The 143,175-nt window shown below is 48.9% G+C and overlaps 7 protein-coding genes and 2 long non-coding RNA genes across 11 annotated transcripts; 3 read left to right on the top strand and 6 right to left on the bottom strand.

The window, feature by feature from the left end:
• The first annotated feature begins 4,482 nt into the window (after positions 1-4,482).
• On the top strand, positions 4,483-6,132 carry LOC135821847 (uncharacterized). The gene is made up of 2 exons (XM_065334843.1): positions 4,483-5,132; positions 6,120-6,132. Exons 1-2 carry the CDS (start codon positions 4,483-4,485, stop codon positions 6,130-6,132), a joined length of 663 nt encoding a protein of 220 aa, XP_065190915.1.
• A 4,756-nt stretch (positions 6,133-10,888) lies between these two features.
• LOC135821337 (uncharacterized) lies at positions 10,889-13,255 on the bottom strand. The gene is made up of 2 exons (XM_065334399.1): positions 12,566-13,255; positions 10,889-12,535 (listed from the first exon to the last, which is right to left on the bottom strand). The coding sequence occupies exons 1-2, from the start codon at positions 12,797-12,799 to the stop codon at positions 11,327-11,329; spliced, it is 1,443 nt and encodes a 480-aa protein (XP_065190471.1). The 5' UTR covers positions 12,800-13,255; the 3' UTR covers positions 10,889-11,326.
• A 15,789-nt stretch (positions 13,256-29,044) lies between these two features.
• LOC135821844 (protein SREK1IP1-like) lies at positions 29,045-37,101 on the bottom strand. The gene is made up of 2 exons (XM_065334842.1): positions 36,819-37,101; positions 29,045-29,256 (listed from the first exon to the last, which is right to left on the bottom strand). Exons 1-2 carry the CDS (start codon positions 37,099-37,101, stop codon positions 29,045-29,047), a joined length of 495 nt encoding a protein of 164 aa, XP_065190914.1.
• A 5,535-nt stretch (positions 37,102-42,636) lies between these two features.
• On the top strand, positions 42,637-45,439 carry LOC135821336 (uncharacterized). Its single transcript, XR_010554333.1, has 2 exons — positions 42,637-42,870; positions 44,736-45,439. It is a non-coding gene; the product is annotated as an uncharacterized LOC135821336 (long non-coding RNA).
• A 26,883-nt stretch (positions 45,440-72,322) lies between these two features.
• LOC135821843 (methylmalonyl-CoA decarboxylase subunit gamma-like) lies at positions 72,323-72,733 on the bottom strand. Its single transcript, XM_065334841.1, has one exon. It carries the CDS (start codon positions 72,731-72,733, stop codon positions 72,323-72,325), a length of 411 nt encoding a protein of 136 aa, XP_065190913.1.
• A 2,969-nt stretch (positions 72,734-75,702) lies between these two features.
• Positions 75,703-77,629, bottom strand: LOC135820669 (uncharacterized). Its single transcript, XR_010554175.1, has 3 exons — positions 77,381-77,629; positions 77,117-77,288; positions 75,703-76,579 (listed from the first exon to the last, which is right to left on the bottom strand). It is a non-coding gene; the product is annotated as an uncharacterized LOC135820669 (long non-coding RNA).
• A 1,267-nt stretch (positions 77,630-78,896) lies between these two features.
• LOC135821335 (uncharacterized) lies at positions 78,897-109,302 on the top strand. Of its 3 annotated transcripts, none has more exons than XM_065334398.1 (28): positions 78,897-79,219; positions 83,439-84,209; positions 84,720-85,010; positions 85,806-86,079; positions 87,268-88,007; positions 88,941-89,258; positions 89,779-89,967; positions 91,492-91,599; positions 92,626-92,671; positions 93,418-93,590; positions 93,978-94,029; positions 95,046-95,139; positions 95,365-95,435; positions 96,061-96,155; positions 96,542-96,610; positions 97,049-97,111; positions 98,578-98,718; positions 99,454-99,529; positions 100,571-100,632; positions 101,683-101,728; positions 102,137-102,414; positions 103,009-103,184; positions 103,579-103,640; positions 103,944-104,021; positions 104,416-104,550; positions 106,033-106,138; positions 106,576-106,708; positions 107,209-109,302. In XM_065334398.1, exons 2-28 carry the CDS (start codon positions 83,658-83,660, stop codon positions 107,476-107,478), a joined length of 4,698 nt encoding a protein of 1,565 aa, XP_065190470.1. In that variant the 5' UTR covers positions 78,897-79,219; positions 83,439-83,657; the 3' UTR covers positions 107,479-109,302. The 3 variants fall into 3 exon arrangements, with proteins under 3 accessions (XP_065190470.1, XP_065190468.1, XP_065190467.1); XM_065334395.1 differs by lacking the exon at positions 78,897-79,219 and adding an exon at positions 80,250-81,273; XM_065334396.1 differs by lacking the exons at positions 78,897-79,219; positions 98,578-98,718 and adding an exon at positions 80,249-81,273.
• A 977-nt stretch (positions 109,303-110,279) lies between these two features.
• Positions 110,280-112,387, bottom strand: LOC135821334 (ulvan-active sulfatase-like). The gene has a single exon (XM_065334394.1). It carries the CDS (start codon positions 112,243-112,245, stop codon positions 110,566-110,568), a length of 1,680 nt encoding a protein of 559 aa, XP_065190466.1. The 5' UTR covers positions 112,246-112,387; the 3' UTR covers positions 110,280-110,565.
• Positions 112,388-115,986: 3,599 nt separating this feature from the next.
• LOC135821333 (probable serine racemase) lies at positions 115,987-124,257 on the bottom strand. The gene is made up of 3 exons (XM_065334393.1): positions 123,493-124,257; positions 119,252-119,761; positions 115,987-117,225 (listed from the first exon to the last, which is right to left on the bottom strand). The coding sequence occupies exons 1-3, from the start codon at positions 123,883-123,885 to the stop codon at positions 116,785-116,787; spliced, it is 1,344 nt and encodes a 447-aa protein (XP_065190465.1). The 5' UTR covers positions 123,886-124,257; the 3' UTR covers positions 115,987-116,784.
• Positions 124,258-143,175: the final 18,918 nt, after the last annotated feature.

Below are 143,175 nucleotides of genomic sequence, written 5' to 3'. Positions count from 1 at the left end.
CTACTACGTTACACACAAGCGGAAAAACCGTCAGAGATCAAATTCCATTACACAGTGTTTCACCGTTCAAGCAACGGATCATCAGATCCATCTGATGATCCGTTGCTTGAACGGTGAAACACTGTGTAATGGAATTTGATCTCTGACGGTGTTTCCGCTTGTGTGTGATGAAGCTCTGCCTCGCTTGCATTGAGCACTCTCCGCAGTTTGAGACCATTCCCTTGTGTAACTACTACGTTATGGAGTCTGCGTCGCAACTGTCATCACAATTATGGCCGAACATGTGCCCTTGCAAGGAAAGATCTTTTTGTTGCACGCTGTCATCTGTTGGCAGCACTGTATTTGAATGTGAGCAGACCGTGCGCAACTACTTCAAGTAGTCGTATCATGGAAACACGCGAAAGTGTGCAGAATTTTGCTCCAGGTCCAAAAAAGCACGTTTTTTAGCCCTGCAGAAGGACTTTTGCCAGCACCCTCGTGACGTTGCAAATATGTGGCTTGATTATTGTAGTTGACGTTGATTTAGTGACTTTGGCAAGTTTGAGTCGTGTCAAGAAGTCAGGTAGGATTCAGTACTAGGCAGTAGTGGAACGTGAGTGGTAGTCTTTGCCTATTTGGTTTGCAGCGCTGTGGAAATGGCTTGCTGCGGAGGTCCCAGCACTGGATGTTGTATCAAAGGTACGACTTCGTAGCACGCCCTAAAGCCAGGTAAAGGCCTATCCACACACTACAACAAAAACCGCGTACAAGTCACTTTTCCATCGCGTGTCGCATCGCAAAAAAGCTTCTGTGAATCCCGCTTAAGTTGTTATGGAGAACCGTGGGAAACGGCGCGAAAGTGAAAAAGTCGCTTGAACGGTAATCAGCAACTTCCGAACCCCGATACAAGGCCACTTTTTACTTTCATTTCAAGTAGCTTTTCCAGGTTTCGGAAGTAGCTAGTTGTTGAAGTATTTGTTGAAGTATCTTGAGAAAATGCCGAAGGTTGTGTTCTGTGAAGAGCTGGAAGGAAAGCTCATTGAGCAGTGGGCTGCAGAACAGAGAGCGAGCAATGGGACGATGAAAAAGAGGCCGGTGAAGGAGAAGGAGATTGCCGTGAAGTTGAATTTATTCGGCCGCGAGCTGTATGGCGATAAATTTCAGAATGAGATCACAGTGCCGGTTGTCCACAATTGACGGCCAAGCGAAGTAGTGCTTGCACTCAAGAGCAGCAACAGTCCTGCTGTGGGAAAGAAAGAATATTCTGACTGTTCATCCGTTTCCAAATCGTGCATGCGTGCAGTCAAAAAAAACTTGATCGACTCAATGATTGGCTGAGGTATGTCGCAAACAGTAACCTCTTTCGTCTTTGATTGTCCATAACTGGAGGCATTCTCCACTCGAATCAACAAACAGGGAGACATAGGTAGGAACAATAAGATAAAGCCTCCACGAACAAACTTCTGAGTCGATGATTTCTCTTTCAGATCAATGTGGAACCCGAGATATGCGTGTTAAAACAAAATGGCGTCACGATTTATTGAAAGTGGTATAGTTGGTGGAACGAGTGTTCAAAACCATTTGAACTTCATACTGTTCGTCTTCTTTTTGACATGCTCTCTTTCCATCGTCCTTAGCTTTAGATTGTTGTGAGCTGTTGTGGCTTTCTCCTATACCTCTGGGGGATGCCAAGTGATGGTTTTGAGAGGCTGGTGATGGCTGTAAGCGAGAGTTTGCCGATCGCCGTCGTCCTCGCTATAGCGATGAAAATACTAGTTACTGCGCACCTGGCAGATATCACAACACGTCGGAGCGTCCAGGAGCAAAGGAATCTTGGGTTTTCACTGGAATCTAGTTCCTCCGGCATCGTGTAGCCCACCGTCGGTGAATGGCCGTCCAGAAAGGTTGAACCTGGTCTTCTGCAGCATCTCGGAGTCCTGCGAGGCACACCGTGTACGCCTGCCATGTATTGTACAAATAAAAATCACGAAGTAGTGGACTCTACAGTGATGAGTCTATCCTGTATGCTGCAAAAGACGCAGGAAATGTGACTGGTGTCTGTACACTAGACGCTAACACCCCAGTCTTCTCCTGCAGGATCTGTTTGACATTGACATATGCAGTGGGTCGACATTGACCTGGTTTGGAAGCTATCATAATAGTATCTGCCTGGGTGGATGTAGCAGGTTGGCATTGGCTCGTCGTCCAGTCCGGAATTTTCTTGTAACCGTGGACTACCGGCAGGGTTTGTGATCATCCCTGCTCACTTCAATATTATACACACACAACCGTTCCCTTTGTTGCTCATCTTATCCCAAGTACTGAATTTGCTGACGATATTGCGCCACACTTGTCACAACCTACCGCCGCTGCTGTGGCGACTGGTTCGTCAATGGCGGTGACCAGGCCTACTGACTAGCTTCAAGACAGTGGCCTCGTTGTCAACCCAGCCAAAAGGCAGGTTTATCGATCCAGCCTCAGCGCCATGTTGACGATGCCCTAGTGACTGTGTGTCATGGAGTTGTATTGCCATCAGCGGTCATTGCCGTTCACCTTGGTGCAGCCCTCAACACCTGGCTCCCATGGGAGTCTCAAGGGGGCAAAGTTGTTGCCAAAGCAGCTCAGAAGATTGGTGCATCGTGGTGTAGGTGAGCACATAACTAGGACTTCCTGGCGCCTATTTGTCCAGGCTGTGATACTACGTGACATGCTGTACTGCACATTCTTTTAAGCACTGCAAGGCCGGCAGCTGGACCGACTGCATGGGGTCGTGCACATGCAGGCCATCTGTTGCCAGTGCAGTATTCTGGAACGTTTTCTTCTGCTGACATCCGTGGAATAATAAACTTTCATTGCTTCAAAGCAAGTTGCTCTACCTTGCTGTTGTGCTCCTAGTGTCCATACAACAGTAACCTGTTATAAGGTATTATTTTCCTTTCCATTTCCCAACCAGGGAATACTACAATGTAGATTCTCTTTCTGCATACTTTAGTGCGTGCCCGCGCGCACGGATGTGTGTGTGTGTGTATACCTCGCTCGCCACTCGAAGTTCTGTTCCCCATTACTGAAACACTGTCGGTCCTTTCAGGACCTGCCATCATCTGCGGATGGGCGTTATTGTAATGTGTGTGCGTGTTTCATTCAGAATCAGATACGCTATCGTTGCTATAAGAGAAAATCTGTGGGTACACATCCAGTGCATTTGTAGATTTGCGTGCTTTTCTTGCCACCATCGCGTACATGGGACATTGTGTGTGTGTGTGTGTGTGTGTCAATCACGCCACGCCATCTCTCGAAGACTGCACACATGTATAGGTTAAACAAAACCGGGGCCATAGTACAACCCTGCCGCAAGCCATTCTCAACCCGAATCGGTGCAAGCAGGTCTCCACCCACACGAATACTGGCAGTCATGTCGCTATGGAAGGAACTGATTATGGTGATCAGATTCCCTGGGACGCCAAGTCTAGCCAACACTCTCCACATAGCACTCCGCGGAACCGAGTCGTACGCTTTCTTCAGATCGATAAATACAGCGAAACCTTTCGTGGCATGTTCGTGCAACTTTTCCATGATCTGCCGCACAGCAAACACCATATCCGAACAACCACGGCCCCTGCGGAAACCACACTGCGAGTCAGGCAAGCACCTTTCTCCGAGAACCTGCAGACGATTGGCAATCATGCGAGCAACTAGCTTTCCAGCCACATCCAGTAACGATATCCCACGCCAGTTGTCGCAAGACCCCAGGTCACCCTTCTTGGGGATGGGGACGAGGATAGCATCAGACCAATCATGTGGAACGCTGCCAGTCTCCCACACCACCCGTATCAGTTCATGCAACCTCGCAATCAGGGTAGGGCCACCGTACTTCAGCATCTCCACAGATATCTCGGATCCGCCGCATGCCTTGCCACACTTCATCCCTCGCAATGCACGCCAAATCTCATCACACTCAGGCACGACACCAAGCTCCGTCATAACCGGCCGCTGCTCGATCGAATCCACTACCTCCAAGTCGTAAGCACTGGCAATGTTCAGGAGGCCATCGAAATGTTCACGCCACCTTCCACCGGTGGCCTCTGCCGTGTCACAGATCTCTCCTTGCTTGTTTCTGATAGCAGTTGCTGCACGGGGACGCATACCACCCAAGGAGGTCTTAATGTTACCGATACACTCCCAACCGCTCTTCGCCGTCAAGCCAAACCATTCACAATCCTTTGCCTGTCTCAGCAGCCAGTCTCGCTTCAGCCTCCGCATGGTGCACCGCGCCGCACTACGAGATGTGTGTGTGTGTGTGATGATGGTGAGCTGGGGATCCCACTCGTCCAGTTTCGGAGGGAACGGCTTTTCAACACCAGATTGGCAGAGTATCGCAGAGTTCGGCTGACGGAGTGTCAGTTTGCGGATGATTCAGCCTTGCTCGCAGTTACGCATGCTGGTGCTGAGAGGGCTCTATCCTCGTTCAGGGATGTAGCTGGTGCGTTTGGCCTTAGTGTCAATATGTCCAAGACCAAATTCATGGCGGCTGGGGCTGGTATTGTGGATGCCGACCAGACCCCTTTGGATGGTGTTGTTGACCACGTTGAGGCCTTTCGCTATCTCGGTTGTCATGTTACGCCGGACGCCCGGAGCTCATTTGATGTGTCTCGGCGAGTTGCTGCTGCATCGGGTGCGTTCTGTACACTGCGGGAGTCGGTTTTCGCCAGTGATGACTTCAGCATCGCCATCAAGCGCATCGTGTATGGAGTGACTGTCCTGGCGGTCCTTCTTTATGGATCTGAGAGTTGGACCGTCAGGCAGCGTGATGTCCGTCGCCTGGAGTCCTTTCACCTGCAGTGCGTGCGTTCCATCCTGAAGATAAATCGTGGCCGGCAGATCGAGGAGCACATCTCCTCTCTCCAGGTTCGCAGGATGTGGGGCGATATGGAGGAGATCGCGGATAAAGTCAGAGTCCGCCGACTTCGATGGCTTGGCCACGTGTCCCGCATGCCAGATCGGATCCCTCGTCAGCTGCTGTACGGCGCATTACCCTCCAAACGTCCACCGCATGGACCCGGTAAGCGCTGGAAGGACTCCGCGAAGTGCGACTTGATGGCTGTTGGCGTTCCTCTGGAGCAGCTTGGTGACATCGTCCAAGATCGACAGGGATGGCGAGTCACCTGCCGTGATGCTGTCGACGCTATTGTTCAGGCCCGCATGGAGCCTGTGGCGAAGCCCCTCATCTGTGGCACTTGTGCGCGCAGTTTTCGTCGGCCGCAGGACATTGCGAGGCACAAGTGTAACGCTGTTCGCGCGGCCCGCGCGCGCTGAGTATGGCGTTCCCCGCCCGGTGGACAAACACGTCTCCTGGTCTGCCCCGTATGGGGCCACATAGCCAGTCATGGCAGTGGAAGAAGGAAGGAAGGAAGGTGTGTGTGTGTGTGTGTGTGTGTGTGTGTGTGTGTGTGTGTGTGTGTGTGCACGTCTGTGTGTATGGGGATAGTACTGTCTGTATCGGCTTTTGGTACAAATGTTCAGGTATGTGCTTGCATGTGTGAACATGAAATTGTTCAGGTATGTGCATGCTATGTTGTTATTATGTGTATGTGTGCATTTGATTGCAGAAACATCAATAATTACACATCACACATTTTGCCAGTAATCATACTGAGACGCCTTACCTGTTGTTTATGGGATCTGTTCGTCCGCGAAAGTCACGATATGCCACCATTGCTACAACCAGAGTAGTGTTTCGTAGAACAGCAGCTAGCCATTGGCGGATTATGCCGGCATAATATTTGGCATAATCTTGGGATTTCGGCAAAAAACAATGCTCCGGCGTAATATACGGATTCCAACGTGTAAGGTCGGCATAATCTTTCGGTTTAGACAAAAATTACGCTTAGAGGCATAATAAAGCTTTGTCAGAAAGCCTGCAGATGGGTTTTTTTTAAATACCCCAGTTACGACTCCTTGTCATAGCCCTTGGCGGATTATGCCGGCATAATCTTGGGATTTCGCCAAAAAAATTATGCTCCGGCATAATAATTATACGGATTCCAACGTGTAAGGTCGTCATAATCTTTCGGTTTAAACAAAAATTATGCTTAGGGCATGGCCGTGTGTGTATGCGTGGTTTCTCAATCCTCTATGTACAGCGTGAATACATAGTGGAACCGAGCATAATTCAGCATATTTTGTTGGCATAACTGTGGCATAATCAAAAGCATAATTTGACGATTGGCCGAGCATAGTCCGCCATTGGCTAACAACAGCTTCAAAGTCTCTATGTTGAGTCACGCACATCTCCCCTTCAGAGAATGCCAGCGCCGCTGCGCTTTCGCGGCAACAAAAGCACTCTGCCTCCCTCAACATTGTTTTGCAGAAAAGGCAACCACACCAACGCCTGTGCCCAATTCGCTGGACTGCATCTGGTATGTGTGTATCGCCTTCAGCAGCATCAGCAGCTATAGCCTGAGCACTCTCTGGAGGGCCCTGCGGCTCAAAGCGAAACGGCCCTCTGACTGCGGGCGCAGAAAATTCATTTTCTTCCTCTTGGATAGCTTCATCCTGCCCCACAGCTTCATCCTGTTCTACAACTTCACCCTGATCCACATCTTCACCCTGCACATACACACCCCAATTTCATTTATTACTGCTTTCTATCTGCATTCGCCACCTTTTCATTGGGCAGATCTGCCCGTTTGGTTTGCGAATTAAAATAAACACAACAACAACAACACACACACACACACACACACACACACACACACACACACACACACACACACACACACACACACACACACACACACACACCTGTCCTGTCCTGTCCTGTAGAGCCACTACCACTAGGGTCACGTGGGCCCCGGAGGGGCAGCAGAGAGAGAGAAAGAGCACACCAGCCGATGGCGCTCCAGATGCGAGACTAGTCGGAACCGGCGAGAGCAGATACACATATGCGGGAACTTGTCCCGTTCTCTGGCCGTTGGTCGGTGGCAGTGCGTTGAACAGCGATGGCGGTTGCGTCCCTGGGTTGAGCGGAAACAACGATTGCAGGTGTCACAGTGAGCATTGCAACAACTCCGAGCGGTAGTGTCACCGGTGACGACAGCAGCTGGTTCGGTCGGTACTAGGCACGAGGTAGAAGCGGAGCAACGATGCACAGCCAAGCCTCCGCGGCTCCGGAACCAACGATGACACGGAGGGCACTGACAACCGGCTTCTGCCGTTCAGCCCTGCACTTGTGCCTAGCGAGGTCGCCCTGACGTGCGAAGTGCCGGGCGCATGTGAAACAAGTCACCAGTGCGAGTACGAGAGGATCCGGGGCGTCCGAGGCCCAGTCTGGGCGAGAGTCACAGGCCACTCTGTACCAGTCCGCTTCAAGGTCTCGTAACACACATCTCAGACCTCAGACATGCCCATCGCGGAAGCGATGATAGCGAACAGCTATGACTTGTTAGACATAGCAACTTGTGCTGGGATTACACCATTCAACAGCTTGCAAGGCTGATGAATTGACCGCCACTATTTTCAGCCTGGTATCCACCACACAGCTGTTTGAAGTGACTTTTTCTGGCCAGTGAATCCCTATTCACACACACACACACACACACACACACACACACACACACACACACACACACACACACACACACACACACACACACACACACACACACACACACACACACACACACACACACACACACACACACACACACACACACACACACACACACACACACACACACACACACACACACACACACACACACACACACACACACACACACACACACACACACACACACACACACACACACACACACACACACACACACACACACACACACACACACACACACACACACACACACACACACACACACACACACACACACACACACACACACACACACACACACACACACACACACACACACACACACACACACACACACACACACACACACACACACACACACACACACACACACACACACACACACACACACACACACACACACACACACACACACACACACACACACACACACACACACACACACACACACACACACACACACACACACACACACACACACACACACACACACACACACACACACACACACACACACACACACACACACACACACACACACACACACACACACACACACACACACACACACACACACACACACACACACACACACACACACACACACACACACACACACACACACACACACACACACACACACACACACACACACACACACACACACACACACACACACACACACACACACACACACACACACACACACACACACACACACACACACACACACACACACACACACACACACACACACACACACACACACACACACACACACACACACACACACACACACACACACACACACACACACACACACACACACACACACACACACACACACACACACACACACACACACACACACACACACACACACACACACACACACACACACACACACACACACACACACACACACACACACACACACACACACACACACACACACACACACACACACACACACACACACACACACACACACACACACACACACACACACACACACACACACACACACACACACACACACACACACACACACACACACACACACACACACACACACACACACACACACACACACACACACACACACACACACACACACACACACACACACACACACACACACACACACACACACACACACACACACACACACACACACACACACACACACACACACACACACACACACACACACACACACACACACACACACACACACACACACACACACACACACACACACACACACACACACACACACACACACACACACACACACACACACACACACACACACACACACACACACACACACACACACACACACACACACACACACACACACACACACACACACACACACACACACACACACACACACACACACACACACACACACACACACACACACACACACACACACACACACACACACACACACACACACACACACACACACACACACACACACACACACACACACACACACACACACACACACACACACACATACATACACACACACACACACTCACACACACACACACACCTTTGACCTTTGACGTCCAATCTCCAGTGGAGATGATGGGCTACTGTGTTGGGCAGTACTTGAGGTGACGCTTCAAATCGCCACTTCTTCTAAACGTTCTGCCGCATGCGCAGTGGAAGTCCTTCAGTGCTGGGAGAGGTAGACGACGTTGATGGACCCGCCTGCGCCATTCTGGGCGATACTGTGCGAGCTGATACCATTCGGGCTCCGGAATATCTAGTGAGCAGCACAGATCACCGACAACCGTGTCTCGCCAACACTTCTTTGGTCCATGTCGTGGTCTGGTTGCCTCGAGCTCCTCAAACAACACTTGTTGAGGAATCCGGGCCCCGTCCATACGGGCAACATGACACAGCCAACGCAGACGGTACTCACGCAGGAGGGTGCCAATGTCCTCGGGAAGACGCGCTCCCTGGGGCTAGATCTGCAGTAGTGAGATGACGGGAGTGCTGATCGCTCCTCAGTGATACTCCTAAGATGGAACGGATATATATACACACACACACGCTACTTCTACTACTACTACTACTATTGACAGCTGCCAGAAATGGCCACGCCGCTCCCCAAAGGGAGGTACTGTCAGAGAGGTTAGGGGAGAGGTAAGCAGTGCTTCAAATGGCGCTCCAGGTCCTGTCGCCTCCGAAACTGGCGTTGATTACAGACTCGGCAATGATTTTCAAAGTGCTGGCGATCAGTCACTGTAGAGCGCTTCGGGCGGGGTCCACAGCGATGGCGCTTGAGGCCAGCAGTAGACTTGAAAGTACGCTGGCAGGCAGTACACGCCGAGACCTCGGCAACAGGAGGAGCACACAATCGTCTTCGGGGCAGGCCCCTTCATCCCCGCTGCTGCCGACACTATGTCACGCCACTCTCCGCGATCGTTGGCCGATTGGAACCAATTGTGCACACCGGCCACAGTCAGATCAGCCTGGACAACGTCCTTCCAGGGATGTCGGGGGCCGCAAAACGGGCGGGTTCGTGGGAGATGAGCGAAGAGCAACTGCTTGGGTAACCGATTGTCATCAAGCCGAGCTAGGTGCCCAAGCCACTCCAAGCGTCTTCGCTGTACCATGCACGACAGTGGAATAGGGTCACCCCACTGTGGGCATAGTTGCTCCGATGTAATGTGCTGCTCCCACTGGCGGCCGCGCGAAATGCCAAGGATTGACCGGAGGTTGGCGTGTTGGAACCTGTCCAGCTTGTCCAAGTCCGACTTCAATGGGGTCCAACATTCCGAGCCATACTAAACCGTCTTGCTTTCTTGGCCTGTCAACAGCTGACTGTCTGTAACACACTGTTTCCCAAGAAGCACATCCACATGTACACCTGGCAACACCCTGGTTCACAGAGATGACACTGCATAGACTACACACACACACACACACACACACACACACACACACACACACACACACACACACACACACACACACACACACACACCTTGACCTTGCCCATTGCGTAGCAATGATAGCGCATTGTTATGTCTCCAGTCCACGACAGAATGACTGATGGCGTTTCAGGTCGCCGCTTCGACGGAACATGCGGCCGCAGGCGCAACCGTAGCCAGCAGCAGAGGGTGCCACACACACACACACACATACACACACACCATGTACACACAGACACACACACGCACCCCTCCCCCCCCCCCCCCCCCAGCCACACACACACACACACACACACACACACACACACAGCAAGACACCTGGAGACGGACACAGCTGCAACAAGCGATAACATAATGTAACGAAGCACAAGTTACTGCAGACATCACCAGGGTTATGAGGGGTCTCAGCAAAATTCCAGAATATTCCACAAATATTTAAAACTGTATTCACGATAGAGACGTTACCTCCCTTATACACGGCCATTCAGCAACACACTGCAGACTGAGTTCAGAATAGGAGTGACCTGACTGGCCTTGAGAGCAGACCTGAGACTCTCTCCAATCCCCGCGAATATGGCCCTGGGTGGAGGAGGACTGGCGTCCGGGATACTGACATGACACCTAACGCCCTTTGTAGTCCGCTGTGTTCTTTCTTGTTGTCGCTGCTCTCTTCCATAGACAGGCATGTGCCCTTTTATTAAAAAAATAAGACTAAAAAACAACGGTCACAGACTAAAAGCCATCGTTTGGTCCAATTTCCGAGTACGTTTGCTGCCAGTTCTTACAGCTGGTTGCTACTGGCTGCAGCTCCGCACACTGTCCCTGCAACCTTGCTGCAGTCGCAGCCTGTAGGTTTTGCCAGACCGCACGTGCTGGCAGATTTGCATCGTCTCGTGCAGAGCAAGTCCCTTGTCTGCGTCCAGTGCTTGCCAATCTCAGCATATGATGACTTCGCCGTTATCTCCCAGCCTTTTTCCATTGTATAATGCACGAGGCGGATTTCAGACCTCTTCCTCAGCCACAATGCCCTATCCCACAACCAGGCGGCGAGGTTTGCGTTGTCCTCGAATGCCAGTTTCCTCCACAGACCCTTGTAGACAACAGATAGGAATCCTTGCTCGGACATTGTACGCTGGTAGGTCACTGCATCGCTGGTGACCAGGTCGAACAGACGAACGAATTCCGAGCGGTTGGTAGGTATGACGGCAACTCCCATGTTGAATCCGCTCACCCACCTGCCCGCGGAGATGTCTTGGGCCACGGCGAGTGGAGCGCGGGACGCCACGCTGACGTTTGTGCTGAGCAGGCGGCTCAGGTTGCCAACTGCCAGGGTGTCCGCGTCCATATAGACTATGCGCCTGTATTGCACCATGTTCCACATGGCCAGCTTGACGAACTGGTCCTTGAAGCGCTGGAAATCGGACGGGTGCGGCGGATTGATGTGAGGAACGTGGCAGATGCGCCAGCCAGTGTCGTGCAGTCGCCGAATGCACAGCTCATCGCACGGTGTACCCTCCAGCAACATCAACACGCGGGGAATGTCTTTCGGAGCGTGCTTTTCCAGCGACGACCCGAGCACTTCCAAGCCGAGGACGTAGCGTTCCCGCAGACTGGCGACGGAAGCGGACAGCAGGCTGACAATGGCCACATCCGTTGGGTTGTAAGGTGTGCTGGGCGCCGAGTGATCCTCAACAAACCTGCACGTGTACTGGTTGAGCTTGGCGTAGGTGTCCGCACCCAGCGCGCGCAGGCTTTCGGAATACGATGCAAACGCCTTGCGCTCTGCTTCGCCGGGTGGCCCTGAGCCAGGAGATTGTCGACTGGCTGGTGCGCGAGTGGCTGGTTCTCCATGCCCAGGGGTCTCCCTGGATACTCTACTGACTGTCGACGGATTCGCGATGGGGTTGCTCATAGCTCTAATTCCACTGACTGGTCCAGCATTGTGACCGACCCCTGTTGCCTTTGCAGTGTCCATTACTTGTGGAAGGGCCTTTGCAGTGTCCATTACTTGTGGAAGGACCTTTGCAGTGTTCTTTACTTGTGGAAGGGCGTACATGGGCCCCAGCCTAGTAGCCCTGCCAATACCTGTGCTGTGCCAATATCTATCATGATCAGCACCTTCTGCAGTACTGACGCTGTCCCAACGAAGCAGTGCTCTAATCAAGCCACTTGAGGCTATGTACGGACACAGGACCAGCACCACCAGACAGGCCACTGCTACCAGCATCACTCGAACTTGGTGTACGGTTGCCATCCGCGCGGCGACACCACTCTCCAGCCCGGCGGTGCTGCGTCTGATACAAATAGTGCTTTTGCACTACAAGTGGTACTACTAGTACTAGTTGTAGGAGAGCAACAAGTCCGTCACCGGCACGTTGCACGGCGAAGACAATCACTGAGCAGGCAGACTCGCCGTCACGGATACGACGATGCTGTGAAATTGTGAGTCGATCCAAAGAGCCAAGGAATATCGCTGGCTGGTGCAGGATGTGATGCTGTGGACACTAGCCTATGTCGGTTCCAAGGTTAGTTCCACTCTCGGGTGTCAAGCGTCAGCCCAACACTAGAACTTACTTAGTAGTAGTAGAACGGCGGTACTGAGCTAACAGTAACAGCAGACTCACAGTCACAGAACCCAGCATCCGCTGCACGCACGCACTCACTATGAAGACAGCTCAGCAGCTCGTACTGGTCGTAGTGCTACTATGATTTTTGGAGAGCAGAGGCTAGTTGACAGTACACGTAGAGCGCTTGCATTGATTTGACATTGTTCATGATTCGGCTTTGCGAGGATCGATCAGAGTCCAGTCATCATCAGATCATGAGCGTGGGCCAGTCGATTGTTCTCAGCATGATTATGAGCGTCGTCATCTCGTCCTAGACTACTGTGTGTAAAAGTACTATTACTAGTACTACTAGTACTAGTAAAAACACAGTCGTGTTCCTTCCCGATCGCGTGGCCACTGCACTGGGCAGCTAGCTACATGTACCTGCATGCAAGACTAGTATTTTTGTCTCCCGCCTAGTACCGTAAAGTGCCACCAGAGCGCCCCGTCTCGCGAGAGCGCCCCACCTTGATTTTACACCCAGGCGAAAAAAATCGTATGGCAGAATGCTACTAAGTTTGTACGATGTGAGAACCTTCGTGTACTAAGGTCACACTTGGTATGCTTTTATGTGGAGCTCGAAGGTAAACTGGGTACGGATTGACTGCACAATGTGCAATGTTTGTACAAGGTCTGTGTCGTATGACCTACAGACAGGAATCCACCTCCACAAGGCGACCACGAAAGGACGAGATGGTGGGGCGCTCTGGCGGTACTTTACGGTAGTACCGTAAAATCCCACCAGAGCGCCCCTACCTCCTCGACGTTTCAGGTGGGCGAGTCTACTTGCCGCATTCAGTGCTACATGAAAAAGTACTCACCCTACGAAAACTGTTCGTGCATCTCGTACACCGACCAAAGGTCAAGAGCCAGGAGTCGTACAGACCCGACAAAACGCAGGGTTTGTGCGATCCCTGGTCAAGAGGGTGGGCACTGTTGCGTACATTTCCAACGGGGTTGAGCACGCGTCTGCAGTGCAGTACGGCATCACAGACTGCGACAGAGTCATACGAGGATACAATCAATCACGCCCCTGACAAGAAGTCAGGGAGGGCGCGGATGGGAGAGACGGGGCGCTCTGGCGGGATTTTACGGTAGTCCCCCCGGCCCTGGCCCCGTTTGATATTGGGCAGTGCCACCACGACAGGCAACAGTTACCAGGCAAATTTTCATGCATATCTCAGTACAAGTTGGCACCTATGAATTCAGGGGATGGCCCACGCCTGGTAAAAAGAAAAAGAAAGCAAAAAGAATGTCTGGCACCTATATATTCGAATATTCAGGGGATAGCCCACGCCTGGTAAAAAGAAAAAGAAAAAAAGAAATCATAACAAAGAAAACTAAAGAAAAAAGAATGTTTGGCACCTATGAACAGTTACCAGGCTACATGACATGACAGTACATTGTCATTGTACTGTCTACACTGTAGAGTATACTACAGTTAAGTACCGTTGATCGGCCCCGGCGCGGCGGCCCCCACTCTAATTCCCGCCCCCCCCCCCCCCTCGATTTTCTGTCTCTCAAAATGGGTGCCTTATTATTTTTCTGAGTGCAATAAAGAGTTGTGATTTTCCTGTGAAAAAAAAAATTCTGTCTCTGAAGCGACTTCAGAATTATACGGTAGAGAAATTATGCGTCTTTCTGTACTCATGTCCATATGCATACAGCCAACCTCGTACTACTTTCTAGTGCGCAAACAACATTCGGGTGAGAGTCTGTGTGAATGTGTGCGTCGAGTTTGACCTTTCTCACCTGTTTGCGTCTGAAAGATACAACACCGCATTGTCGTACAACGACACTGCACCAAACAGCCTTGATCGAATTCCCGCCCCCGCCCCCCCCCCCCCCCCCCATGAAAAACAAGCTGGGAAGCGACTTGGCGTGGGGGGCGGATCAACGAGGTATATTATGGCACCGCAGGCCGTGCACCTGAGGGCCTTTCTGGAAGCCTTACTCGATCGGATAGAGCGAAACTGAGCACCCTGGGATGCGAGCAGTTTTTAGTACTCCCGGGTCCGAAATCTCGCCACCAGGCCGGGCTGATCAAAACGTCTGCCAGGTCTGCAGCCTACAAACGTGGATCTGCCGACACTGTGCTGTCGACGACATGTCCGGCAAGGCACCTTGCGTGAAAGCAAGGAACGCTTTTTTTTAGAAAGGAAGCTTCTTCTCCAAAAATTTAAAAAAAATTTAAAATTATTCCTTCTGAAAATATCATCGCGCTCTTGACCTCGAAGCTGACTGCTGAATGCGATTAAGAAAGAAGATTCCTGAAGATGCGCCAGACTGATTTTTATTTTATTTATTTATTTCACTCAACTCGTGGTTCATGACCAATTGGCACGCAAAGTGCGAGAGAGGGGTGAAAGCCAACCACGGCAAGAAAAGAAAAGAAAGGAATATAGAAAAAGAGAAGAAAGAAGGATAGACAAGAATCCAGCAATGAGATCCTATCGTACTACATTATGCGATCGGAGTGCATTTTTAAAGCTGGAAAGACATTTTGATGTCTTAACATGCTGGGGAAGTTGCAGCCAAAGGCTGTAGGACAAAAACAGAGGAGAGTTGGTAAATGCGGCTGAATTAGCACAGGGAAGTGAGAGACTATTACGAGTGGACCGGGACAGAGAAAACCAATTGAATACGGAGAGATGAATGGGAATTTTACCTAGGCGAATTCTGTGGATCAAAACGCAAAGCTGCTGTTTGCGATTATCTTGCAGTGGCTGAGTATTGCTGATACAATAGTGCTCAAGACTAGGAAATAAACGCTGCTTGTTAAACAATATTTTAAGAAGAGATTTATGTTGGATTTCAAGTTTGTTCACAAGATGTTGACTTAGACTACACCAAGACTGACATGCATACTGGAAAATAGGTAATAGATACGAGCGATAAAACATAGAACGGCATGTATTTGGCAAATGAGAACGATGAGGATATAGTATGCCGAGAACACTACTAGTTTTCTTGCAAATATAGTCTACATGAGGAGCCCATGTTAGACAGTCGTCAATAATTATACCAAGGTGCTTATGTTCATGGACAATTTCTATGGTCGATGAGCTGCCAGGACATGATAAAGACACATTGCAGAACTGATCACTAGCACCGCTACAGAAGAACATCACTTTGGTCTTACTAGTGTTCGGTCTCAGCTTCCAAGTCGACATCCAAGAAATGGTGGAGTTTATCTTTTTCTGGAGGTCATTGACTAGCAATTGCTTTCAACTACTTGAAGCGGAAACTGTGGTGTCATCGGCGAACAGTGAAACATTAGGGACAGACATCGGTAGATCATTGACGTAGACTAAAAAGAATAGTGGCCCCAGGATTGACCCCTGTGGCACACCAGAATTAATTGCCTGGGGAGACGAGAGGGTGTTGCCGACGCGTACAGCCTGTAGCCTGTCAGTTAGGTAGCTTTCAAAGAAACAAAGCAGGTTGCCACCAATGCCATAGGCACCCAACTTAGCAATCAGGCCTCTATGCCAAACAGTGTCAAAGGCTTTCGCCAGGTCAAAGAAGCACATGCCAGTATGTTCTTTCAAATGTCGGGACTGCATGATGTTTTGGATTAGGTGGACTAGGTGCAGAGCTGTGGAGTCCCCTCGCCGGAAACCAGACTGCATGGTATGCAAGTACGGGGACAAGTGTCGATATAGCTGATCGTACACAATGCGCTCAAACAGCTTTGAAATACAGCACAGTAGGGAAATGGGTCTGTAGTTCGTTGCATCCGACCGGCAGCCTTTGCGCTTATAAATTGGGACCACTAATGCGTATTTCCATGCGGACGGAAAGATTCCAGACGACAGAGAGATGTTAAAGAGCAGCGATAACGGATATGCTAGGCTGTCTTGGAGGTGTTTCAGGATTTCGTTTGGTATACCATCGTAACCAGGAGACTTCTTATTGGGGAGACTGCGTATGTATCTGGTTACAGTACGGGATGAAATCGTCAGCGATGTAAACGTTGACTCTACAGGTATTTGGTGGATAGGAGGAACTAACCATTCAGGTCTATCCTTAACGCAGAAGCTGGTAAACTGCTCATTCAGAGCATCCGCGATATCAAGAGGCGCAGTGGCGGAACTTTGGTCAGACCGTGTGATTGCTGTTGGACTAGAGCCCAATGACGATGCTGATTTACGAAGAGTTCTTATAAATGAGTGAAGTGATGGACGCTGGCTGTCGGTGAGAGAAGTAGTAATGGACTGGATGTATTCTTTATGGGCTACACGTGATAACGTTTTTGCTATATTCCGCTGACGTTTGTACTGCGTTGCATTGGACGGGGTAGGGTATTTTTATAGATGCTGTAGAGGTCATGCTTTCTCTTAATGCCTGCCCTGAGCACTGGTGTCATCCATGGTGGATCCTGGCGTGAAGGGCGGCTTCGGTTTCTGGTGGTTGACTGGTGATCGCGGTGAGAAGAGCAGACTGAGAGAGACGATTCGAGGACAGACGAGAAGTTAGAAACGGCTGTATCAATATCAAGGCCGCATAAACGGTCACTCCAGTGAGTTGCGGCAATTTCAGCATTGACGCCTTCCCATTGCGATTGAGTGAGCAAGTGATGGCTGAAGCGAGGCAGTGCAGTGTCAGATGTGGACTCTCGAGACTGTGCTATGTCTTTAGCTATGGAGAGCCTGCCGAGGACGATTAAGTGATCGGAGGCACCCAGGGGGCTCAGGGATTCAATGGATGTGAACCTCTCGGGAATGTTTGTGGCGACTAGGTCCAGGCAGCCACGGGGCCCATTGGATGTAAGATGGGTGGGGAACGTAACAAGTTGAGACAGTGCTATGGAGCGAAAAAGGTTACACAAGGCAGAGCCTGCAGCAGATGTTGAGTCGGAGGCACACCAGCTCTGGCAATGGGCATTAAAATCACCAGTTACAATGGTAGATGATGGAGCAGGTAGCTTAATGAGAGCAGTCCGCAGAGTATCTACAAAATATTGTAGGTCAGCAGCGGGCTGGTTAGGGGGTCTATACAAGCAGGCAAACGACAGTGGTTGGGATGAACCTATGGGAGTAGCTTCAATAGCAATTGCTTCAAAGTTCTGTTGCCGAAATGAGTGAATCTCTCTCACTTTGCTGAAGGCGGTAGTGAGCACCAGGATGGCAACACCCCCATAGCCTCTGAAGGGGTCAGGGTTAGAGGGAGTTTGCGGTCGGTCACGGCGGAATACTGCATAGTTCGGCAAGTGTAAGGTATGGTTGGTGGTGAGCCAAGTTTCGGTGATGCAGATAATGTCAGGCTTCTTGGCATTACAAAGGATGGAGAGTTCACCGAGTTTGTTGTTTATTGAGCGTGCATTTATCACCGCAACAGACACGTGGGAAGAAGATTGAGTAGAATGGTTAGAGGAGCTGGAGTTAGGTTGGAAGGGCTGTGCAAAAACATTTAGTGTAGAGTCCAGGCTCGAGGAAACGGTTGAAGTAGTTGGAGGGTGTGGGTTGAAGGGGAGAGCGTTGGGATTTAGGATGCAAGTACTGCTCATTTACCTACACTGTCAGAGGAGAAGCGCCATTCGCGAACACGTACGGAGGCAGGCCAGAAATCATCACGTTGGACCGCGGTGAAGTGCTCTTCAGGAATCACAACATGGGCATAAGCCAGTCCAAAATAGCGTGTTTCAGCCACGGAGCATTTGATGATGTGAACATCTTTGTTTGCGCACCATTTAGCTATTGCCTCAGCATGGCAGCCGCTGTCTATGTTGCTGACGTGGAGCGCTTTGCACCTTACACGGGAACCACCGCGTAGGAGACCCTGTGTTGACTTCTTTGTCTTGTGGAAGTATGATGTGACTGAACTGTGCGTGTACGGTGTGGGTGTTTGGTCAGCTGGACGTTGGAATGATGGCGGTGGAGTACTACGGTGTGGTAGGCTCATCAGTTGGGCGCTGTAGAGCGGACGAGTGTGTGTGAGCCTCTGTTCAAACTGTACGGGTGCGTTGGGATTCAAATGCTGCTGCTGTGAACGTGGGGCTGGTGCTACGGTGGAATTCAAATGCTGTGGATCGGATGGGGAACTACTCGTACATGTAGGTTCATGGTGATCAAAAGGCATACCGGTAGGTTGGGTGGGCGGGATAGGTGCGTGGGTTTGTGATTTTAAACTAACGTCTGCTAGCTGGCAACGGAGAGACTCAACTTCCGCTTTCAGGTCTACAATGGTGGACATCTGGCGAACTAGTTCCTGCACTGTCTTGGCCAACTCATCAATGCCAGCACTTGCTTGACTATTACTACTAGTATGTACACGTGACTGACCTGCATTACCGATCCCGTGTTGGCGTAGCAGGCGGACCATGGCAGCACGGTTAATATTGCTGGTGACCGAGATTTCATTTTTCTTGGCCAGGTCACGAAGTTCGTCAAAGCCGAGGATGGCAAGGTCGGCATTAGATAGATCCTCTCTGGCAAGCCGTCTGTCGTCTGGATATGCACTGTTGTTCGTCATGGTCAGCAATATTCTTCGTTCGTCCTTTCGTTTTCCTGACCACGATGACAAGCAGCTCTCATGCTCAGGTTAGTGCTACTTGTATGTCTGGGCACACAACACATCTGAGATGCACTCACTGACGTTATCGTACTGAAGAATACAGCAAGGGTTCCTCGGATTCTCTTGATTTCGGAACAAATTTCCTTCACTTTCACCCTCTCCGTCTCTTCCCCATGCCCTCCATGCATGCACAATGGAGCTTGCATTTCAAATGTTGTTTTTATACTTTGGCAGTGCCTCTGCTACACTTTCATAGAGAGTGAGGTCCTGTAAATAGGATCCAACATTGTTGGTGGTGTGTGTGTGGGGGGGGGGGGGGGAGGTAGGTTTGCAGCCAGGATGTAGGAATGACACTTCTGCGCAGCAGGTGGCAATAGTCAAAACTGGTCACTCTACAAATCCCATACCTGCCAACCTTTGCAAACCTGAGATCGAATGACATACCTAGGCATGAAAATGTATACAAATGTAGCTCGCGGTGAGGCATGGAACTAATGCACTTTTGGGTGCCTATTACCGCCCTCGATGTCGGGACGATCCCGGCCAAATCGGGATGGTTGTCAAGTATGAAATCGCAACCGAGAAAACCATTAAATTAAAAGATAAACTCGGCTGGAACGCCGCTTTTCTGGGAATAGAAAATGTGTAATGCCACTTTCGGCTTGTCCTTTTGCAAAAGTGATTCAGTGCCTCCCCAATGCTGTATGAAGGCCAGGACATACATGTAGCAACTTTCTGTATGCCGGGGGGGGGGGTCATCGTCCGCAACATTGGTAGAGTTACGGTTACATTGTATATGTAGATACATGTGCATCAGGGATTCATAGCACCTGGGGAGACGACATGAGACCAAAGTACCCAACGCGTTGTGAGTTTTGACCCCATATTGGGTAGTTCTACGTGATCTGTGTTCTGTGCAGCTCTTAATCACAGGCTTGCTCTGTTAAACCCAAACGTCTAGATCAACAATTCTATAGACCTTATTCGATAACATGATTTTTGGACTCGCCTCCAGGGATTTGTCGTAAGCTGGGGCACGCGTACGTGAAACAAGTGGCAAGAAAGGCCCAGTTCGTACAAGGGAGTAGTAAAATACCGGTATTTTTCTACTCCTATTTTCCCACGCCAAGTCTTCTGTGCACTGAGTGCAGGTCTCTTGCCGCTCCCTGGTTCCCGAGACCCCGGTTCACGTGATTGTGACGTTTATCGAATAAGGTCTATATGCAGACATGCATAAATAAACCCTTCCACAAGGACGGCTCAAACAGGCAGCCAAGGAGTGAAAAATTCACTCCTGTGGCTAGGGGTGAAACGAAGGCCTCAATTTGCCAAATGAACTTTCTCCATCGAAACGAACGAAGGTGTCGAATGATTCTTTTACCAGTTCACAGTTCCTGTTCACGCGCACTCCCGGAGGGGGGCTACTATGCACTTGTAGTGACACTTACCGTAAGCCAAGTTGCACCTATGGAAGCCAAGTGGAACACGCCTAGTTGACTGTACAGACTACAGTACAGTATACATGCACATGTATACAGTGAAGATCAGTGCATGCATGCCTGCCATAATCGTATGTTGACCTTCGTTCGAATTGAAAAGAGAGGGTCGTTTCGAAAAAGAAAAAAAAGCTCAATGGAAGTATGATGCTGCTGACAATTCAAGACTCACTGAAGTCGCCTTTCTGGAATGGATCATGCGCTCTAGGTTCATCCAATTGGATATGCACTCAAATCATTGTTACACCATCCTTGTTTGGTTAGTTATCCTACATCCCATAGCATGTACAATCCACCTTGTGAATAATGTACCTCAGGTTTACAAAACAACTCACAAATAACGACACAATCTTCAGATCTAGTGACCATTTGATTGCATACTTCCAACCTCACGAGTAACAACAATTCACCAATATCGACACTTTTCTCATTCACAATCGAGGGTCAATATTCCCCAGGTTGACTGCAATTGCCAATCAAACAGGAGGGGCGAAAGTCGACCACGGCTGAAAAGGCGTAAAGAAAATGTATGTCATGAGCTACATGGCAGAAGGAGGAAGTAGGTTTTCTAAAGCAAGAAACAGATGTGAATGAAGCACCAGGTCTGTCCATGCAGTGGATAGAATTATTGTATTGAAAGACAGGCTCTTTACGTCAGCTTGCTACTATTATACCTACATTTGCTTTCTGCCTTTTTCATGCAGGATTCTGAAAGCTGGAGCAGCTCTGCTTACCTCGACCACTGAACTTCCAACTAACTTCCAACCAAGTTCAAGGCAGTATTATGATGAATCAAGCACGCTTGCCATCATTTCGTCATTGCAAAGTACATCGACAATATAGATTTGGTGCTAACTATGTATGATGTAGAGTGTGCTCTATGTATCTATACTACTGATTGGCCTACATTGTACTTATGTGGGCTGAGAGTAATCGATTGTGCTGTATGGCAGTTTACTTGCATGTCATAGATGTTCACATTGCACTCAGCTACTGAATTGCGTTCTGTTGCACTGGCCTACTGCGGCCCACTGCAAATAGATTGTAGTGGCATGGGCCATGCCATAATTATAGTAGTATACGGGTACTACACCAACAGTTTCACTGGTGCACTGTACCAAGAGTACTCTTGACTGTACTTACTGGTAGATCTACATCATGCACAGCCTTGTCACTGCTTTTCCCACTTTTTCTTAATTTACTGTACTGTACACATTTAGGCACAGCTCTTCCCCAAAGAGTTACTAGTATTTTCTTCTGCATACCTACTGTATACAGTGACGTGACTGGTAACATCTATGGCTGTGAAATCACAAATTTCTGGGTTGACAGCCTCGAACCTATACGATTTGTTTCTGAGAACGTGCTATAACTATCATTCTATTAAAGTTTCGAACACCACTCTTCTGTGATTTGGATGTCAAATTATGAAATTCAGTGTGTGAGGTAAACCCATGCATGGCATTCACTGCTATAGTATGACTCGGGGTAAAGTGTTCCAACGCATACTCATTATAGTGAATAGGTGTGTGTCAGTTAATCGGTGCCCAATGTTGTTGCTGCTGGATAACATATTCCGAGATAACTGAAGCTACACAGCCATCTAATGTTCAAACATGCATCGAAGGGGCCGTAACGAGATCTGCAAGGCATGATTCTATACCTGTACTGTAAGACATGTATAAAATTATAACGAGGAAGTAAATCTAACGCTTTAACGGATGACATTTCTTCGTTATAATAAGATCCGTTGAGGCCATACTGCTTCATATATGTTGTGTGTGGATATGCTGGAATACCTCGAGGTCGTTAAACATATCTTCTCGTTGACCTATGTATTTTGGACAATCGTTATAATAACATGTCTTACAGTATTCGATGCTCTCTAGCAGGACATTCATCTGCCTCATTTTCTCTGTGCTGCATTGATGAGCGAAACAGCATGGTGTCCTCAGATTGAGTATTGAGTATTATTATTATTATTATTATTATTATTATTATTAAAGAGAAAGGACATATGGATACGAGTTTAGAGTAACTCTCCATCACTGTAACATGATACTATATACAGTCAGAAAGTGCAATAACTAGGCACAAAACTGACAGAGTACTGAGACATTCGACGTCCTGACACCTAACTTTAACACATCTCCGTAGCGCTAACCGACAGTCAGTTTCTGTCAGTTTTGTGCCTAGTTATTGCACTTTCTGACTGTATATAGTATCATGTTACAGTGATGGAGAGTTACTCTAAACTCGTATCCATATGTCCTTTCTCTTTAACATTTATTTATGGCTCAACATCCGAGTTTCAAATTATTATTATTATTATTATTATATATTTGAGGATTTCCCAAAGACGTAGTCTAAATTGAAGGGAGTTCCATTATAATGGGAGGCTGTAGGGTTGAGATAGCAGACAGTGGAGGGCTAATAATTCGTAATGAACAGCCTAGCAAGAGAAATACAATTATGCTGAATGTTCCAGAATGGTCCTTTGATCAATGATACCTATAGCCTCGGGATATGCCTTGAAATACGAAATGTACCGAAACAGAAACACAAAAATTAATAAGAATAAGCGCAACGCACAAAGAAGGAGGACAGAGGCATGTCAGTGAGGAGTGGCATTGTGTTTGGTGTCAGAGAAGTGCGTGCAAATGTGACTGTGAAACAGGGACTGCGAGGCTGTGGCTCTCAGGTCTGCGGGCAAGGCATTCCAGTATGACAGACGTGTATGTAGTGGTAAAGCTCAAATACATGTACAACATAACAATCCCCGTGTTTTACAACAGCACAAACCCAGCACCGCAATTCTTAATTTTGGGCTGTGGTGTTCTTAGTATTTCAGGCTGGATGTTCTAGGCTTCCATGCTCTTGGGCGCACGACTTTACTGTGCCGAAGAATATTTTCAGCCAATGAACCCAGTGCTTGGTGGCAGATGAGTGTCATGGAACAGCATTTTGCATGTGGCTTTCACATGTACAACGTTCAATTGATTCGGAAAAATCAGACGAGGACTTTTGCAGTTATGAGCAAGGTCCCCACGAATGGTCATGTCACTTCACAGAATACATGAACTGATAGAGTAGACTGAGGTCCCCTCAGAGAACGCTTGGGGAAGTCGGTTTCAACTGAGGACATGTCCAAAACCATGCAAAGTACTTGAGCTGCTCATGACCCCCACAATTATCAGGCCCGCTGGAACCGGTCTGGTTGGCCACCAACAAATGTTTCCTTCTGTGGAGGACGTGTGTACCCGCCATATCACACACAAAGTATAAAAGGCCATTAAACTACCGGACCAATCAAAAACTGCTTCCGGCGGTACTGATTATAGTACAGGTTTAAAAAGCAGCTCCATTTTTGTCATACATCAAACCAACTCTGTCATTGCTATGCTACTCAAAAAGAGTAGTGATGTTTATTCACAAATGAATCACAATGCTATCAGAGAACTTCGATATTCTCCAATTTTAGGGGCACTGCAGTACTATGCAAAAATTAATGCTGCTTGGTCACTGTTATGAAGCAGTCACCTCAGTACAGCAATTAAACAGGCTGATTATGTGAGCGAGATTCACGGCAAATCTTCTTCCATCAGTGCTGTTTAGTCTTGAGTGGTCCACTGAGGCAGGAAAACAACCTGTTCGGTCCTTCTATACGAGAAACAGAAAATGAACATGTTCCAGGGTGGAGGTGGCGAGTATCGGCAATGTAATGCACCTTTAGGCCAACACGACCATCATTCCGACATGGATTCTCAAACACCTTCGCTCGTGAGTGTGCCTCAGAGTGGTATTCATCAACAGATGGCTATCCTGTAAAACACATGAAAAGACATAGCAGCAACACAAAGAAACCTAATGTTATAGAAACGAATTCGAAAAACAAAGTCTACTGAACCAAGGTACAACCACACTCCAGGAAGCAAGCAAAAGTGCATATAATCCGAAGGTTGCGATGCCTGTATGTATTGTATTCTCCACAGGCCTTAGCCTAAATCGAGGGAGTCTCTGTCATGCCACACTGGATACAACATGCTGCCAGAATCACTTTCCCCAGTATTGATGATCTTTTCTTAGGGTGTTATATAAAACACATCTGTAGCCACTTCATCTTGCTCACGAAATCATACACCACCACACAAACGGGCCCTTCGGCTATTATACTTTGGGTGGTGATGTATGATATTGATAATCTATTGATACTAGGGCTGAAACTATTATATCGGTTATCCGTCTAATTGATCATTACAAGGAAACGATTTCGATTACGCTGTCTTTTTCGATTACGCGATTCTAAAAAAAAAGAAACGCCTCCAAGAATCAAAAGATGTCATGTACAGCACTACTAGATACTGTACTTTGTCCTTTTCCTCGTTTCTTTTTCTTGTCCAAATGTTTTCCAGTAGGGGCCGTGAAAAAATAAAAAAAATAAAAAACTGACTGTCTGCACCTGCACGTGATGTGCCACTGCATTGTGTAGAGTACTGTAAAAGCAGAAATTTTCGGTGGTGTTTTATTTTCGGTAACTTCGGTGCCGACAATTTTTACTGAAAATAAAACGCACCGAAATTTTCGGAACAACCGATACTGTATACATGTAGTACATGTACACCTACCTGGAGAACGGGTTTTACCGAAAATTTCCCGCTACCGAACCGCCGATTTTGGCGAATACCGAAAATATTACACCACCGAAAATTTCTGCTTTTACAGTACCCGGTTTATCTGCATGTGTGTATGTACATGTATATGTGTATTTGTCAACACGGCATACTTTGTGCTGGTCTGGCGCGACAATTTCTAGGACACAGTAATTGATATCATAATCGATAATCGAATCGATGCAAGGGTAGGTTAACCGATAGTTGAAAAGTGTAATCGTTTAACCCCTAATTGATACCATATCCAAGTCTGACTCTCACCGTGAGATCCTGGCAACAATATTACCTGGTACATGACATATTCAGACACTGATATAAGCATTTTTTTGGAACAACACGTGTGCCTATCTGCTAGAGTAATGTGACACACATGCAGAATCAGTCATAGCTAATTTTACCCCCTCACTGTTGTATGCGCAGACTCCACTTCGCGGTGTCAAGTACTCTTCTTTCGGTGGGCTACTCCACTCAGGCGCTTGTCTTAAAGGACTCACATTCATCCTACAAACCTACACGACTTGCATAGTTTTCACTGTCGGCCGAAGTGCGTGCATTGCACACATTGAGATTCACTCCCTCCGTACAGGCCAGTACAGAGCTGCCCACCAATTGAGTCTGTTTTGCGTACTCAGACTTCTGATTTTCCGTATCTTGCAGTGTGTTGCGTACTGCCGTGTACATTGCATGCAAGTTGCACTACAAAGTTTTTTGACACGCACATGCATGTCGGTGGCTGCATTTAGTAGTGTAAAACATGTGTGACTTGCACTCACGACATTATTTTTTTGTGCTACATGTACATGTTGTTGTGGTACGGCATGCACTCGCTTTGGTACAAGACTATTCATCGCTCAGCTTACACTTGCAATGCTTCTACACAGCTGATTGATCCTCTTCGATTTTCTATACCATTTGCTCAAATTCTGTAGTGCGGACAAGGAGTGATTGTCCGTAGAAATACAGAAAAATATGGAGGGCTGGTACTTGGTAGCACTGCTAGTATGGTAGTGCCAGGCTAAGCTGGCTGGAAGATCAAATACTTTTTTGGTTCTTTCAGTCATTTTCACGACCTATATTTTCTTTATCATGATCCCCGGGGTGTGACGTTCTTACGAATGCAGAAATCAGTCTTTCTAACCGAGTCTCACGTGCACTGTGAATTTGTTCTTCTTTTATTCACACGGCCATGTATCGATTCATCGCTTCTTCCCACCCGAGATCCTGTGCAACAGTGATTTAAAGATTGGCTTTATCAAATAGTGATCAGAGAGAGAGAGAGAGGATCAGTTGTGGCTGCTGTGACAGCTGCATAGAGTGTAGATTGGTGCAAACATCATTGCCCAGCAGAACCGTATTCATAGGGACCTGCGTATAGCATTTGGAAGCTATTTTTTAGAATTTTTACACGTCCAATAAGCCTGAAGCCAGAGAAGAACACCTAACTTAGACTGTCCTAACGTTATCGAACGCACTGCCAAAGTAAAAACAACATTTGAAGTGCAAACTCGATTGTGTATGCATGGAGGGCATGGGGAAGATACGGAGAGGGTGAACGTGAAGGAAATTTGTTCCGAAATCAAGAGAATCCGAGGAACCCTTGCTGCATTCTTCAGTTCGATAACGTCAGTGGGTGCATCTCAGATGTGTTGTGTGCCCAGACATACAAGTAGCACTAACCTGAGCATGAGAGCCGCTTGTCATCATCGTGGTCAGGAAAACGAAAGGACGAACGTAGAAGATTGTTGACCATGACGAACAACAGTGCATATCCAGACGACAGACGGCTTGCCAGAATCAGTCTGGTGCATCTTCAGGAATCTTCTTTCCTAATCGCATTCAGCAGTCAGCTTCGAGGTCAAGCTTTTCAGAAGGAATAATTTTCAATTTTTTTTAAATTTTGGAGAAGAAGCTTCCTTTCTAAAAAAAAGCGTTCCTTGCTTTCACGCAAGGTGCCTTGCCGGACATGTCGTCGACAGCACAGTGTCGGCAGATCCACGTTTGTAGGCTGCAGACCCGGCAGACGTTTTGATCAGCCCGGCCTGGTGGCGAGATTTCGGACCCGGGAGTACTAAAAACTGCTTGTATCCCAGGGTGCTCAGTTTCGCTCTATCCGATCGAGTAAGGCTTCCAGAAAGGCCCTCAGGTGCGCGGCCTGCGGTGCCATAATATACCTCGATCAACGGTACTTTACGGTACTACTACTACTACCGTAAAGTACCGCCAGAGCGACCCGTCTCGCGAGAGCGCCCCACCTTGATTTTACAGCCAGAGGAAAGAAGATCGTATGGCAGAGTGCAACGAAGTTTGTACGGCGTGAGAATCTTAGTGTACTAAGGTCACACTTGGCAGGTTTTTGTGTGGAGCTGGTGTTCGCTCGAAGGTACGGATTGTCTGCAAAACGTGCAATATGTGTACAAGGTTCATGTCGTATGACCTATAGACAGCAGACCACCTCCACAATACGACCACGAAAGGATGAGATGGTGGGGCGCTCTGGCGGTACTTTACGGTACTAACTGTTTCTGTCTCCGCTCTAATTCTACCTGCACTAGTTCTCGCACCCGCTCTCAAGTGTCCTCTTCCCTTGCTCTTCCGACAGCCAAACGTCGCTATGGTTTATTTTCTGTCACTTTCCTTGGCTCTGACCGCTGGAATGCCCTCCCAGCGGAGGTCCGCTCAAGTTCTTCCTTGCATACCTTCCGTAATTCTGTTCTTCATTTTTTAGGGTACCCTGTCAAAAGGCCTTAGGCCTGTGGGGATTGCCCTATCAAAAATTTAATAATAATAATAATAATAATAATATTAACTGGTTTGAGGGAAAGAGACAAACGGGAAAAGTCTGAAGAAAAAATTGACTGTCACCACCAGGACTCGAACCAGGGACCCTCGCTTGTAGCCAGCGATGCTCTAACCACTGAGCTATGGTATAGTCGTCATCCCAGCAGAGACCGTTCAACGTTTTCCTCAGACTTCGTAACAATAAAAATAATAAATACTACTACTACTGATACCAAGAGTACATAACCCCAAGAGCTACATCTACTGTTCTTTCAATCAAATGAACCCCTCGATAGGCACATTGCCTTTGGGTCATTTCATAATAATAATAATAAATAAATAAAAAAAGAGTGTGCAACTGGCTGGTGCCTGCACAACCTCTATGCTGTGCTGCGACGGCAGAACTTCACATCACGTGACATGGTTCAAAAGGTTATGCTGGCAAACAGTGCAAAGCCAGATGGTGTGTTGGCTTCTTCTTCTTCTTCTTCTTCTTCTTCTTCTTCTTCTTCTTCTTCTTCTTCTTCTTCTTCTTCTTCTTCTTCTTCTTCTTCTTCTTCTTCTTCTTCTTCTTCTTCTTCTTCTTCTTCCGCCTGCCCTTCCTCACTCCATCAAGGAAGGTACACGTGGCGCCATGACAACGTCCTGAAACAGATCAGTAAATTCATGACAGAAATAGTATCAGCAAAGCAAAAGTCGTCAAATAAAAAGGCGCTGACGCCTGTTGGGAATTCCCTAGTAAAAGAAGAATAAATAATAATAATAATAATAATAAATACCGAGCAAACTCCAACTAATGGTACATACATTACCTTCTGTAAACCGGGTCAAAACATCCCCCATGGCGAGTTACCTCAGCGGAAAGGTCTGGGCGATGGTTTTTTGTCAGGATCACATGATTGGCAGCTTCTTTCAGATCTGGACGAGAGGCTGGTATTCCCACACTTTATTGCACCTACCACGTGTCGTCCAGACATAGTTCTCTTCTCGAAGAAATTGAGAAGGGTTCTTTGGCTGGAACTCACGGTGTGTAGCGAAGACCGCATCATCCAGTCCAGGGAGAAGAAGCTGTCACGGTATCGCCACCTCAAACAGGAGTGTGTGAAGAATGGCTGGGAAGTCGAGGCCCTCACAGCAGAGGTGGGAGCTAGAGGAGCCATTTCCAGCAGCCTGGACGGTTTGGCACGGGCATTGGGCTGTTGTAAGGAAAAACAGCGCCAAATAAGAAGGAACTGCAGAAACGCAGCACTAAATTCCAGCTACGTTATCTGGCTGAGGCGACGTGAGAAGGCTTGGCGCGACTGGCCACTGTTTTAAAAGTCCCCGAGAGGCCGTTTGTTGGCACTTGGTTGGCGGACAGCCACCCAGCGAGGATAGTTGGGTACCCTTCAAATCTTGGTTTTAACTCGCCACACCGGCTTCTAAAGGGCCGGGGGTGGGTGTTCGCCAACCAAGTCGAGCTTTCGTTCGTTTTTTTTCGTTTTTCTAGTCCACTTGCTTGTGCTGCGCCGCGCTGGAGCGAGTCTATCAGTAGATGCTTTCGCCGCTTAGAGCTACTATTGCACAAAGCCACAACACTGCGCGCTGCCATTCGCTGTATGCTTTCGCTGCACCAAGCTGCTGTTAAGCTGCACGACGCCACAACACAAATTCACTACAACAGTCTCGTCCACAACTTCACTACAAGTGTCTCGTCCATATTGCACTACGCTGAGCACTGGCCTGCTCCCGCTCTGAAGAGCTTTTTTGCCTTCACCGCTTTTGCTCAACCCCAGGCATTGGCCCACAGTGGCATCCGCTTCTTTTTTCTTTTTCTTTTCTCCTTTTACTTTCTCCGTCACTGCCTAAAAAACAGTCGAGACGGTTTTTTACCCACCAGTTTTTATTGGTGCGAATTACTTTCCTTCTTCTTCTTCTTCTTCTTCTTCTTCGATTCGCCACCGCAGGAGCATTGCTGTGGAACAGTTTGCCTAGAGAGGTGCGCACCGTATCCAGATTGCAAGATTTTAAGCTAGCCTGCCTTCCTTATGTATGCCTGAAATAGGTTGTGTTTCGTCAGGTTCTGACATGTTCCTTTCTTCTCAGTATTCTCGCTCGCATAGTACTCCACTTCTATGATAATATTGCCTATGCTGTTGCTCATTAGGATTTTGGCAAATTCTATCCTTCGCTTTCATATAACTGGGCCAGGAACCCGTTTGAACTTGCGAAGTAAAATAAAATCAATCAATCAATCTTCTTCTTCTTCTTCTTCTTCTTCTTCTTCTTCTTCTTCTTCTTCTTCTTCTTCTTCTTCTTCTTCTTCTTCTTCTTCTTCTTCTTCTTCTTCTTCTTCTTCTTCTTCTTCTTCTTCTTCTTCTTCTTCTTCTTCTTCTTCTTCTTCTTCTTCTTCTTCTTCTTCTTACCTAAAGGGCCTACAAATGCAAGGGGCCTGGACCAAATGGGCAGACACAATGTTCGAGGACATGACATGGCGGAAACTCTTATACGAGGGCTATGGAAGGACGATATCGTTCCAAATGAACGCGATACTTAATACTCTGCCTTCGCCTGACAATCTGAGACGATGGGGCAACTCTGTTGTGGACCGGAATTGCCCTCTTTGTCAGCGGACATCAACACTGAGGCACATTCTCACCGCCTGCCCTTCCTCACTCCATCAAGGAAGGTACACGTGGCGCCATGACAACGTCCTGAAACAGATCAGTAAATTCATGACAGAAATAGTATCAGCAAAGCAAAAGTCGTCAAATACCGAGCAAACTCCCACTAATGGTACATACATTACCTTCTTTAAACCGGGTCAAAACATCCCCCATGGCCAGTTACCTCAGCGGAAAGGTCTGAGCGATGGTTTTTTGTCAGGATCACGTGATTGGCAGCTTCTTTCAGATCTGGACGAGAGGCTGGTATTCCCACACTTTATTGCACCTACCACGTGTCGTCCAGACATAGTTCTCTTCTCGAAGAAATTGAGAAGGGTTCTTTGGCTGGAACTCACGGTGTGTAGCGAAGACCGCATCATCCAGTCCAGGGAGAAGAAGCTGTCACGGTATCGCCACCTCAAACAGGAGTGTGTGAAGAATGGCTGGGAAGTCGAGGCCCTCACAGCAGAGGTGGGAGCTAGAGGAGCCATTTCCAGCAGCCTGGACGGTTTGGCACGGGCATTGGGCTGTTGTAAGGTTTTTAGCCTTCACCGTTTTTGCTCAACCTCAGGCATTGGCCCACAGTGGCATCCGCTTCCTTTTTTCTTTTTCTTTTCTCCTTTTACTTTCTCCGTCACTGCCTAAAAAACAGTCGAGACGGTTTTTTACCCACCAGTTTTATTGGTGCGAATTACTTTCCTTCTTCTTCTTCTTCTTCTTCTTCTTCTTCTTCTTCTTCTTCTTCTTCTTCTTCTTCTTCTTCTTCTTCTTCTTCTTCTTCTTCTTCTTCTTCTTCTTCTTCTTCTTCTTCTTCTTCTTCTTCTTCTTCTTCTCGTCCTGATGGACATGAAGGATGAGAAACTTGTTTTCCCCCACTTCATAGCACCTACAACCTGTCGTCCAGACATAGTGCTCTTCTCCAAAGAATTGAGAAGAGTTCTGTGGCTGGAACTCACGGTATGTAGTGAAGATCGCTTTGCACAATCGCGCGAAATCAAAATCGAACGCTATCGTCACCTTCATAGCGCGTGTGTAAGGAATGGCTGGGATATGGAAAGTCACACAGCAGAGGTGGGAGCGAGAGGCGCCATATCCACCAGCTTGGATTCCTTCGCGAGATCCTTGCGCTGCACTAAGGAACAGCGCAGGCTCTTGCGGAGGAATTGTCGCCAAGCAGCGCTGAACTCAAGCTATGTCCTATGGCTAAGGCGAAGGGAGCGAACATGGCGCGACTGGCCGTTGTATTAAAACTGTTTGGTGAACCTGTTGTAGAGCACTTGGTGGGCGATCGGCCACCCAGCGAGGATAGTTGGACGTCCTTAAAATCAAGATTTGAACTCGCCATTCCGGCCTCTAAAGGGCCGGGGGTGGACGATCGCCAACCTTGCCAACCTCTCGTAGTCACTTGTTCTTGTCGAATCGTTATTTTCATAGCCTACTCGACATTCACCCTACAAATTACCATACATCACAACGCAACTACCTGTACATGACACACCTTACCATACGGACACAACCACACCCCAACTGTACTGGGGGCCTATCTCTTCGAATTGCATTATATGAGTTTCTTTTTCCTTTTTTCTTTACCCGTTACTGTCTAAAAAGCAGTCGAAACGGTTTTTATCCACCATTTTATGGTGAACATTTCCCTTCTTCTTCTTCTTCTTCTTCTTCTTCTTCTTCTTGGTGGGCGATCGGCCACCCAGCGAGGATAGTTGGACGTTCTTAAAATCAAGATTTGAACTCGCCATTCCGGCCTCTAAAGGGCCGGGGGTGGACGATCGCCAACCTTGCCAACCTCTCGTAGTCACTTGTTCTTGTCGAATCGTTATTTTCATAGCCTACTCGACATTCGCCCTACAAATTACCATACATCACAACGCAACTACCTGTACATGACACACCATACCATACGGACACAACCACACCCCAACTGTACTGGGGGCCTATCTCTTCGAATTGCATTATATGAGTTTCTTTTTCCTTTTTTCTTTACCCGTTACTGTCTAAAAAGCAGTCGAAACGGTTTTTATCCACCATTTGATGGTGAGCATTTCCCTTCTTCTTCTTCTTCTTCTTCTTCTTCTTCTTCTGCTATCGTCACCTTCATAGCGCGTGTGTAAGGAATGGCTGGGATACGGAAAGTCACACAGCAGAGGTGGGAGCGAGAGGCGCCATATCCACCAGCTTGGATTCCTTCGCGAGATCCTTGCGCTGCACTAAGGAACAGCGCAGGCTCTTGCGGAGGAATTGTCGCCAAGCAGCGCTGAACTCAAGCTATGTCCTATGGCTAAGGCGAAGGGAGCGAACATGGCGCGACTGGCCGTTGTATTAAAACTGTTTGGTGAACCTGTTGTAGAGCACTTGGTGGGCGATCGGCCACCCAGCGAGGATAGTTGGACGTCCTTAAAATCAAGATTTGAACTCGCCATTCCGGCCTCTAAAGGGCCGGGGGTGGACGATCGCCAACCTTGCCAACCTCTCGTAGTCACTTGTTCTTGTCGAATCGTTATTTTCATAGCCTACTCGACATTCACCCTACAAATTACCATACATCACAACGCAACTACCTGTACATGACACACCATACCATACGGACACAACCACACCCCAACTGTACTGGGGGCCTATCTCTTCGAATTGCATTATATGAGTTTCTTTTTCCTTTTTTCTTTACCCGTTACTGTCTAAAAAGCAGTCGAAACGGTTTTTATCCACCATTTGATGGTGAGCATTTCCCTTCTTCTTCTTCTTCTTTTTTTTTTTTTACATGCAAATGATGATAAACCGGATCAGGATCTGCCCAATAACAAATTGTACCTGCCAAGGTCTAGCCTTGCCTGGTCAAAAGCAGACCAACAACTTGAGCAACACATTAAGCGCCATTTTCCTCTGTCAAAAATCAAGAATGCTGACCCTGATGAATCCCTAGGTCAACTAACGTCTTTCTTAAGATTTTTCTTCACTGACTACACCGCCTTGGATGCAGTTCCAAAGCGCCAGTCGACCAAACCACGCCAATCCAGATGCCTAACGGAGCTCTACATGGAGCGCCGCGCCCTACGAAAACAATACCGAGCCAGGGACCAATTAGACGAGCATGTGGTTGAGATCCTCAGAAAGGATTATAACCGGGTGCAGAAGGACATAAAAAAACTGCGGAAAATCATCAAAACACACGAGCAGGATCGCGAAGCACAAAAGCAACGCTCTGCCTTCCTCCGAGACCCCCATAAGTTCGCCAAACGGCTATCCCGGAAAGGAACGCCCGTCAATCCTGAATTCTCAGAACAGACTTGTTTTGATTACTTCTCCAAGCTGTATGAAGACCCGGAACGTGGTCAAACTTTCTCCCTGCCGGATTTTTCTCCAGCCACGAGCAAACCGTCCACTCCGTTAACTGACGGGAGTCCAACATGGACCCTGTTTCAAAATACCCTAAGAAAATGCAGGAACAAGTCAGCTCCTGGTTCAAACTGTATTCCGTACATAATCTGGAAACGATGCAAATGCCTGCACAATATCCTTTTCAGCATCTTCGAAACAGTTTGGAAGACTGGTGTCATCCCGCGATCTTGGCAGTGCGCCTCCGTTACACTAATTGCTAAAAGTGACAGTGTGTCAGATCCAGCAAAGTTCCGACCAATCGCTCTATCCAACTGCGATGGTTGTTGTGTTTATTTTTAATTCTCAAACCAAACGGGCAGATCTGCCCAATGAAAAGGTGGCGAATGCAGATAGAAAGCAGTAATAAATGAAATTGGGGACTGATGTAATTAGGATAGAGGTGGAGAAAAACTAAGCCAGCTGATCATCAAACAGGACGTCTGGTACTCTAGGTACTAAGGCCAGTAAGTGTGTGAGGGATCATGCTGGCGCGGAACTGGCGGAGCGTGGAGATGGCACGTATATCGCTGGGTAATGTGTTCCACAGCTGGGCGCCCCGGAACGCGAGGCAACCCTTGCCGAACCTGGTGGAAACTGGCGGTTGGCGCAGACCCATGGTGGAGTGCAACCTAGTTGGGCCAGCTGACGAAGGAACTAGGAGGGCTTGCAGTTCAGAACTTGCGTGCTCATTCCGAGACCTCCAGACCAGAACGATGAACTTCTGCCTGAATATCTCGGATACTCTGTAGGTGTCCAATTGCAGCAGGAGGGTACGCGCGGAGGTGTGATGCGAGAGTCCGAAAACCGCCCTTGCCGCCCGATTCTGCATGACTTGTAGCCGATCCAATTGGTTGGCAGTAAGAAGCGGGGAAAACGCATTGGATCCGTACATCAGGTCAGACATGATGATCGCTTTAAAGTAGAGAACTCGGCTCTGATGAGTCAAGCAGCGACGCAACCTCCATAGTGCTCCGATCCTCTGGGCCAGTCGAGCGGTGCAGCGATCAACATGGGGCGTCCATGACAGATCCGAGTCGAGGAGCACTCCAAGATACCTGGCCGCAGTAACGACAGGAATCGGCGTTTCATGACAGTTTACATTGATCGTATGCTGGGGCTGCTGAGGCTGCCTGTTGGGGTATACAGGGATCACGTGGCTCTTGGCTGCATTCAAAATGAGACCACGGGTCTGCAACCAGTCAGCAAGTGCAGAAACCGAGGCCGATAGCGTAGCAGATACCGTGTCCAGGGATGTGCTGCTGCTGATCAGCGCAATGTCATCGGCAAATTGAACTGATGAAGACTGGTTAGCTATGGTTGGAACTTCGCGGGTGTAGATACTGAAAAGGATCGGTCCTAGAACAGAACCTTGTGGCACGCCACAGGATGGTGCAGAAATGGCACTCTGATCCCGTCCAATACAGATACGCTGAGTACGGCCCGACAGATAGGCGGAAAACCACTTTAGGGCTGTCCCTGTTATGCCGATATCGAATAGGTCCTGGAGTAGCCGTTCATGACGAACCTTGTCGAATGCCTTTGACATATCTAGAAGGCATATGCCAGTACACAAACGCTTGTCCCGTGCACTAAGAATACGATTTAGCATAAGTACCAGGGCATCCTCCGTTGAGTGGCCTGCGCGGAATGCAAACTGAGTCGTGGGGAGGGTACCAGATATGTCCAGAAACTGGGCTAGCTTCTTTTGTACGACTTTCTCCAAGAGTTTTGATAATATGGGAAGTAGGGACACTGGACGGAAGTTAGTGGGAATAGACGGGTCCCCGGCTTTGAACAGCGGGATAACGTGTGCGAGTTTGAAGGCTGTGGGGACAGTGCCATTGACAAGCGAGGCATTAAACAACGTGGCCACGGACGCAGCTAGGATATCGGCACAGCACTTCAGAAGGTGACCAGGTATCCCGTCGCTTCCTGTTGCTTTGGCAGGATTGATTTGTCGGAGAAGCCGTTCTACTTCGCCAAAAGACACTTGCGGCAATTCTGACATTGCAGTCTGAGGCTGTGGACCTTGCGGTAGCGGGATGCTGTGAGGACGGGCATTGTCTGTTACTACTGCCTGGAAGACTGACGAAACTTCTTCAATGGGGCAAGTAGGCTCCACACGTACTCTCTTCCTGTTCGTAACGGAGTTTATGACGTTCCAGAGCTTACGCGGGTTCTGACTGGACGCGGCACATTGCGCTCGGAAGAAATCATTGCGCTTTCGGCGATAGGCATTTCTGGCGCTTGAGCGTGCTTGCTTGAACTGTACGTGAAGATTCTGGTTTCCCTTATCGCGTAGCCACCGTCGGTGTAGCTGGTTTATACGTTGGTTGAGCTTGTGGAGCTCTCTGTCGGACCAGGGCGGATGGGATTTGCGGTTGGAGGATACATAGCGGATGGGTGCATGCTTGTCCACGACAGCCAAGAACTTGGTATGCCACGACGCCCACATGGTGTCCACATCCCGCGTGTTAGTAAAATCATCCAGCCCTGCGGAGCTGACATCCCGACGAAATTCACAGAGGTTCACCGACCGAGTATTTCTCTGAGCTCGGACCCGCTCTACTGCCTGAGGTGACACGCTGCGAGAAACCTGAAGGTGCAGGTTAGCCTCAATCCCAAAGTGGTCGCTAATGGTCAAAGGCAGGACGTGGCACTCACTGATGTCTTGACTAGCTGAAAGAATGAGATCGATAGTTGTACCTGATGGGCACGCCGGTGAGATACGAGTCGGAGCATGAACGTGATTAGTGAGGCCGTAGCAGTTGCAAAGTTCGAGAAATTTCCGGGCGATAGGACAAGGTGGGTAGGGGGTTGAAACATTAACGTTAAAATCGCCAATGACTGTGATGCTTGGGTTGTCCACGGTAAGATCTTCTTTGCCATGCTGTCCAAGATACTAACTCGCCATATGTTGGTGATTGAGTATTTTGATGGCATGACACAGAAAGGTTTCCTGCCGGGAATGTCAGGCTGTGTGGAGCATGCTACTCTGTGTAGCGAAGCCATGAAAGACTCGAAGAGGAACAAGCGCTCCATAGCCATTGTGTGGATAGACCTAAAGAACGCGTTCGGATCAGTAAAGCACAATTTAATTCAAGCGGCATTGCATCGGTACCATATCCCACTGAAAATCAGAAGACTTGTATTTTCTTACTACGAACATCTCACTGCTTCCGTACGAAAGCCCCAGACCCGGACGTTCCGGTACAGTATCGGTGTGTTTCAGGGATGCCCACTGTCCCCAGTACTGTTCAATATTACCTTCCGAGTCCTCCTCGATGCCCTCCAGGCAAAACCCCTACAGGCACTTTCATACAATTTCAAGCAGACGGATATCACTGCTTCTAACACTGGTTTCGCAGATGATTTAGCCGTTTTTAGTAACAGAACCCATGGCGCACAAAAGAAACTAGATGTTGTGGACAAGTTTTTGTCCTGGTCTCAAATGAAAGCTGCCCCGCATAAATGCAGGACCTACGCGGCGAAACTAATCAACAACAAGTACACCTGTTTCGACCCCGGCCTTACAATATCCGGCAAGGATGTACCGCCGCTAAATGGTCGGCAATTCAAATTTCTGGGGAGAAATTTGACGGACAATATGAAAGAGGAGGAACAACGCAAAGATCTCGTTGACCTTACTAGATACCTCTTAAAACTGGTGCATGAAACCCACCTTGTCGGTCACCAGAAACTCTGGCTCTATCAACATCTGATCATCCCGAAAATATCATGGCACCTAGAGATACTTGACCTGTGTTACAGTTTTGCCAAAATGCTTCATCACATCAGCCTCTCCTTTATTAAAAAGTGGGCAGGCCTACCCAAGGCTGCAAACACCGCCATCCTCTTCACCGGAAATCGAGAAAGGCCAGGCCTCCGGCTCATGTGTATCACAACACTATGGAAGCAGCAGCAAACTATTAAATGGCACATTATCAAGCACAGCAAAGACCACAACATCGCTCAACTGTATTGCCATCACAGAAAACAAGAACAAACGTTCACCCGTAGGTTCTCGCCGGTTGTGGAATTGGAATGTGCCGAAACGGCCGTATGGGACACGCCTGCTTCGCGACCGCCCAGAGCCGGACTGGGCTTTGTGACACCAAAAGCACGCGTGGTAAAACCAAGGAAACAAATCCTCAATACAGTCAGAGAAGGCGACTGCCAGGAGCAGCTCCGGCACCTAAAGGGCCTACAAATGCAAGGGGCCTGGACCAAATGGGCAGACACAATGTTCGAGGACATGACATGGCGGAAACTCTTATACGAGGGCTATGGAAGGACGATATCGTTCCAAATGAACGCGATACTTAATACTCTGCCTTCGCCTGACAATCTGAGACGATGGGGCAACTCTGTTGTGGACCGGAATTGCCCTCTTTGTCAGCGGACATCAACACTGAGGCACATTCTCACCGCCTGCCCTTCCTCACTCCATCAAGGAAGGTACACGTGGCGCCATGACAACGTCCTGAAACAGATCAGTAAATTCATGACAGAAATAGTATCAGCAAAGCAAAAGTCGTCAAATACCGAGCAAACTCCCACTAATGGTACATACATTACCTTCTGTAAACCGGGTCAAAACATCCCCCATGGCGAGTTACCTCAGCGGAAAGGTCTGAGCGATGGTTTTTTTGTCAGGATAACATGATTGGCAGCTTCTTTCAGATCTGGACGAGAGGCTGGTATTCCCACACTTTATTGCACCTACCACGTGTCGTCCAGACATAGTTCTCTTCTCGAAGAAATTGAGAAGGGTTCTTTGGCTGGAACTCACGGTGTGTAGCGAAGACCGCATCATCCAGTCCAGGGAGAAGAAGCTGTCACGGTATCGCCACCTCAAACAGGAGTGTGTGAAGAATGGCTGGGAAGTCGAGGCCCTCACAGCAGAGGTGGGAGCTAGAGGAGCCATTTCCAGCAGCCTGGACGGTTTGGCACGGGCATTGGGCTGTTGTAAGGAAAAACAGCGCCAAATAAGAAGGAACTGCAGAAACGCAGCACTAAATTCCAGCTACGTTTTCTGGCTGAGGCGACGTGAGAAGGCTTGGCGCGACTGGCCACTGTTTTAAAAGTCCCCGAGAGGCCGTTTGTTGGCACTTGGTTGGCGGACAGCCACCCAGCGAGGATAGTTGGGTACCCTTCAAATCTTGGTTTTAACTCGCCACACCGGCTTCTAAAGGGCCGGGGGTGGGTGTTCGCCAACCAAGTCGAGCTTTCGTTAGTTTTTTTCGTTTTTCTAGTTTACTTGCTTGTCCTGCGCCGCGCTGGAGCGAGTCTATCAGTAGATGCTTTCGCCACATAGAGCTACTATTGCACAAAGCCACAACACTGCGCGCTGCCATTCGCTGTATGCTTTCGCTGCACCAAGCTGCTGTTTAGCTGCAAGACGCCACAACACAACTTCACTACAACAGTCTCGTCCACAACTTCACTACAAGAGTCTCGTCCATATTGCACTACGCTGAGCACTGGCCTGCTCCCGCTCTAAAGAGGTTTTTAGCCTTCACCGTTTTTGCTCAACCTCAGGCATTGGCCCACAGTGGCATCCGCTTCCTTTTTTCTTTTTCTTTTGGTTGGGTTGGTTGTACGAAGTAGTGGTTGCGACTTCGGCGATGATTTGTAAGAAAGGTGTGCTCCCCACACCGGAGCTCGCGCTATTCCGCCGACTTTACTTGACACTTGACTGACTCACGACTGCCATCCAGAGCACACGAGAAGTCCATCGAACCTTCGACTCGGCAAACCTGCAAGAAAGCACCACTCCCTGCTCAATACACAGTGTTTCGGGGAATTCACCCCTCATCAGTTGAGCTTGAGTAGGCTGAGGAAGATTGTGCCTGAAGAGCACCACTTATATAGTGCTCTCCAGGCACAAACATCACCAGGGATACAAACTTACAGAGATGCTCCGCTTCCAGCGCGATAAACACCTCGTGAACACCAGATAGCAGCGTGAGTCAGTGTCGCTCCTGGACGGGGAGACAGACGTAGAGGACCCTCGGTCATTCGCAACGCTGTCACCTCCAAACCAACTAGTCGCAAGCCCGCGCTGGGCACAACAGTACTGTTGTGCCCAGCGCGGGCTTGCGACTAGTTGGTTTGGAGGTGACAGCGTTGCGAATGACCGAGGGTCCTCGACGTCTGTCTCACCGTCCAGGAGCGACACTGACTCACGCTGCTATCTGGTGTTCACGAGGTGTTTGTCGCGCCGGAAGCGGAGCGTCTCTGTAAGTTTGTATCCCTAGTGATGTTTGTGCCTGGAAAGCACTATATAAGTGGTGCTCTTCAGGCACAATCTTCCTCAGCCTACTCAAGCTCAACTGATGAGGGGTGAATTCCCCGAAACACTGTGTATTGAGCAGGGAGTGGTGCTTTCTTGCAGGTTTGCCGAGTCGAAGGTTCGATGGACTTCTCGTGTGCTCTGGATGGCAGTCGTGAGTCAGTCAAGTGGGTTGGTTGTGTTTATTTAAATTCGCAAACCGAACGGACTGAACATGTCCAATGACAAGGAAGCGAATGAAGTCCAAATAACCAGGAATGGGGACAGAGATGAAAAGAAAATAATGGGAACAGAAGGTTCTCGGCTTTTCTCCTTTTACTTTCTCCGTCACTGCCTAAAAAACAGTCGAGACGGTTTTTTACCCACCAGTTTTATTGGTGCGAATTACTTTCCTTCTTCTTCTTGTTCTTCTTCGGTAACTACAAGTCATAATAAATATGAAAATGACTGTGAGAGTACAGTGTACATGTAGTAGAAACTTAGATCAGTTTCTCCAGTTGCAAGAACTGGATAGCTTCTGATGGTTGTGTGAGAATTGCCTCCCTGACTGACGTGAAGGTACATAGACGTGTACCTGCTCGACTGCTGTGTCTGGCAGGGCAAGCTAGCAGGAGGTGGGCAGCATCATCAACTGTTCCAGGACAGTGAGTGCAATCTGGTGAAGGTACCGCGTCATTCTGGAACAAGTACTTGTTCAGCAGGCTGCAGTGGCCAGTGAGGAGCTGATTGAGGATGGTGGCCTCATGCCGGGACGGAGGGCTGCGGAACTTGCTGGTGTTGAGTAATGGCCGGGGTATGCGGTTGCAGACCGAATTGAAGCCTTGGCAGCTTGGGTAGGTAGCTGAACCTGGGCCTGTACACACTGTGTTCCATTCCGGGCAAGGCGATCCGCCTTGCCATTGAGAGCAACACCGCAGTGGCTGCTGATCCAGACAAGGTTGATGGAATGAGCCTTCCCAGCAACCTCCGTCAGAGCAATGAACGCAGCAATGGTGTCTAGGCTGATCCTGTATGGGTCTCCACGGAGGGCATCTACGAGGGAGAGGCTGTCAGTGACCAGCACAACGTCCGTCTCCATGGTGGTAAGGTCGTAGACTGCCCTCAGGCCAGCTCAGATGCATGCTAAGCTTTTCGCTAGCCAGGTCTGCTATTCGCTGTGTCCGTGGATCACGCTCAATTCACCGCCGTCACTTTGACCATGCCCCTGTCGACCTGGTCCGAGCAGAGGCACAGCTGGTGGTCAGCTAGACAGTTGTCATCATGTTTAATTTCTTTAGTTCTCAATCTCTCATTTTCATGCCAGGCGTGAGCCAGCCCCTGGCTTAACAAAATGGGTGCTCCTTTTTAGTTTCGTTTTTTTTCTTCCTTTTAGTTTCGTTTTTCTTCTCTTCTTCTTTTTATTTTGCTTTGCCCGTACAAGCTACAGGAGGCTTTACTGTGCCTGTCTGAAAAAAAAACAGTGCAAAGTGACCACAAGAGAGTTGTACCCAAAGCTGGGCTGCGTACAACCCTGTATCTATCATGCACAGAGTGCAAATAATGTGTACGGGTTCATCACGTGATGTGAAGTTCTGCCGTCGCAGACCCCATAGCAGTCCGTGCGCCAAGGGGTACTCAAGGGCTGATTTTCTTTGCAACCGCGGGAAACGAAGTCACCAAGACGCCTTCATTTGAGGCTTTTGGAATCATGGAGAATTTATTGAATTTAGGTATGGCTCTCGTCCCTTCTAGAGAACTAACCAAGACCCTGTGGGGGCAGAAGGAGACTTCTTTGGCTCCGTGAATACACTAGCTATGCGGTGGTCTAGTTAGTTTGAGTGTGTGGTTCGTATTCAAAGTGTTCCAAGCCGCAGTTCACTCGAAGGTCATCGTGGATACGTCTGCACTTGAAAATCAAGGCTGGAAAGGACTGCCTGGTGTGTCCGAACGGTATGTTTTGCACTGAAGGCATTTTTTGTATGAATTGTTGAAAGTGTCTACTTGTTCGAAATGCAAAAGACATGGTCGTAGATCCTTGGCCCACAACACCCCACTAAATAAACTATGACCTGTCGTGAAATTATGTGAAATTGATCAACACAATCATACACAAATTATCCTATGGCAAAGTACTGCAAATGCAAATAATAGCATCCCTTTACCTAGGTCATGTTTGTAGGGCCTTATGCCACATCTTTGCATGATTTCCTCATGCAAATCGTGTGCCTAGCTTCGAAAACACATTGCGCTAAGTGCCGAATATATACCTGTGAATCAGAACAACAGCACTCACTATTGCTTTCATGAGTGGTAATGGTCAGCTGAAAGGAAACTTCTATCCATCAACTCATAAGTAAAGTAATGACTAATCTCCTTGCTGCGCATGTGGTTCCTTCGTATTTACATGTACCGTAAAGTACCGCCAGAGCGCCCCACCATCTCGTCCTTTCGGGGTCGTATTGTGGGGGTGGTCTCCGGTCTGTAGGTTATACGACACGATTTTTGTACACATATTGCACGTTCTGCAGACAATCTGTGCCTTCGAGCGGACACGAGCTCCACACAAAAACCTGCTTAGTGTGACCTTAGTACACTAAGTTGCTCACACCGTACGAACTTCGTTGCACTCTGCCACACGATTTTCCTTTCCCTGGCTGTATTATATAAATCTGTCGCAGCAAAATCAAGGTGGGGCGCTCTCGCGGTACTTTACGGTATGTGCGCCTCTCTGTGTTCGGTGAATGATTTTGAATATTTGCGCACGACTTCAGGATAGTGCACATTGTATGCATGTACCTGCATATGTAATCCTTTCATGATTTAAAAATTAGGAGCCGTGCTTCTCATCACCGTGGACAAGTAAATGTCGGCCAATTACGTAGCGTTTGGAGATTTGCACAAGTACAGTTGCGTGTCGATTATGCGGCAACCGCGGAATAAAATGAATATTCTGGACGACTGAAGCTACAAAGCCATCTTGTGTTAACTTAACAGATAAAAAAGACAGTACTTCGAAGTACCTGTATTTATCACTAGTATTACCCTGAGACAGTCGTGCTCATCTCTAGAGACTGGCTTGTATTTAACTCTACGTAATGGCAACTTTCATGATGCTGACTGTCTACATTTACTTGAAGTAGGACTATAAATACTAAATATAAGGTCTATAAGCTGTCAGTGCGGTGCTGTTGGATACCCGACATGCCATGTGACTGACCGCCCGATACTAGTAAACGACATGCGATTGTACCGGTCACAGTGTAGCTGGGTTTTCACGAAAATTTGAAACTTATACGATTGTGAGAAAAGTTCAGAAACCACACTTACACATACACACGCACGCACACACACACACACACACACACACATGCGCGCACCCGCGCGTGTGCACACACACACACACCTGTCCTGTTCTGTTGAGCCACTACCACAACTTAGCACAAGGATCGCATCGGCCCCAAAGGGGCAGTAGAGCGAAAGTGAGAGGTGTTGGCTTCGAGTTCACCTATCTCTACGGTGAACGCAACCTCGATCGAAAGTCATGCCAAACGGATTTATCTACCACACGCGCGCGCGTGCGCGTATACAAAACGGAGGAAGGATTACTTACTCTCCCTGTATGATGTTTCTGTTGTATTCGTGAACAATGTCATTGATGTTTTTCCATGCATGTTTTTGAATATGCGAGCATAACTTCCAACATCAAGCACATTCTTGCTTCTCATCAGCATGTACAAGTTTATGTTGGGCAGTTATGTAGCGTTTGTTTTACCGGCTGCGTTTGTTTTACCGGCTGCATTTGTTGGTGCTTGCAGGTCATTGGCATGCTGTCTGTTTCACAGAAGCTCGTGTAACAGGTTCACCGTACAGCTATGAATGCAATGTAGCGTGTTGAAGCCACTTCGGTATGACGTGATGCCTAATTTCCTGGTTGTACCAAAATTGCGAGTATGCAAGTGATCGTCAAGCCTGCCCCTGTACAGTAGCCGTCTTGCCTTGTTACGCCTGGTTCTGACTCTGCGTTCTCGTTTACTCCATGCAATGTTACAAGGAACACTGCTCCCTTCTCAAGCAATTCATTGGCAACAAAACGCTCGGCTATGCCCTGTAACTTTGCTGTGCGGTTTGTGCTTTGTCAATGTTGTGTACCAGTTCATGATCTGTGCTTGCTGGTCTGTTTGTTTTCTCTCGCACAATTGAGGCGCTGTAGCACAGTGTACAGTGTCGATCATCCTGCCCAGGCTCTGATTTCACGTACCACAGTACGGTTTCTCTTGTTGCTCACTGTAATGTGCATGATACAAGCTCCTTGGTACTCCATAATCACCTGGTGCTGTTGCTGCCATTGTTGGACCCTGCTGATATCCTTCTCGCAATGCCCGAACGTTGTTCCAACAAATGCACAACTCGCTCTTAGTTGTCACATTCGGTTTGGTCTCGTTCCAGTCTTTCGAATTGAGTGAGTGCGTAAACTTGTATGAAGTGGTGGAGCAAAAGCCGTGTGCCGGCAAACATTCAATGTCCGGGTGTAATGACGCACCAAGGTCCCGGGACTTGCGTCCAATTCCTGAGTGATTTTTGTGTGCCTAGCCTCTAGGTATCATACCATATTTGTTTGGTTCAACCGTTTCGGATGCCCACTGCAATACCATTCACTGTATTATGTGTGTATGTTATCCAAGAAATCTCCCATATTTTTGGGTGGACAAACCTCGCCATAAGTCAGTAACCTGGCATTTTGCACTAACAGAACTCCTAGGATATCAGCGCCGTCTCAGTACCTGGGGACAGTTGTAAAGAAAAAGAAAAAATATCCTTGGCCCACAATGCCCCACTAAATAATCCGAAGGGTGTCGCGAAGACGACAATTTCCTTACCTTTCTTTCGTGGACGAAAAAAGACACTTCGCTTCGTCCGTTGCGCATGAAACGAAACATGAGGGTAGTGTTTATCAATAAGAATAGGTATCATGCACGAAGGAATGGCGAAAAGGTACTATGCTCGAGCGCTGGTCGTCGTCTTGTTTGTCAATTTTGAGTCCCATTGAGAATTTTCTTCTCCAGACCTCTCAAATTTCCCGCGGTTGCAAATAAAAGTGCAACTTCTAGACGACTTTTTTGAATTTGGCGCACGGACTGATAGCTGGAGTTGCACACTCTTGGGGGTTATGTTGTTGTTGATTTTTATTTTACTTCGCAAGGCCAGACGGGCAATGGTGCCCAATTCTATGGAAGCGAATTTCAAAAGGGAGAGAGCTACGGGGAGAGAGAATATTAGACACCCTTAGCAAACAACGGTAACGCTATTTTTTACGGTACTCGTACCTTGATCACCCAAATAGCGTTGAAGCTGCAGCGTATAAACGTTATGGGGGCTGATTTATCGTTGTGACCCACGGTACGTGTTTTGGCCAAATACTGCATAGTCCGTACGCATTTCACCTTGTATCGCGTATATGGTGACAACAATGGTTGTACCGCGCGAAATCAAAGCTACTCTCGTGGCAACAGCGTACTAAAAATAGCGTGCATCTTGCTAAAGGTCGAACCCAAATCACGGTATTTTCCCCCTTACGATAATACCGTTACAACATAACGTTTTTTGCTAAGGCCGTTATCACACCACGTTCTCCGACTCCCGTTTACGTCTACGTCTATGGTGAAAAAACCAAAACGGGTGGTCGAGTCATCAGACAGGCACAGTACTTGACGCGTACACGCAGTCAGGTTTTGTTTTTTGTTTTTTTTTTTTGTTTTTTTTTTACTATTGGAAGCTAATTTTCTCCAGTGAGTGTACTAAAAATTAAAATCCAAATCAAGCTGAATAAGAAATGGTAGATCTACACCAGGGATCGCGGGAGTCGTAAAAATACGGCCAAGATACCAGAAACCGTATCAAACTCAGCACGGGGTTCGAGGTTCTAAAACGATTACCAAATTAAGTCAAGGATTGACCATTACATGCTGCATTCTGCCACTGCTAACGTGATCGAAGGGCAGCCGTTGATTCTTGACGCTTTGTGCCGATGACCTCTCAGGGCTGTGACTGCGGCATTGACCAGTGCAAAAGACAGTTGAGTGCGGATGTATGCCATGACGATAGAGAAAGGCTCGGACCTCTTATCGGCCAACATGGATGCAATCCGAGCGTAGAGATTGCCAGCTGCCTTGCCATGACCACCTGTAGTGCTGAGCACGACCGGGATGAATGATCCATGCTCTACCTCAACGACTCTTCTCTCATAACTTCTTCTCTTTTCCTTTTCGTGCTTGCGGTACACTGCCGGGATTGATGACTTCTGGTTTGAGGGGGCAAATGGGTTGAAAACCCGGACATCAAGGAATGTCCTCTCAAACCGTCCACCATACAATCCACTGACTGCGATATCAAGGCGCGCGTTGTCGTCGGTGATGGTAGATCTCAAGGGGAAGTGTTCCCCCGAGAGAGGCTGGAGATGGGGTTCGACGGCTACATCATGGGCAACTTCCCGGAGAAGGTGGGCCGTGATGTCCCGAATCTCGTTGTGGCGGAGAGAGGGATAGCCGCCCAGCGAGCAGGACAGGGCATGGGTGGTCGTGAACGACTTTCCACATGCACACGTTGTCGGGAGATGATCCGGCGTCCATCCATATCGGAGGCATAAGGAGTCTCGAAACGCCCCCTTGTGCAACTTGAAGCCGAAAACTGCAAGTGGCTTGGATGTTAGCCAGCTTGAGGCACCCTTCTCTGACGCGAGGTTCACGGCATACTGGATGTCTGGGTCCAGTTGCTGAAGCAGTGCAGCCATCTGCTCATTGGCCAGTTGCGTTGACTCCTTTCGGACTTCTGACTTCAAGAGCTGCATAGCCACTCGAACTCCGCCGTTGTTGGACTCCTGTCTGAGGATCTTGTCGACAAGAGGTTGGGTGATGATGCTGGACTGACGGAATTGGTCCTCAAGATGAGTGGGGTTGATGAGACCCAATCCACCAAGTCTGCAGGGCAATGACAGTACGGCCCTGGTTTGGTCACCAGGCGGGCACCGGCCGGTAAGCGCGGGGATGAGCTGAAGACGTACGGCGTCCTCGATGGGCTCGAACAGCGGACCTGTCGCCGGGATGGTGCGAGCGACAAATGACCATTCGTGCTTAACACCATTGCAAAAAGCCGTGTATGCCGCTTGTGGGTGGCTGAGGGCGTACTGGGAGAGCACACTGATCTCGTGACTCCATTTTTGAACCTTGGTTGACACATAGGTTTTGCAGAACTCCTCAGTACCAAGGACCGCGCCAAGATGACGAAACCCATCAGTGCGTATTTGGACCTCCGTGTCGGAGAACAGCTTCCTCGCCTCGGCCTCATGCTGTGGCTTCACAAGAAGGACGGATTTCGTCGCGTTTGTGAAGTACCCGTACAATGGACCCCGGTCCACAAGAATGGACCACCACTTCCTCAGGCGCTTAATGGTGCTTGCTGCGGCAGAGTCATCTGCATACCAGGACTGTCAGGTTTTGTGGAGAAATTTGAACCCACGTACATCGAAGTACAGGGTCGCTCGGAAAAAGGCTGGGGGAGATACGCACGTTCATACAAAAAGTCGTATACCCCCCCTCTCCATACCACGTCCACGTCTCCCGTTTCCTCTGCTCCCGTTTTCACCCCGTATACGGATCATCATGACAACCGACCAAAAACTCCTTACGTGGACGTAGACGCAGCGCTTTGTACCATGGTGTGATGACAGCCTAAGGGTGTCTATTATGTACTCTTGCTAATACCGTAAAGTACCGCCAGAGCGCCCCACCATCTCATCCTTTTGTGGTCGTACTGTGGAGGTGGTCGGCTGTCTGTACGTCATACGACATGAACCTTGTACACATATTGCACGTTTTGCAGTCAATCCGCACCTTCAAGCTGACAGATAGACACGCTGTCCGCTCTGATTAGGGAAAGGACATGGGATGTTGTTGGGATTGCGGAGACATGGCTGGACGCGTCTATAGCTGATGGAGAAGTTCAGCCCTCACCATCGTCTACACGGATTTCAAAAGCGTCGACCTCCATTTTGAAAACATGGTGGCCGGCCGCGCTACCCGTAGGCGCACGTGCCCACCGCGTGTCTCAGCGCGAGCTTCGAGCTCGCGAGCTAAAGATCATGTCGCCCACTCATTTTCCTGTGTTTCCCCATTTCTTCGAACTCGCTCAGCTTTTGCTTCAGCTTTTGCTTCGCTCGTGCTTCAGCTCCACGCTGTAGTCTGAGTTTAGTTCTCTTGTCTTCTTCCAGCAGAATACTGCAAACTCTACAGCACGTCGAGCTCCTCCTAGAAGAGTTTCTTTTGCGTCGAGGCAGACTGTCGATCGTTTCAGTCCTATTTTGCCGTCGTCTCATGAGCGCCCCGGAAAGCAACAGTATCTATTTTCTTGTCGTTCCATTTTCTGGCGAACTCATTCACCTACTACTTCTTCCTTTATGAAAGCTTCAGGTGGCTGAGTTCTCCCACTAGCGACAATCATGCCTTGGAAATGAACAGGATATTCCCAGGGTATGTACAGCCAGTGCAGTGATGTCAGTGTACTGCGCGTACTAGTAGTTGTTTGTTTTGTCGAGAAAGAATCCCTTTCGCACTCGCGCGGGCCGCGAGGGTGCAGCACGGAAACAGGTCTATTGAATTCATTTCTTGGTCGATTTCGACAACCAATACGTCGTTGTTTTTCTTTTTTCACTGGCTATCCTTTCTCCGCTTCCGAATTGCGATGCCGTCCACCTGGAAAGCCTTGAAGTGAAACGAGTGGAGGCCGGTTTCGGAGGTAATTTTCGGCCAAACGGCAATCAAATCGAAAAATTCGAAGCGGACGATCTGTTGGTATCTATCGAAAGAAGACGTTGGCCCATAAAAAATCTTTGGAAACTACACCGTATGAACCAAGGAATTACGGTAAGTTTGAGAATTTTGGTACATTAGCTGTACGCTGATTGGTCGATTTGCGCGACCGTTGAGAAACGGGCCAGTGACGCTTTGTACAGCGTTGGTGAGGGCTGAAGTTAACATTGAAGGATACAGTTTGGTGAGAAATGACCGAAAGGGGAGAAAAGGAGGTGGCGTCTGTATTTTTTACCGGTCCTACTTGCCCATCAAACCACGGCCGGATCTCAACCAAGGGGACACGGAGGTAGTGTGGGTTGAGCTAAATGGAAAGGCAGGCAATCACTTAATTGGCTGCATATACCGACCACCAGATGCGCCAGTCTCCTACTGGTCCACCCTTGAGGCATCGCTGCATCAAGCTGCTATGGTTACCTCAGCCGTCACATTGATGGGTGACTTCAATGTCAATATCTCGCATTCCCAGCCACAGCATGCCCAGCCCCTTCTGGATCTCTGTGGTGCAGATGGCCTCACTAATATCGTCCACTCCGTTACGCGAGTCTCACCTCGGTGTCCAGCTGGCACTACTATTGACCTGATACTGACTACAGAGGATAAGGATTTGCATGATTGCCGAGTCCTGCCGCTTACACTCAGTGACCACTTTGGAGTTGAAGCAACCTTCAATGCAAGACATGCCCGGCCAGACATCCCCAAGCAGCGTGTGCGTCGCCGTTTAGATAACATTGACTTGGTTGCCTTCCGACTTGACCTAGCTGCTGCTGAACTTCATGTGTACCCACCAGACTCTGATGTGCAAGCCATGTGGGACCACTGGCATCAACGATTCCTTTCTGTCCTCGACAGGCATGCGCCATTGCAGCAATGCAAGATTAAGACAGGCAAGCTCCATCCTCCATGGTCTGACAGAGAGCTATACAAGATAAACCAGCTGAAGCGTCGCCTGCATCGAAAGTGGCTTGCTGACAAAGCCAACTCTGAAGCTCACGCAGCATATAGACGTGCCCGCTCGGTTGCTGCGAATACAAACAGGTGCAAACGCAACCAGTACTTCCAAAGTCAGTGCCAAGATAATTGCCAGAACCCACGCAAGTTATGGTCAGTCCTAAATACTGTGACTGGACGCAAGAGACAATCAATCCAGCCGACATGCGACATCGAACATGTTGCGTCCACGTTTGGCAAGGTAGTCTCTGATGATGCTCGACCTTCAGTTCTCTCTATGCCTCAGGGACCACAGCCTCGGTCTGCCCTGACCTCATTCCAACATGTGCGTGCCTGCGATGCTGAACAGCTTTTGAAGCGCATCGACCCGCGCAAAGCAACTGGGAGCGACGGCATCCCAGGCTTACTTCTAAAGTACTGTGCCGACCTGCTAGCACCATCAGTTGCAGCACTTTTCAATGCGTCCCTGACCTCCGGCACTGTACCCGCTGGCTTTAAGTGTGCGTATGTGACCCCATTGCACAAGGCTGGCGATCCATCTGTCGCCAACAATTTCCGTCCTGTGTCCCTGCTCCCAATTCTCTCGAAGCTGCTAGAGAAGGTGGTGCAGAAGGCACTTGTCACCTTTCTGGATATGGCTGGTTCTCTGCCCAGCACACAGTTTGCATTCCGGACAGGACATTCCACGGAGGATGCCCTTGTGCTGATGGTAAACAGGATCCTCGCCTCAAGAGACCGCCGCATGTTCACGGGTGTGGTCCTCCTGGATATGTCGAAGGCGTTCGACAAGGTTCGCCACCAGCAACTAGTCGAAGATCTCTTCTGTGTGGGCGTCACTGGAACAGCGCTCCAGTGGCTCATGTCATACTTGTCTGATCGCTGCCAGATTGTCCAGCTGGGATCCCAGCTTAGCACAGTGGCAGCCTGCTCCTGTGGAGTACCACAGGGGTCGGTATTAGGTCCACTGCTGTTCAGCCTTTACACCCGGGACATACCATCTGTTGCCCAGCAAGCTGAGTCCATCCAGTTCGCAGATGACATCGCACTGACCTGCAGTCGCCCAACACAACAGGAACTGACCGCCACTCTCTCCAGAGCAGTGACATGCATTGCTGACTGGCTGAAGCAGCGAGGTTTGATCCTTAATGCATCAAAAAGTCAGGCATTGGTAGTACCGGCTGGGAAGCTAGAAGCGCAACCTGAACTGGACGTATGGTGTCATGCGACTAAGCTGCCATCTGTCTCTTCTGCTCGCTACCTCGGAGTTCACATTGACAGCGCCATGTCTTGGAACACCCAGATGGATAGGTGCGTTGCCCGCCTCACCAAGAAAGTCGGTGTGCTGTGGCGGATGCGCCGCTGCCTCAGCATGCAAAGCCGCATCCAGTACTTCAAGTCGGTGATCATGCCTGATTTCTCATATGGCTCCAATGCCTTCTCAGCATCGCTGGCGGGTAAGCACCTGGACCGTCTCCAAGTTCTGCAGAATCGTGCGGCTCGAGCTGTGTACGGATGCTCGCCGCGCACCTCTGCCAGAAACCTGCTAGTCCAACTCGGCGCCTACCGTGTCCGGGAGATCTTCATCCAGAAGCTCATCTTCCTGGTTTGGCGCTGCCGCTACTCCCGTGCTAGCCCCACACTGCAAGTGCTGTTGCTACCAACCAGTGGCGCTCCTACTCGGCTGCAATTATCTATGGGTCTAAGACCACCGCCAACCCGCACTGAGCTGGGTAAGGGTTGTCTCGCGTTCCAAGGAGCTAGGCTCTGGAATGCGTTGCCCAGCGAGGTGCGGGCCATATCGCACCCGGCCCAATTTCGCACTGCTGCTGTTCCACACAGCATGAACCCTTGAGGTCAGACGGATCACTATCGCCATATTTTCATTATATGCCTGCCTGTTGGCCTGCCTGCCCGTCTCTCTCCCTGTTCTCTGACAACTTGCTTGTTAATTCGTGCGGTTGTTTTCAGACGTAAAGCCCTGCTGTAGAGGTCTCAGCCCTCATTTGTTAGTCTCTCTCTCTCTGTCTCTCTCTCGCTCTCGGATCTCTCTCTCTCTCTCTCTCTCTCTCTCTCTGTTTTTGGTGGACAAAAATATCTCTGGCGTTGATTGCTTTCTTGCTTCGACTTCTGCCGCGCCTTTGTTCTCGTACTCCCCTTTATGTACAAGTGTTGTGCAGACCCTCCCTTAATATAGTCTGTCTCATTTTGTCCTGAGATGTTTTGATGCATAGTGATTATGACGCTCATCATTCGCTCCCTTGTCACTGGACAGTTCTGTCCGTTTGGTTTTAGCGAATTCAAATAAAGAAAGAACTAAGAGAACACAAGCTCCACACAAAAACCTGCCAAGTGTGACCTTAGTACACTAATTCTCACATCGTACACACTTCGTTGCACTCTGCCATACGATTTTCCTTTCTCTGGCTGTAAAATCAAGGTGGGGCGCTCTCGCGAGACGGGGCGCTCTGGCGAGACGGGGCGCTCTGGCGAGACGGGGCGCTCTGGCGGTACTTTACGGTACTAATACTCCTGCTACTATACTAGCTGTACCGACTCGACACATCCGAAAAAGTGCACTGTGTATAGACCTACAACTAACAGTCGTCACCAAAAAAATCCGGCCAAATGCAATGCTAGCTACCGGTAGCTGTACTAGGCCCCATGAGCCGCATGCACTGCTATCATAGTGCCATTAGTGGTACATGTAGCGGTAGATCTACATGTAGTGAAGTTACCAGCTGGTTACCATGGTTACTTCACAGTTCACTGTTCACATGCTGACAGGCCCGCATACACTAGACATGGTTGGCATTTACCATGTTTACCGTTCACGCTATTTTCGACGGTCGGCATAGAGGGCGAGTCTACTGTTTTTGGTGTGTTTTCGAGACACGGTTAGCAGTTCGGCTTCTGAGTCCTGACTGCTGACGCAACGATAGACGTGTGAGGTAGCCCTAGTTGGAATCTTACCGTTTCGTTCTCTCGCTAAAAAGAGCTTTCTATCGTCGAAACGGTACCAAACCGACGGTATTTTGTGCCGTTGGATCTAGCGCGTGAACTGTAAAAATGCCATGTCTACACACGCAAAAAAACGGTGCAGGCCAACCGTCGAAAATAGCGTGAACGGTAAAAATGCTATAACCAGACTCAGCGCAGTACTCAACCCGACTGCAGGCTGTGCAGCAGGCAGAGTGCGGCGCACACTGTCTGTACTGTTCAGTGCTGTCCATGATCAGATGATCCACATCATCCAGTGGTCTAGTTACATGCACTCTACACAATGTAAATTTATTACTCAAATTTTGAAGATCAAAAGGAAAGCTTTGCAATAATAACAACAATAAAACGTAGCCTGTAGAATGTAAAAAGTCACTGAGTACAGTTTAATTCAATATCCATGTCCAGTATTTATAATAAAATATTCTGCTGCAATTTATAGATTCTCACATGCGAGCAACCTGGGCCTCAGCAACAACCAGCTCAGCAGACTCCGGATGCCGAACCGATCGCTCACGGAAAAGACCCCGTGAACCCCGCAAACACATGATGCATGATCGCAACAGGGCAAATGAGAGACGGCATCTGATGTAAGATATTACGTGGGAGTACTGCTCCTTCCTCCTTTCCGCTCTCAATAACGCGATTCGGCGATAGAGTGATGTCGCCGCTCTTCCCATGCCACCACTTGCCGACAGCACAACAGGCATGAACGTCGCATGCTCCACCTCTCTCACTCTCTCTTCATAACATCGTCGCTTTTCTTTTTCATGGCGCCGATAGACAGTGGTGTGTGGTGCAGATCGATTTGAGCGTGCACGAGGATTAAAAACCCGTATATCAAGTAAAGTACGCTCAAAACGGCTGCCCCACAAACCACTGACCGCTACATCAAGCCGCGCATGCTCCTCCACAATAGCAGACCTGTATCTCATTCTCTCTCCAGTGAGTGGCTGCAGCTGTGGCTCAATGGAGACATTGTGACAGGTCTCTTGAAGGCCTAGTGCATGCAATGCATGGTGCCACTCCACTCCATGGTGCATGAACCTGAGATGAAGTACGGCGTAGATCTACCTACCATACCTACTAGCATGTACGCTTATCCATGGCATTGGCCGGATTTTTTTGCCGACGTACTTTGGCAGCCTCCAATGGATGGCTGTGCCTCCCTGGCTGTCGTGGAGGCTAGGGTGTCCCGTTGAGCCTTGGCCCGTGATTGTGCGGACTATGCTATGCTTCTCTTGCTCTCTGATCACATGTGACGTCATCATTAAGTGATTTGTTTTCCAATCCTCCGCCATCAGGCAAATTGTGTTTTGTTCGCCCGTAAAAGAGGCTTTAATTATTTGGCTATGATCGTTTGGTCGGATCCAGATCCAGATCCAAATCTCAGATCCGTCGGATCCTTCAGAATCAACCGAACACTTTTTTGCGGACCTTGGCTGTTGCCATGTTGACGAAGTAAAAAACATAGCCAGCAATCGCATGTCATCTCGTACATTGAAAATCAACATAATTTTGCGAATCGACCTTTTTTTCAGGATCACTTTTCAACGAGGACGAAGCAAAGTCGGCCGAACGAAGCCTAGAGGAAGAGAATCACCCTCTCCACTTCACCATCACGATACTGACATAGATACGAGATGAAACAACTAAAAAATTCACAAGAAAACTGTACGACCATCATCGCGCTGACTTTGGTCTGACTTTGGTCTGAGAATTTCTATCACGATCAAAAATGTACGAGGAGCACTCAAAAATCAGCCACAGACGTACCTTTATCGCTCTCTACTCCTTTTTCAAGGCACAAAAGTCGACTCTCCACTTTCAAACCAGGAACCAGACATACCAGTGGTCCTTTTCAGCTGCTCCACGAGCGCAGGAAATGTTCACCAAGGGGCGCAGAGCAGCATCCATTCCAGAAAAATAGCTAAAATACGAGTGAGACTGCATGCCTGAGTACATGAGTACATGTATGAGTACATGCAGAAAATAGTCAATTTCAGCGTTTCTGCTCCAAACAGCAACTAGCTTCGACTTGAAACAAAGATTACACCAAGGATCAAACAACAACCATTTTCTGCAGTTTTTTTGCAGATGCACAGGAACTATGGATCATTGAAGCCAGCTTTATCGCCAACGGAATTCGGTATGGATTTGAAGGCGATAGGTTGAGAGAATACGTGGAGAAGAGGCTCCGACAGAGCGAGGAGTTTGAAGAGTGCAGTGCTAGACGGCAAGAGTCTGCGCTCCGCGCAGAGTTTAACGAAAAGCTCAAGAAGATGGCCGAGCGCATCGCCGTCAGTACATATTATGAGGAAGCAAAGCGAGATTTGCTTGCCTCGCCCGGAAGGACGCCGGACAAGGCGTGTAAGACTTTGCTTACAGACAAGCAGCGGTCAGAAGAGTGCTTGAAGCCAGTGGGAGGATCAGATCCAAGGCCCACTGCGTCGGTACAGAGCGTGGCAACATCGGTCGGAGACGCTCAGAAGCAGCTGGAGTCTCGGCCGAACGACGTAGAAGCGCAAGACGTAGACGCGCAAGACGTAGAAGCGCAAGACATAGAAGCGCAAGACGTAGAGGCGCAAGACGTAGAGGCGCAAGACGTAGAGGCGCAAGACGTAGAAACGCAAGACGTAGAGGCGCAAGACGTAGAGGCGCAAGACGTAGAGGCGCAAGACGTAGAGGCGCAAGACGTAGAGGCGCAAGACGTAGAGGCGCAAGACGTAGAGGCACAAGACGTAGAGGCGCAAGACGTAGAGGCGCAAGACGTAGAGGCGCAAGACGTAGAGGCGCAAGACGTAGAGGCGCAAGACGTAGAGGCGCAAGACGTAAAGGCGCAAGACGTAGAGGCGCAAGATGTAGAAGCGCATGGCGTAGAAGCTAAGGAAATGAGAAGGGCGATACTGGTTAGCACGGAAGAGGTCAACGGCGAGACTGTGTGGAACACAGAGATCGGATGTGTGTTCTCGGGTTCCGCGCCCGCCCCGGGTCGAAGGCGTGTACGGGTGACCGTGTCGTGTGTCACAGCCCACATCGTCGAGCTTTATATCGGTTGTGTGTTGTCTGGTCCAGCGTCTGCCTCATGTCGAAGTGGATCGGTGACAGTGTCGTGTGCGACAGCCCACAGTGGCAAGCTTCGCGAATTCGAGTTGGCCGAAGTGGTGGGCATTAGTAATATTCTACCATGGCCACCACCGCAGCAGCAGATGACGCGTAGTAAGCCCCAAATTGTTTGACTTGTGAGTTGTTGTACGGCGGTGAGAAGCCCTTTGGTGGGGAGAATGTTGTGAAACCACAAGTTCTCGAGAGTGAAAGGCCTTCTCGCTTGTGACATTGTGTTCGTTCCAATGCAGTTGTATCCCGACTCCGCCGTACCGCTGATGTTTACGACGTAGTATACGCTACATGCGCTATGTGCGGTTTGCTGTGTGCGCTGTAGTTGTATGTTGCATGTGTATGTTTTTCTCATAATTATACGCTGTCATTTTCACGCTATAACTACCTGGTGGTTTTAGTGTTTTTTCATTCATTCATTTGTTCATTATTATTAGTCGATGGAAGTGAAATATACTGTTGAGAATAAATAGTTGTCCTCGTGCCGTGTGGGGTCGTTCGTTCCTGACACTTTAGAGAACCAGAGGGTTCACAACATTTGGCGACCACGCCAACTATGCCAACTATGGCAGTTGGATGAACCTCCAGAACAACATCAGCACCTGCCATCTTTCCCGCTATGTCGCCAGGGCAGCGGGTACCAAGTGGGTCTCTTGTGGCGAAATGAGCGTCGCCCAACGGATAACTATGCTCAAGCTAGAGTCATCGCAACGCGGCTTCTTGAAAAGCTGAAGAGGAATGGGAAGCGTGCGCTCTATGACGATGTGCTGATCAGGGAGTACCGCGAGCTTGGAGCAATTGAGCTGGAGCCATGTGAGAGCGATGCCGGGTACTATGTACCGCATCATGGTGTATTCCGCGAGCACGCTGCAACCACGAAGTTAAGAGTGGTGTTCAATGCCTCGGCGACGGCTCCAGATGGCAAGTCGTTGAACGACATGGTTGACCCTGGACCGTCGCTATTGCCGAGTCTCGCAGGTATGCTATTACGGTTCCGTGAATATAAGAGCGCGCTGCAAGCGGACATCCGCAAGGCTTTCTTCATGGTCGCGGTTAATCCCGCAGACCGTCCGTACCTGCGTTTCTTGTGGCCCGGTCGAAGCGACAGCGATGAACTGTTAACCTGGAGGCTAACGAAACTGCCATTTGGCGTAAACTGCTCGCCATACATGCTTACTGCGGTGATTCAGCATCACTTGAAGGAGCTACGGGCGTTGTCTGCACCCAAAGAGCGAGAGCGTATTGATCTCTTGCTCACGAGTTTCTACGTTGACGATTTGGTCTCTAGTGTCTCAAATGCCTCGGAAGCCAAGGAGATGCAAGAGTTCAGCGTGCGTGTGCTTACGGATGCTGGCATGGAGTTACGCAAGTGGCGAGGCAACAAAATCCCGTGCGATCCAGAGGCCGGAGATAAAGTCCTCGGTCTGAAATGGAAAACCAGTGATGACTTGCTCAGCATAGCAGCGCTAGGCGAGTCCGATAGGCCGTCTGTTTGGACCCGGCGATCCCTCCTCAAGTGTGTTGCGTCAGTGTTTGATCCGCTAGGTCTAGCAGCACCGGCAGTTGTGCCGGGAAAGATACTGCTACAGCAAGCCTGGAAAGTCGGAGGCGACTGGGATGATAAGTTGCCTGATGGCATCGCAGCCGCAAGTGCGCAATGGTGGGGAGAGTTGGCCGAAGTGGTGAGCAATGACATACCACGTTGGATTTGCTGCAACCTTGACACGCCGATTGCGCTTCATGCCTTCGCCGATGCCAGTGAGAAAGCGTTTGGATGTTGTTTGTATGCAGTCGTCAATGGACAGTCGCACTTGGTATTTGCCAAGGCCAAAGTGGCACCCGTGTCTCCACCCACGTTAGCCCGCCTTGAGTTACAAGCAGTATGTCTAGCGGCTCGCTACGCTGAGTTTGTGGTGAAGGAGCTGCGTGTGACCGTCACGCAAGTCTATGGCTGGACTGACAGTCTCACTACCGTTCATTGGATCAGTAATCCATCGTACAAATGGAAAACATTTGTGGCTAACCGCGTCAGTCAAGTCCAAGAGATATCGAAGAAGGTCGGCATTGTGTGGAACCATTGCCCGGGCCTTCACAACCCAGCAGATTTACCGTCGCGTGGGAGTAGTGTTGTTGTTGTTGTTGTGTTTATTTTAATTCGCAAACCAAACGGGCAGATCTGCCCAATGAAAAGGTGGCGAATGCAGATAGAAAGCAGTAATAAATGAAATTGGGGACTGATGTAATTAGGATAGAGGTGGAGAAAAACTAAGCCAGCTGATCATCAAACAGGACGTCTGGTACTCTAGGTACTAAGGCCAGTAAGTGTGTGCGGGATCATGCTGGCGCGGAACTGGCGGAGCGTGGAGATGGCACGTATATCGCTGGGTAATGTGTTCCACAGCTGGGCGCCCCGGAACGCGAGGCAACCCTTGCCGAACCTGGTGGAAACTGGCGGTTGGCGCAGACCCATGGTGGAGTGCAACCTAGTTGGGCCAGCTGCCGAAGGAACTAGGAGGGCTTGCAGTTCAGAACTTGCGTGCTCATTCCGGGACCTCCAGACTAGAACGATGAACTTCTGCCTGAATATCTCGGATACTCTGTAGGTGTCCAATTGCAGCAGGAGGGTACGCGCAGAGGTGTGATGCGAGAGTCCGAAAACCGCCCTTGCCGCCCGATTCTGCATGACTTGTAGCCGATCCAATTGGCTGGCAGTAAGAAGCGGGGAAAACGCATTGGATCCGTACATCAGGTCAGACATGATGATCGCTTTAAAGTAGAGAACTCGGCTCTGATGAGTCAAGCAGCGACGCAACCTCCATAGTGCTCCGATCCTCTGGGCCAGTCGAGCGGTGCAGCGATCAACATGGGGCGTCCATGACAGATCCGAGTCGAGGAGCACTCCAAGATACCTGGCCGCAGTAACGACAGGAATCGGCGTTTCATGACAGTTTACATTAATCGTATGCTGGGGCTGCTGAGGCTGCCTGTTGGGGTATACAGGGATCACGTGGCTCTTGGCTGCATTCAAAATGAGACCACGGGTCTGCAACCAGTCAGCAAGTGCAGAAACCGAGGCCGATAGCGTAGCAGATACCGTGTCCAGGGATGTGCTGCTGCTGATCAGCGCAATGTCATCGGCAAATTGAACTGATGAAGACTGGTTAGCTATGGTTGGAACTTCGCGGGTGTAGATACTGAAAAGGATCGGTCCTAGAACAGAACCTTGTGGCACGCCACAGGATGGTGCAGAAATGGCACTCTGATCCCGTCCAATACAGATACGCTGAGTACGGCCCGACAGATAGGCGGAAAACCACTTTAGGGCTGTCCCTGTTATGCCGATATCGAATAGGTCCTGGAGTAGCCGTTCATGACGAACCTTGTCGAATGCCTTTGACATATCTAGAAGGCATATGCCAGTACACAAACGCTTGTCCCGTGCACTAAGAATACGATTTAGCATAAGTACCAGGGCATCCTCCGTTGAGTGGCCTGCGCGGAATGCAAACTGAGTCGTGGGGAGGGTACCAGATATGTCCAGAAACTGGGCTAGCTTCTTTTGTACGACTTTCTCCAAGAGTTTTGATAATATGGGAAGTAGGGACACTGGACGGAAGTTAGTGGGAATAGACGGGTCCCCGGCTTTGAACAGCGGGATAACGTGTGCGAGTTTGAAGGCTGTGGGGACAGTGCCATTGACAAGCGAGGCATTAAACAACGTGGCCACGGACGCAGCTAGGATATCGGCACAGCACTTCAGAAGGTGACCAGGTATCCCGTCGCTTCCTGTTGCTTTGGCAGGATTGATTTGTCGGAGAAGCCGTTCTACTTCGCCAAAAGACACTTGCGGCAATTCTGACATTGCAGTCTGAGGCTGTGGACCTTGCGGTAGCGGGATGCTGTGAGGACGGGCATTGTCTGTTACTACTGCCTGGAAGACTGACGAAACTTCTTCAATGGGGCAAGTAGGCTCCACACGTACTCTCTTCCTGTTCGTAACGGAGTTTATGACGTTCCAGAGCTTACGCGGGTTCTGACTGGACGCGGCACATTGCGCTCGGAAGAAATCATTGCGCTTTCGGCGATAGGCATTTCTGGCGCTTGAGCGTGCTTGCTTGAACTGTACGTGAAGATTCTGGTTTCCCTTATCGCGTAGCCACCGTCGGTGTAGCTGGTTTATACGTTGGTTGAGCTTGTGGAGCTCTCTGTCGGACCAGGGCGGATGGGATTTGCGGTTGGAGGATACATAGCGGATGGGTGCATGCTTGTCCACGACAGCCAAGAACTTGGTATGCCACGACGCCCACATGGTGTCCACATCCCGCGTGTTAGTAAAATCATCCAGCCCTGCGGAGCTGACATCCCGACGAAATTCACAGAGGTTCACCGACCGAGTATTTCTCTGAGCTCGGACCCGCTCTACTGCCTGAGGTGACACGCTGCGAGAAACCTGAAGGTGCAGGTTAGCCTCAATCCCAAAGTGGTCGCTAATGGTCAAAGGCAGGACGTGGCACTCACTGATGTCTTGACTAGCTGAAAGAATGAGATCGATAGTTGTACCTGATGGGCACGCCGGTGAGATACGAGTCGGAGCATGAACGTGATTAGTGAGGCCGTAGCAGTTGCAAAGTTCGAGAAATTTCCGGGCGATAGGACAAGGTGGGTAGGGGGTTGAAACATTAACGTTAAAATCGCCAATGACTGTGATGCTTGGGTTGTCCACGAAAGCCCTGTGCAGCTGCTCTTCAAAATTCTGCCAGTACAAGATGGGCTCGTCAGGTGGCCGGTAAAAGCACCCAACTAGTTGTCGCCTTCGTCGCCCTTTGACTTCGATCCAGGACGATTCAATGTTAGCGTCGGAAAGCTCTGGGCGCGGTTTTACCTGGAGTCCGGAACGGAAATAAAAGCATACACCGCCACCTCTGCGCACTGGACGATCGTGCCGTATCACACAGTAACCTGGTATATCAATATCACTGTCTGACGTTGTGCTGTCAAGCCAGGTTTCTGCGACGCCAAATATGTCGAAGTTGTATTGCTGTAGGATATCGGCGACCTCAGCTACTTTGTTTCGAAGACTACAAACATTCAAAAAGCCCAGTCTTATGAAGGACTGTGTCAGTGGGGTAAGGCGGTGAGCAGGGGCAGAACGGTTATTCTGGGTACAAGAGCCATGAGCACTGGGACCTGGGATGCCAGCGCCAGCCCCAGGGGAGAGATGTTGACTGTGTACACTACTAGTAGTTAACTTGGAGGGGGAAAAGCTGGGTGCTAAGGGATTAAGAGACGCCATTAACATTTAAAAAAGATACAGCTAAAGAAATTGTGTTCTGATGATCTATCATTACTAGGGAAAAAGGGATCAGCATGGGGATTAAGAGCAAGTGCAGTAAGTATTAACCGTAATTACCTTCATTGCACTAGTAGCTTCCTCTGCGGGCAGCTTCAACTCTCTCTGCCAGCTTCTTGCGCTCACGGTTTGAACACTCCTTAGCCCACGCAATTTGCGGGTCGTTCAAGGCAGAGGCAGGTGGCTCAGTGCGCCCTGATAGGACAGTGGCGGAGAAGGTGTGTTTGCCTGCTGCCAGTCTGAAGCCATCGTCATCAGGAGAGGGGGCTGTCCCGCTGCTCTTTTCGTTGTCTCCAGGTTGGCTGAAAGCCGGCACATGGTTACTGGTATCAGTTGTGCCAGTGCTGGTCCCATTGGCTAAAAGTGCCTGGCGATAGCTGTTGACTGAGGCAGTGTTCAGCCCTGTGTTGCTAGCTGCACCTGTCTCCACACTGACGACAGCTGGCTCCACAGCGGCTTCTGCGGGCTGGGTAGTCACCGTACCCGTATCAGTGGCTGTACTGACGCTGGGAGGGTTTGTACTCGTACCGGTTGTGTTGCGGTGCTGTGCTTGTGGAAGCTGGGAAGCTGTAGACTGTGCCCCACGGTTGGGACATGCTTTAGCCTCGTGGCCACTGTTGTTGCAGCGCCAACATGTTTGCTGTTGGCCGCGGTGCCATACTCGCAGTTTCAACTGACCTACGGTAACCGTAGATGGAACTGGTGATCGGAGGACCAGGCTGAGAACACGGGTGCCAGTGCTTATTTCCAATCCCTCAAACAATACTTTTTTCTGTTGAGGCGACCCAACAATTCGGCCGAATTGGCCCAGCGCAGCACACAATTTACTGTTTTGAAGCCCAACAGGGCACCCAAACACATGCAGATGGGTTAAGTCCACCCCGGAAATCTCGCAGAGCACCTGCTTACCGGAAATCCGGATTCCTGCGTCCAGTATCTTTTCCCGCTCAGCAGAACTCTTCACTGTAACAACGCAATGACCAGGCTTGCCCTGAAGGTCCACCTGGCAGACCTGACATATATCTACCTTACTCTGCTTGAGCGCCTTGGCGTAAAACAAGTGGTCTGCAGACCAGTCCTTCTCAATCCTAAAAGAAAAGGAGGCCGGAGCAGGAGCTCCAAAACTGCCAACCGTCTCCATCGTACACATTTAGAAAAAAGTGCACAGCAGATCCGTAGTCCGTTCTGGAGGGGCGGACCAACCTGGATCACGGAGCCCAATGACTGGCCCACCGCACCCTCAACCGCAGCTACAGATGAGTCCAGTGTAGAAGTACGAGTGTCAGCCACCACCTGTAGTCGAGAATCTGATAAGGAATGGTGGCTCCGAATGGTCGAGAGCACAGGGCATGGTGACTCGGATGTTGCAGTGGAAGCACACTGAGCCTCGTGCTGAACTCTATTTTGCAGCAGACAACGTATTGTACCGCATCGTTCAAGCCGCATGTTTCGCTGAGGATCTTGAGCTGATCAAGCAAGGTCAACCAGTGAAGCCTGGGTCGAAGGTGTATCAGCTTGCACCGTTTCTGGATGAGCATGGAGTGCTCAGAGCCGGGGGACGACTTCAGCACAGCGAGTTGGCGTATGGAGCCAAGCACCCAGTCCTGTTAGGCAAACATCATCTGACCGAGTTGCTGTTGGCGAAAATGCATGTTGAAAGGATGCACCAAGGTGTAGAAGGAGTCTTGTCGTTCATCCGTCAGAAATTCTGGATTATCGGTGGTCGACGAGCGCTACGCAACATTACTCAGCGATGTGTTACATGCCGCCGCTACAAGGCTAAGGCTGCCTCAGAAGTCTGCCCGTCGCTGCCAGAAGACCGAGTTGTTCACGAGAGGCCGTTCGCAACTACCGGCATCGACTGTGCTGGTCCGTTGTACGTGCGCCGTGGTGAGTCATCTCCGAAGGTATGGATAGCATTGTTTGTGTGTGCCACCACCAGAGCAGTTCACTGGGAGGTGGTCGATAGTTTAAGTACTGAGTCATTCTTGATAGCATTTCGGAAGTTTGTCGCGAGACGTAGTTTGCCGTCTCGGATCAGGTCTGACAACGCTACAACGTTCAAGGCGGCATCTGACAAACTGAGTGTGCCATGGATGTTCAATCCTCCAGCTGCACCATGGCATGGAGGCTTCTATGAGCGAATGGTTGGTACAGTGAAGAGTGCCTTGAAACAGGTAATGGGAACAGCGTTTCTGAAGGTCCAGGAGCTTGAGACCCTCTTGTATGAGGTTGAAGCAGTGGTGAATAGTCGTCCGCTAACTTATGTGTCTGATAGCCTGGATGAGCCACCAGTAACCCCTGCAATGATGATGGGTAACATCTGGATGTCGTCAGAGAAGCCAGCAGGTACTCTGGACGCTGCGCAGATGTCATCGAGATTGCGTTACCTCAGTCGGACACTGGAGCATGTCAAGAATCGTTGGGAGGTGGAGTACCTAAGTCAGCTGAACAAACACCAACAGACCATGTCGCGCCCTTTAGCTGTGGGTGATGTTGTCTTTGTTCTCGATGATACCAAGTGCAAACAGTTCTGGCGTTTGGGACGGATCATCGAGTTATTCCCTGGTCGAGATGGTAAGCGTCGTGTTGCCAAGGTTAAGTTGAGTACCAGTACCCTGTTGAGGCCGATCCAAAGGTTAGTGCCGTTAGAAGTATCGTCACAGGACGTGGCTCCTGGGCTTGCAGATACCGCTCAACCTGCTATCGTCCCTCAGCAGCCAGCGTATGAACCGTCAGCACCGTTACCACCACCACGGCAGCAGGAGATGACGCGTTCTGGGCGCGTAGTCAGAGCCCCGGATCGTTTTTGACTTGTGTGCATTGTTGTACGGCGGTGAGAAGCCCTTTGGTGGGGAGAATGTTGCAAACCACCAGTACTAGTTCTCAATTGGGAAAGGCCTTCGCGCTGATGGCATTGTATTCGTTGCTTGTTGTATTTCGACTCCGCCGTATCGCTGATGTTGCTGCATGGCATACGCTATATGCGCTGTGTGCGTTTTGCTGTATACGCTGTTATGTCCAGTTGTATGTTGTATGTGTATGCTTTTCTCATATACGCTATCATTTTCACGCTATAACTACCTGTACCTGGTAGTTTTAGTGTCAGTTGTTTTTCAGTTGTTTCATTCATTCATCTATTCATCTATTCATTGTTCATTGTTATTAGTCGATGGAAGTGAAATACACTGTTGAGAATAAATAGTTGTCCTCGTGCCATGTGGGGTCGTTCGTTCCTGACTCTTAGAGAACCAGAGGGTTCACAACACCAGGGGTGTGTTCCCCATCAGTTTAAAATTGCTAATGTGTCGCCGCTATTCAAAGGTGGCGGCCTTGACCCTTGTCAGCCTACTGCGTATCGACCTATTTCTCTACTACCAGTCGTTTCTCGCCTCCTCAAGAAGATCGTCAAAGCTCAGCTTACATCCTTTCTGACCGATCACAGTATTCTCCCTGACTCGCAATTCGCGTACAGGAAGAACCACAGTACGGAGGACGCCCTTCCCACGTAGATCACCTCACCAGCAAGGTGTCACGCAAGATAGGCGCGTTGCGACGCACCTTCCGCCAAATGGCAGCATTTGCCCGTCGCCAGTACCTGCTTAGTGTGATTCATCCCGACCTTGAGTATTGTTTCCCTGTTTACGCATCTCACCTATCAGCACAGTCCAGGGAGAGATTGTTTACCTTGTTCCGTAGAGCTGTACGAGTTACCTGCGGTGCTTCATATCATGCTGCTGTACCACCCCTTCTTGCTTCTCTTCAAATAAAACACCTTGAATATCGATACATTTATCAATTTCTTACGTTTACGTTTATTTGTCATATTGTTCAGCCTGCATCATGCTTACGCAGTCTTTTCCCTTTGCCCACCTCTAAGCGGTCAACTCGTGGAACTACAACAAACAATTTGTCAATTTGCTTGTATAAATCCATGGTAGGGTACAATTCCTTTTCCTCCAGAGCATCCCTTATGTGGAATGCCCTCCCTGCTCACTTGAAAGGGAGTGAGGACATTAGATCATTTTCTACAGAACTTTTGCACGCTCTAAATGACGACAAATTGACTATAATTATCCCTATATTCCCTCCTTTTTGAAAATGTATTTCACCAATAAAATAAGGCTTGGAATTTTTTAAACATGAATATCGACGGACTTGCCCCTTCTGTTCATGCATTGCCCTGCTCTAGTAATGGTTCATGAATCCGCCCAGTCCACATTCCTTCTCCGTTTCTCTCCGTTTTTCTCTCCTTTCAGTTGCATCTTCCTCTCTGCTCTGTTTTATTTTCTCTTTTCGTTCGTCCCTCTTGATATTTGTACTTTGTACTGTTGAGGCAACGAACTGAAATAATAAAAACCAAACCAACCAAACCAACCAAAACCTTGTGCTAGTTGTCAATCGCTGGCTGAAACCGAAGTATGAGCGCAAACTCACAGGTGTGATATTTGTACTTGTATTTATGGATTCTCCACAGGCCTTAGCCTAAATCGAGGGAGTCTCCGTCAACAACTTATGAAGAAGAAGCTGAGGAGAAAAATAAAAATAGGAAATAGAATGATCCGGGGTGGTAGCAATATAACACAGTGCTCTATGACATCGCTACTCTACGTGGAATGAAACCAGAGGGCTCATAACGGGTGATAGCAAAGTGTGTGCGGACAAGAGCGGTAAAACATTTTGGGCTGGATACAGTACGAATGGCAGCCGGGAGGGAGTTCCATGTGGCAGTGGTGACAAAGAGAAAGGTGGCAACAGTGTGTGTGCTGGCCCTAGCAGGTGGGAATAGATGTTGGGGGCGCCTGGCGCTGTTTGACACTGAGTAGCCTAGGTCCTCCAGGGTCGTCATCTGGCTATTGCTAAGGTGGTGGAGCTCAAGAAGGCACTGAATGTGTCTTCGCCATGCGAGGCTGGGCCACTGGAGGTGCGCGAAAAGTGAGGCTTTCGGTTCCGTTTGAGGAGGGTACACGCCATACTTCCGCAGGATCACACGTGCCACTCTTGCCTGTAGCCGTTCTATATTCGTGGATATGTCGAAGGCTTTCGACTGTGTCAAACACACCATCTTGGCACAGGAGCTATCCGACATTGGGGTCGGCGGTACTGGTTGGTTGGTTGATTTTATTTGGATTCGCGAGACCAAACGAGCAGGAGTGCTCAATAACAGGGTAGCGAATGGTTGAGTTGTGCTATGTGACAATGTAGTGTGTGTGTGGGGTGGTGGTGGTGGGGGGGGGGGGGGGGAGCTGCGGAGGCCCAATACAATGTAAGGGGATGGGAGGAGAGTCAAATTCAGAAGAGGGAGTAGAGAATAGCTGAAGTACACGGTTACTGTGCGAATTCAAATAAACCAAACAAACAGCAAAACAAGTACACAGCTCACGAGAATAAAGAGGACTGGAGCACAGAATTGAACTGCTGAAGTACACAGCTGACGAGAATAAAGACAGGAGCACAGAAATGAACGGGAGGCAGTCTACGAAGTGGTGGTACCATCGGTGCATGCACCACGGTACATTATCACATTATCGGCTTTGCAAAGTTCGTGGGTACTGAATACCATGGTATGACCAACTGTGTAGCAGTCTACAACGTGTAGGGAATGGCAGCTCGGCGGAATGCTGGGATGTTGCCCATGGCTCGCACCGTGTCAGGTATATGGTTCCATAACAGGCAACCGCGAGATGCCGGTCGGCATTGGCCTGCTCGGCTTCTGGCTATTGGTTGTTGCAGGCCCAGACTGCGCTGAAGGCGAGTTGCTCCGCAGTTGCTCCGCAGTTGCGAACAAACAGTGCCTGCAGAGCAGGACTGGCACGGTTATGAACGCACCGCCATACCAGCACGAGCAGTTTCTGGCGATATACCTCGTCCACGCGATAAACAGAGAGCCTCTCCAAGAGGTCACTGGCCCTGGTAAAGCGTGGTCGTCCGAACACCGCCCTTGCTGCGCGGTTTTGGGCCACCTGCAAGCGGTTTAGCTGGTTGTGGGTCAAGCCAGTGCCATATGCTGACGATCCATATATCAAATCCGGCATGATGACAGATAGGAAGTACTTGCTTCGACTAGCTAGAGTGAGGCAGCGTCGCGCCCGCCACAGACTACCGATCTTCCTAGCAGTGCGTGAGATGCACCGGTCAACTTGCGGTTGCCAGGCCATTCGTTCATGGATCAAGACGCCGAGGTATTTCGCGCTGGTGGTGTGCGGAAGGACATCATTTCGACAGCGTACAACCACGTCCGGCTGCTGCCCACTGCTGCTGGTAAAAACCAATACATTGCTCTTCTTTGCATTTAATACAAGACCACGAGCGTCCAGCCAACTTGAGAGGGAGGTAACCGCCAAGCTGAGCGCATCAGACACCTCTTGCGCTGTCCGTCTTGCACATGTCAAGGCGATGTCATCCGCAAACTGCAGTGATGATGCCGGCGCAGATTCAGAGGGGACATCTCTGGTGTATATGGAGAACAGCATGGGTCCTAGTACAGAGCCCTGCGGCACACCACAAGTGCACGGTACAGTTCTGCCCAGTCGGGAGCCCATACGAACGCGTTGATGGCGCCCAGACAGATAGTCCCGAAACTATTTCAGGGCTGTGCCGGAGATACTGTCCAGCTATGGTTCACTAGTTACCTGAGTGAGCGGCTTCAACGCGTAGTTGTGGGCGGAAATTGCTCGGAATACGTCGCATGCAGTCGAGGGGTGCCGCAAGGATCCGTCCTCGGCCCCCTCCTGTTCACACTATACATCCGTAACCTTCGATGCTGCTTGCCCCAGCAGGTCACAAACCAGGAATTTGCAGACGACATTGCAATTGAAGCCTCGGGCAGTTGCGAACAAGTGTGCTCTTCTCTAAGCACAGCCATCACAAAAGCTCCTGATCTTCATCTGGGGGTATCTAAATGACTTCACTAGCCTTGCTCTAGCCCTGCTTCTCAAACCAGCAGCATGCAGCGGCAGAAGTACACGCCATCAGCATGCCAATGGTCTGCTTAGCCAGCCAGCTCGCAGTCGGTGTGGCCAAACGAGATTCGCCACCGCAGGAGCATTGCTGTGGAACAGTTTGCCTAGAGAGGTGCGCACCGTATCCAGATCGCAAGAAAAAGCTAGCCTGCCTTCCTTATGTATGCCTGGAATAGGTTGTGTTTCGTCAGGTTTTGACATGTTCCTTTTCTTCTCAGTATTCTCGCTCGCATAGTACTCCACTTCTATGATAATATTGCCTATGCTGTTGCTCATTAGGATTTTGGCAAATTCTATCCTTCGCTTTCATATAACTGGGCCAGGAACCCGTTTGAACTTGCGAAGTAAAATAAAGTCAATCAATCAATCACTGGCCTGTCGCAGTGGTTGGAGGACCGCGGACTGATGCTGAACCAAAAGAAAACGCAAGCTCTGTTGATTACCCCAAGAGGCCCAGCCCCTGACACAGATAACATTCGAATTCGCTGTGGGAATGCAGCCCTTGCAGTTGTGGAACAAGCGCGGTACCTGGGCGTAATGGTAGATGGGCAGCTCTCCTGGGAGCCTCACGTCAATCACACAATCCAGCAGGTGCGGAAGTCAGTAGGTGCGCTGTGGCGGAGCCGCCGAAGCCTCACCCTGGCGTCAAAGATCCTGTTTTACAGGTCGATGATCCAGGGTAGGTTGTCGTACGCATCCAACGCCTTTTATCCCTCACTTCAAATTGGCAACATGGAGCCCCTCACACGTCTAACGAAGTGCGCTATCCGCGGCTTCTTCGGTCTGCCACCGTGGTCGCGCACGAGCCCGATCTTTGAACAGCTCCGCCTCACCACCCTGGAGGGCATGTTTAACATTAAGCTCCTCATCTTTGTGCGTCGTTGTCTGTTCTCCCGAGCTAGCTCCCTCTTCACCAGCTTTTTCGTGAGAGTTACTGGTGACCGCACTCGGGGAGCAGCACATCACCTCGTTCGAGTACCATTTTGGCCCGGTCCTGCGGGTCGAGCGACCATGCAGTTCATCGGCGCAGTCCTGTGGAACCAGCTCCCGCCTGATCTCCGTTCCGAGCCCAGCCACCTTCAGTTCTGTGCCCTGCTAAAAGCGCATCATGGCTCCGTTTAAATGCTTTTCGGCTAGTGTGTTTCTGTGGTATAGCGGACTGAAGAATAGTAAACGTGTTTTGCAATAATATTATATGTATGAAGCTATTTTGTACCCAATGCTGTAGACAGCAAGCTGTTTCGGCCATAAAGGCCTCATCAGTACAGCTACGAGCTAAATAGGCCGAGCTACCAGCCATGGTGCAAAGGAGGCACCACAGACATTAAGGTAGCTCGTCGCTCTAGTATTGTATGAAGCTATTTTGTATATAGTATGTTCCCATTCCGTTTTTGCTCTGGTGTAGCCCTGAGGTTGATTTGCTTATTTATTTCTACCCTTCCTCTCTCCGTACTTCTGCCCCCCCCCCCCCTCTCTCTCATTCCTTCTGTCGTCCACATGTATCAAAGGAGGCGAAATCGCCTGTTTGTGGTGCGACGTTAAATAAACTTCTACAACAACAACAAGACGGTGGCGCGTGGCCTGTCAGAGCTGGGATGAGGATGTCCCGAATCACGTCTTCAAGGCGACCAAACAGCGCAGGGGCATCCTCAAAAAGACCATCGCGGATGTATGTATGTGTATTTGTATTTGAATTCGCAAGTACACACGGGCTGCAAGCCCAATTACATGGAAGCGAATGCCATAATGAGGCCAATTAAGAAAAAAAAGGTGGAGGAAGGAGGAGGACGGTAGCAAAGCAACAGGGAGGACAATTCAGGAGCAAAATCAACAATTGCACAAATGTGAGAGCACCTGAGACCGAGGGTACCTGTGGAGCGATAAAATGCCAAACAAACAGAAGAAAGGAAATCACAAGCCAATACACGCTAAACTGCGCTTGAGTTATAATGAAGGGGAAAACCGGAGCTCAAGAAAATTATAACATACAAAGTCATAATAAGAAGTCAACTGGATGAGAATGTACTCCCTGAATGAAGGCACTGTAGGCTGCCTGAGGTTGAGTCGATGCATAATCAGCCAGACGACGAATCTGCTGGACCCAGTCGGTGACCTTATTAGCAACGTACTCTTCCACAAAGGACGGTGTGCCAAGGGCTGCTCCTAGATGACGACAACCATCCTTCTCAATACGCACACCAGTGCCAGCAAAAATCACAGTGGCTTCCTCGTACGCCTCGGGTTTCACGAGCAGGATCGACCAAAGAGTACATAATTATAAACCCCCGGGGGTTTATATGTACTCTTGGATCGACTTTGTTGCATTCAGGAAGTACCCATAATCCGACCCTTTTGCATTCAGGTCATCCCACCATCGCCGTAGCGGGCATAGGCGGCCGCCAGCTGAAGAATCATCCGCGTACCATTCCTGTACCACGTCGGTAGAAGCAACATCAGCGATAAGCGGGGTGACACCCAAGGCATACATAGGCATGGCAATGGGGTCACCCTGGGTGGTGCCTTCACACGATAGAATACTTTCGCCGTCGACATAGAGACGAGCGGGGGATCGGTACGTATTAATGACCACTGGGCCCAGTGCCGGGCAGAGATGGGGGATGTTCAGGAGGCAGGCTTTGCGGTTCAGCCGGTTGAAGGCGTAGGAGGCGTCCGCAAGGAGCACTCCATCCACGTCCGGACTGTGAAAGGTGTCGTTCATGGTCAGATGTGTATAGCGGCCTCGATCCCACTCGGTTGGCCAGCACAGAGCTGAAGAGTGCCTGCGCGGCAGACAGCACAAGGTCCCCAGTCACTGCAAGGATGGCCTTGACCAGTATCAGGGCCTGCTCTAGACATTCCACACAGCCCGGTCAGAGTGTACCTGGCGCATGCAGGCCGGCCGGGTCAAGCCGGGTCAGCTCAGATCATCCGGCAGAAAAGCAACCAAAAAGCCTGCTCAAAACGCAGGAAAACAGAAAGGCGAATTTATTACCGGAAATCGGAAATTTTAGAGAACAAGGCGAACTATCAAAGTCCGCAAACGTAGAAGGTACCGGTAAACGACATTACGTGAAGAATGCAAAGCAATTCCATTGGATAATTATTTGAAAAAAAGGAATTCTGTTTTCTAATTAGTGCTAGTACTAGTAGCAGGACGAACATGTTCACATAATAGAGCACTGGGGGGTTCCTGCAGCACCTTGTGGAGTGGCTGCTTGCTGTCGTTGCATCACCTGCATGGCCAAGCCGACTGGCATCTGCTGCACCATCTGCTGAAAGGCTTCAGCAGACTGGAGAACTGATGGAGTTGCAACTGCTGCTGCTGATATTGCTCCTGATGCTGGCGCTGCTGCTGCTGCTGGCGCTGATGTTGCTGGTGGCGCTGTTGCTGCTGCTGGCGTTGCTGCTGGCGTTGCTGCTGCCGCTGCTGCTCTGGGTGTGCGGGCCAGGTCCCTCCGTTCAGACGAGGTTGACGTTGCAGTCGTAGTGCGCCGAGTCACCTCAGAATGCCATGCCGCCATAGCCTTGTCGTAGTTGAAGTCGGCGACGGCAGGAACGTCGAGCTTGGTTGCCATGATATCTCCAGATTCCTCGTCGACAGCGAGTTCCGCATCGCCGTCTTCACAAGCTTCAGCCAGGGTCGACCTTTCTTCCAAGAGTCTTGGAAAGCGTGAGTTCTTTTTCTCTTCGCTGCGGTCTCCATCGTCCAAATCACGAGTCGGCTGAAAACTTGCAACTGTGTCAAAAGCTATAGCCAAAGTAACTTGTAGTTACGTTTTTGACTGCCTGCCCCATCGACTTTGAATGTCTGGACGACTTCCTGCTCGCCGCAGCGCTGGCCAGATCGCGCTCGAACCAGTTGACCCCAGTTGACCCTAGCCGAGTTTCTGTCGCTTGTAGACTGTAGTGTGTACGGTTGCGCTAGATTTGCAACAGATGGGGTCCGCGAGTCGTAAACTACCGGTAATTTAGGAATCCATTGTCAGTTTGAGACATTTTTCAACCGGGTCAGACTGGACCCGGTGTTTTTCGTTCAGCCAGGTCGTGCAGTTCCCCAGCCGGGCGCGTGACCCGGCTGACCCGGCTCTCCAGCAGGCCCTGAGTATTCTGCGGACCGTCTCCCCAATGCCTATGAGCCTAACGCCAGGCTTCTTGTCCAGCGGGATCAGCCTGGCAGCAGCATAATGCCTCTAGGGCTGCTGGGATGGACGTAAGCCATGGCAATGCGGCGGGCAAGGTTAGCCAAGCTAGCACACACGGTTCATCCGAGGCACCGGAAAACGCAGTTGTCATTCTTCGCCACCCATCGGCATCCACCCCGGATAGCCCAGCTGCGCCATGGGTGTGAAGGGCAGCCCTCCGTACTGCGTCCCGGTTTAAGTAGTGAAAAAGCACTGGGTGGGGTTGTGGTGGTGGATCGTCAGTAATGAGTCAGATTGAAAAGAGTTCCCTTGCCCTCGGAAGACGGCGAGAACACCACCTCCTGACTATACAGACGGCAAACACTTCCAGGAGGGGTGGGGGCGTTCGTTTTTGATCTACAGGTTTGGGTAGAACCTATTTCTTTCGCTAGATGCGTCCCGTTTTCTCTACTCAAAAGTTCTAGTAGGTACCAACCAAACGCGCCCTAGGCTGTGTTTACATGAGAAATTTCAACCCGGGTCGAGTTCAGCCCGGGTTGAAAGTCTGTACGATAGACAAAAGAGGTGAGCGTTTACATGAAGACAGTTGACCCGGGTCAAATACTGATATGCCGCCAAAAGTCCACTTCTACAGTCCTCGTGCCCCACCGGCGGTTACCCTACCATCAGGCATAACGAGATCCGCGATGTGACCGCTGGTTTCTTGAAGCGTGTTGCCACCAACGTATCTGTAGAGCCTCATCTGGAGCCCCTGAGTGGGGAGCAGCTGCGCTATCGCACCGCCATCCGCGACGACAAGGCTCGCTTGGACGTAGCAGCAAATGGAGTGTGGGGAGGGCGGTTCGAACGCACCTTCTTCGACGTCCGGGTGTTCAACCCTTTTGCGTCTTCGAACCAATCCTCCTCCATTTCTGCCACCTACGTTCGCCATGAGAAAGCGAAGAAGAGATCGTATGAAGAGAGGCTGCGGGAGATCGAGCATGCTTCATTTGTCCCGTTGGTCTTCTCGACAACCGGTGGCATGGGCAAGCAATCTGCCTCGCTTTACAAGCGAATTGCATCTCTCATTGCTGAGAAAAGCGGCGAACCGTATTCGGTTGTTATGTCATTCATCCGCTGCCGCCTTAGCTTTGCGTTGCTCAGAGCGAGTGTCATGTGCCTGCGTGGTAGCCGCTCTGTTTTCGCTGTACATGCACCTGTCTCTTCTTCTGCCTGCCTAGTTGCTGCCGAAGCTGGCACTTCCTGTCATTAATTTTATAGTCTTTAGTTCTTTAATATTATTATTTGCCATGGCGACCCCCGTAAGCCCAAATAGCTGGCAGGGCAGGGTTGGGCCTTTTTTTCTTTTACTTCACAGGTGTAGCATTCTATCAGTCATTACGTATGATTTATACAGTGGCAGTAAAAAAGGTGTATACGCAGCGCGCGCCGCGTGTTCACATCCCGTGACTGTTCTGTTATGTAGCCTTGCCAACCAAAAACCTAGCGCCTATGGGGCTGTTAAGTGTGACGTCACGGCCCCTTCGATACGCATAGCAACGGAGAGCACTGGGGACAAACAAAAGTCGCGTCCTCTGGATGGAACCAGTTGTCAAAGGCAACAGCATCTAAATGACTGGAGAGAGAGCAGTTTTTCTTTGCTTTTTCTTCAAGCGATTGTTGTCGCTCTTTACTCCTTGTTCTTTCCTCTGCAAATCTCCTGTAGTCGTCGAGGGCCTTCATAATGGCTGTGAAATTGGCTGCCCACTGTAAAACTCCGTGTTTGAGAGTGCTTTGAAGATTCTTCGCGTCCTGATGGATTAAAGTACGAGCGCTCCCTGTGGATTCGATTATATGTAGGTGAGTTGTTCAAGAAATCAGTGTCTTCTTTCTGTCTCTGCCCTCACACTGGCACAATGATATCAGCCTCTATATCCATGACAGCTCGCACCTCCCGTAAACTGCATGACTTAGATATATTCTCGCCCTCCGTGGTGATTGAAGACCCATGGAAGAAGTTATTATGTTCAGAATGATGTCCTGAGAATATAAAATAAAATAATTCTAGGGAATTGTTACAGGGTATTTTGGAAGGATCGAGACAGAGAGAGAGAGAGAGAGAGCACTGAAGTGTTTGTCTCACTGTAATTACTCTAGATTATTGAATGGTGTATGATCTACTCGATATTTTCCACAACGGTTTTTCCTGATTTGCGGGATCTCTTCTTTTGCTGTTTGCGTGTTTACAGGAAGTGATTGTCTGGTGTGTCTGCACCAGATCCTGGGGACATGAAGTCAGATGCAGAGGCAGGGTCGTCCAGTGATGCAACACTGTCGTTCTATGTGCAACGTCACCGCTAATTCCCCCGGCGAAAACACAAAAAGACAAACACGTCAAGAGACTACAGTATTGACCGTTCTGGTAATGAATCGTGACTGCTCGGACAGTCGATAATCGAAACACAGAGCACCAGCATGATGTTTTGATATTGGGAACCACACACCAGCTCAATTCTCAAGCCCAAAAATTGATGAATACAAAACACAGAGCGACGCAACAAGAGATCATCCGGCAACCAAACCAACCTGGGTCTAATGCACTGAATAGTCCTGAAATACGCAGGCCACACAAAGCAGTGCAAGCACATACTGTTACAAGGTACATGCATTGCAGAACAAAGTGTAACCAAAGATACACGGGGTTATAGCTGCACTCGTGCATGTGCTCGCTCAGCCCAAGAACACGCATGATGATAGAAATAATCCGGGGGAAACACGCTAGCACCGAAGTAAGCATCAAGACGTAAATAGTCATCATCACAAGCCCATAGCCCTAAGGCCGTCGGGCGTCACAGAGCAAGTATGACCAAGGCTTGAAGCGAGCGCCATAAAAATCGATCGCGTGCAGCAGCGAGCAAGGGACTGCACGTCAAGTGCAGTCCATGAAATAATATTATCAAGCCATGACATTCTGGGCCTGCCTCGGCCACGACCTCCAGCAACACAACCCTGAAGAACAGTCAATGACAAACAGCCGGAACGAACAATATGACCAAAAAATTGCAATTTCCTTTTACGAACAGAAACAATAAGTGGGACTTGTTTGTGAATACTATTTATTTCCTCTCTAACAGACACATTCGTCCGTAAATAGTGCAGCTTTGAAAAAGTAAAAATTACATTGACATGTACATTGGTGTGCCGAGTAGTATCATCCTTGATTACCCATCCAACCAAGGCGTTATCAGGTCCCAGACGCCGAGATCGCACACCGAATGTGAAGTGCATCTAGCCTTGAACCTGTTGCACAAGGCACACACATGACAAAAATGACATCCACTCCGATTATTTCCAGAGGCCAATCATAACAGAACACAGAAATGAAACCACGGGCTCAACAAAGTACATGTAAACGCAAAGGAAATTAGTTAAAATAATCCATGAAGTGCTATTTTAATTCCAGCGCTGACTGCAGTGTGGCGTCGTGGCCCGATACCCGCTGAGCATAGACACAAACTCCATTTGACAGGGGCAAGACATACTCTTTTGGAATAAAGTCATAAAGTAGAGCATTCCAATGACATGACGGACACCTTGTGCAAATGCGTGGTCTGTTCATCCGGCCAACTCGGCCACGCATGAGAGTATGTGCATGTACGCGCGCACGCAAGCGCGTGCGTGCACACACACACCATGTATTCGGTGCGCATGGCGTACCTGTTGCGGAGATATGAAGATGGAATCATTATCATGATGTTACATGTACATGTACAGTGTATGTTTGAGTGTAAAGTAAATTTTATTTTTAATATTACACATTTCTTCGACACAACTTACTCCACATCTTCGCATTTCTCATAATCCATCCACCTACACTCCGTGTCAGTTGAGGAAAACCTCTCCCAGGTACAGGTATACACTAGTCACCAAAGCCATGTGATGACATTGGGATGGGTCCCAAGCACGATTGCACTCTCCAGTTACAATATAATTTATTTGTCCAGATTATCTGTGAAGACAAAATGCAATGCATAGCGGCAATCGATGGATGAAGAGAGAGCTTGTAAATACACATATCTTTCCACTTGTTCAGGAGCTTACCTTTTGGAGTTCACATCGTTTACACGATCTCTTATGCTGTCTTGCACCTTGGCTTTGTTGACCATGGATACGCCATCCCAGAAGACATTCTACAGGAGCTACTAATGCAGAGCGTTTTTCACGCTCGATCTCGACGATCTACCTCGTCACACCAATAAAATCCTCCGTGACACTGGCTACAGTCACAAGAGACGTCTCAGTAAGGTAATGAGCACGACAACACCGTCGAGATCAAGGACAAAGAGAAAACAAAACATTCACTGAAAACAGCAAAGAAGAAACGAAGAAATGTACACGATCCCTATAATTATGTTGCCACTGACAACTGGTTCGCTGGAGACGACGCTACTTTTGTTTGTCCCCAGTGGGATGCAGTGCTGTTCAAACCTGGCGCGAGATACGCACAGAAGTACGTTTGTACGATTTTCTTGACCCGGGTTGATTTCAACCCTCCCCTGGCCTCGGGGGGGGGGGGGGAGGGTTGAAATCAACCCGGGGCGAAATTTCAACCCGGGTCAAGCGCAATGCGTCATGTAAACGCGCCATTCACTTTGTGCACATGGCGGGTTGAAATCTGACCCGGGTCGAACTCAACCCGGGTTGAAACGCTTCATGTAAACCAGGGAGTAGTAGTGGTATTGTACTACTCCCTGATGTAAACACAGCCCTACATGTAGATCGAGATTTTACCCTTTCTCTACGTACCAGCTCCACCAGAAAAAAGCTGGTACGAGTACGAGAGGTCGGTAGAAGTAACAAAAGTTGGTAGAGGTCTACGGGATGTCCGGCAAGATCAAGGAGTTGTACACAACTTCAAAGAGAAGAAAACATTTCAGGTACTATACGAATACATCGTGAAAACCTACTTTTTAATCCGGTAAGACAGCGTTCGTGCACAACCTCTACTGGTTTATGTACTCTTGCCTCACTGACCTCACCTCTATCAGTAGAATGACTCTACTCTACTCAGTAGTCTACCAGTCAGTAGCTAAACACGAAGTTCGGAACGCAGCCTGACCACTACCAGTTCGAAGGAGACTTTTCATTCTGGCAGGACCGTGAGGTGACTGTGTAGAACCAACAAACTCGGAGCAAAGAATGTTATCTGGTAAATGCGCATCTACACTGCCTGTACTGTGTACATATTATACATGTACATGCACAAATACAACGTAGGTCTACCCCCGGGGGCCCCCTTCCTCGAGACGGAAATATCCGACGTCTTCAACGACTTGACTTCCTTGCAAGCTTGCGTGAAAATGTACGTGTGTAGATTGTGGTTTCAAATTTCGCGCCACTTGCTTGTTTTTCGCGGATTTTGCTTATTTGACGAGAAAAAGAGTAGGTACGGTATGCGTACGCGTACGGTAGACCAAGCGCACGTGCTCGTGTCGACGGGTTCAGTATCGCGGAACACACGCATGCAACTCGACTCGTTCCGTGGTTTGCGAGAAGTTCGGCAAGAAGTGACCTTCGCAAAAAGAAACGGACCTTCCACTTTACTGTTACTTTACTACTTCGGTCGATCAGTATTATTTGCCGGGCAGCGCCAGGCTGTTCATTTCAGTACTTGTTTCTGCTCGTGTCTCCCAATCCGAGTAGGATCTGTCTGTGCGGCGGAAGCTATTCACGTTTGCCCAAGTCGCTGTCAGCCAGCTGTGAGATTTTCTTTTGCCCTTTATTTTTTATTGCGAAGCAACAGATATTTTTGTAGTTTTGGTGGAGAAGACGAAGCCTGTATGTTATTGCAGACTTTGGTTCATTTGTCCCTCGTTGTTGAGTTAGTAATGTGCTTGTTTGCTCGCATGTAATCCCGGAGCTGGCTGCTGTCCACCAGAGGTAAGCCAGAGCTTTGATTTTCTGTCTTCTTGAAATGACTCAGTCAAATTTATCAAATTTGTCTGTTGTGATCGAATCTTGTTGTGTCGAACAATGTGGTTATGTCTTCGTAAGTTGATGTCAGTATTGTCCGAGCCTTCCACCGCATCAGTATGTGTTGATATTGTATGTATGAGGCTGTTCGGGGACATTGTGCATTGATGTGGTGTCGAGTGGCTGAAGTAGCTGTTCCGCTTCACAACTTCTGGCCTTGTCATAAATTGTGTCATACGGGGATGTATAATAGGTCACTTGTGGCAATTGTTTGTGTTTCCCGTTTGGCTACCCAGCAGTGGCCGTAGCTCGTTTCAAGTACTGAATTATTTCAATGTGGCCTGGCCAAGTTGTGGGTTGTGTACATTGTATACTGGTTACTTGATTGACCCGGGGCATGAAGCGTAGACAGCGCTGCGAACCAGTGCTTCAGTTTGGAGCCGATTGAGAAGACGGATAAGTGCCGTGGTATGGGGTTGGCCAGAAGTGTCTTTTTGACAGCGTTGTGGCTTGCTGTTGGTCTTGTGTGTTTCCTTGGGGTCGTGAAAGTGGTGATCACCATGTCATTGTTGGCCTCTTCCATGCACTGAGATGGACTGCTTTCTGACAGTCGTTCTCTGCGTCAGGATGGGGTAGATTTGGTTGTCAGTGATGCGGCCGAATCAGAAAATCAGCCACAAAATGTTATTGTCAATGCACAGCCAGGCAACCATGGCCGAGGCCATGGCATGGTGCTCCGTACTTGATTGTTGCTCGACCTCGATCAACTGACTACACGACCGTACACACATAGTCGGGGTACGACATGTCAGCTGTATAAGGGATTGTGTATGAAGGTGGGTCCTGAAGTCTTCGCTGAGCCATGCTGTTTGAGTTCAGTTGAATGCTTCAAGTAACTAGTTCATCAACAACACACGGATACACGATTCTGTACAATGACGAAGTCGAAAAATCCCGGAGTCCCTTGTTGCAGTGGCAGGCCATGCCACGAACAGCGAGACCCACCAGTCACCACACACCAGATAGCCATGATCTTCTTTTGCACGAGCTGAAATAAATCAGTGCCACTGCCAGTCGCAATCATGTGTTTTTTCTCGCATGAATGAGCGCATCCACAACGCGAATGAGCGCTTCCTGCAGGTAACTGGTTTGAATTTTTTTAGCTTCAACACTGGCGGAGCGGCGGCATGGATGCCGATCTGTGGAATCGTCGCTGGGCTGAGTCCTTCCCGGACGCCTCTCCACCAGCACCATGGCCCCAGTCGGACGAAACTGTGGACGAGGCGATCGTTGCTTCGCAGGAGCGACTCGCTGCACTGCAAGATCAAACGCGGCGCGAGCTGTTCCTGCTTATGTGTTTGAGATCGCACCTCCAAACGATGCAGTCTGTTGGCTTGTCCACGCCAACAGACGGGGAAACTCCGCTGCAGGCTGCGTTCTCGGAGCGAGCCAGCTTCAAACGACACACGGTGATGCCTTCGCCCGTGCGCTCGCGCTCAGCGGCTGACATCCTACAGCATAAATCACAGGACGATGAGTTCTCACCTCCCGCAACGCCAGGCACGACAACAACTAGGGCACTAGTACGGCGACGCAGGGTGGCGACTGACATCAGAAGGAAACGCAGGCGATCGTCGCAGCCGATGCAATCAGGCGAGTTCGGAGAGTCCAGCGAGGAGCAAAGTGAGCCTGCTTCGGAGCTGGCTGCTGCGGAGCCTGCTACGCCAACGTTAGCCAAGGCGAGGCAGCAGCCGCGCTCGACGCAGGCACAAGAGATGAGCAGCCGTTCAGTCGACCCCCGGAGCTCTTTACCTGGTACTAGGGACGAACGCGACAATGCGCGCGCCCGTCTCCGCTACCTTCGCCAGCACGTGGACGGCGAGGCGAGAAAAATGATCCTGGGCGTGCGACGTGCGCGTGGTACCGATGGGTCCATTGCAACGCCGCTTGTTTGTCGTGAATCTGATTTGATGTCGCCGACGGAACGATATCTTCCGCGAAGTCTATACCCGTCCAGCTTGGTAGGTTTGGTGATGGCGGTGAGCGTATTGGATGGGGCTAGTGCGTGCACACGTCCACACAAACGTGCGCAGGCCTGGGGTAGATGTTGGAGCAGCAAGGTTGGCGTTGGTAGCCGTGTGTGTGTGTGTGTGTGTGTGTGTGTGTGTGTGTGTGTGTGTGTGTGTGTGTGTGTGTGTGTGTGTGTGTGTGCATGTGTGTTGCAAGCTGTTGAATGGTGCAATCCCAGCACAAGTTGCTATGGCTTCTGCTGTAGCATCGCTATCATCGCCTCCGGCGATGGGCGTCCAATGGTCCAATGGTGTGTGTGTGTGTGTGTGTCTGTGTATGTGTGCGCGCTCATGTGTGTGTGCGTTTGTGTTTGATGATAGCGGACCTTGTACAGTGCTGATCCGAGCTCAATGAAATCCGATCCAGGAAGTCAGCTCTACTCCCTGTTGCAGCAAATATCCCAGTGTTAGCAGGTCTAGGGCGGCACAGTGCCCGGCATGGCGTACTGGACTCGCTTGATTGGATTTCATTGAGCAGCACTGCAGTTGATCACTGAGTGTGTGTGCGTGTGTGTGCGCATGTGTGTGTGGTGTGCGCATGCGTTTGTATGAGTTTTATAACGGCTGCGCCTTGTAGACTTTCGTCCGCACGCTGTGGTGTTATTTTTACGCTGTACATGTAGAGGTAGCAGTAGCGACTAGCGGTGCTAGTTCATTGTCGACGTTCCCCAGAGATCACTCACATCCTGGACATCCTTTTCTATTTGCAGAGCGCGAGGCAAGCATGCACGGCCTATTCCGAGTGTTTGTTCGAACGTAGCGTACGTATGCAGTCTTGCAACTTTCATGAAGCCTGGCCTTATACGATTAGGTTTGACCCGAGGCGAGCACTAATATGATGACCGAAGTCCTTTTATGGGTCCTTCTGTTTTGGTCTGGCTGTTCGTGGCGTGGTGACCGCTATTTATGGGTCTGCTATGCTCAAGTGTCTGATTTTTTCGGCACATTTGAATGGGCAATGCTTGCGATGCGGTCGTCAAGCGTGCCTGCAAGGCCGAATCGATGTCCTATTGGTCTTCACACTGCCCGTGTGCGGCGGGAAGTGGTTGCTCCCTACGTTCGGCCGTGCCGACCTGGGTGTCTGTCGTCTTGAGCGCTTGAAAAAGCACGTTGAACATTCCGCTCACCTAATCTGCAAGAAAGCACTACTTCCTACTCAGTACGCAATGTTTCGAGCAACCTTAAAAAAAAATGTTTCCACCAAAGGCGAAACACCTCAGTTTGTATGTTGTGGGCTGAGATAGGGCTTGAAAGTGATGACGTCAAAAACGGCCAGGGAGTAGTAATTTGACAGATTTCTATTTCGGATCCACTAAGGTGTGACTTTGCTATTGCCTCAGTATGTGGGTGCATAGCAACCCACTCATGTCGTATACATGTGTGACTTTTACTTCGCCACCAGTTGTCACCCCGCCCCCAGTAGCCAAATCAGTCAGTTTCACTGGCTACATCACCTTGCTGTGAGTAAGACCGCTTGAAATGTGCTTGGATCCATACAAAAACTGGATCCAAGTGGATCCAGTTTTTGAATTTTTGAAATTGTTGCTATGCTGTGACGTAGCACTTTCAAGCCCTATTCCGAATGGAGTCGAGTTCTAATCATATTCATGCAGATGCTCCAGTTCATGTGCGGGTTTGAGATCTCCCATGTCACCAAGTCCTAAATTTGTACTTGTTCTTCTGCCAGGGAAATTACTTCTGCCCCTGGTTTCTTCGTGTAGCTTTTGTATGCCGATGCATGGTCGGCCACGATTCACTGGTTTTTGGCCTCGTTGTGTGTGTGTGCGTGTGTGTGTGTGCACGTGCATCGAGTGTCACATCAGCTCATGACCCTGCTATGCTGTACCTATTGCAGCAGGCCGACACCATTTTTTGAAATGTGTTCTTTGTGTGTGTGTGTGTGCGTGTGTATATATGTGTGCGTGTAGATATACATATGATGTGTGTTTTCTGGTGTGTGTATGCGTGTGTGTATGTGCGTGTTTGCGTGTGTTCGGCCATGTGTGTGTGTGCGTGTCCGCCTGTGTGCGTGTCCGTCTGTGTGCATATGCGTGTGTTCGTCCGTGTATGTGTGTGCATATGCGTGTGTTCGTCCGTGTGCGTGTGTATACGTGCAGTTGCAAGTGAGTGACACTGTGCAGGCGGCACCAGGTCGGAGCTCGTCTCCATCTTCTTCCTCCTCCGGCTCTTCAAGTGATGACAATCTCTCCATAGACAACGAACATTCGGACTCGACAGAACATTTTGAGGACGGGGACGACTGCAGCTCCACGACAACACCTTCTGCAGCAGTACCAGAAGACGCTAAACAGAGCGCGACCTCGCACTCCGGGAGGATGGCATCTGAGGGGCCCGATTTGATCGTTTCCGCCGACATCGAAGGCGAAGGTATTGACGTGCTGATCCGTGCCGCAGAGGCCGTCACACTCGATGAGCAAGCGGCAACGGAGGCCGCTTTATCCGAAGGCCCAAGCAAGGCAGCGGTAGTGGATACGTCCCACACGAGCTTGGCCAGCGAGCCCGTAGCGGTGTGCAAGGAAGTTCAGCCAGTCACCAGCTCTCTAGGTGACGAGCAGGTCGAAGGCTCACACGAATGTGACGGACCCACTGAGGACGTTAGTGCTGCAGCCGATGCTGCTCCGGCTGATGCTACTCCAGTCGATGCTCCTCCGCCTGATGCTGCTCAGGCAGATGCTGCTACGGCCGATTCTGTTACAGCTGATGCTCCTCAGGCAGTTGCTGTCGCAGACGATTCTGTTACAGTCGATACCACTACGGCTGATGCTGCTCAGGCAGATGCTGTTACAATCGATGCTACTCCAGCCGATGCTGCTACAACCGATGCTGCTCCAGCAGATGCTGCTACATCTGATGCTACTCCAGCTGATGTGAGTTTTACAGCCAGTCAGTAATTCAGAGTTGTCTATTGTTGTAATTCAGAGCCCCTCGTGCCTGGTTCTGTCTTTTCGTTCTCTTGGGGGCCGTCTGGGGTTACCGATTGTTTTTACAAAACGAAAAGTTTTAGTATTTTTCAGCCCCCAACCACCCACCCACCTTTTCTGCAGGTAAAACGAATTTCAATAAAATATTGATGTCAATTTTCGACACCCAGAAGTAACTGGGCATTCTCCATCAGCATTCAATAATTATTTTCAAAACGAAACTCCATCAAACCCACCCACAAACGAAAACATTTCGTTTTGAAAATATTATTGGTAACCTTGGATGGCCCCTTGGCGAAGACTGGATTTTGAATGCTTTCCTGTCGGTCTTTTTCAGCGAGGACGTGATTCCATGCTGTGGTCACTTAAAGCCTGTTTTCTTCCAATTAATTTTTTGTTTTGCCGTCGATGTCAATTGTCATTGTTTTCCTTCCCTTCTTGTGGCATGTTTCTCAGGTGGAGGTCGCATCAATTGATGCGACTGCGGCTGCTGGAGAAACTACCGCTGCCGCGGAGGTTGTCACGGAGACTGCTTCTGTCAGCGGCGGGTCCGACAACACTGTGCCTGCAGTAAGCTCAGAAGCTGAAGCAGCTGGCACAACAGCTGGTAAAGCACCTTGCGGCGATCCTATGAATATCATGGATTGCCTACTGCAGGCGGCGGAGGAGGCCGAGCAGTCACAGGAATTGGAAGACAGCACCATGTTACAGAGTGCAGCTGCCAATACCGCCACCACGCCAACCAATGTAAGCAGGCCGCACGCAAACCCTGCCGTGTATTTTTTCTTATGAATGGGAGGTACGCGTCGAAGACGGCCGTCACCATTTTGCGGGGCAAGTCGCCCCATTTTTGGCAGCTACAACCCATTATAGTACATTTCTGAGTATGACCGTACTAAGTTCATGACCTTTTATGCAGAGCTGGTATCAAGGTGTGTACGGTTGTAGTGGACTTGCCTAACGGCGGGCTATGGATGCATACATCCCATTCTCTGGTCATGGTGATTCGCGATTCCAGCCCGGTACACGAGTCATGCTTAGTGGTTTTCGCAAAAGTTTTGTGTCGTCCCTGAAACGAACATCGTTCATTTGTTACTCGGACACCCCCCTCCCTGTACGTTATCAGTTGACTTGCGATTTTGGCTTACCCCCCCCCCCCCCCCCCCCCACTCCCCCTCCTTCAATGAACGATGTTCGTTTCAGAGACGCGACAAATACTTTTGCCACGACTCTCTAATGGTGTGTCACCTGTGGTGATGATGTAGACGTGCAAACGAAAGAAGACTGCGCAGTTCCTTGTATAATATTATAATTATGTTTAGCTGCAAGAGCAACCAGTCTGGAAGATTGTCGCTGAAGTGATCTCTGCCATTCAATTGTCTCATATTGCATGCCTGTCTGGGTAGATCTAGCGTACGACTATCGAAGTAGTTTGTCAGTTTGCCAGAGTATATGAACAAGTTGCTAGTGAACTAATTCTCGCTCTCGCTCTCTCTCTCTGTCTGTCTCTCTCCCCATCTCTTGATGGATTCTGCTTCTCAGGACGCAATGACAGATGTGTCTGTCCCTACAATCAGCACCAGTAGTGCTGAGCAGGACACGAATCACCCGCGCAGCTCCACCAGCCAGTCGGTCATGGAGGCACTGGGCACTCCGCCAGGATCACCGCCACCTGTTTCCGACTGCAAGACTCCCGGCGAGGCAACACCGAGCGCTGGTGCTTCATGCTCCGAGACTAGCGGGGAACGCCACGCAGTAGCTTCCGAGAAGGCGCCCATTCTGGCAGGGAAATTGCCGACGCGGAAGAACTGTGATTGTAAGAATGTGTCTTGGAGCATTTAGTCTTTATACTGTGAATGAGAAAAAAAACCCTCCGAAAGCCATTTTTGATTAAGTTTATTTCCTCGGGCGTATGAAGATTTTGGTGTAGTTTTATTTCTTCGGTACACAATGGGTGGGCTTGTAGACTGTTGTACGGGAGTGCCCCGAGTTGAAATTGTCGATGGCGTAATTGACACACATGTACTGGTCACTTGGGGCCTGACTAGGTGAGACTTAAACGCTTATATCACATGCGTTGTATGCATCAGTGTATGCAGCACATAGCACGGCGTGTGTGAACGAATTCTCTTGCTCACTCGGCTGTATGTTGTATACGGGTGCAGTAAACCCTGTCAATGCGACCATTCGGAAAAAGAGAACCACCTGTCCCAGAGGACCGCTACAACTAGGAGCAGTTGGTGTTGTTTCCAGTCAAATGACCCTGGATAAGGGGGCCACCTGTACGCAGGGACCACATTTAGAATGTCCCTTGAGTGGTCGCCTTAGGCTGCGTTTACACGACAACGCTGGGGGCGAAAACGCAACGAAATCCTTTCGGATCCATGGTTCATTTACACGGTACGCGGAGCAAAACGTAAAAGTTGTACACCAAAACGGAAGAAAACCAAAACGCTGGCCAAGGTGGAAGAATTTGAAAACGGAAATGTTCTGCCGGATAAATTTGGGTGTGTAAACAGTCGAAACGGTGTGCTGGCCTCGTTTTCCGTCACGTTTGTTTCGTTTTCGGCCGTTTACACGGATCCGACAATCCAAAAAATTGTTTTTACAATTTTCGTCATGTGACGTGTGTTGTCGTGTGCCTGTTTTCAACCATTACTTGAGTGTGATTGGTGCTTCCACGGCAACACTTGGCACATGACGAACTTTGGCGGATCCTTTGCTCTCGTGTAGACGCTTGAAAACGGTACAAACGGAGACCACCTCGGATCGGCTTTGATCGTGTAAACGTACGAAAACGAAAAAAGAAATGCGGGACTGAAAACGGAAAACTGGCCGTGCGTTGTCGTGTAAACGCAGCCTCAGACAGGTGTCACTGTACCTGCTTTTTACACCGCTACCTTCTTTTGTTTCTCTCGCGGTGTGTGTGTGTGTGTGCGCGTGTGTGTGTGTGTATGCGCGTGCGTGTGCATATGTGTGTGTGTGCATATGCGCGTGTGCTCAGCTTTGGAGGACGTTTTCGCCAATGCCTACTGTCCGCCAACACCGTCTGACGTCCCAGCGAGCAAGGATGTGCAGGACAGTAAAAGTACCGGCGCCGAATCGATTCCTCGTCGCCCGCTCACGCTGACTCGAGCCAGCGAGGGTACCGTGTATGAGAGCATCGAGAACGCGCTCGACGAAGCCACGCCGCCCGTGTCCGTGTCGTCAATCACGCCGGTCAGCGGGCCGAGCGTCTCTGATGACGGACATAAAGGAAGTGCGACATCGGGCGGCTCGGCTGCGAGCAACGGTTCATCTCCGACTGTCTCCGCCGTAACCAGCCTGCCATCCATGTCACCTTTGGCTAACGAGCAATCCATCTCGGCCAAGAACAGCCGTCGCTGCGTCTCCGTCAAGGGCAACAAGACGCCGCTGTACGAGCGCCTGGAGGATCTCGACGTGCTCATTCAGAACAGCATCTCGCACTCGGGACTGGTCGCGACCGCTCCTTCGCCGTCGATCACGTCGCAGCCTTCGATAAGCAGCATATCGGTCAGCGGGCGTAGCGAGTGCTCGACGGGATCTGACGACGCGTGCAGCCATGACATTCAGAGCACGTGTAGTGGAGAGGAAATCATCCCCGCCATGTCCTACGAAGAAGAGCTGGAGGACCTGCGGCGGGCGCGCAGTGATTGTCAGGATTCGCTGTCTATGCGTTCGTTCCTGTCAAGCAGCTCATCGCTGCTCCCCACCAAGTCAGAGGTGAGACCGGCCAGGGTGGCATGATGTGTTTGGGGTTGATTGATTGTGTGTGTGTGCCCTCCCTCCCCCTTCTCTCTCTCTCTCTCTCTCTCTCTCTCTCTCTCTCTCTCTCTCTCTCTCTCTCTCTCTCTCTCTCTCTCTCTCTCACTCTCTCTCTCTCTCTCTCTCTCTCTCTCTCTCTCTCTTTAAGCATCTCACTACCTCCTCATCACCTCTCAGGTGCTTCTTTAAAAGCTTGCCCTCGGTCCTTGTCGGGTATTGCTGTCGGAGGGGCACTACATTAGCAAAGGTTGTGCTCTGTTCTTACGACTGCTCCTTGCTGTGGTGATGCTGGTCGATGGATGCGATAATCTGACATTCTAGCATTTCTAGGCCTTGCTGAACTCTGCCTTTGCAGCCAAAGTAAGGAAGGAGTCGTTGTTGAGAGAGAGAGAGAGAGAGAGAGAGAGAGAGAGAGAGAGAGAGAGAGAGTCGTTGCTGCAACTGTCTTTTTCATGCGCCACTAGCTTGTTCTCATGCACGTTTCTGCTTGGCAATTGCTGATCGGCACAAGGCAACGGCTAGTTTATGATGTTGTGCTGACTGCTGACCAGGATGATGTACATGTAATGGCCAGTTCATGATGTAATGCTGACTGCTGAGTCAGTGCTGACCAGCATGATGTACATGTGATGGCCAGTTTATGATGTAATGCTGACCAGCATGATGTACATGTGATGGCCAGTTCATGATGTAATGCTGACTGCTGAGTCAGTGCTGACCAGCATGATGTACATGTGATGGCCAGTTCATGATGTAATGCTGACTGCTGAGTCAGTGCTGACCAGCATGATGTACATGTGATGGCCAGTTTATGATGTAATAATGCTGGTCACCTAGCGTTCCGTGTACTTCCGAATGCGTTGTGGCGTGTGTTTTATCTACTCCGCTCAGGCGTCAGTATTGACCAGCTCTCTGCCTACGCCGGCTGCGGCGTCGAGGACGTCAGTGACGTCAGTCTCGCCGCCCGGCACAGGGGCTGGGGGCGCACAGCCACAGGCGCATGCCGACTCGCCCATCGCCATCCTCAACAGTCTGGAGGCCAGCCTGGGACAGAAGACGGCGGTGGCTGGCGGTGGTGACTCTGCAGTGGTGGACGGCATGCAGCAGCACACCGATGAGGATGACTCGCTGCTGATGCGCAAGATGGTAGTGATGGGTATTGTGGACAGCGAGAAACTCTACCTGGAAGTCCTGCAGATCATGCTCAATGTGAGTACAGTATTGGTCTACCAGTATGTACATATACAGTGCTGCACAATGAAATCCAGTTTCTCAAGTACTGTAAAAGCCATGTATATAACGAAGTGCTAACTCGAACGAGTTAACGAGGAGAGATCTGTCGTTAAAATAGAAATCGTTATACAGAAATCGATACAGTACTGTTGCTATTGAGCGTTGAGAATGAGTCAGAATCGTTACCTTTTGTTAACGTAAACCAGTCAATTTTAGGAAATCGTTGTGTATGCGCCTCGTTAGAATAATGGCTTTTACAGTACGCGCCAGGCGTTGCGCAGCCCTAGACCTGCGAACACTGGGCTGCGAAAAGGTGCACGGCGCCAACTTGACTCTCGCGACTGGATTTCATTGAGCAGGACTGTACAAGCTGATTGCACATTGCCGAATATGGAAGCTATGAGTAATGCATGTGAGTACGCTGGGATCAGCAATGCATTGTTCACACTCCACACATGACCATGATGTTCGTTGTTTCTCTCTTGACCTATTGCAGAATTACTGCAAGCCCCTGGCAGCTGTTGCTACTAGCTCGCAGCCAATCGTCTCTCAGAAAGATTGCGACACTATCTTTCACAACCTGACCAGTATCGTTGACGTGCACGAGCACATCAACCGCCTGCTTGAGCCACTGCTCGTGGACTGGAGCGTCTCCACCGAGGTCGGAAGAGCGCTGGTCGAGCTGGTGAGTGCCCGGTCTGTGGGTGTGGGTGGGTGTGCGGGTGGGTGGAGGTGTGCGGGCGGGCGGGTGGGTGTGGTGGGAGCATAGGTAAGGGTGTGTGTGTGGTAGTGGGGGGCAATTCATCAGCCTTGCAAGCTGTTGAACAGTGTAATACCAGCACCAGTTGCTGTGTCGAGCATAGCTTGTTTGCTATCGCCACTTCGGCGATGGGCATTTGCGAGTTGAGCTGTGTGGTGGGTGGGGGCAAACTTCCATAGTGGTGTGCACAAAGTTCCCCTATGGACTATTAATTTACTATCATTATTAACTATTTATTCATTAGATTATTTGTATATTTATTCATTATTCACTATCTGTATAAGGCCAAAACAAAAAGTAGGCTTGTTTCCGGTCGGCAACCCCTCAAAAAGGAGACTCGGTCGGCCGGAATGAAACTTTTTTCGGATAATTTTTTGGTTCCTCAATCGTTGTGGTATTGATGGACAAGAGCACCTAGACATGTACATTGTACCAACTCTTGATTGTACATATATCATGGCAAGGATCAATGTCAGAGTTGACTGACTCACTGTTCTTGTACAGCATGTGGTGTATTCCTGTTTTCGTACATCCTGAGAAATCAAGCAAACAGTTCGAGTCCTTCCAGCTCCGTTATTCTAGCTCGTATCGACCCCGGAGGTTTTCGAGCCGACAGCTGAGAATCTCTGCTACCTTGTAGGTGTTTCGATTGTGGAATTCAGTTGAGATTTGACTGGGTTATGACTCGTTGAGTGCACTTGCACACATGGCATTGCCACCGTTTGTATACATTTGAGACCAAAAAAAGTTTCAGAATTTGGGAAAAAGTGGCCCAGTCGGCCGACCGGAAACAAGGTCATTATTTGTTTTGGCCTAATCACACACTTACAGTCTAGTCATATGAGTAGATGTACGAATAACCAGTGGGGTTAACTGCGGTGTAGCTCATGCATCTGTGGTGTGGTGACCATGTATCAGACTGTACATCTGTGGGGGTGGTGACCATGTATCAGACTGTACATCTGTGGGGGTGGTGACCATGTATCAGACTGTACATCTGTGGGGTGGTGAATATGTACCATCGGCAGCCTCATAGGTGACATTTTGCCTATTTTGACTACCGTAAAGTCTTGTATAAAAGCCGCACTTGAATAGAAGCCGCAATTTTGGGCCCATCAAATCACACATAAGCCTGGTTTTAGTGTTGACATACATAGAAATACCTGTCTTGTATAGAAGCCTGTCTCATATAGAAGCCTGCAAAATTTCACCAAGAAAGTCATAGAAGCCGCGGCTTTTATACAAGACTTTTACGGTATGTAATGTAGTACCTATGGCGGCCATTTGCTTGCGTGGTGACTGGACTATGCGGATTATACACGAGCTATGCGCCTGGTGAGAATGGTACAAGCTGGTCAAATATACCTCAGAGTATCCAGGGTAACAGCGTATGGATTCAATCAGGTTCTGTGATTGAGTTCCAATGTTTCGCCCAAACTCTTGCTGCAGGTACGGCAATTGCCCGTGTACAAGTCGTACCTGGATAATTACCCGCGCGCCATTGATATTGTAACACGCTACCGGCAGGAGTCTGGTGCGTTCTCGGCCTTTCTCAAGGTAAGCCTGGATTGCTTGTTCATCCTGATGAGCCTGCTCCTGTAGATCATGTTAGTGCTTGCGTGGAAACTTTCATCGGCCTCACCTCGACACGTTTCCCTCGCAGGTACTGTTTATGTGGTGTTGCGGTTGAATAGGAATAAAACTAACCCACGTCACACACAAACACGTGAACGTCAGCGCGCGCGCGCACACACACACACACACAAACATGTGCACGTGCGTGCACACACACACACACACACACACACACTCGTTCACACACACACACACGCGCGCACTCGTTCACACACACACACACACACACCTTGAAACCTTGAAACTGCCACCTAAAGGTGATGCAGCGCCTCAAAGAGGCAAGGAGGGCAGAGTTACTTCTTGCATTTGTGTTGAGGCAGGTACTGGAGACGTGTGAACTTCCGAGAGCAGGTCGGGCATGGGATGGTGCGGCGCTCGGAGCCAGAGCTGCATGTTCTGCGGTTGCGGTTGTGTCGGCGGTGCCCAGCTTTGCTCCGGAAACAGCGGTCACAGGTGTGGCAGAGGTACTGACATTGCCTGCAATCAGGTGGACGAGGTGCAACTATCTCTGGAACTGGAGCGTCACCCAGGCTGGGAGAGCAGCTGTGCACAGCAAATCCACCTCGGCTAGCAAACCAGCGATGGCACGTCTCGCACAACACAGCACCGGCCTGTTCATGGATCGGCTTCAGTCGCTCTTCCCTGCATTTGTGCCGCCGGAGTCCGCTTTCACTGGCGAAGAGTCGCTCACAGATCGCACAACACACTGCCTTGGCTGTCATGTCAAGGCGTAAGCACACACACACACACACACACACACACACACACACACACACACACACACACACACACTCACTCACTCACACACACACACACACACACACACACACACACACACACACACACACACACACACACACTCACACACACACACACACACACACACTCACTTACTCTCTGACTCCAACTCTTGTTTGTTCTCCGTGTGTGTGTGTGTGATGGACATAGGCGGCTGCATCCATCAAGGGCTTGAAGAAGAATGTTCCGTTCGAAGGTAGGATATCAGCACTTGTTGAGTTGTGATTTTGACATCCCGCATTATTTTTTCTTCAGCTTTTACAGACTGTTGTGTGCAAGTACTTGGAGCTTATGATGCGCACATCCACTTCCTCCTGGCAAGAGTTGGGTTGTATCAAGAGTACATAACCCCCCCCCCCCCCCCCAGAGTGTGCAACTCGACTATGGGTGCTGTCCCGACAGAATTTCAAGTTGACGTCATTTGGATGATGCAATGCGCACTGTACACGGATTATCAGACGAATCCGGAACCTGTGGTTGACCGAAGCCGATCTGATCCTGTACAAATTATTGCAAAGAAAAACGTGTGATGCGTTGACACCCGTACACATGTTGTAAATCACTGGTGCAAGGAGCATTGCGTCATAAATAATGACGTCAACTTGAAATTCTGTCGGGATAGCAGGGTATGTGGGAGTTGCACACTCTGGGGGGTTATGTACTCTTGGTTGTATACTGCAAAGTGAGAAACGTGTGCTAGAGAACAATTTCACTATTATCGCAGCCATTACACGTTTGCAAATATAAATCCCCGCGCACTGCTCTGTGTGTCGCCGTGCTAAATACAGAGTCCAATTGAAGAGATAAAATCGGAAAAGTTTTCCATCGTGAACCAGTGCAATTCTTGAAAACGCGAATTTGCACTCCGGGAATTTCTTTCTTTACAGTAAGCGATATATTTATGCCGCTGGCGTTTCATTTCCTTTTCTTTTTGCTGCACAGAGCTGATCCAGATGCCTGTACAGCGCCTGCAGAACTACATTCTTGTCATGCAAGATCTAGTGCGCTATACCCCACCTGCACACCCTGACTATGCCAGCCTGTCAACGTCCGTTGCCGACCTGGGCTCCTTCCTGGCCAACTTCAATACTGCACGTGCGGCAGGTGGTCGCGAGGTATGCTTGCTGCTGCTCTCTCTCTCTCTCTCTCTCTCTCTCTCTCTCTCTCTCTCTCTCTCTCTCTCTCTCTCTCTCTCTCTTTTTCTCTCTTTTTCTCTCTCCTTTTATGTATGTAACCGGTGTTTCTTTGAAAGCTTTCCCTCGTTTCTTGTCGGGTATTGCTGTCGGAGGGGCACTACGGTAACTCTAGGACTGGTGTGTGTTGTAATGTCGTTTGGCACGTGTTTACTGGCCAAGCCTATGATCATATCTGTTCTACAGTTAGAAGTTCTCCCCTCTCCTGACCTGACCAGGTATATAATTATGTCAGTGGTGGCCAAACGCAATTTGTTTGTTCACTGATCTTTAGCTAACAGCATTGCTATGCTTTCTGTTGTATTGCAGACGCAATGTGGACGTAAACTGATCCAGCACTGCACGTGTGTTGAATCACAGAGTAAGCCACCCTTTCCTCTGTGTGTGTGCGTGTGTGTTTGTGTGTGTGTGTGTGTATGTGTGTGCATCCATGTGTGTGTGTGTGTGCGTGCGCGCATGTGTGCATACTAGTGTTGAAACGATCTCACCGGATACTCGTTAGCTCGCTCGCCAGAAACTCGGCTCGTTTGTGCGGCCAGCTCGTTTGCACTAACGAACACCGTACACCGTACTCCGTACACATGGCAATACATGTCGACCGGGGAGTCGTAAAATATGTTACGACTCCCTGGTCGATCGAGAGTCCAGTCCCGCGCAAAGTGAAAATCACTCGCAGTTACAGGTGACTGTATGCCTGCACGACACTTGAGTTGTTTCAGTTGTCGTTGCAGCTTTGGTGGACTCTACTGATGTCCTGTTCCGCATCTGCTGACCTGTCGCAGGATATGCTTCAGTCACCTCTCCATTCGAGTGAAAGTTACACTCAGTCGTTTGGAAGTTTTCTTCCGCGATGCAGCGAAGACCAGGGCTACTTGCAATCTTTGCAAAACGGTCTATTGTTACAAAGGCTAATCCACGACGGCGCTGAAAAGACATCTCGACACCAACCAGCAGTCCGAAGTGAAGCAGCAGCAAACCCAAAAGCCGGCGGTGATGATTTGAACCAGCTGAAAAAAATCGAACTTAGAAAAAAAAATTATTCAAAAAAATAATCATATTTGCCACATCAATGAAACTCGTTAGATCGCTCGATAGCTTGCTCGTTAGTGGAACTGATCGCTCGTTTGTTATAGATACGCTCGTTTCAACACTAGTGCATACCCGTGTATATGTGTGCCCGCACACACACGCCTTCCCTGTACGCATGGGTGTGTACATTAATACTCGCGCATGTCTTGGCATGTTTGTGTTGGCCACCAGTTTGAGCAGGTTGTGAGTTGACTTATTGTTGTATCAGGTGTTCCACACCTCTGTCAGGACACGGGGCATGGGGAGTTATGATGACAATGTCTCTCTCCTCTGTTCACTGTTTTTCAGCGTCGGACGGCCGGCGTAAGTTTCGTCATCTCTTCCTGTACGAGGACACATTGCTCTGTTGCTCTACGCCGCACAGGAGCAGGCAACATAAGGAGTGAGTTTGCTTTCGTCTTGTGCCGGTTGGCATACGTCCATGTCTTTAATTGCATACTGATGCTGAACGAATCATTGCTGGCATGCCTTCGCAATGGCGTTGTTTTAGAATCAAAGAGCGGAAGTTGAGAAAAAAACAATGAACTCGAATTATCTGTACCTATAATGTTTGTTTGTTTTCTTCTTTCACCTTGCTCGACGTGTCGTCTGTCTGACTGTTCTGCAGGAAACTTGAATGCAAGTGGTACATGCCACTGGCGGAGTGCATCGTCAACCCGCCTTTCGATGCCGACGGCGGTTAGTCAGTGCGGGGATTGGTTTGCCTACGTGTGTGTGTGTGTGTGTGTGTGTGTGTGTGTGTGTGTGTGTGTGTGTGTGTGTGTGTGTGTGTGCGTCCTTGTGTGCTTGTGTGCTTGCACGTCTGCGTGAACAGTCATTGAGAAGACTGTTTTTGCGATGGGCGTATATGGCACATTGTGTGTGTGTGTGTGTGTGTGTGTGTGTGTGTGTGTGTGTGTGTGTGTGTGTGTGTGTGTGTAGTGTCACGACGGGTGTACATGATATATTGTGTCTGTTTTTGGTGTTCCTACTTAGAGACAGGCTTTGTCGTCGCTAGTCTTGTCAATTTGTTCTCATTTTTCAACTATGGCTTCACTCTAGTTGTTCCTAGTGGGACTGGGGATTATGGGGTGCAATGGAGACCGGTGCAGTCTTTTAAATGTATGTGTGCCTCTCTCTGTCTCTCTCTATATATCTCTTTCTCTCTCTCTCTCACTCTCTCTGTCTCTCTCTCTCTCTGTCTCTCTCTCTCTCTCTCTCTCTCTCTCTCTCTCTCTCTCTCTCTTTCTTTCTCTCTCTCTCCAAACGCACACACACACACACACACACATACACACATGCAAACATTGTTGTACTCTTGTAGATATAGCTCTGCAAGTATCTCAGTCTGAACTCAACGCCCTGTCTCTCAAGGTCAACAAATACAAAGCAGAGCTGAAGCAAATCAACCGTGTTATGGTGAGCAATCCATGCATTGCTGATGTGTGGACTCTCTTTCCCTTTTACGTTCACGACTCCTGCCAGGTGTCAGTTAGACTCCCGTTTTCTCACCCGTTCAGGGAGGGGGGGCAAGTTTTTTCGTTTCGTGAAAATTATCGATAATGCCGGATGATCCCTAAAGTTATGTCAGGCCTGGCATCTTGTTATTCAGGAAGGGAACTCTGCCTCTGTGTACTGGCTTCAATTTTCTGTATAGGCCACCTGCTGCATTTGGGGCTCCGTGTGTACTCCATGCACAATTGCTAGCTGCGAGCATTGTCGAAATGGCTTCGCGCTGACGCTTGTGTCCATTCAGTTGTGCCTGTGAACATATTGTCTCTGTCTCGTTTTCATTATCGCCACAGGCTGATGTAAAGAAGCGGGCCAAGAAGATGGCCGATCGGGAAAAGATTCGCAAACGTCTCCAGGAGTCCGTGAGTGGTGGCCCTAAGGTTGTTCCTTTGCTCCGTATGTGTTTTTCAACCTCTGTCTGTCTCTCTCTCTCTCTGTCTCTCTCTCTCTCTCTCTCTCTCTCTCTCTCTCTCTCGGATATGAGCTTGAATGGACTGGTGCAGTGTTGCTTGCGCATGTTCTTTTCCGAATTCATAGTGCTGCTCGATGAAATCCGATCACGTTAGTCAAGCTTACGCCTTGCACCATTTTGCAACCCAGTGTTCGCAGGGGGCAAGGCTGCGTACGCCCGGCACGCACTCGAGTGACTCGATCGGATTCCATTGAGCAGCACTGTACTTAAACCGTCCTGAACACCGGTCTACTCTTGGTGTCTTCTGCTGGTTTGTGTTGTGCTCTGTTCTTCGTGTTCTTGTGCTCATTGTGCCTCTTTTCACCTCTTCTTTCTCAACCCTGTTCAGGAGATGCTGCTGAAGCAGATGACGGCCAGTTCATTGGTTCGTTTCGGGCACAAGTCCCAAAAGGTCAGCTTCCCCTGCATGCTCTGCATTGCAGTTCGATGGGAAGGTGGTCAAGTACATAGTCCCGTCATTGGATCAGATTAATCCACTCATTAGGGAAAATCCCCAGTCTACTTCAGGCCCGTCGCACCGACTTTGGAGGTGGGCGGCCATGGAAGGGGGGGGGGGGGTCCGGGGGTCCTCCCGCGGGAAAAAATTGAAGCCAATTGCAAGCATTTCCGGGTATTTGGTGCCATTTCAGTGTACGGTAACTACAATGAAAGTCTTTTTGATTCTGCAACAAACGAAGAAGACGCTACGATCGGGGACAAACATTACCCTCCCCTGGGAAAAAATTCAAGAATTGAAGCCAATTACAAGCATTTCCGGGTATTTGGTGCCATTTCAGTGTACGGTAACTACAATGAAAGTCTTTTTGATTCTGCAACAAATGAAGAAGACGCTATGATCGGGAACAAACATTACCCTCCCCCGGGGAAAAAAATTCAAGAATTGAAGCCAATTGCAAGCATTTCCAGGCATTTGGTGCCATTTCAGTGTACCGTATTATCTCTAATATAAGCACGGTCCTTTATTTTTTCAATGTACCTCCGCCCCGTGCTATTAATGGAGACGTTCCTTTATTGGAGACTGTTCCATTATTATTTCAACCTCATTTCAGAGGCATGTTGCCATGCCAAATTCATGTATGACACACACATTTCAGGGTTTTTTTCCCCCGTACTGATAATGAATTTACACAGTGTGCTTATAATGGAGACTAAGCACTTTATTTTTTGAATGCCGCCCCAAGGTGTTCTATTATTGGAGACTGTGCTTATATTAGAGATAATACGGTAACTGCAATGAAAGACTTTATTCTGCAACAAACCACGATCGGGGACAAGGATTTGTCACATTTGCGCTAAGCTGCGATCATTGTGCTTTGTTGTAATGTGTGACGGCCTTGTACTTTGGATTGGTATTGAGAAGAAGGACGCACTTCAGGCGCATTCCTTAAGCCTGATTCATACTTCATCTCGCGTACGAGAAACCCATCGCGCGACCGTCGCGCGATGGGTTTACCGTACGCGAAATAGTTGAGCTCAGATCAACTTTCTCGCGACGCGTTTCCCGTACGCGACATGAAGTATGAATCGGGCTTTAGGCTGTGTGCTGATTTGACTTCGATTGTCCAAGCTTTGTTGAGCTTTGCACGTGTGATTATGGGTGAATACGTTCTGTCGCTCCCATTGCTCATCCCACCGTCATTGTGTGTGTGTGTGTGTGTGTGTGTGTGTGCACGCGCATGTGTGCGTGTTTGTCTATGGATGCTGCCATGTCACTTCCATCACTGTCTCACCATCATCATCGTTGCCATCATCATCATCATCATTACTCCTCATGTCAATCACGCCATGGACACGTCATCATTGTGTGTCGCACCGCTCTGCACCGATCTGCACCACTCTACCGCGCTCACCACACAGTACAAGCACGTATCGCGCTACCTTCCCGGCAATCGCATATCTGCTGTTAGCCTCCCCACCGTCACTGGTAATATGCAAGCCTCACAGCCCTCTGTCACCAACCATGTGCCACTCAAAGAAAGCGACTATTATCACAAAAAGGTATACCGTCTATTTCAGCGTAAAGCCTTTGCTCTGGTCTCGGTGTCAGCAAGAGTACATAGCCCCCCCCCCCCCCCCCCCCCCAAGAGTGTGCTATGGCTGTCCCGACATACTTTCAAGTTGACGTTATTTTGATGATGCAAGGAGCACTGTACACGGATTATCAGACGAATCCGGAACCTGTGGTGGACCAAAGCCCATCTGATCCTGTACAAATTAATGCAAAGAAAAACGTGTGATGCGTTGACACCCGTACACATGTTGTAAGTCACAGGTGCAAGGAGCATTGCATCATCAATAATGACTTCGACTTGAAATTCTGTCGGGCCAGCAGGGTATGTGGGAGTTGCACACTCTGGGGGGGGGGGGGGGGGGGGGGGGTATGTAACTTGTGTACTCTTAGTGTCTGCCAATGTGGGGGGGGGGGGGGGGGAGGTAGTTTGGGTTGGTAGGTGTATGGTCCAGTGTATATGTGTGTGGGGGGGGAGGTAGTTTGGGTTGGTAGGTGTATGGTCCAGTGTATATGTGTGTGGGGGGGGAGGTAGTTTGGGTTGGTAGGTGTATGGTCCAGTGTATATGTGTGTGTGTGGGGGGGGGGGGGGGGGAGCTGGTTGACCTACGGTGCAGTGTTCGGAGGGAAGTAGAGATATGGTAAAGCGTCAGTGTTGCCGGTGCTGTGTTTTGCGTAGCGACTGGTAATATACAAACTCCTGTGTTTGTCTTTCTCTCTGTTAGCCGTATGTCATGCTCTTCTTCGGAGATCAAGAAGGCAAGGAGTTTGAGGATGCTGTCACGAAAGCAACTGCTTATGGTAAGCTTGCTGCATGTAGGACTTGTCACTCCGGCTGGGGCTCGGTGGGGGAATACCCGTCTCTCACTGTCTTTTGGGATCTGGAGTGTCTGTAATTCAGACTGAGGGGAATCCCCCTGTTCCACTGTGTGTGATTCAGACCGAGGGGAGTCCTCCACTCTGTGTGGGCATATGGTGTGTGTGTGCGTGTGTATGTGCATGTGCGTGTGTGTGTGTGTGTGCATGTGCGTGTGTGTGTGTGTGCATGCGTGTGTGTGTGTGTGTGCATGCGTGTGTGTGTGTATGTGCGTGTGTGTGTGTGTGTGCATGCGTGTGTGTGCATGTGCGTGTGTGTGTGTGCATGTGCGTGTGTGTGTGTGTGCATGCGTGTGTGTGTGTGTGCATGCGTGTGTGTGTGTATGTGCGTGTGTGTGTGTGTGTATGCGTGTGTGTGCATGTGCGTGTGTGTGTGTGTGTATGCGTGTGTGTGTGTGTGCATGCGTGTGTGTGTATGTGTATGTGCATGTGCGTGTGTGTGTGTGTGTGTGTGCATGTGCGTGTGCATGTGCGTGTGTGTGTGTGTGTGCATGTGCGTGTGTGTGTGATTCAGACCAGGAGAACCCCCCCCCCCCCCTCCCGTTTACTTGACCCGAAGCATGCATGTTGCTTTGCTGGGACAGCTTCCTTTTCTCCGTCTCGAATTGGCCGTCTCCAAGCTGTGGGCTTGAGTGAGACGACTCCTGTTTTTTTTTTCTGCTCGTGTGAAGTGTGTCTATCTTTCTTTTTCATTTATGCCCCGTCTGTTCGTCTGCCTGGTCACTGATGGTGGTGAGGATGTTGCTGCTGCTGCTGCTTATTGGTGATACTGTCAACCTTGCAAATAGCAACAGTTCGCGAGTAACAACATCTTCAGAGCAAGTAACCGCTTGGCCGTGTACTTTTAACCTCGCGGATATAACAACACTTTTCTCACGTCTGATCGAGGATTGTTATTCGCACGGTCGACCGTGTTTGACGTTGTCGTTGCTGCTGTTGTGTGTGTGTTTTGCTCTTCCTGTTCAGCACCTGTGACGGAGTTGACACAGTTTGAACTGCAGGATATGATGGCGAAGAGCAAGCTGGAGGTATGGAATCTCCAGTGCAGCATGATTATTACGTACTGGTATTTTAGCGATTTTACCGAAAAGGAGTGTTTTCACTAAAGTTTGATCCGAGTTTCAGATTTAAAAAATCATACTGTGCTGTACATGCAAAATTTCAAAATCGGATGATTATTATGTACTGGTATTTTAGCGATTTTACCGAAAGGAATGTTTTCACTGAAGTGTGATCCGAGTTTCAGAGTTAAAAAATAGTACTGTGCTGTACACGCAAAATTTCAAAATCGGATTGCTAAAATGTTTCATCGCCAATTGGTTCCAGATTCAGAAAACGCTAAAAAATTCACCCGCTAAAATTAGCCGTTCTACGGTATTTCTGTCTGTGTCAAACGCATGGAGGAGCCTCGACGAACGCCACTTCGAGCACAACATGACCGTGTCCTAGTTTGTCTTTGAGTCTCTGCTTGGAGCTGACAGGCCTGCTTGTGGTATCCGGTTACCTTGTGTATTCACAGCATGAACGGGTGTTGCAAGGACTAGAGTGGATTTGAGTTGTGCAGCCGAGTTCTCCATGCTCTCATGTTCTCCCATAAACTTCCTGGCCACCGTAAATTGTAAATATATGAAAGGTGTGCATGAGTGACTGAGAGAGGGAGAGGGGGCAGTAGGGAGAGGGAGATTCCTCTGCGTACTACCGATATGCAGAAGCTATGCTACTGTAGCGGCAAACAGCCGCGTAACTGACTGAGACTTTCTTGAACATCGAACACACGTGCACACATATGCACGCGCACACACACACACACACACACACACACACACGCTCAGAGGAGACGACAGGCATTTTGTTTATTCACTGTTACTAGCATTTCACGTTTTCCGCACTAAGTGATCACCAAACAGCTCGTCCAGTGGGTGGGTGCTGGGGATACGCGATCGCTCTGCACCCGTGTGCATAGGGCACTGTATTTGAGCTGCGCTCACTGACCCTGCGTGTGTAGAATATCATGTACCTAAGTCCAATGTCCAACTGTATGTTATCAACTTGTGTGTCGTATCTTTGTTTTTGAACAGTCTGACTTCCTTCTGGCTGAGGCTCTTGCGCAGGAGGAAGAAGATGGTTAGTTTACTTTGTGTCAGCGAGTTGGTATTGTGCCTCTGCATAAGTTGGTGGGTGCAACTTCCATCGTTCCTCTGGTGTAGTGCTTGTGGAGTTTTCTGTGTGCGAATTGCTGCGGTCCTGTTCTGGGCTTTGGTTTCCATTCTCAATGCCATTGTATTCCTGCGTGTTCTCTCTCAACCTCCTTTTATCTCTCTCTCCCTCTATCTCTCTCTCTCTCTCTCTCTCTCTCTCTCTCTCTCTCAACCTCCCTTTATCTCTCTCTCAACCTCCCTTTATCTCTCTCTCTCAACCTCCTTTTATCTCTCTCTCAACCTCCCTCTCTTTCTCTCTTTCTCTATCTATCTATCTCTCTATCTCTCCCCCCTCTCTCTTCCTCTCTCTCCCTCTCTCCCTCCCTGTATCCAGAGGAGAATGTGGAGCTTGTGGACGGTCTAATGACGGTGTTCATCGATCGTGCAATTGGCTTGAAACCCACTCTGCTGGATGTGACGTGTACAATGGAGCTGGACACGTACGGGCACTTTGAACGCAAGGCCAAGACACGTGCACAGCACAACAATGGTGCACCCGTCTTCGAGCAGGGCTTTGAGATCGAGCTCGAAGCCGCCGAGAGCCTGGTCATAACGATCTTCGAGAAGGGGCTCAAGGTGAAAGGCAGACACCTTGGCCGGGTTACCTTGGATGTGAGTAGATCAAATGAAACAGGTTTCAATACTGATGTTCAAGCTTATCTTATCTTTTTAAATGTTGGCGATGCAGAATGCTTGCTTTGGCGTAGTTCCTTTAAAACATGAGAGATTTCCAGACTGGAAAGATTTAGGAACCCCAGTGTGTGTGTTTTACATGTAACACTGCATACACACTCTACCTGTACTCTGCAATTTTCGAGTACAGAACAAGAACGGAGGTGCTGGAACCTGAACCTCGCTAGCCCAAAGAAGATACCGGTGCCCCCCCCCCCCCCCCCCCCCTCAAATTCACGCACCTGGTGGCTTACCGTACTGGCAGTCGTCGAAGAACGAACTGGTTAGGATTTCGTGAATACCAAGTCATGTGTGATGACTGAACCATGCATGGATGAGCCTATGCCTGAACTACACAGTGGGCTACAGGTATTGAACAGGAACAGCCTTGGCTGCTACACTACTGTTCTTCGTCACCTGTTACTGGCAGTGCAATTTACTATAATCACTGCATGGGTTGCATGCTATGCGCATACTTGATGTGCTGCGTCTTTTCTGCTTTCCGCTATCCTCTGTGTTCTCGTGCTCTCTTAGCTTTTACCATACTGTGATGAGGAGCCTCATGACATAAGCATTCCCGTGCATCCTCAAGGTTCACTGCAGCTGTGTGTCCAGTACTTCTCGCCAGAAGTGGCAGCGCGGCGCTCGGAAATGATGAAGGCGCACACGTCGACGAGCGTCTTCGGCGAGAATATCGAGACCGTCTCCCTGTAAGCGCTCTAGGATGATGTGTTGCTACTGCTGCTGTTGTTGTCGTCGTTGTTGTTGCTGTTATTGTTGTTGTTGTTATTTTGTGATTTTATTTATCCCTGGTTGAGACATTGAGACATATAGTGAGGGCTGCGTCCCACCAGCCTGTGTAGAGTCACAGGAAGTGTGAGTTTAGAAGTCTGAAGGAAATGTTGAACGGTCTCTGCTGGGAGGACAGCTACACCATAGCTCAGTGGTTAGAGCATCGCTGGCTGTAAACGAGGGTCACTGGTTCCAGTCCTGGTGGTGGCAGTCGATTTTCTTCTTCAGACTTTTCCCGTTTCCATTCCCTCAACTTATGAATGGTTGAGACATTGTTGTTGAATTATATTTCTCATATTGTATTTCATGCAGGCGCGAAGCTGATTTGGTGCCAGCCATTGTAAAAATCTGCTGTTCAGAAGTGGAGAAACGAGGTGAGTTTTCTTTTCGCATGTTTGTGGCCTCTATGTGTCTTACTCTTCTCTCTCTCTCTCTCTCACACTCTCACTCTCTCTCTCGCTCTCTCTCTCTCTCTCTCTCTCTCTCTCTCTCTCTCTCTCTCTCTCTCTCTCTCTCTCTCTCTCTCTCGTAAAACTTAGAGCTCTTGCCATTTGGTCCACTGTTCTGCCGTAAACACTTTGCCCACACTGAGTAACTGCTGCATGTGTGTGTGTGTATGTGTGTGTGTGTGTGCGTGCGTGCGTGTGTGCATTTGTCGTGTGTTATGCACATCACAGGTCTGGAGGAGACTGGCATCTACAGAATTTCCGGCCTGCTGTCGGACGTGAAGAGCCTGAAGCAGGCGTTCGATATCAGTAAGTACTGATGTGCTTCACTACAGCGCTTCGGTTTTCGTGAATATCGGCATTTTGAAAACCGCCGGTTCTTGCTGCCTATGCCTCATCTCGACCGTGCCTCTGTCAACATGTTGACCGTGATGGCTATGATGAGAGTACCGTAGTTTGAGCACACTACATACAAGTCATCGTGCATGTATGGAGGTGGACTAGCTGTGCCTCTGTCAACACGTTGACTGTGATGGCTCTGTAGAGTAGTTTGAGCACACTACAATGCTTGTATAGTAGTCATCGTTCATGTATGGAGACTAGTCGTAAGCTGTGTGCACACGCCAGTATTTGTATGTGTAGCATCTGTGTTGAGTCCCGCTGACCTCTTTTTTATTTGCTCGTGTTTGGTGACTTCGTGCAGGTATCAAGGATGCTCAGAAGCTTGCTGAAGAGGTTGATGTGCATGCAGTGTCCGGCTGTCTGAAGCTCTACTTCCGTGAAATGCCCGAGCCCATCTTCCCACGCTGCATGTACAACAAGTTTGTGGAAGGACTCGGTGAGTCGTTGCTTCAGCACTGGGGAAATCCCATTGTGTTGTTATTGGCTCCGATGCTACTTCGTACGTGTGTTTTTGCAAATAGAAGACTCGCGCGTATCCTTTCCAAGACAGTATGGGCAGTCTTTGAATCTGGGCCTATTCCACTATCAGAGCGTAACTTTGACTGTTTGTGGGTAGTTTATACAAAAGAGAAAGACCAAGGAACTACAAGTTACGCTATACTGTCCACTAACACCACCAGTTACTAAACAATCAGCTCATGCGATAACATTGCACGACACTGACCGACGGTACTGACGTTCTCCAACTAACTGGCTGACAGCTCCACAGCCGTCCAATTTGGAAGGTTCTAAGTTATAGAAATAACATAAGGAGGGGAAGGTGAGCGCAACCAAGATAAGCACAAGCTGAAAGTCTCAGCTGTGAAGGACGTTGGCGGATGTTCATGCATGTCGATGACGACACTGGCAAGACCATTGGACAATACGGTCAAACCACGATTCAAGAACTCAAAGCAACATTCCACACAACTTGTGTTGCTCAAAAGATGCGAAGATCAATAAAAGGGTGCGCATCCAAGAGGTGCTAGAGCTGTTAGCCAGTTAGTTGTAGAACGTCAGTACCGTCGGTCAGTGTCGTGCAATGTTGTCGCATGAGCGGATTGTTTAGTAACTGGTGGTGTTAGTGGACAGTATAGCGTAACTTGTAGTTCCTTGGTCTTTCTCTTTTGTATAAATTAAACCTTAGCTCTCCATCTGAGTCCGTTTGTGGGTAGGTTGGAAGTTTTCACAGGACTACCAGGTCCTTTATGCCAGCGTGGTCATCTAGTGAAGCATATTCTACTAGTTGAGGACATGTGTATAGCAAGAAGGAGTGTGTATGTGTGTGTGTGTGTGTGAGAGAGAGAGAGCGTGTAAGCGTGTGTGTGACTCCTGGTAGCCTAATCGGTGGGGCACTGTCCCGGAAAGACGGGGGTGGTGGGTTCGAATCCCGCCCGTATACCGCTCTTTTGCAACATGTGGTTTATTGCTAGGGCAAGAGACGCTGTGCAACTTGAATTCATTGATACCGTAATGTGCATTGAAACTTCGAGATGACAAATCTCCAGCACAGTCCATGGTGATAGTATACGGCGGGTGTTCGCTCAGCAGGACACCTTGCAATGTACTCTAGTTTCAGAAATTTTAGGTGCTCTATATTTTCCGTATGAAGGCGAAAGGCCAGGCAGGGGCGTCGGTAGGTATTTTCGTGTGGTACAGTCAGCCATCTGAAGTACAATTAAAAATTACTCGTGTGGGAGGGGTGGCTGAGCCGAAAATTTTGGAAATTTAGATCTCAGATCAGTTTTCTGTACAAGCAGAAATATTCGTCTGGAATTTAATTTCGTCTTTTTCGTCCAAGGAGCTTTTGGACTAAATTAAATGTAGTACTAATGTCGAGTTGCCCTGCTTTTCTATACACTCTTATGTGCCATGCTAGGTCTGTCGAATCCTGAAGCACGCCAGCAGTGCATCCTGTCTCTACTCTACTCCATCCCCGACCCTAACCTGATGACGGCAATCCACCTGATCAAGCATCTTAAAGTGTAAGCAACTCCACTCCAGTCTGACTTGATGTTCATGTAGCGGCCCCCCGTGTCTGCTTACTGCTGATCACCCATGTGCTCATGCACATAACTGTTGCCGTGTGTGCGCCCACACTAGACCTATTGATGACCCCGCGCAGTGGTGTTTGTCTGTGTCTATGCCCCCCCCCCCCCCCTCAACTTCTGACACGTCTAGCAGTGGTCACTCATTCTGCTATCACGCCTCTCTCTCTCTCTCTCCCTCCCTCTCTCTCCCTCCCTCTCTCTCTCTACGCCCATCCCCTCTCCCAGTCTCATACTTTCCCCTATTTTCTCCCTTGCTCACCTGTTATTGTTGTTGTTGTTGTTGTTGAAATCTTTTTTTTATTCTCATGGTTGTTGTTGTTGTTGGTGCTGTTGTTTTGTTGTTGTTGTTGTATGCCCGCTCAACAACACAGTGTCAGTAGCCAAAGCTCAGAGAACAAGATGAATAATCAGAACCTGTCCACTGTGTTCGGCCCTAACCTGTTCAAACCGGACACCAAGACGGAAGAGCAGGATGTCTCCGCCGCTTTGGATGTTGTCTCTCAGGTAAATGTCCTAAACTTTAGTGATGTCTGTGTCTCTTTTCAGTCCTTTATGTATGTCTCTTTCTCTATCTATCTCTCACTGATGCACTGTCTCTATCTTTCAATCGTCCTCAATCCCCCCCCCCCCCCCTCCTCTCTCTCTCTCTCTCTCTCTCTCTCTCTCTCTATCTATCTATCTCTCCGTTTTCAGACATCTCTGTAACCGGTGTTTCTTTGAAAGCTTTCCCTCGTTTCTTGTCGGGTATTGCTGTCGGAGGGGCACTACGGTAACTCTAGTACTGGTGTGTGTTGTAATGTCATTTGGCATGTGTTTACTGGCCAAGCCTATGATCATATCTGTTCTACAGTTAGAAGTTCTCTCTCTCTTTCTCTCCTCTCCCTCTCTCCTCTCGATAACATTTCGGTGTGCACTCCCGGAAATTGCTACATCAAAGAAATATATCCATTGTACTCCCATATGCATTCAAAACCGTGTTTGTGTATGTGTTTGCCTTGCTGTAGGTTGGCGTGTTCGTATTCCTGTTGGAGCTTGACTTGGATGTGTTGTTGATCGAGGACAAGCTGCCCACTAACAAGCTCCAGGAGCCGCCGGTGTTCATCAAGGGCCATCACCGAGGCCATTCCAATGCCTCGGCCGGTGTTGGTGGTGGGTCGACGTCCAACCTGCCTAGCATGAACCCGACACCACCGGCGTCGGCCTCCTCCTCGTCACAGGCCCAGCAGAAGGAGTCCTCACCCAACATACCACGCAAGCTGTTCAGGCACAAGTAGTAGACCTATGGCTGTGTGCGCGCGCGTGTGTGTGTCCGTGCCGTGACGTGAACCGCAAATCAGGCTTGATTTGAGAGAGTACGAGCAAGGAGTGCACAGCAGCAGTTCGTACTGCAACCCAAGCAGCAATTAGACTTGATTTGAGAGAGTACAAATATGGACTGCACAGCAGCACCATCGTCGTCGACAACGCTGAGAATCAACTCGAGCAGCAGTTCGGCTTGATTTGAGAGAGTATGAGAATGGAATGCACAGCAGCAGCAACACCGCGTTGTCGTCTTTGACAACACTGAGAATAACTGCGGAGGTTCACTTGATAGCAAGGGCACCTATCTAACTTATTGTGATTTACTACTCTCTCTTCTTCCTGCTCCCGCTCCAGGCGAGCTATGCCAGCGGTGGCGGTGTCCACTAGCTGGCAGCGCCTGATACGTGTGTGCGTGTGTGTGTGTGCGCGTGTATGCGTGCGCCTGTGTGCATCCGTCCGTGTAGATGAAATTTCGAATTATCTTGTGCTGTTTGGCGCACTCCCTTGAGAGATTTGTTTTCCATTGTCCTTTCCTCCCTGTATTAATGGTTTGTGTTAGTATTCGCTTGCTTATCCGTAATCACGCACTTTGCCTCGCCCTGTTTAGTGTGCATAGATGCACGGGGGTCACTGTCTGCACCCACCGTAGCAGGCATTGGTGATTCTAGATCGCTTTCCTAGATTCATTTCCACGTTTCTCTTTCTTTCCCCCCCGGCGTAGCGTACAAGTAGCATTCACCCTGCCGGGGCTTTGCAGGTTTATATCCCCCTCTCCTTGACCTTGCATCACCGACACGCACTGAGCCGACTCGACAGTCACGTTCGACTCCTGATGAACCCCACCCCCGATGCTCGCGGGCAATTACCTCCCCTTTGAGACAGCACCCCACTCACAGTCGTTGTGTTTCGAGGACGTTTCGTTTACGGAAAACCTATCCTTTGACATCGGCATCGATGTAGATTTCACGCAATTGTGTCTTCTTATTACTTGATATTAATCTGCTCGGCGATGTGCGCTCTTGCGATGAATAATTGATCTTATTTTGGCACCGTATTACAATACTTAGCGCTGCATGTATAATCCCACTAACCTCTTTAACCGCAGGGCTTTGCGGCGGACAGCGTTGAAGTTGCCGATGATGTTGTGCATCCCTTTCGTTGGACCAGTATTCCTAGTTGTGCGTACTAGTGAAAATGTGTGTGTGCATGTGTTTGCCATCTCTGGCTCTCATTGACCTCTGCTCTGACTACATCCTTAGTAATAACTTCCTTTTTTTCCTTTTTCTTTTCCTTTTTGTATCTGCTTGCCTGCTGTTTGTTTGGCGTTCTCTCTTCCCCTCTTTGTTTCGCTGCTCCTTGAATACTCATCTCTGCGTTGCATTAGCTCTCTCTCTCTCTCAAAGGCTCCTGAGGCTAGCCTAAGTATTTTTTTCTCACTTAGGAATCCTGTCTGCCCCTCTTCGTTTTCTTTCTTTGGTCGTTGTCGCCTTTATCCTGTATTTCCGCTGCAGGCGCGTTGTGGCTGGGCCGGCCTGCCCCTCTTCGTTTTCTTTCTTTGGTCGTTGTCGCCTTTATCCTGTATTTCCGCTGCAGGCGCGTTGTGGCTGGGCCGGCCGGTGTCTACCCCAGCGCCGTGCTTTCCCCCGTTATGCTTCCATTTCCCTTCTCATTGCTGGTGGCAGCTCGCGGTGGCGTGCCGCCAGTCCCACGAATAGAGTACATTAATTTCACTGTTTACACTATGGAAGAAAGAGAATCCAAGTGGGAAAGAAATGTTGTAACTGTTGGCCAACTTGCATTGTGTTTGGTGTTCTATTTTGACTGCCAAACAAGAAAATAGGAGTGAGAAGAATTCCAGGTGTCCTCTCGGCCTACCGTAAAGTTCCGTAAATAAGCCCCGGGCATAAACAGAACAAGGGTCTGAAAACTGGGCGTATACTTGGGCATGGGCGTTATTTCAGGACTGGGCCTATACAAGGTGCATATTGCATCGCTTGCGTTTTCGTAAGCTGCATGCATAACATCTTGCACACATACGCATACCCAGGTGCAGCATCACCCTGGGCGGTTTTCGGGCATGGGCTTTGAGTGTACGTGTGGATGTCGATTCGATGGGCGTTATTTCGAGTGGGCGTATATACGGAACTTTACAGTACAGTAGAGTCGCGCGCCCAAGAACGTTGTTTCTTTCTCTAGGGTTAGCCTGGGACGTTCTTATTTTTCAGCAATCTGGCTGCGTTCTTATAGCACGTTCTTAGAAATAGTCCGAACTGGATCATCTGTATCCCACAAGATGCAAGAAAAAAAACACCGACGTTCTTAGCTTTAGGCTGTGGCGTCCTTAGAATTTCAGGCTAGACGTTCTTGGGCTCCACGTTCTTCAGCGCACGACTCTACTGTATCCGATTAACTGTTCCACCAGGGTCTGCCCGTAAATAAGATTAGAGGCCACTCCTCGTTGTTTTGGCTCACTTCTCTTCCTTGCAACATCATCCGGTCGAAGGGATACTTTTTTTTCTTTAGGTGTGTGGCCAGTCGTTTAGGCATCATACAGAATACAGCATAGCTCTACGTGTGTTTGTCTACATGCCAAGTAACAGTTGCCAACATCCAATAAATAAATAATTATACACCCAAGCTCAGTGGTGGGGGTAGAGCATCGCTGTGGCCTCAAGCGAGGGTCCCTGGTTCGAGTCCTGGTGGTACACGGTGGCAGTCAATTTTTCTTCAGACTTTTCGCGTTTGCGTCTTTACCTCAAATCAGTGAAAACCGTTAATTTTTAGGAACGGATTTTAGTGACACTGCCCATGCATGCATGGTTTTCCCTCGCTTCACAGAAACACATCTTCAGTCCGGCAAACACACAACATGTAAACGAGGGTACGTCCACTACGAGTCGTACTACATTGTGATCATGGCATTGGCTCCATCATTGTATGCCCTGTGACAGATGCCTTGATCGACGGGTCCAGCTCGCAAGACTTGTTTGCTATTGACGAAATTCCATCGTATTAAAATGGCTCTTGCAGCGTTATGACCAGACAGAACTAACATGTTGTCACTCTTCCGAGAAGAACTCGCGTAGTATCGCATGCAGTTCTGTGATGACACTGGCATGTGATGCCGAAGCAGCGACATTCTCGTTCTCAAAGTGATCGAAATCGTTCTCCAGCCACTGGTCACCGCTATGGTCATACAGCTCCACGTGGTCCGGCCCTCTAGCCCAGTCGACCTGCGGCGCTGTGCGTTGCCATGGCATCCAGGCCGTGTAGCGCCACACGTCCGTTCTCAGCGAGTAGCCCATCAGCGTACGGTTGTCGTGACCACTGCACCAGTTGTCGGCCCACTGCGCCGTCAGGTTATTCACGCATCTCAGGTACTGACTGAACGCCGCCCCCGCAGCCGCCGCCGAACCCGTTTTGCCGGTTGCCGCGGACAACTGCGACGACGCCATGCCCGGGCTGTCAAAGAGCGGCGCAAAGCTCGTGCCGTTGACGTCGCTGCTGGGTTTGTTGGTCCCGGCCAGCTCGGCCACCGTCCGGTACATGTCCACCAGCTCCACCAGGGCGTACGTTCGCCGCCCTAGCGACCGCGGTTTCCACTTTGCCCGCACGATGAGCGGCACGCGCGTGGCCAGCTCCCAGTTGGTCTGCTTGTGCCAGGAGTCGTGCTCGCCGAGCTGGTAACCATGGTCACCGTGCAGCACCACCAGGGTGTTGTTGGCCAGGCCGAGGTCGTCCAGCGCCGCCAACACCAGCCCCACGTTGTAGTCCGTCCAGGATACGCTGGCAAAGTAGGCGCGTCTCGCCGCCTGCTGTATCGCCTTGGGCATGGGCGTGGGCATGGGCAGGTACTTGCGCTTGTCGGTGTTGTTGAACACGCCCTGGTTGTGGAACGCAATGTCGGGCGCGTTGAGCGGACGTTGCACGTGCAGCGGGGTCGGCACATCTCCCTGGTCGCCGTACATGTCCCAGAACGTCTTCGGCACCTTCCAGGGCACGTGCGGGCGGCGGAAACCGGCCGCGACGAAGAACGGCTCCTTTTTCTCCTTCACATACTTGAGCACCGACACCGTGTGATTGGCCAGCTGGTTGTCATAGTGATAGCTGTACGGATACTCGCTCTCGTCCAGGGCACACCACGTGTCGATTCCTGTGACCTGTCCAGACTCGCCAATGTGTGCCTCCTGCTGAAGGGTGCCGTTCGGGCACTTTGACCCTTTGAATGAGAAGTAGGGCAGGTCCTGGGACCAGGATTTCGGCTCGTCCCAGTTCGGGGGCGAGTTCGGATGGTAGGTTTTCCCGCCTCCCAGCGCGATGAAGCCGTGCTTCTTGAAGTGCTCCGGCATCGTGATCCAGTCGGGGCCAGTGTCACGGAAACTGTGCGCCATGCCCGACCAGACTTTGGTGGTGTCAGGTCTTCTGCCGCTCATGAAGCTATTCCGACTCGGAACGCACACTGCAACTTGGCAGTAGGCCCTCTCGAACACCAGGCCCTTTTCGGCCAGGCGCTGGAAGTTGGGTGTCTTCATGGTCGACTGGTTGTAGACCGTCATCTGCGGGCGCAAATCGTCCACAATCAAGTAGAGCACGTTCTTGAAATCACCGGACGACCCATTGTCATCCCATTGTGGACGGACTGTGTCGCTATCAGCCGTGGCAGTGGCTAGATCAGCGTTCAGCGAGAGAACGACGGCAAACAGGGACAGCAAAGCAAGCTGCCTTTCCTGGCCAGCCATGTCTGCAATCCTAGGCAAGGGTCATTCCAAATTCCAAACCAGGAACAAAAGACTTGCTGTTTTGCAATTATTTACAACACACCGTTGAAATCATAATCAGTGCGGCCGATACGATGCCGGCCTTCTTTGGCAGTCTCGGGGACGACTCTTGGCTTCGTCCAACCCCCTCCACCCCCCACACACACACCCATACACACAATCATGTCGATGTGGTTCGTGCGGTACAGGTACATGTAGTTGTTCTAGTTCTACTACTAGTAATCTACCCATCGGCACCGGTGACTCCGTGACCATGGTGACCGGGCGTGAGCAGAACAAGCTAGTAGTAGGCACTTCAGTCACGTGACACGACCTGTCAAAAAGTGCTAACGCTGAATCGCGTACATGCGTGGCACCGCGGAAAGGCGCATGCATAGATCGATCTCTAGCTGCACGGAAGCTGCGCAGGGCCTTCTCGTGTGGCGCAGCGTGTAGCTGAGGCCCTCAGCTTTCGTTTGAGCCCACATACGTCATGATGCGGCAATTTTTTGAACTCACGTACAGTTCGAGTAAAATCGGCAAGGATTTTTCGGGCATTTCACTTGATTGCACGCATTTGCCATGTAGCTCATCGTCTTCAGCGTCGTATTTCCTTTCGGAATCAGTTGTCCTCGTTTGTCCAACACTTTGCGCATTGCTGCGCAAGAAGAAATAATGCGAGGTGTTATTGAAAGCGAGCCGCGACAGGCGTCCTCCCGGCAGTAGTCCTTGTTCGTCGGAGCCCATGCGCATGGCTGCGCAAGAAGAAATATTGCCAGGTGTTATAATTATATTGGAGTCGCATCGGAGCAGTCGTCCTCTCCTGCAGGCGACGAGTAGGACAGTACATGTATATACTTCGGCGACTGGACCAAGAGAGCTGACATCAAAACGGCCTGCTTGGAACAAATCGTCAGCTGATCAGCAGGTGGCTTCCAGCGACCAAGAAAAGCATTGACGGTGATATTATACCAAGAATCCAGCACACACTCTATGCACAAAATCTCTCATGCTGGAGTTGCTGAAGTTTCAGTAGTCCCAAACATTTGCAAACGATGTTCTACATGTAATAGTTTGTCATTTCTTTCCGTCAAATACTCGGTAAAATTCTAGTTTGCTCAGTCTTCGGCTCATTGTTCTTCCGTATTCGTCACCACTTCAGTACTGTACATGTAGCAACAATGTGTTCTGGCACTGAATTATTGTAGTTACTTTATCTTACCTCAAAGTCTCATCTTATGCTTTTCCAAAGGCTTCTCTGCACTGTTTTCATGCTGTTGCGATGGAGTTGCTATGGAGTTGCCATGGTGACCACACCCGATATCTTCGTCTGAGCTGCTGGACGGATGAAAAATGCGAAGTTTTTCCAAACCATGCTGTTTCTGCATTCATCTGATTATTTTGACCTGCTTCCAGCGAGCCTGGTGTTTTGCCACTATAGACACTGAAGCAAGTCCTACCAATTTCTGATATGCTGCTGGTGCCGTCGAAATACTGAAATTGCCGTTATTCAATTCTCCGACTTTGGATGGCTATATCTCTGTGCCAAGTTATTCTTTTTGCTTCAAATTTTCTGTGGAGTCTTCATAAACCTATCTGAATCGGATACAAGAAAGAAATACGAGTATTTCTGGTTTTGAAAAAACCGCCTGAAGTGCCTACTAGTAGTAATAAGACTAGTCTTTAGTTGCGCAGTACTAATAGTACATGATTGTACTCAAGAGTTCATAACCCCCAGGGGGTTATCATGGTTATGAACTCTTGATGTACTACTAGTACTACTATACTCCAGTGCTGGCAAATGAAATCCGACCCCTGGGCGGCGCGTTCACTTTCTAGCGGCCTCTATTTCGGGTCTTTGCGATGTGAGCGCACCGCTCAGGGGTCGGATTTCAGTTGCCAGCACTGACCTGTGCATGACCGTAGTAGAGTGAGTGGCCACTGATGACGGACCAGTGCTGGCAGTGCCAGTAGGTAGGTCTACAAATCAATCGTGTTGAGTGTCATGTAGTACTAGTAGTAGGGACTTCAATTGAAAAATCAAATTCGCGAGTTTTGCATAAAACGCTAGTTTTTCTAAACCGGGAAGAATCGAGAAACAACCTGTGAAAATTTGAACCCAAAATTCCAAGGCAATCTAGAGTTATAGTCGATTGAAGATCGGAAAACGGGGGAGAAAGTAGTCACAGAAGTAAATGCAAGTATGTATGTGAGCCGTGTGGTTTCCGTCCAGCACTGCACTATCTGGTGCATACATGGCGACACAGGATGTGTGCATGCATGAAGTGTGCACGCATGCCGTGCGCGCCGACTTGCACAAGTCACACGTTTTCACCGTCACTGCTTTTACCAGTGTGCGCGCAGTTCACTCGATTTTTTCGTCTACCACCAGGAAATCGCCGTGGGCTGGTTTCTGTGATCATTTTCCTTCTACGGCGATAAAGCGCAAGCCTCAATGTTGTAGAATCCTCTTGGTTTAGGCTAATTCGAGGCCGCTGAACACGAAAATCGGGTGTTCCTCGCGAAGCCGAGTACGGATCTGGTCGAAATTAGTACTTCGAAGTGCACCCGCGCCAAGCGCGGAGCCATTATTTTTGGAAGCACGGCATGTGTGGCACCATTGGAAAGGTAATGACCTCGGCTTCCTAAAAATAGCATTGACAAGGCCGAAAATGCCGCGGGAGAAGATACTCGGGCCGCGAACTGCATCTCGAACTGCAGTCACGAGGCGCCCATTCACTTTGTACAGGCGAGCTGTGACTGCACTTTTCGCTTTTCAGTGACCGGAACTGAACTCCCTACTAGTAGTACAGTCGACCTACCCTTATAACGATATTTATTATTTGCGTCCGACCAAGAAATATTGTTATAAGGGTAATATTGTTATAGGGGTAACTGGTTCATCACATACATGTACGTCATAATGCATGAATTTAGTTCATTTTTTACACTCTTCCTAGCGTCAAAAACATTATGTACATGCACTTTATTTACGCAGCAAGGTGCCCACTGGTGCCCCCATTGCATTTCGTCATGTCCCAGCGACTTATCAAGTGAAGCTTGCCCTACCTTGACAGTGGACTCTACATGCTCCCTGCTGGATATTGTTATAAAATGGAAAATGTCGATTGGTCAGCCCATTTTATATTGTTATAGGGGTAATATCGTTATAGCGATATTGTTATAGAGGTAAGGCATTGTATACAAAAGTCAATGGAGTGATTTGGTTTGGCAGAAAAATATTGTTATAAGGGTAATATCGTTATAGAGGTTATCGTTATAAGGGTAGGTCGACTATAGTACTAGTATTTACTTTTCACGTCATGCATTGTAGGTCTAAGATCTACATGACTTTTATCTTGAAATGTCAGGTATGCAGCATGATAGTACAGTAGTTGTGCACGCTGCCACTGTGTCTATGCACCCACTGTGTGCATAATGGCATTGCCGTGATCGGAATCTCTTAAAGCATTTTATTGACCTTGGAAATGCAGAGAAATATCCCCCCCCCCCCCCCCCCCCCTGTTGCCACCTAAAAGATAAGGAAGGGTAAATGTCCAGGAAGCGTTTGGCGGGTATCATACGAGAGCAAGAAACAAAGGGCACGCGCGCGCACATTTTTGTGTGTGTGTGTGTGTGTGTGTGTGTGTGTGTGTGTGTGTGTGTGTGTGTGCATGCGTGGCTTTGTGTGTGTTAGCAGTCCAACCAACCAGCCGGGCAGCACTAGATTAATCAACTGTTCTTTCTGGAACCCCTTTAATAGTAATACCGGTAAGTAAATACGTCTTGAGAACGAAAAACGAGTGCATAGTGACTAGTGCTGCGTAGCACATCAGAGCGCATCTCTGCAAGGCATTGCAACATGGTAGTATTCTCTGTATTGATCCAGCGAGAAAAAAATCCAGCGAGGTGTTGCTAGGCTACACGAATTAGCTAGAAGGCTCACAGGTTAAGAACATGTAGTAGAGTAAAGAGAATCGTGATTGCGTATACAACTACAGAACGTCTGCAGTGAACTCTTAATTTAAAATAGTCGTAAAAGTAAACTAACCGGGTGGCACTAGATCAACTGTTCTTTCTGGAACCCGTCATTAGTACATCGTATGATGCCTCCGGTAGTTCTAGGGCTAAAGTACCGGTACTGAGACTTGAAAAGGAGAACACGTGGGTAAAGGTTGCGTAGCGCGTCAGAGCGCTTCTCCGTCGGGCATTCTGCCCTTTACTGGTCGCGCACAGCGGCGCAGCAGCGCATGCACTCGGGCTCAGCAGAAACGACGCGCATGTAACAACTCAAGTGCAGCAGCCTGTTCGACGTATATGTGCAGGTCATCGTAGAACTACTCATGTGCAGCCAATGTCTGGCCCACAGCCGACTGTACGACACGTTAACGTTCAATCGTGTATGCATGTTGACTGGTCCATCTGAGTCTAACAGGTGCAAAGCCATCATCAATAATATTGGTAGACACACTTGTCTCAACTTGTTGTAGTTCGTCTGCACACATGACACAATTACGGTCATCAGCTTGCGACTTCTGGAACAGGCTGGGCATTGTTACTAGATATTGAGGCTGCAGTTTGACTAGTGGCTGATGTCATTGCTTTGTTCCTGTCGTCAGTGTCCTCGCTGGGCTCCCAGATCAGAGCTGACGACGACATCACGTGCGGGATGGGCATTCCAGCGGGGGGAAGTCCCCCGATCGCGGGCGGGATGGGCAGTCCCGCGGGGGGAAGTCCCCCGGTCATGATGTCGGCCATCATGTCGCGTTCCACGTTGCCGCCGGTGATGACGCACACCACGCGTCCCCTGCCCGCCTGGCCCGACAGCACGGCGGCCAGTGAGGCGGCACCGGAGCCCTCAGCAACGATGTCATGGTTACGCTTCAGCACGCGCATGGCCTCGGCCACCTGCTCCAGCTGCACCACAGCCGAGTCCGTGATCAGACCATTCTCAGAGTTGATCTGCCGCGCAAGGAAACAAAATACAAATACAGGCGGACTTGAAACATGGAAATTGTGGGCACAAGTTATGCGATCGAGTCCACCAACTAAACCAGATTTTGAACAGTCAGACGTGCGCAATCCAGCACAAAGCTTGTGCCCGCAATTTCCATGCTACAATATGTTTTCCTTGGCTCACCATCTGAGTTCCTACAGGCGGATTTCATCAACTTTGCAATCGAGACTTCCATAACGGTCCCTGGTTATAGATTTCGTTCCGTTTCAGCCTGTACTACAGCTGCATGTGTACACTGCCACACTGAACTTCGCAAAACAAAAATGTTGTCCGCACCAAATGTTAGGCCAAAAATACCCAGTACTAGAGAGGTTCCGCATGACGTAATTAAGCTAGTAAAAAACGTAGTCGATCTACGGAAAGTCTTACGTAAACTGCATGTGCATCTGTGCTCCGCCATACGGAGTTTTCAAATCACGTAGCTGCCCTTGGCAACTCCAAACGCGGCAGTGTACGACCGGATCGAACTGGGGCGAGTCATAAATTTGTACCCCAATCCACTTACGGACCAGCTACGTTATCAGAGCCCTATCTATGTACTCTACGTAGACAGCTTTCCGTAAGTGGAGTGCAAACTCTCGAATTCACGGGTTTTTCCCGCCCACTAACGTAACGTTGCTCAACTTTACGTAGTGCAGAACCTCTCTATTACAATTGGGCCACTGCCTCGTACCGCTCTTTTTTCTCTCCAAAACTCAACATTTTCAAGCCAGATACAACACACATTTTAACGCGGCCGAAATGTGTTTTAGCCCGGGAGGCCGAAAATTGGGACGCGTTTGTCCGGTACAAATTGCACTGCTCTGAGAGCAGAGTAAGCACATGGAGCAGTACAAATTGCACTGCTCTGAGAGTAGAGTAAGAACATGGAGCAGTACAAATTGCACTGCTCTGAGAGTAGAGCAAGCACATGGAGCAGTACAAATGGCATAGCTCTGAGAGCAGAGTAAGCACATGGAGCAGTACAAATTGCACTGCTCTGAGAGCAGAGCAAGCACATGGAGCAGTACAAATTGCACAGCTCTGAGAGCAGAGTAAGCACATGGAGCAGTACAAATTACACAGCTCTGAGAGCAGAGTAAGCACATGGAGCAGTACACATTGCACTGCTCTGAGAGCAGAATAAGCACATGGAGCAGTACAAATTGCACAGCTCTGAGAGCAGAGTAAGCACATGGAGCAGTACAAATTGCACTGCTCTGAGAGCAGAGTAAGCACATGGAGCAGTACAAATTGCACTGCTCTGAGCGTAGAGCAAGCACATGGAGCAGTACAAATTGCACTGCTCTGAGAGTAGAGCAAGCAAACGGAGCAGTGCAAGCGATTTGTTTCCAGACGAACGCGATGGAGCATGCAGAGCAGTTTTCGTGACGCTGACATGGAAATCATGGCGCCTGAGTTCATCCTGAGCTCATCGTTATTCGATTTCGCGGAAAATTAAAAAACAAATGATGTCAGAAATCCTAAACGAAAAGGTAAGCAGCAAAAGAAATTGCTCTGCGTTCTCTACCTCAAGGCCTGGAGTAGCCAGAACATGCTCCGTGCGCTCGAGATCCCGTGCAGACCAGCCGAACCCGCGTGTTCCGAGTGATCCTGTTCTAGTTCCAGTGTAAATTGTACGCAATTTGCAAACTCTGCGAGACGAAGCTCAACTTCAATGGCTCGACTACGAGCTCAATGCGGGAACATCTTACCCGGCGGCATGTTTCCTGCTCGACGGCTGTAGCTGCCACGGGTGCGAAAGTGTCCAAGGCGAAAAGCGCACACGCACTGCAGAAGTTTCTGGGCCGTCAACAAATTTCAACGAATACTAGAATATCCGTTCGTTCGTTCGAAGATTAGGTATTCGATAGAGTATTCGTTCGTGAAAAATGGGTTCGTGTGCATCACTGAAAATAATATGATGAGGCCGAAAATAAATACACGCCAAAATTCGAAGGCTTACAGTAATATAATTCAAGCAAGACACACCTGATCCCATATGGTTGGCAGTGCCATCTGCCCGCCCAGTTGACTGACGAAACTCGGCGTGTGTGTGCACCGGTACGGCTTTCCGGCCACCAGTGCGTTGCGGAACGGCGAGCTGGTCTCAATCTCCACGGCTACGACGCGCGTGCCCCGCGACCGTTGCTTGGCGACCACCCCGGTGCCGCAGCTGAAGCTGCCGAAGCCGTAGGGAACGACGACGGCGTCGATGTTGTTCACGTCGGCGAAGATCTCGTCAGCCACGGTCGCGTCGCCGGCAATGCACTCTGGCGAGACTTGCGACACAAAGTGCATGTCGGCGATTTCCGGATGGCGTGCAGCCACAGACGGGCACAGTGTTGCCAGCTCTACGCATTGCCACCACTCGTGGAACGGTACATCGATGACAAGGTCAGCGCCAGCAGACTTTATGAGTGCGCGACGATAGGCGTCAGTGAAGTCCGGTACAACGACCGCACATCTGATATTCTTCTTCTTGGTCAGCCATGCCAGGCTCTGTGAACACGGAGAGAGAGAGAGAGAGAGAGAGAGAGAGAGAGAGAGAGAGAGAGAGAGAGAGAGAGATAGATAGAGAGAGAGAGAGATAGATAGAGATAGAGAGAGAGAGAGAAAGAGAGAGACACACACACACACATACACACAGTACACATGCACACCGAGACAGGCACAGAGAGAGAGAGAGAGAGAAAAGAGAGCTTGGAAGCTCAGGGTCCTGCGCTATGCTTTGTTGCCTAGCTCATCGTGCATGTTGTTCGAACTGATGGAAATGCTTTTTCCTTTGATTAGCTACATCATTATATTGCAAAAACGTTTCAATGAGATACTGAAGTAACGTCTTCTGCATAGCTATGGGACCGGCGCTGACTCTGCCGATCACGGGCGTTCTGGAGTCGACGGGATGTCTGTCCTGACGTTTCCTGGGACCGGCGCTGACTCTGCCGATCACGGGCGTTCTTCTTCTTCTTCTTATTATTATTATACTTACGGCAACTAACATCCATTCTGATTGCATTTACTCGTCTCCCTACTTCGTATTCCTTTCCAGAAAATCTCCCCATACAGCAGGGAGTCGTTTACATAATATGACTCCCTGCTATACATCTACATGACTGTATATACGTTATAATTATTATGCTATCGGCCTACATGCGATTCCCGGGCTGGTCGACAGGCGGCCCAGCCAGCCTGCTAGTGGGATCTCGGCCTTGCACACAAATCCACACAAAATGTTACTACACTGAATGCATTCCCCCGATACACTTCGCATATATACTCATTCTCTTGATGGTACCGTACTCTTGATGGTACGGGACAGGTACGGGATAGCGCCAGGCATGTCGATGGCACAAACAAACAAAAATATTGTGGCCAGCTGTCTTTGCTGGTACGGTACAGTACGGGACAGATACGGGATAGCGCCAGGCGTGACACAAACAAACAAACAAACACCAAATTAAAGCTGTGTGGACCCTGGCTAGCGCCAGACGTTACTGAAGTAACGTCTTCTGCATAGCTACGGGAATAAAGAGACAATGAGAGAGAAAAAGAGACGGGTCAGGGGCGGGTTAGGGGCGGGTCAGGGGCAGGGCGAATGAAGAAGAGGGGCAGGCAAACGGAACACTTTCCTGCTTTTCCCGCTTGGTAGTGGCTGAAGATCTTTCCCACTACTTGATAAAGCACACGTTTCAACCGCTAGTGAGTGCCAAGTATGATGAACATACGGAGTGAAGTCACTAATACATGTCATGATTGCTTCACTCCTACGTTGCTTGCAACCCTGCTCAGCGACTCCTGCCAGCAGTTGTGTAACAGCCTCAACGCTACTTCACACACGATTCTATTGTGGACATTGAGGTCCGACGGGATGACCAGGAGCGGCGCCCTTACTGCTTTTAGAAGTTGCATGCACTGAAGTTTACGTAAGCAATTATTGTGTCCGCTCTCGAATGGAACTCACGGCGGCCGGTAACACCTGGTAAACTCAGCGTAGTTTACGTCACCACTGTGAACATGGACCATCAGTGCTTGGGGCTGCAAGGCCAGCGCCCTGTGGCCGCTTGACTCTCCAACGGATTTCAACGTCCCCGACAGTACGTACACGCAATGTATGTGCACGCACGGCTGATGTGATATGTCGGGAACGTGCTCCGTCATTCCCGGTGCAATGAGCGTTCATGGAAACATTGATAGCTATTATACACAATGACTGCTGTGTACAGTTCTGGCTGGAGAAATACCTCGTGAATACAGTAGCGCCGCACTGATGGCAGCAGAGTGTTGTGAGTGGTGCTATAGTTAGGGATATCAGCGAACGCACTGCGCAGCCCATCTGCGCAGGTCAGCCTGGCCCATCCACGCGCCGTCGACAAGAAAACTCATGAACACTTTCATTTTTTTGCAAAATAAATCGTGCGAAGAAGATGCACGGAATGGCTGAAAACTAGGCTGAGGAAAAGTAGCATCCAGAGACTCTCAAACAAATTCATGGTCCATCGCTTCTGACAATGGCAGCGAAGACATCAGGGAGCTGATTGCAGCAACTCTCTACCAAGCGCGACGCTGGTTACTCACCAGGGCAGGGCGCTTCCATCGCGCAAGAAATGGCCGCGAGCGAGAAATGCAAGTCCGATTTTGAAACGATCCAACCAGGGTAATCCCTTGAAAATTGGCCTGAACACCTCTCATACTGGTGTTTCACGATGTGCAAACTTTCAGAGAAATCGACCGGGGAGAACGTGGTCAGCACGTGGGTCCTCCGTATCGCGTATGATTTGAATGGTCGCGGGGACAGAAGAACAGTAATTTTACGACTCCCAGCGGTGCAAACAGACCGCGGCCATGTTTTCTCTGTCGGCCGCGATCACGTTCAAAAAATCGATGACGCAATGCATGCGCTGAGGCCTGCGCAGTGCGTTCCCTGACATCCCTACTATAGTGCAGGTCAGCATAGCCCCCCCCCCCCCCCCTTCACGCTATTATTCATGAGGTTGGATTTCTATGACCAAGGCTCTGCATGTAGTGTGTAATGACTACGTACAGCACTGTGCTCAATGAAATCCAGTCGCGGCGCTCACGTTTGCGCCTTGCACCGTTTCACAGGCCTGGGGCCGCGCAGTGCCCGGTGCGTACTTGAGTGACACGACTGGATTTCGTCGTGCAACACTGCAGATATCTACATGGTTGTGCAGGGTATCTGACACTGTGTGGTTATTACCGTATAGGCTGTACCCTGTTTTGCCCCGGTACCCCACGAGGGTTTACCGGGTGTTAGCGGCTGTCGTGAGTTCCCTTCGGGGAACGAACACCGTAATTTACTCTCTTTTTTTTACCCCGCAAATCAATAAAAATAATACACTGATCTGGGCTCTAAGTTACTTCCAACATTTTCGGCTCAGCAACCCCTCTCCCACGAGCAAATTGTACTTCAGATGGCTAACAGTAGTACCACACTAAAATACCTTCCAACACCCCTGTTGTACGCAAAATGTACATGACACTGTACAGTTCACTTCCAAGGCTTTACCTTAGTGTACAGTTATGTAGGTGTGACAGAATAGTCCGTTTCCGAGGGGCCACTGCCACTGCCACTGCCTGGATACAACACTATCTTGGTACACGCGATACGGGACTGACAGGGTGATGAAAATAGAAATGTTCGCGCTGACCGTGCATGATACTCATACCGGCTAACCCTCCGGTTTTTCCCGGGAAAATCCCGGGAAATCAACAATCCTCCCGGGATCCCGGGGATTTCAAGCAAACTCCCGGAAAAACCACAGTTTTGTCTGGTACAGGATTTTCCTGAAAACTCCATGGATTCGCCCCGAATGTCCTGTTTTTTTTCAAAGGTATTTACGGTGCTCATTCGCACTTCGAACTGTGCACAGCACTTTCAAGATCTGACCATGCCTAGTCTGCAAGGTCTGCACTGACAAAGTGACAGGCGGGCGCCGACTGATCAAGCTGCACTGCACTCTGCAGGGTCGAAGTGTGCTGTACGCAGACCTGTAGTGTAGGGTCGAACTCTTTTTTTGGGCGGAAAAAGCTCTTTTTCACTTGTTTTTGTGCCATCCAGGGATTCTGATTGTCTTGTCAAGGGATTGAGATTGTGGTGGTTGGTCAGTATGGATACTCAAACACCGGTAAACACAACAGAACGGAGCTAATTTTATTAGCTCTGCAATCATGATCCTCGCACCAACGAGCACGCGCACGTACTCGCTTACCTGGCCGAAGTTTCCCGTACTGGCCGTTACAACACCACGTCGCAGCGCATCGTCTCCGTCAGCGCGCTGCTCCAGAGCGGACAAATAGCTAGCGGCCGAACGGGACTTCACCGATCCGCAGTGCTGCTCATTCTCCAGTTTCAAAAACACTTCGATCTCACCCGACACATCTCGTATTGAATCACTGACGGACGCAGAGTCAGAGGAGCACTCGCTACCCTTTTGTCGACTGACTCGCACCGATTGATGGTTCAACTTCACCAGATGGGTGCCGAGGCGCACTACGGGTGTGCGCTTCACCACGCCAGCGATTCGTCGGCCGCACGCTTGCACATCGTTCAGAGAGGGCAGCTGCACGCCAGGACGCTTGTTGCAAATCTTGGTCGTCTCCATACGCACTTCTCTTTCTCTCTAGCTGTAGATGGCAATGATCTGTCCACTGATATGACCGTTTTTGCTATCGGCTTCCAAAGCAAAAACTCTACAATCGCAGCTGTGCTGCGGAACAGCTCTTTCTCAAACTAAAGGGCTCGTCCAGTACCAGTACAGGTGAAAGCACCGATAGATGTTCACCTACTACTACTAGTAACTAGCTTTCAAAAATAGAAAATCAGTCCATTCCAATCAAGCCCCAAGTCAAGTGCAAAAGCAACAAACAACACTAGAAAACGTCACCAGGCTGCAGGTCACAGCCCACTTCTATCGCGTACCGACAACAACGACGTGGTCCGACCGACTAGCGACTGTGCGAACACTTCAAAACAAAAGTCACCTGGTCACCTCCCGGCCAGCCCCATTGCGCAATGACTATGTGCGTGATGATCGTGGAGTGTGAATGCGATCGATCGATTCGTGCTCTTTTAGCCTCTTTATCTCATCCGCACGTCGGCGCGCGTGCCATGGGAACCGCCGATGTTTGGCTCAAGGATCATACTCATAGCCATTGGGATCCCGGGCCGCGGGACCGGGAGGACACTGCGAATTATTTCGCTCACGTGCCATCAATCTAGGGCCGGAGCTCCAATCAGCATCTTTCCTGGCACCGTGTTTTCTCTAGTACTAATAAGTGCCTGGGGTTCTTCTTTTTTCAGTGACAGCTAGGCTACGCCTGGACCAAATGCTTGCGCATACATGTATTTCCGCACATCTTTGTGAGACAGCTCATTATGGCATATTGAGCGACAAAGGGAATATTGGAATGAAGCCAGCATATAATTCAAATATTCTGAAGAAAACGAGGACAAAACATTCGTATTATGGACAAAATCCGTTCAGAAATGCCTTTTATGGATGAATTTGGAATGGTTGAGCTGGCGTTTGCTACATTAGTAGCGATAGTGTTCATCCATGGGGAAATTTTCCCCATGGATGAACACTATCGCTACGGTTGCTGGGGACACACCCCAGCCATACTATTCCGCATGTGTTTTGTTTTGCACCAAGCGTGATAGCCGTGAAGCCAGTGAATATTCCAAGGTTGTAATTTTACTGAAATGATCTACATGTACATGTGTACATGTTATTTTATTTATTATTATTATATATATTTGAGGATTTCCCAAAGACGTAGTCTAAATTGAAGGGAGTTCCATTATAATGGGAGGCTGTAGGGTTGAGATAGCAGACAGTGGAGGGCTAATAATTCGTAATGAACAGCCTAGCAAGAGAAATACAATTATGCTGAATGTTCCAGAATGGTCCTTTAATCAATGATACCTATAGCCTCGGGGTATGCCTTGAAATACGAAATGTACCGAAACAGAAACACAAAAATTAATAAGAATAAGCGCAACGCACAAAGAAGGAGGACAGAGGCATGTCAGTGCGGAGTGGCATTGTGTTTGGTGTCAGAGAAGTGCGTGCAAATGTGACTGTGAAACAGGGACTGCGAGGCTGTGGCTCTCAGGTCTGCGGGCAAGGCATTCCAGACAGTAGCGGTGCGGAAGAGAAATGACCTCCCGGCGTGTTTCCCAACCCGTGGCAGAGTGAATGCGAGTTGGCGGCGGCGACTACGCGTGGGGCAGTATCCCGCTGCTTCAAAAAGTTCTGGTTGGGTGGTGACCAAATGGAAGAATTCCATAAGGCAGGCGATCTTCCTGCGCCAGGATAGACTTGGCCACCCCAGCTGTTTAAACAATGATGACTTGGGCTCGTCTGATGGGCAAGGGCATCTCTCAAGCCGCATTACTGTGCGAGCTACTCTGGCTTGCAGCCGTTCAAGGGTGAGCCGCTGTGCAGCAGAGAGGGAGGACTCCCATACTGGGGCGGCGTATTCTGCTGTGGGGCGGACATACGTAAGGTACAGCTTCCTGACGATGTCTCCTGTTAAACGGTCAGCCATATGGCACAGAAGAACGCAGCGCTGTCTAAACTTGCTTATTGTCTGTTCAATATGCTCCTGGAAGCTAAGTGTTTCACTCAACAACACTCCCAGGTGACGGTGACTGGTTGACGGCTGGATACCGCGGATGGTCTCTGCAGCTCCTTCCTCAGCGAATGAGATAACAACGGTTTTCGATGGGTTGAAGGTTCCGCCTACTCGGTCGGCCCAGGCAAATGTGTCCTGCAGGGCAGTCTCCATTGGGCTGGTACCTTTGGTTCGTGCTTGGCCGACGGCGGTGTCATCCGCGAACAGGTAAACATCAGCGTGCTGGTTGCGTTTCGAGGCTCTGGGTAGGCTGTTGATATGTACCAGGAAAAGCAATGGCCCGAGGTGGGAACCCTGGGGTACTCCAGACTTGACGGGACGTGGGGAGGACATATGGTGTTGGACGCGGACGCTGAATGTACGCGTATCGAGGTAGTTCTTAAACCAACTCGTAGCCGGAGCATCGCAGATAGTCCCGAGTTGCTGGAGAAGCACGTCATGCGGCACTTTATCGAAGGCCTTCGCGAAATCGAGAAATGCAGCATCGTAAGGGATGCGTTTATCCATGGTCGATGCGATCTTAGTAGTGAGCTGTATCAGCTGGTCAACTGTGGAGCGATCACGGACAAAGCCGAACTGTTCCGGGACAATGATGTTGTTGACCTCGAGATAGTGACCGAATTTGGTGGCGACAATCTTGTCTAGTGCTTTCGCAATAGCTGGGAGTAGGGTTATAGGGCGGTAGTTGGAGGGATCACACGGGTTACCTTTATTTTTAAATATGGGGATTACTGTTCCCAGCTTCCAGGCACTAGGAAACTCACCTAAGGTGAGGCTAGCGTTAAACAGGTTGGTAACAGAGGACGTTATACAAGGTGCGATCTCTCGGAGGATCCTGTTCGAGATGTTCCCGCCTGTAGCCTTATGCTGCGGGAGCCTTCGGAGCACCCGGTACACTGAGGATTCGGCCAATACTGGCAGAGAGAATAATTCATTCGGACAGTCGTCGGCTGGTGCTGGTATTGGACCTGTACCGTGAGCAGGAGTGCACTGGCGCTCAAATACCTTCGCGAGCATTTCTGCTTTCTCTGGTTCGCTCTGTGCCGTGTAGCCCTCACACGTTAGGTCAGGAACTTTATCTTTCTTACAGGAGATGTTGGCAAGTGTCTTGGCTTTCTTCCACCAAAGGTGGGCATCTTGCTGATCGTGAATATTCTCACTGAGGCGCTTGAAGTACAGGGTCTTGGCATTTCTTAACTGGTTCTGATATGCATTCCTCTGGTGTACACTTTCTGCTTACAATGTATGTCGAGCATATTTTGGCGTATTTTGGCATATCTTGCTAAGCCTTTGGCATATTATGGACGTTTTCCCTGATATGCGACGAGCATAGCTCACTTTTTTTTAGCATATTTAGTCGAGGCCTAACGCTGCTAGGCATATGCGGATATTGCCGGCAGAAAAATTGGCAGAATTCGGTACTTTTTCTGGTAAGTTTCATGCATGTTTGGTATGTGGATAAAGAAATGGAGCATAATTCGAGGAATTGCCCGCCATAAGGTTTGTATGGTTCTGCCAATTTCACTGCTTTTCGAGAAGAATCGGCCACCTTTTCGAGCATTATCCGCACAACCCTAGTGACAGCTCTACCCACTCTACTATTAGAGACTGGGCTATTATTGGAGACTGGGCTCTAATTTTTTCAATTGTCAACTATCAAGCCAACTCCAGTCTATAAGCAAAACTCACCATATCAAGACTGCATTTCAACCCTAAACTCAGGAATGGGGTTCAGCGGATAATGCTCCGAAAGTGTTCGTATAATGCTAATCATAATGCTCCAAAAACTACCTCAAAAATGCTGATGATAATGCTTCAACAAGGTCTATAATGCTCTTTTTTTTTTTTTTCACGGTTCGCGTGAGACTCGGCTGGAAGCCGAGTTTTCCGCATCCGCCGTGGGAACGCCACCACCCTCTAGGATCAAAGGCGCAGATGCAGCGCCTAAACGGTGGGAGGTGAGTAGATCAGACCCACCACCAAGTGAGTAGTATAGAAGAGGATGGTTCTGGCTCACCTGTTTTTTTTCGAAAATTTTCTAAGTATTGGAAATACAAGGGGATGGTTCTGGCTCACCGGTTTTTCCAAATTTTTCTTAGTATTGGAAATTAGCGGAAGATGGTGTATTAGGGGCGAATGCGTTATTAGGGGTAAATGGGGTATTAGTGGTAAATCTGGTAAGTTTTGCGCTCACTTTATAATACTTACTTACTTTTTTTAAAAACTTTTTTTCACCCAAGAGGGTGGTGGCGTTCCTGCGGATGGCGGAAAACTGGGCCTTCGGCCGAGTCTCACGCGAACCGTGATTTTTTTTGCGCTTGGTTTTGCGCTTACTTTTGCGTTAGTTTCTTGAAATGCACTGTTCGCGACTTGTAGCAATTTATGCTGAAGAAGAACACCACCACACACATCAAAGCAATTGCCTGACTCAAGCTAATAGTCCTAAACTTCTCTTTCTCTGTTCTCCTTTTTACTATTAACACCGCCCTACTGGAAAATATGCAGCGAACAACAAAAACAACACACAGGGTGTGTATGGAAGACGTACCTACCGACGTGCTGGAAGCAACTCAACCGACTAGAGGCCTCGGCGTCAGCGTTGCAACTCGGCATCAAACACTTCTAGGCAAAAAATAGTGAACGGATTGTGACCGTACAATATAGTGTGCATACTATTATGCATGTACATGCGCATGTACCCTTTTTTTCTTCAAGATAGCCACAAACGGGTCCATCAAGGTGAAAGTGCAGGCAAAAAAGCACAGGAATGCACACAGCGATGGCAGCCGAAGCAGTGGAGGTGGGGCAAGAAATCTGATCAAGGGAATCGGCATCAACACTGCGCATGCACGCCAAACCAAAGCGGAATCGACAAAATAGTGCCATGCATTAGTCTTATGTATCACTGCATTATCTTCATTACAAAAAAATTCAACTAAAAAATAGCCGCTAACGCGGGAATACAAATATATTTTCTACAGAAAGCGAGCAGAACTAGAAGCGGCAACATGGTAATAGCTGATGTTGACACCACATTCTACCCCACAAAACAGTCACATATCGCTAAAAGCGCTACTTTTAGGAAATAGCCGCTAGCCATGACAACTATCAAACACAGGAAATAGCTGCTAATAGCATGAGAGGGAGTAGATGATACGGTTATAGTCACTATATTCCAGCTGCCAACACTGGCAAATGTCATTAATACAGGAAATAATCCCTAGCAATGAAAAATTTCAAACGCGGTAATAGCCGCTAGCAACGTGTGCATCAGAAGCTAATATTATGGTTTTAGACGCCAAATTCCTGCAACTACCACTTGCAGATGCCGGTAATATAAGAATTAGGCGCTAGCGATGACAATCTGCATTTATCGCAATAGCCGCTAAGCACACCAGTACTAGACCCAACATGATTTTAACCGCCATTTTCTGACCACACACGCTGGTAAGTATCATTAATACTGGATATGGTCGCTAATAATGAAAGTCCACTGCGGTAGCAATAGCCACTATCAACACTGGAATAGACATCCATTAATCGTAGTTTCTCCGCTACCAGTATTTTAGCTTATCAATACCGGTAGTAGTTAGTCTCCTACAACTTACTTGAAATATGTTAGCATCTCTTCAGTCTTACTCACAATGGGCTGCAGTGAGGGAAATACTAGAAACTACAGTATGTAAAGGGTATTAGACCAGAGGTAATCAGTATACGGTGTTGGCCTTGTGGTTCATTGCTGCGATTTCGGAGCAGAGGATCGCGGGTTCAATCCCCGTGTGCGCCGCCACTCTGGTCAGTTTAAAGCAGGCCTGAAGAGGGTGTGGTCGAAAGATCTGGCCGGTATCCGGTTGGATTTGGTACAAGATCTGGTTCATCAGTGCTTAGGGGCCGGACCAGTTTCTCCCTCATTGGTACCACGCAGACCAAAACACACAAAGTGGCTGAATGCTGCCCATGGTGGAGGTTCTTTTTTTCTTTTTTTCTTCTTTTTTCTATTCTTTTTTTCTTCAGCAGCTTAGTACATCTAGCTGCTTGTTTGTGTATTTTGGTTGTTTGCTGGATGCAAAGCTTACGAGCTTTTGTCATGCAAGGCTAACTTTTCGGCTAACTTTTCGGCTAACTTTTCGGCTAACTTTCGACAAACGTTGTGATTAAAATTGTCCTTGCCATACACAAACACATCACGAACGCCAATGATGGGTTAATTGTAAAGTGTGTTCATTGTTCTCAAGTTCAGTTCCATTCCTGCAAACCACCCTGAAGATGTCACACCCTAAAGCATGTTCTCTCTGGAGTTTGAGTGTCAGTGGTTAGTTCATGTACAATAGAAATTGAGAAACGACATCTTACCTGTAGGACTACGTCCGTAAAATGAAGTGATTGTTTGATATATTTAAAGATGTGAAAAATATTTCCTCCATAGATTGAGAGGACGCAGTTGGCAGGAAAATGTGTCGCATGATTCAGATATTAGTGGCGAAGAAGCTCTTCTGACTGACGGAACGAATGCTGGTTTTCAATCGATTTGACTGTCTTGACACAGGGGACAACAATGGACGCCAGTAGCCATCAGCTAGATACTCCTCGCCAGATGAAAAGACATTATGATCCAGGAGCTAAAGTTGAGGATGAACCACCGGAGAAACGCGCTAGAGAAAGTGATGATGGGTTTGAATTGGTTGATGTTGCGCGACGAGGTGCGCTAAAGACGTACAAGATGGATGTAAATGACTTGGATCTCGTGGTGAGTTTGGATGCGAATTATGCGGCCATTCGCAAGGTGATGGAAATGGAAATAAAGAGGAATAATGGAATCAAGGTGATGCTGGTAGTGAACATTCGGATGTCGAAAGAGAACCAGGGAAAGGTTATCAACCAATCTCCTCATTTTAGATCCAAGACGAAGGTCCTGTTGAACGAATTACAGATTGCTGGTATCACTAACGAGATGATGTCAGATGTACAGAAAATGGTGGGGCAATGGATCAACGAAGGTTCTGGATGGATCATCGACAGAGTTCTCAGCATGGAATTAAACATTGCACGATATCAGCCTATGAAAGCTGGTTCTTACATCGATCTTCCGCCATACTTGAAGGCTAAAAAGGCCATCATCAACGTTCAAAACAAAGACGACCAATGCCTTAAGTGGGCGTTATTGAGTGCATTACATCCGGTCAAGAAGAACTCGACACGTGTGAAGAAATACATTACCTTCGATGCTGATTTGGACTTCGCAGATATCACGTTCCCTGTAAAACTGAGTGATATTCCCAAAGTTGAGAAGCTGAACCATTTGGGCGTCAATGTGTATGGATATGATGAAGGCCTGCATCCCCTTTACATCTCTGAATGCGAGGATCCCATCTGCATACTCTTGATACACGATGAGGAAGAAGTCAAACATCACTACTGCTGGATCAAGGATTTCAATCGGTTATTATTCGACCAAAACAAGAGAGCCAATCGCAAGTACTTTTGCAAAAGGTGCTTATCTTCCCATAAAACAGAGAGCGCTCTGACACGGCACAAGGAAGATTGTAATGGCGTTGGAACCGCCCCTAGTAGGATTGTGATGCCCGACCAGGACCAGGATGGAAACGAGCCCATTCTCCAATTCAAGAACTTCAAGAATATGATGAAATGCCCGTATATTATTTACGCTGACTTGGAGTCCATAATTCAACCTGTTCACGAACAGGCAGGAAATGGGACGGTCCGAACCGGTATTCACGAGCCGTGTAGTTTTGGTGCTGTGGTGATACGGAGTGATGGTGAAAAAGTAGACGAATGTTTCTACCGAGGCGAGGACGCGATGGAGATTCTGTTTGGATGGCTGGAGTCAAAGGAACGGGATTTGCAAGTGGAGATGGAATCAAGAAATAGCGCTTTCGATCCTGCGCAGCTGAGTGATGTAGAATGTCGAGCGCATGCGGATGCTACGTCATGTTGGATTTGCAGCCAAGCCATACCATTGGAAGGTACTATGACACGAGAAGCTTGGGAGACGTACCACAGATCCTCGAACTGTGGAAAATGCCAGGTGGAATTTGACGAAGATTGCAGGGTCTACAAGAAGAAGGGTTTCGACTCCAATGGTCAATTTGTAGATGCCTGGTGTTACGGGTGTGTGGTGTCTCAAAGGAAAGTGCACGACCATGATCACATTACAGGAGAGTACCGTGGAGCAGCGCATAGTAAATGCAACTTGGAGCTACGGATTCACCCTTATCTCCAGCACATTCCCATAGTATTTCACAATCTGAAGCACTACGACGCTCACCATCTGATTTCGTTCATTGGTGGTGTGACGAACGTGGAGACGGTGGACTATGTGAATAAGTATGGCAAGTCCAAGTCCAGACAGGTGGGCGGTATCTCAGTGATCCCAAACAACATGGAAAAGTACATCAGTTTCACATGGAGGCAGTTTCGCTTCATCGACAGTTTGGCGTTTCTAAATGCCTCTCTCGACAAATTGGTGAAGACCACGCCACCGGAGGCTTTGGTGTATACTAACACACTGGAAAAGCCGGATTTGATGAGCCAGAAAGGAGTGTATCCTTATGAGTACATGGACTCGTTTGCAAGATTCAATGAAACGGAGCTGCCATCTCGAGAGTCATTTCATTCAACATTATCAGGTTCTGGAATCAGCCTGGAGGAGTATGAAAGGGCGCAGCATGTATGGCAAGCGTTTGAATGCGAAGATCTGGCACATTACCATGACATATACTTGCAAGCTGACGTATACCTACTTGCTGATGTGTTCGAAAACTTCAGGAAGACCGCTTTGAACATATACCATCTGGATCCTGCTAACTACTATACGTTGCCGGGGTATAGTTGGGATGCCTTGCTCAAACTCTCCAATGTCAAACTGGAATTGTTGACCGATGTTGACAAATACTTGTTTGTCGAGAAAGGCAAACGAGGCGGTATCAGCATGGCAAGTCATCGATATGCCAAGGCGAACAATAAGCATATGGACGACTTCGACGAAACGCAACCATCATCCTATATCCAATACTTGGATGCTAACAATCTGTATGGATGGGCAATGTCACAGTACCTTCCAGTCTCTAATTTCCACTGGATCAGTGAGGACCTCGACACCATCTTGGGCACAGAAGCGAACAGTGATGTAGGCTACATTGTTGAGTGTGATTTGGTGTACCCAGCGGAACTTCATCGATATCATAACGACTATCCTCTAGCCCCTGAGCATTTGAAAGTTACCGAGAGTATGCTCTCACCGTATCAACGAGACATGGTGCAAGAGCTTCACACCGGAGGGTTGGATTGTGATAAGCTGGTGCCCAACCTGATGAATAAGGAGAAACATGTGCTGCATTACCGGAATCTACAGTTGTACTTGGATCTGGGAATGAAAGTCAGCAATATACATCGAGTCCTGAAGTTCACGCAAGCGCCTTGGATGAAAGACTACATTGACAAGAATACGGAGCTGCGCAAAGAGTGCAGGAGTGATTTTGAAAAAGACTTCTTCAAATTGATGAATAACAGCGTTTTTGGCAAGACTATGGAAAACGTGCGCGGTCGCGTCGATCTCAAAGTGTTACGAACGGAGGAGGAAGGTGATAAGTTGCAGAAGCTGATTAACAAGCCGACATACAAGCGCCATGTTATCTTCAATCCTGACTTGGCTGGTATCGAAAGCCAGAAGGTGAAAACTACCCTGAACAAGCCTATATACGTCGGTATGTCAATCCTCGATTTGGCTAAACATCTGATGTACGATTTCTACTACAACCATCTCAAAAGGCGGCACAACATCAAGTTGCTGTACACTGACACAGATTCTCTGATCATCCAAGTGTTTACAGATGATCTGTTTGAGGACATACGTGAGAATATCGAACTGTATGACACCAGCAACTATGCGAAGGACCACCCTTGCTACAGTGAGAAGAACAAAAAGGTTGTCGGCAAGTTCAAAGACGAACTCGGAGGCAAAATTATGACAGAATTTGTTGGAATCCGTTCCAAGGTGTACAGTTACACTGGTGAGGCGAGTGGTAAACGCGCCAAAGGTGTAAACAAGTCTGTCTTGAAAAAGACAATCAATCACGACGACTACAGGATATGTCTGCTGGACCAGCGAGTCTTTCACCGTGAAATGACCAATCTACGAAGCCACAGGCACAGGATCTACAGCGAAACTACCAACAAAGTCACACTGTGTCCACTGGATACCAAGCGCTTCATCACAAGTGATGGAATAATGACACTGGCATATGGATATGTAGATATACCTCAGCATGCATTGCACAGGAAGAATGGATAACTAACGTACATTATCTCATCGTTGCCGTTGTCACTGACCCCCAGTTCAACCTAGTGTCTGCCTCCTGCAAAGACATCATCATTTTATATCATATTCTATGTGTGAAAGAATTCATGGTGATTACCACCTACCCTTCTCTCCTTTATGACCAAACACCATTTGTTCGGATGAAAATCTCTCCCCATTCTTCATTGAAGCATTCACATTTTAAGGTAGTTGAAAGCCTCCACCGTGACAGCAATAATGATAGTACTGATACTTTTGAAGGACATGCAGTCCTTTCACGGTTTTCTGAAAAGTGACTGCAAGCCCTAGAACTCAGTTTTACAATGTGCGTGGTGTATCCAATTGGCCTTTGTAGACTAATGCCATGATGAGCTCATTTTACTAATACCTCATCAGACTTTCTCAACCTTCCAAAGGCAACAACCATATTGTGTAAATGATCCCATATTGATGAAACATGACACTACGAATGTACGTACACATGACATTGTATGGCAGAAATTGAGCATGCCACGTGCAAATGCATGATTTTATTGATTTTATGAGCCTTGAGGATGGGTACACGTACACATGCATGCCGGATTGTTTGCATATGCGTATCTAGGGCTTCTTAGGTTTGTGCGAATAATTATGGTATGCAACCCCGGAGGCAACGCACGAAACATACATCCCTCCTTGTGGGCCTGATTGAGAGTCATTGCTCGGTTAGCATTCAAACTTCCAAAGGCTGCCTCAAAATGTAGGAGGAGAGAACATGCACAAGTATCCGAAATCCGGTCACAGTACTATTAGGTCAGAACATGGACAGAAACACCACATCCAAGAAGAGCCAAAGAACAGGGCAAGTTAAGGATGGCGCACATAGTAAACATAGCGGGGATGGTCGGAAAGGATATAATTATCATAAACCCTTTAGAGCTAGGACCGTACCTGAAGCGGTGGTACACGACCCTATGCGACCGCTTGCGGTCACATAGGGGTCGTGTACCACCGCTTCAGGTACGGTCCTAGCTCTAAAGGGTTTATGATAATTATATCCTTTCCGACCATCCCCGCTATGTTTACTATGTGCGCCATCCTTAACTTGCCCTGTTCTTTGGCTCTTCTTGGATGTGGTGTTTCTGTCCATGTTCTGACCTAATAGTACTGTGACCGGATTTCGGATACTTGTGCATGTTCTCTCCTCCTACATTTTGAGGCAGCCTTTGGAAGTTTGAATGCTAACCGAGCAATGACTCTCAATCAGGCCCACAAGGAGGGATGTATGTTTCGTGCGTTGCCTCCGGGGTTGCATACCATAATTATTCGCACAAACCTAAGAAGCCCTAGATACGCATATGCAAACAATCCGGCATGCATGTGTACGTGTACCCATCCTCAAGGCTCATAAAATCAATAAAATCATGCATTTGCACGTGGCATGCTCAATTTCTGCCATACAATGTCATGTGTACGTACATTCGTAGTGTCATGTTTCATCAATATGGGATCATTTACACAATATGGTTGTTGCCTTTGGAAGGTTGAGAAAGTCTGATGAGGTATTAGTAAAATGAGCTCATCATGGCATTAGTCTACAAAGGCCAATTGGATACACCACGCACATTGTAAAACTGAGTTCTAGGGCTTGCAGTCACTTTTCAGAAAACCGTGAAAGGACTGCATGTCCTTCAAAAGTATCAGTACTATCATTATTGCTGTCACGGTGGAGGCTTTCAACTACCTTAAAATGTGAATGCTTCAATGAAGAATGGGGAGAGATTTTCATCCGAACAAATGGTGTTTGGTCATAAAGGAGAGAAGGGTAGGTGGTAATCACCATGAATTCTTTCACACATAGAATATGATATAAAATGATGATGTCTTTGCAGGAGGCAGACACTAGGTTGAACTGGGGGTCAGTGACAACGGCAACGATGAGATAATGTACGTTAGTTATCCATTCTTCCTGTGCAATGCATGCTGAGGTATATCTACATATCCATATGCCAGTGTCATTATTCCATCACTTGTGATGAAGCGCTTGGTATCCAGTGGACACAGTGTGACTTTGTTGGTAGTTTCGCTGTAGATCCTGTGCCTGTGGCTTCGTAGATTGGTCATTTCACGGTGAAAGACTCGCTGGTCCAGCAGACATATCCTGTAGTCGTCGTGATTGATTGTCTTTTTCAAGACAGACTTGTTTACACCTTTGGCGCGTTTACCACTCGCCTCACCAGTGTAACTGTACACCTTGGAACGGATTCCAACAAATTCTGTCATAATTTTGCCTCCGAGTTCGTCTTTGAACTTGCCGACAACCTTTTTGTTCTTCTCACTGTAGCAAGGGTGGTCCTTCGCATAGTTGCTGGTGTCATACAGTTCGATATTCTCACGTATGTCCTCAAACAGATCATCTGTAAACACTTGGATGATCAGAGAATCTGTGTCAGTGTACAGCAACTTGATGTTGTGCCGCCTTTTGAGATGGTTGTAGTAGAAATCGTACATCAGATGTTTAGCCAAATCGAGGATTGACATACCGACGTATATAGGCTTGTTCAGGGTAGTTTTCACCTTCTGGCTTTCGATACCAGCCAAGTCAGGATTGAAGATAACATGGCGCTTGTATGTCGGCTTGTTAATCAGCTTCTGCAACTTATCACCTTCCTCCTCCGTTCGTAACACTTTGAGATCGACGCGACCGCGCACGTTTTCCATAGTCTTGCCAAAAACGCTGTTATTCATCAATTTGAAGAAGTCTTTTTCAAAATCACTCCTGCACTCTTTGCGCAGCTCCGTATTCTTGTCAATGTAGTCTTTCATCCAAGGCGCTTGCGTGAACTTCAGGACTCGATGTATATTGCTGACTTTCATTCCCAGATCCAAGTACAACTGTAGATTCCGGTAATGCAGCACATGTTTCTCCTTATTCATCAGGTTGGGCACCAGCTTATCACAATCCAACCCTCCGGTGTGAAGCTCTTGCACCATGTCTCGTTGATACGGTGAGAGCATACTCTCGGTAACTTTCAAATGCTCAGGGGCTAGAGGATAGTCGTTATGATATCGATGAAGTTCCGCTGGGTACACCAAATCACACTCAACAATGTAGCCTACATCACTGTTCGCTTCTGTGCCCAAGATGGTGTCGAGGTCCTCACTGATCCAGTGGAAATTAGAGACTGGAAGGTACTGTGACATTGCCCATCCATACAGATTGTTAGCATCCAAGTATTGGATATAGGATGATGGTTGCGTTTCGTCGAAGTCGTCCATATGCTTATTGTTCGCCTTGGCATATCGATGACTTGCCATGCTGATACCGCCTCGTTTGCCTTTCTCGACAAACAAGTATTTGTCAACATCGGTCAACAATTCCAGTTTGACATTGGAGAGTTTGAGCAAGGCATCCCAACTATACCCCGGCAACGTATAGTAGTTAGCAGGATCCAGATGGTATATGTTCAAAGCGGTCTTCCTGAAGTTTTCGAACACATCAGCAAGTAGGTATACGTCAGCTTGCAAGTATATGTCATGGTAATGTGCCAGATCTTCGCATTCAAACGCTTGCCATACATGCTGCGCCCTTTCATACTCCTCCAGGCTGATTCCAGAACCTGATAATGTTGAATGAAATGACTCTCGAGATGGCAGCTCCGTTTCATTGAATCTTGCAAACGAGTCCATGTACTCATAAGGATACACTCCTTTCTGGCTCATCAAATCCGGCTTTTCCAGTGTGTTAGTATACACCAAAGCCTCCGGTGGCGTGGTCTTCACCAATTTGTCGAGAGAGGCATTTAGAAACGCCAAACTGTCGATGAAGCGAAACTGCCTCCATGTGAAACTGATGTACTTTTCCATGTTGTTTGGGATCACTGAGATACCGCCCACCTGTCTGGACTTGGACTTGCCATACTTATTCACATAGTCCACCGTCTCCACGTTCGTCACACCACCAATGAACGAAATCAGATGGTGAGCGTCGTAGTGCTTCAGATTGTGAAATACTATGGGAATGTGCTGGAGATAAGGGTGAATCCGTAGCTCCAAGTTGCATTTACTATGCGCTGCTCCACGGTACTCTCCTGTAATGTGATCATGGTCGTGCACTTTCCTTTGAGACACCACACACCCGTAACACCAGGCATCTACAAATTGACCATTGGAGTCGAAACCCTTCTTCTTGTAGACCCTGCAATCTTCGTCAAATTCCACCTGGCATTTTCCACAGTTCGAGGATCTGTGGTACGTCTCCCAAGCTTCTCGTGTCATAGTACCTTCCAATGGTATGGCTTGGCTGCAAATCCAACATGACGTAGCATCCGCATGCGCTCGACATTCTACATCACTCAGCTGCGCAGGATCGAAAGCGCTATTTCTTGATTCCATCTCCACTTGCAAATCCCGTTCCTTTGACTCCAGCCATCCAAACAGAATCTCCATCGCGTCCTCGCCTCGGTAGAAACATTCGTCTACTTTTTCACCATCACTCCGTATCACCACAGCACCAAAACTACACGGCTCGTGAATACCGGTTCGGACCGTCCCATTTCCTGCCTGTTCGTGAACAGGTTGAATTATGGACTCCAAGTCAGCGTAAATAATATACGGGCATTTCATCATATTCTTGAAGTTCTTGAATTGGAGAATGGGCTCGTTTCCATCCTGGTCCTGGTCGGGCATCACAATCCTACTAGGGGCGGTTCCAACGCCATTACAATCTTCCTTGTGCCGTGTCAGAGCGCTCTCTGTTTTATGGGAAGATAAGCACCTTTTGCAAAAGTACTTGCGATTGGCTCTCTTGTTTTGGTCGAATAATAACCGATTGAAATCCTTGATCCAGCAGTAGTGATGTTTGACTTCTTCCTCATCGTGTATCAAGAGTATGCAGATGGGATCCTCGCATTCAGAGATGTAAAGGGGATGCAGGCCTTCATCATATCCATACACATTGACGCCCAAATGGTTCAGCTTCTCAACTTTGGGAATATCACTCAGTTTTACAGGGAACGTGATATCTGCGAAGTCCAAATCAGCATCGAAGGTAATGTATTTCTTCACACGTGTCGAGTTCTTCTTGACCGGATGTAATGCACTCAATAACGCCCACTTAAGGCATTGGTCGTCTTTGTTTTGAACGTTGATGATGGCCTTTTTAGCCTTCAAGTATGGCGGAAGATCGATGTAAGAACCAGCTTTCATAGGCTGATATCGTGCAATGTTTAATTCCATGCTGAGAACTCTGTCGATGATCCATCCAGAACCTTCGTTGATCCATTGCCCCACCATTTTCTGTACATCTGACATCATCTCGTTAGTGATACCAGCAATCTGTAATTCGTTCAACAGGACCTTCGTCTTGGATCTAAAATGAGGAGATTGGTTGATAACCTTTCCCTGGTTCTCTTTCGACATCCGAATGTTCACTACCAGCATCACCTTGATTCCATTATTCCTCTTTATTTCCATTTCCATCACCTTGCGAATGGCCGCATAATTCGCATCCAAACTCACCACGAGATCCAAGTCATTTACATCCATCTTGTACGTCTTTAGCGCACCTCGTCGCGCAACATCAACCAATTCAAACCCATCATCACTTTCTCTAGCGCGTTTCTCCGGTGGTTCATCCTCAACTTTAGCTCCTGGATCATAATGTCTTTTCATCTGGCGAGGAGTATCTAGCTGATGGCTACTGGCGTCCATTGTTGTCCCCTGTGTCAAGACAGTCAAATCGATTGAAAACCAGCATTCGTTCCGTCAGTCAGAAGAGCTTCTTCGCCACTAATATCTGAATCATGCGACACATTTTCCTGCCAACTGCGTCCTCTCAATCTATGGAGGAAATATTTTTCACATCTTTAAATATATCAAACAATCACTTCATTTTACGGACGTAGTCCTACAGGTAAGATGTCGTTTCTCAATTTCTATTGTACATGAACTAACCACTGACACTCAAACTCCAGAGAGAACATGCTTTAGGGTGTGACATCTTCAGGGTGGTTTGCAGGAATGGAACTGAACTTGAGAACAATGAACACACTTTACAATTAACCCATCATTGGCGTTCGTGATGTGTTTGTGTATGGCAAGGACAATTTTAATCACAACGTTTGTCGAAAGTTAGCCGAAAAGTTAGCCGAAAAGTTAGCCGAAAAGTTAGCCTTGCATGACAAAAGCTCGTAAGCTTTGCATCCAGCAAACAACCAAAATACACAAACAAGCAGCTAGATGTACTAAGCTGCTGAAGAAAAAAAGAATAGAAAAAAGAAGAAAAAAAGAAAAAAAGAACCTCCACCATGGGCAGCATTCAGCCACTTTGTGTGTTTTGGTCTGCGTGGTACCAATGAGGGAGAAACTGGTCCGGCCCCTAAGCACTGATGAACCAGATCTTGTACCAAATCCAACCGGATACCGGCCAGATCTTTCGACCACACCCTCTTCAGGCCTGCTTTAAACTGACCAGAGTGGCGGCGCACACGGGGATTGAACCCGCGATCCTCTGCTCCGAAATCGCAGCAATGAACCACAAGGCCAACACCGTATACTGATTACCTCTGGTCTAATACCCTTTACATACTGTAGTTTCTAGTATTTCCCTCACTGCAGCCCATTGTGAGTAAGACTGAAGAGATGCTAACATATTTCAAGTAAGTTGTAGGAGACTAACTACTACCGGTATTGATAAGCTAAAATACTGGTAGCGGAGAAACTACGATTAATGGATGTCTATTCCAGTGTTGATAGTGGCTATTGCTACCGCAGTGGACTTTCATTATTAGCGACCATATCCAGTATTAATGATACTTACCAGCGTGTGTGGTCAGAAAATGGCGGTTAAAATCATGTTGGGTCTAGTACTGGTGTGCTTAGCGGCTATTGCGATAAATGCAGATTGTCATCGCTAGCGCCTAATTCTTATATTACCGGCATCTGCAAGTGGTAGTTGCAGGAATTTGGCGTCTAAAACCATAATATTAGCTTCTGATGCACACGTTGCTAGCGGCTATTACCGCGTTTGAAATTTTTCATTGCTAGGGATTATTTCCTGTATTAATGACATTTGCCAGTGTTGGCAGCTGGAATATAGTGACTATAACCGTATCATCTACTCCCTCTCATGCTATTAGCAGCTATTTCCTGTGTTTGATAGTTGTCATGGCTAGCGGCTATTTCCTAAAAGTAGCGCTTTTAGCGATATGTGACTGTTTTGTGGGGTAGAATGTGGTGTCAACATCAGCTATTACCATGTTGCCGCTTCTAGTTCTGCTCGCTTTCTGTAGAAAATATATTTGTATTCCCGCGTTAGCGGCTATTTTTTAGTTGAATTTTTTTGTAATGAAGATAATGCAGTGATACATAAGACTAATGCATGGCACTATTTTGTCGATTCCGCTTTGGTTTGGCGTGCATGCGCAGTGTTGATGCCGATTCCCTTGATCAGATTTCTTGCCCCACCTCCACTGCTTCGGCTGCCATCGCTGTGTGCATTCCTGTGCTTTTTTGCCTGCACTTTCACCTTGATGGACCCGTTTGTGGCTATCTTGAAGAAAAAAAGGGTACATGCGCATGTACATGCATAATAGTATGCACACTATATTGTACGGTCACAATCCGTTCACTATTTTTTGCCTAGAAGTGTTTGATGCCGAGTTGCAACGCTGACGCCGAGGCCTCTAGTCGGTTGAGTTGCTTCCAGCACGTCGGTAGGTACGTCTTCCATACACACCCTGTGTGTTGTTTTTGTTGTTCGCTGCATATTTTCCAGTAGGGCGGTGTTAATAGTAAAAAGGAGAACAGAGAAAGAGAAGTTTAGGACTATTAGCTTGAGTCAGGCAATTGCTTTGATGTGTGTGGTGGTGTTCTTCTTCAGCATAAATTGCTACAAGTCGCGAACAGTGCATTTCAAGAAACTAACGCAAAAGTAAGCGCAAAACCAAGCGCAAAAAAAATCACGGTTCGCGTGAGACTCGGCCGAAGGCCCAGTTTTCCGCCATCCGCAGGAACGCCACCACCCTCTTGGGTGAAAAAAAGTTTTTAAAAAAAGTAAGTAAGTATTATAAAGTGAGCGCAAAACTTACCAGATTTACCACTAATACCCCATTTACCCCTAATAACGCATTCGCCCCTAATACACCATCTTCCGCTAATTTCCAATACTAAGAAAAATTTGGAAAAACCGGTGAGCCAGAACCATCCCCTTGTATTTCCAATACTTAGAAAATTTTCGAAAAAAAACAGGTGAGCCAGAACCATCCTCTTCTATACTACTGACGTGGCAGTACAGAGACTCAAAGAAAATACGTTCACAGACCTTGGACACAGCGGGAAGGAGAGAGATTGGTCTGTAGTTGCCAGCCTGAGAGCGTTGGCCTTTCTTATAGATCGGGACGATAACAGCAGATTTCCAGACGGACGGAAATACTCCTGTACGATATGACATGTTAAAGAGCAGGCACAAGGGATAGGACAGAGATGGCGCAAGCCATTTGAGAACCTCATTGGGTATGCCATCTTCGCCAGGGGACTTACAATTCTTCAGGAGTTTGAGGTGCTTACAGACGGTAGCAGTCGTGGTAACGACGCGCGTGAGTGGTGCGCTAAGTTCAGGGGCTGGGGACAGCGATGGAATGACCCAATTCGGATCTTCCGGAATGCCGGATGAAACAAACTGCTTGTTCAGTGTGTCTGCAATCGCCTTCACATCGTGCTGGCGGTTGCCATTGGAGTCCGTCAGGTACTGGATTGGCGCGCGGGAGGTCCCGCGGCACTGGTTGCGAATGAATTGGTGGAGTGATGGGCGATCGGGGGAGGAGAGTGTTGCAGAAAGAGAGTTTAGAAAGGAGCGGTGTGAGGTACGAGAAAGGTGCTTGACGAAGTTGCGTTGAACTCGGTAAGCCTCCCGGTTAACCGGCGTTGGGAATTTCTTGTAGATGCTGAAAAGATCACG

Source organism: Sycon ciliatum, chromosome 7, assembly GCF_964019385.1.
Source record: "Sycon ciliatum chromosome 7, ocSycCili1.1, whole genome shotgun sequence".
Lineage (NCBI taxonomy): Eukaryota > Metazoa > Porifera > Calcarea > Leucosolenida > Sycettidae > Sycon > Sycon ciliatum.
This window is presented reverse-complemented; position numbering and strand designations above follow the sequence as displayed.

Coding starts and splice junctions, on each gene's coding strand:
- LOC135821847 (XM_065334843.1), top strand. CDS start 4,483: ATGTCCAAGACCAAATTCATGGCGGCTGGGGCTGGTATTGTGGATGCC.
- LOC135821337 (XM_065334399.1), bottom strand. CDS start 12,799: ATGGCAACCGTACACCAAGTTCGAGTGATGCTGGTAGCAGTGGCCTGT. Junction 12,536..12,565: donor AAGTAAAGAACACTGCAAAG/GTCCTTCCACAA, acceptor GACACTGCAAAG/GCCCTTCCACAAGTAATGGA.
- LOC135821844 (XM_065334842.1), bottom strand. CDS start 37,101: ATGTGGGCGTCGTGGCATACCAAGTTCTTGGCTGTCGTGGACAAGCAT. Junction 29,257..36,818: donor CGCGTCCAGTCAGAACCCGC/GTAAGCTCTGGA, acceptor GATCTGTTTCAG/GACGTTGTCATGGCGCCACG.
- LOC135821843 (XM_065334841.1), bottom strand. CDS start 72,733: ATGGCAACCAAGCTCGACGTTCCTGCCGTCGCCGACTTCAACTACGAC.
- LOC135821335 (XM_065334395.1), top strand. CDS start 80,440: ATGGATGCCGATCTGTGGAATCGTCGCTGGGCTGAGTCCTTCCCGGAC. Junction 89,259..89,778: donor TCCTGCAGATCATGCTCAAT/GTGAGTACAGTA, acceptor GACCTATTGCAG/AATTACTGCAAGCCCCTGGC. Junction 100,633..101,682: donor TGGCGAAGAGCAAGCTGGAG/GTATGGAATCTC, acceptor GTTTTTGAACAG/TCTGACTTCCTTCTGGCTGA.
- LOC135821334 (XM_065334394.1), bottom strand. CDS start 112,245: ATGGCTGGCCAGGAAAGGCAGCTTGCTTTGCTGTCCCTGTTTGCCGTC.
- LOC135821333 (XM_065334393.1), bottom strand. CDS start 123,885: ATGGAGACGACCAAGATTTGCAACAAGCGTCCTGGCGTGCAGCTGCCC. Junction 119,762..123,492: donor GTACGGGAAACTTCGGCCAG/GTAAGCGAGTAC, acceptor CCGTGTTCACAG/AGCCTGGCATGGCTGACCAA. Junction 117,226..119,251: donor TGCCAACCATATGGGATCAG/GTGTGTCTTGCT, acceptor CTTGCGCGGCAG/ATCAACTCTGAGAATGGTCT.